Here is a 125,639-nt window from a genome sequence, read left to right as displayed (position 1 = left end):
CAGAGCTAGGCATGGTTTTAGGAATCACGGGAAGGAAGGACCAGTGTGTGCTATGGTGGCTAACAGAAATATCATGGAAAATGTGTTCCTAGATGTGTTGGGTTTGGGGAAGGTGAGCAGCATGGCCCCTCACTGAGAGAGTAATTTATTATATTTGTCAAACTGGAGGCAAAGAATAGCATGAAATGAAGAATACGATGAAACCACAAAAGACTGACAAGTATACTCTGAGTTCTATTTAACCAACCTTGAAAAAGATGTTTCTGTAGGCAGATGAAAGGGTGGCACTGTACAGGAGAACTCACACGGGCGTACTGATGAAAGGAGCAGGGGCACCAAGAACTGAACAGGCCAACCAACCGAACAATCACTCAAAGTAAAGTTCCACCACTCTTTTAGTTGATGATCTTAAAATACTGTGCAGACAGTGGGTAGCTAGAATAACATATGTCTCCTTACATTTGACCATTCATGCTACTAAGAAGGGCTTCCCAGGTAGCACTAGTGGTAAAGTAACTCACTGTCAATCCAGGAGACATAAGAGAGTGACTTAAAGAGAGAATGAAGAACTAAGAACAGGAATTATTGAAAACTCCTTGAGAGGATTTTGTTATAAAAGGATCATAAAAATATCAAGGTTGCTGGAAGGGCATGAGTGATCAAGAAAGTTACTATAATTTATTAAAATATGAATATTACAGTTTGTTGAGAAGTGAGGTGAATGTGTGACATAGTTCTGTAGGAACTGGACTTATGGATAGGATCATGAATGTTGCCACTTATTCAACCGGAGAAAACTTAATTACATTTCATTTCATACCTTGTCACCCATTGACTTTAAGTCTATGTTGTTTAAACATTTTGACCTCACTGAAGTTAATGTATTTCCTAAAGCTGTTATGAAGTAGAGTTAAATTGAAGGTGAGGAATAACGTCAACCCTTCAACAAGATTAAGAGTAGTGTGCTATGTATTAGTACTTGTCGTTAATGATCTTACTTAATCTACACAGTGATCTGGTGTAGGAAGCACTATTATCTTTAATTTGCCATAAAGAAACCAAAATTCTAGGAATATTAAGTAATTTGTTCAATGTCATTAGCTAAGTAATTTGATTATCAGAATTAAAGGGTGAAATGCCTATGCACTCTTTTTACTCAGAATCTGCTACTCCCCACAAATAACTTTTTTCTGCATAGCAAAGTAAGTCAATTTTTTTATTGCTCTTGTGGCATCTATATCATGACATTTACTGTGTATATCAATTTATAGACAGTAGGATTCACTAGAAAATACCCTGATCCTGAGAAAGAGGAGAAGGGGGTGACATAGGATGAGATGGTTGGATGGCATAGCTGACTCAGTGGACATGAGTTTGAGCAAACTCTGGGAGATGAAGAACAGGGAAGCCCGGCATGCTGCAGTTCATGGAGTCGCAGAGATATGACTTGGCAACTGAACAACAACAAAAAAGGATAGTGAGAAAAAAAATCCAAACTTGTCGTTATTCTAACAAGTCAAAATTTCTGTTTACAATGAAGAGGTCTTAGAAAAGGATATTCAGTAAAAGCATGGAAACATAGCACTCTGATGTTTAAAAAAAAAAAAGATCTTAGAGATCAAACAATCTAATATCCGTAACTTATACATGAAGCACTGGGGCCAAGAAAATAAATGATTTGCCAAAGAAAGAATAATTACTCACAGGTGAACATAGAGTTCCTTATTTTGAATCTAGTGTTCTTTTCAATGCACTGAAAACACAATTAATGGGCTGAAATTAGCTTCTACAAAAAGAATTGCAAGTTCCCTTTAATGAATGTGACTTTGGAGTACTTTATAATGATATTTCTTTTAAAGTCAGATAGAAAATGCTAATCTTTCATCCAGTATTTCTGTGTTTAGTTTTTGCCATTTCTATTGTAATTTGGATAAGATTTTCTTTATTCACTTAATTTTTTGCCCCTTTTCCCATGTTTCTCTTTGCAAAGGACAGAAGAGAATAAGCTGTTTGAGTCTGCATAGTGGACCGCCTCTTGTTTCTGACTTGGAGTGTATTCTTTATCATCTGTCACACTTCCTGGGCCTCCACGATTGTGAATTCACTCTAAGTCTTTAAGAAGGGTTGAGGACTTGCTCTCTAAGTTCCTAGCTCAGAGAGAGGGAGCAGGACTGAGGAAAAGAAAGGGAGAAGGAATCTCAAGAGGAAACCTGAAGGGGTACGTGGATTGTGAGGGAGGTCAAAGGGAGAAAGCAGACATGCTCTTATCAAAGCTAGGAGGCCCCTGAGACACATACGCCTGCCTGACTTAAAGGGTTGATCCTAGCAACCATAAGGATTGGACACAAGAATCTAAAATCTCAGGATTTCCCTGGTGGTCCAGTGGTTAAGACTCCATGCTTCCAAGCAGGGGACATGGGTTCAATCCCTCATCAGGGAACTAAGATTCCACAAGCCATGTGATACAGCCAAAAAACTAAATAAAAATCATTGAAATATTAAAAAAAAAAAAAAATTTACAACCTCCAAATCCCTCACTGAAACCAAGATAGGAGTAGATTTGAAAACCTCCTATGAGAGGTTGCTCCACAAATTTGCAGCAGAGAAATAAGGAGGAAACAGAATATTCTCATATTTGTTTAATCCTTAAAATCTGCTTTTGTATGATAATTGGACTTCCCAGAGCCACTTTCACTGAAATCTGCTTCAGGGTTAATTGTTTGTTTGTTTTTAAAACTTTATATACTTTAGTGATGCTGTTATTTTGAAAACAGAAAGCTGTGACTTGAGAGTGAAAAAAATATATAAACTAGCTATAATATTTCACTGTGCTACTCTAGTCATTTGGTAGGGTTCAGAATTGAAGTATAATATTCTCCAGGTTTGAATGCTTGATTATAGAGTGATTATGGGAAAATAAAGCTTGTCTCTATGTCCAAAAAAACCACTAGCATATAAAAAGAACATGGGGTCAGGCAGAAATTTTAATGCCTGCTTTCCCCTTATTGATTATGGGGCCTGATTAAGTTACAAAAATTTTTCTTCGTTGAAAGTTCTAGGTTGTTTCACCTGGATTAACTGTGGATAATGCCGTATCTCTAATATTTTAGACATGCTGGAAAGTTAGTTTAGCCATAGCTAAAGGCATTAGACAAATGCCTTTAAGCCTTATCATTTAACATGACACCATAAATAATTAGGATTCTACAACTGGTATTTAATTTTTTTTTCTATTTTTACTGTAATAAAGGCAACTTCAATATGATTCCTACCTATTATCCAATTTAAAATGCTGTCTGTAACCATCACTGTGAATGAAGCTGGTAAGTTCCATCTGATATGTGGATGAATATTTGTTTGATAACAGGTTGGATATATTAAGTATGCCCTTTGGTCTTCAACTATCTCTTGCATTGACCTGAAAGAAACTCTGCTGGTAGAAGTGATCACTTAAAGTTATTCCAATTACGTTCAAAATTTTGAGAAACACATGAAGATGGAAGCAGATCCTACTCATATTGCAAATTAGTTTTATTGCATTGAACAAATTTATATTGAATACACTGTCTATATGCAAGACACTTCTACATATATGGTTCCAGACTAAGAAAAAGCAAGCAGAGTTTGCTTTCTGGAAGTTATGTTTTGTTTCAGGAAACAGATAAAAGCAATTGGATGAATCAGTTTGTTATAAACTAACAACTTTTCAGAAAAGAAAAAGGTATCTTGTTTCAACAAGAAGCTTGTTCTAGACCCTGAAGTAAGAGAAGTCTTTCTTGAGAGAGTGACCCTTGAACTAAGAATTGAAGCATGATGAATTAATCTGGCCACAGAGAAGCAGAGAAACAAGTGTATCCAGAGGTTCTTGGGTAAGAGAAAACGCATGTTGGGGTAAAGAAAGGAAGCCAGAGCTCCTGAGTCTCAGGGAAGGAGAGGAAGATGAGAAGTGGATAAAATCGGTACAGAAAAAAATAATAAAAGCAAAATTCAACATTTATATAGTTCTTTAAAAAATCATCACTTATCTAGCCTTTAATATGTAGCAGATACCGCTTTTAAGTGATTCAGTTAAATTAACCCCATTTAATCCTAGTTATTAACTCTACCCTCCTCTAGGGGATCTTCCCAACACAGGGATTGACTCCCGCATTACAGGCAGACTCTTTACCATTTGAACCAGCAGAGAACCCCCAAGATACTGTTGTTATACTTATTTTGGGAGAAAAGAAAACTGAGGTATGGAGAGGTCAGACCTTGTCCAAGGTTTGTAGGTAGGAAAAACAAGTGCTGAGAACAGAACCCAGGTGGTTTGGATCTAAATGTCCACTTTTATTTACTGCATTATAAAACCTCCTCCTAGTTAAGTTAAATAATTATAGTCTACTTTTATTGGGTGCTTACTATTACCGAGTATTTTTCCAAACTCTTCAATATGTTAATATGTGTGCTCAGTTGCTCAGTCATGTCTCTTTTGCAACCCCAGGAATGTAGCCTCCTCTGTCCATGGGATTCTCCAGGCAAGAATACTGGAGTGGGTAAACATTCCCTTCTCCAGGGGATCTTCCTGACCCAGGGATTGAACCTGGGTCTCCTGCATTGCAGGCATTTTCTTTACCATCTGAACCACCAGGGAAGTCTGTTAATTGGCTATACCCCAATACAAAATAAAGAGTTAAAGAAAACTTCCAGTTATGGTAGACTGGTTCCATTTATGGGAATATTATGGGGATAATCAATAATGGAGATAGTGGAGGGATAGAATCCCAAGCAGATATGGGGTTATATTGCAAAGGTATATCTCTTCTAATATAAGGAGAGAACACCTGCATATAGAAGGATTTGTACAGGTCCTTTGCACATTTGCCCATTAATGTTTTCTTTTTGTATTGATTTGAAAGAGTTCTATATTATCAGGATCTATGCCCTCACATTTTATTATATATGTTGTATGTATTTTTGGAGTTTTTATTTGCCTTTTTTTTTGAAATTAATTTGTGATTTATAGCATAAATAAGCTTTCATAAATAAGTTTAGATGAAAGTGATCTATCCTAGCTATCAGACCAATAAGTACTAGGGATGTAATGTACAACATGATGACTGTAGTGAACAGGGTTAGGTGGTATATTTAAAGTTGTTAAGACAATAGATCTGTAGAGTTCTCATCAAAAAGAGAAAAAAAAGGTGGGGTGGTGGTTGGTGTCTATATGACATGAACCATTTCATAATATATACTGTCAAATCTGTATGACATATACCTTAATCTGTTGTCAATTATATCTTAATAAAACCAGGGAGAAAGGGAAAGTTATTTCCCTTCATCTCTCCCTCTTACCCTAGTGACTCTCTGGATTCTTTTATCAGGGTGGGGATAAAATATGGATTCATATCTTGTGTTTCATTTAGTACCATAATATCATTATCCTCATGTCCTACATGGTCCCGGCCTTTATTTGGCTAAGAAGAAAAGTTCTCAATATTTCTATCTACTTTATTTTATCAAATTTTCCTTGACAGTTCTTACATGTGGCTTTCAGCGTAGATGACTTTCTTCCACCACAGTTTATATGAACATGCTTCAGTAATTTTTTCCAAGACAAATGTGATGTTTTCATTTTAAAAATAATTTAGTACATCTGGAGTCATATTTGTAACAGGTATAATATAGGGATCTCTGTCCAGCCCACTTCCTCCACCACCACCATCTCAGTGGTTGCCTTTAATTAGTACATGACGTCCACCCTCCAGGTTTTAGCCTAAAGCACCTCACAAATTGTGTAACACGATAAGGAACACTTCCTTGTGCTGGATCGAAACTGCCTGTCTGTCTGCTAGGGTCTTCGTCCTCTCTGTGGCAGCAAGGACTAAGAACTGTGCGCGTCTTTTCTCAAACACATGTGCCCCAGTTTGCCAGAATCATTCAGAATGTTTCCCGGGAGTTTATGTTTCATGATTTTACTCATTTTTCAGATTAAAGGTATGTGTTAATCTTTTTATGATAGTTTTCTTAGTATGCTATGAGGCAACATCTCTTTCGTCACCAAGTTTAAATTGTAAATGATAAAATATTAATATTCACTGATTTTGCTGAAAACATAGCATAGAATTTGGACTAGATTATGTTTAATCTTGAGATTCAATAGTTCTATAAAACATTGTATTAATCTTAAGTACTCTGATAGATGGTGAGAAGGATTTTACTGAATATCTGCAAGGCAGCAGACACCATGTTTGAGCAAGCTCCGGAACTTGGTGACGGCAGGGAAGCCTGGCATGCTGCAGCCCATGGAGTCACAAAGAATCGGACAGGACTGAATGACTGAACTGGAACTGAGACAACATGTTAGCCATTAGCCACTTTGTGTATTAGCATGCTTAAAATTCTATATTATCTCCATTTAGCGGTAAGAAAATTGAGATTAATATCTGTGGATCAGAGAGATTAGATGTATTACTCATTGTCATGTATGTGTGTTCAGTTGCTCAGTCACGTCCAACTCTTTGCAACCCCATGGACTGTAGTCCACCAGGCTCCTCTGTCCATGGAATTTCCCAGGCAAGAAAAATGGAGTGGGTTTCCATTTCCTCCTCTAGGACATTTTCCTAATGCAGAGATCAAACCTACATCTCTTGTGTTTCCTGCATTGGTAGGCAGATTCTTTACCACTGCACCACTTGGGAAACCCCACTCATAGTCATACTGCTAATAAACCAGTAAAACTCTGGTTCCAATAAGAACAGATTCTAAAAGCCTATGCTCTTTCCTTTACATCACTCTGTAGTGGGGTTGGCAGGGCTCACCTGACAGATGATTACCAATCTGATAGGTAATATAGAGATTATTTTAGCACTGATTCAAAATGTCTAAAATCCCTTTCACATGGGAAAGTCTTACATTTAGCTATGAGAGTTGTCTTCAAATACAAATGCCCCATAGAGATAAAATCAGTAATTTACATTGAAACAAACTATTGCAGTGACTGGCTTCAACAGGAGGCAGGATCCAGAGACAGGCAGGAGAAGACAAAGGTCACACCTGCAGAATAAAGTGAAAAGATGTAAGAAACTGAAGGACCCCAATCTGTTTGCCTACTTTCCAATGGAATTCTCCAGGCAAGAATACTGGAGTGGGTAGCCATTCCCTTCTCCAGGGAGTCTTCTCAACCCAAGGATCGAACCTGGGTCTCTCACATTGCAAGCAGATTCTTTAGTGTCTGAGCCACCAGGGAAGTCCATATTTTCCTAACTTAGATATATCAGTCTCAATTTCCATACTTGTAAAGTGGGGATGCTCTTCTACCTGGCTGCTAATTGGGAACAAATGAACTCCATGAGAATAATTCTGTTATCCAATTACCATGGATCAATGTTAATGTCAAATATATCTCCTCCACCCCTGGCCCCCCGCTTGTATTCCCTTTTAGAAAAGGTCATCCTTGGAGTAGAGGGTCAAGAACTGGTTCATCCTAAAAGGCTTCCTCTGATTCAGAAGCGAGATGTTTGGCACATCCATGAGGATGACATACAGGTATGGGCTTTGATTTAATAAATGAAATGCATTGTTTCGCAGGTATGCAGAGAGCAAACAAGTGCCATATCGTGTCTTTTCTGAGGATTCTTACTCCTCTTAACACATATGCTTGGGTGGAGAATGGTGTGGGGCGGGGAGACCAATCCCTTAATGGATTAGAAAACAAACAAACAAAAAAAGTTCAGGTTTGTTGGTGGGTGGATCCTCCAGTTTACGTGAAGAGTTCCACTAACAGTTTTCCAGGCTGATCCAAGACAGCCTCATTTGTTCTGAGCTGATGGCCGTGGAGTGTCCCTCTTGAGCATTTTGCTCTCCCAGTGATCTGATCTGCAGGTTTATTGACCTCACAGATTCTACAGCATGGCTGAACAACTTTCACAGGAATACAAAGGCCTGCTGCTGAGAAGAGTGTTTAATTCAAGTGTTAAAATTTAAAAACATTTAAAATGTTAATCCCCAAAATAATAAATATTTATGTAGAAAATGCACAATACTCCTAATGGGGAGGAAGCTTCAAAATTAGGTTCTTTGCAATGCCCACTATTGTCAAAGAGGACTTCTCTGGTGGCTCAGACTATAAAGAAGGCTGAGTGCCAAAGAACTGATGCTTTCAAACTGTGGTGCTGGAGAAGACTCGTGAGAGTCCCTTGGACAGCAAGGACATCAAACCAGTCAATCTTAAAGGAAATCATCCCTGAATATTCAGTGGAAGGACTGATGCTGAAGTTGAAGCCCCAATACTTTTGCCTGATGTGAAGAGCTGACTCCTTGGAAAAGAAACTGATGCTGGGAAAGATTGAGAGGCAGGAGGAGAAGGGGGTGACAGAGGATGAGATGGTTGGATGTCATCACTGACTCAATGGACATGAGTTTGAGCAAACTCTGAGATGGTGAGAGACAGGGAAGCCTGGCTTGCTGCAGTGCATGAGGTTGTAAAGAGCTGGAGATACTTAGCAAACTGAGCAACACTGCATTGTCAAAGACATACAATGATTGTTTTTATTTTTATTTTTAAATTACTTTGTTTAGTTTTTAAAAATTTTTTATTTTGTATTAGGGTATAGCTGATTAACAAACAATGTTGTGATAATTTCAGGTGAACTGCAAAGTGACTCAGCCATACATATACATGTCAATGACTGTTTTTAGATACTTATTATCAGGCATTTCCATTTTGAGACAGGTTTTTCATTTGACCCATGGAGCATCCTGACTGTCACTTTGCCTCTGCACTTCTTGAGAAAGCCGGCCTTTCAAATGCAATGACTTGTTCTCCCTCCACCATAACAGGAGCTCACTTTTTAGGTTTCTCGGTCACAAGTAAGACACAGTTCAACTTTCCAAATGGTCCCATAAGTCCTCTTTCCCATGGCTTGAGATGATTAAAAAAGTAACTCTCCATCTACTGCCATAAAGTCTATTTTTTTTTTTATAATCTCCTTGCAAATAGTTTTTCTCTTGATCTTCAGTTCTTTCCTCATCTTCCCAGACCTTTTAATGGTTGGACATTGGTGCTCAGCCAAGAGGTCAAAACCTGCTTTCTACTATCCATTGTGCAAAAGCCGGTGGGCTCTTTTGGTATCTATTGTCTGAAGACTTAATCCAGACTAAGATGAAAAGTTCCAGGATGAACCTACAAAATAAGCCTGGACAGGGCAGGAAATATGAGTTTGGAGCATCTTGCAGCTATAGAAAGTAAGGAAGTTCTCAAACAAACCCAAGCTCACATTTATGGGAATGTGTCAAGAAAACAGAGGGATCAACAGAAGGATCTCCTAGTTTCCAAAAGAAAAATTTGAGCAACAAAGTCAATAATGTGGTTTTAGACCATAATGCAAAGTATCAGTCAATATCCATGAGCCCATATTTGCATAAAAAGTGATTGAACAAGGAAATTAATGAGGGAGAATAGACAAATCTCTCTTAAAGAAGAATCAGAAACTTGATGCAGAAATTCACCCCCCTCCCCAGGAGGTGGAGCATAGCACCCCACCTTTGAGCATGGGCTGTACTTCATGACTTCCTTCCCAAGAGTAGATAGAATAATATGGAAGAAAGAAAAAAGTATAACTTACAGTGAAGAAGGCTGAAAAATGTTGCCTCAGTGAGATGGTCCAGGTTAACATCAGTAATAAGTCATATTGACAGTATGTTCTTCTGATATGATGCTATGAAAAATGACATTTGATTTTGTTGTTTTCTATCAATTCTCCATAACTCCAGTCTAAACATGAGAAAAACATCAGATAAACCTAAACTGAGAGACATCCCACAAAAAACCTGACCAGTATCTTTGACCAGTACTGTTCAAAACCATCAAGGTCATTAGAAATAAGGGAAGTCTGAAAAATTAACACGATTTAGAGGAGCCTCAGAAGAAATGACAATCCCATGGACAGAGGAGCCTGACAGACTATATAGTCCATGGGGTCACAAAGAGTCAGACACAACTTAGTGACTGAAAAACAACAACAACAAAAGGATATAAATTGAAAAGTCATATACAAATAAAAGGAAAATATCATTTTCAAAAGTAATCAAAAAGAACAATTTATCATAATGTTATCATGTCATTATTCAAAAGACTTTTATTAGCAACAATATCTAAGGCAAGGAAACAAGAATGACTATAAATTTCTGTTGAAATTCTAATTTTGAACTTCCTTTATTCAAAGCTATCTGGTAATATTTACCAAAAGCTTTACATTCCTCCCCCCCCCCCACATTGTTAATAGTGAAATTCTAACTGCAGTGAATATCCCAAGTGAAATTTCTAATATAGATGTAGATTAAATAAGTTCATTTTGTGTCTTCAAGTAAAAAAAATACGCATACTGTAAAAGAAGATATATTAGAACAGGAAATGCTCATGGTCATGATTTATTTTTATGTGAAGATGTAGAGTATAGGATAGTGTATACCAACTGTTAAGAATACATAAACAGAAGATCCAGGGGAGTAAAACTATAAGGATATATAGTAACTTGTACACCTCTGAATAAGGGGAAAGTATGCATTTTTTTTCATTTAATTTCATTTTATAACTGGAGAAAAAGTCCACCAAAATTAAAAAAAAATAACTTGACAATTATCCTGCAATTAAAATAAATAAAATTTAAAAACTGTACTCCAATATAAAATAAAAATTTTAAAAATAACTTGGGGGGACTTCCCTGGCAGTCCAGCGGTTAAGACTTCACTTTCTGATGTGGGGAGGCTGGTTGGATCCCTGGTTGGTGATCCAAGCTCCCACAGGCTGAGATCTTTGGATCTTGGCCAAAAAAGTAAAATACAAAGCAGAAGCAATATTGTAATAAATTCAATAAAGATTTTTAAAATGGTCTATGTAAAAAAAAACTTAAAAAATAACTTGAAAACAAAATTTTTCATAGAAATTCAGCTTTATCAGTATTTATTATTTTGCCTGAAAGGACTTTTGGGTTCCTGGGTAGAATGTGAAAGATCTGTAATTTTCCCCTCTACCTACCCCTCTACCCACCACCAACACAGACTCAATGGGCACACATTTAAGTCACATGATGGATACTGTTTTTCAGGAAGCTTATGAAGAAGAATTGTTGTATCAACTAAACCTAAATAGAAAAATCTTAATAATTCACCTTCTAAAATCAAGGTAAGTTCTATGATAATTCAATACCTTATAGACATATTAGTCTATAGTATCCTAGTTTTCATAAAAAACTTCTGGTAAAGTGAATTCCTTAAGCCCTTCTTATGTATATGTAATCTGAATTCTTACTCTTCTAAAATAAGCTTGTATCATTTCAACAATTTAATAACATTTAACAACAATTATAGACACTGCTCTCCTGTTCCTAAATTACTTCCTATCTGGGGCACCTGGAGTATGCTCATTTTAAGGGTTCATACATGAATGCTTTGGAAATCAGTGGGACAAAATAAACTTGAAAACTAAATTTTTTTTAAGTGACTTCTAAATTATTGAAAATAGACATCAAATAGAGTTCTGCTGGAGAGGACTCTAAGGGATGGGAAGAATTTAGTTTATCAAGTTATTTTGTGTACCTTAAATAATTCTAATGCATTAAACTTTCTTCAATAGCTCTCTTCACAACTGTTGCTGCTGTTTTTGTTGAATTTCCACTTCTTTCTTTTCTGTTGGTCCTACACACAATAGCTCTTCCTCCCAGCCTCAAACATTGAAATCATGAAGAATTGTCAAATGAGTAAAATATAAGGATAACTCATGAAGAATTGTCAAATGAGTAAAATATAAGGATAACTCCACTGAAGAATTGAGACTCTGGCCTATTAGCTAAAAAAATAAAGTAAATAAATAAACAACAACAAAATCTCCTTCCCCTTTGAGTCTCCCACTGGACAAATGTACAGAAATATGAACCTAATAACATACTTATATTGATAATTTGTTCAAATCTGCATATTCTAACATCCTCAGGATGGAAGGAAGCTAATATTTATTGAGAAATTTCTATGTGCCTTTCCTCAAAGTTCTGTTTTAGTCCCCAAAAGTTCTGAAAGTGTTAACCTCTGCATCCATTGAAATGTCCACATGGTAGTTTACACTGATTGATATTTGAATGTTAAACCACACTTGAATCCTTGTGATAAAACCCTCTTTGCTGTATTCAGTTCACTTAGATTTTGTGAAAGGTTTTTGAAACCATGTTAATGATGAATATTATTAAGCATTTCTACCTTTTTGTGATGTTTGTCACATTTTTATATTAACATTATGTTGGCCTCAAAAATGAGTTAGGAAGTATTCTCTCTTCCTATATGTTCCAAAAGATGTCAGTTTTAGAATGCTTGATGGAATTCATGAATGAAACTACCTGTGCCTTGAGGATTTGTGTGTGTGTGTGTGAGTGGTTTTATTATTACAAATTCAATTTTATTCAGAGAGGGTTATTCAAATTTTTTACTTCACTTTGTATCAGTTTTAAATTATAATTCACAAGGAAAATGTACATTCATGTAAGATGTCAAATTTTTGGTATAAAGTGTTTTTTATAATATTCTCTTAATATTCTTTTAATGTCTATAGTATCTGATAAAACTTTTATAATTTCTAATGCTAGTAATCTGAGTTCTCCATCCTTTTCCCTTGACAAATCTGAAGAGGTTTATCAATTAGTTCATCTTTTCAAATAGCCAAAATTTGGATTTGCTCATTATTGCTCTAATCTATTTATTTCACAGAATCCATCTATTATCTTTATTATTTTTCTACTTATCTAGGGTTTACTTTTCTCTTTTTATAGAAACATTTCATCTTTTCTGTCATAAGTATTTAAACTATTTAAAACCATAATATTTCCTTCAAGTATTAATTTAAATGCATCTAAAAAACCTTGACATGTTTTATTTTTATTATCATTCCTTTCAAAATATTTTGTAATTTCTTTTGAGACTTCTTCTTTGACTCATGGATTACTTAAGAGTGTGTTATTTATTTGATACCAATATCTGATAGTTTATGGTATAACCTTTGTCAAGATTTGTATGATATCATTTTTTTAATAAAAATTTATTGTAATTTGTTTTATAGCCAAACCTATGTTCTAACTTGTTAAACATATCATATGCCCTTGGGAAAGAAAATATTTTTCAGTTATTGGATGAAGAGTTCTAGGTTGATAGAATTATTTAGATCTTTTATTTTTACTTACATTACTCTTTTATTTGTTCTGTCAATTGCCAAGGGATGAGTATCAAAACATCCAATTATGAATTGGAATTTTTATCCTTTGAATTTTTAAAACAATTGCTTCATGTATTCTGAAGCTTAGCAGTTAGACTCATACATATTTATCGTTTTTTCTTTATGGTGTACTGACTCTTTTCTCATTATGTCATTATAAAATGTCACTTTTGCTGGGAAGTGTATTTTACCTGATATTAGTACAGTTTAGCTCTGTCTTCACATGTTTACTGTTTCCATAATGTACAGTTTTTCATCCATTTTCTTCAACCTACCTGTGCTTTAACATTTAAAATGTGTCTCCTGTAAGATGGCAAGTGGTTGGTCACTGCCTTTTAGTGACTTCTGACACTATTTCTAACTGGAAAGTCTGATTTCTAATTGGCAAGGTTAAGCTATTAATATTTAATGTAATGAATGATACATTATAATGTTATGAAAGAATGATATGGTTGTATTTAATTTCTGTTTGTCTCTATTTTTGTTTCTCTGGCCTTCTTTTCCTACTCTTCTTTGGATCTTTGAATTATTTGACTTCTTTTTTACTTTATCTACTGGCTTTTTGTTTATCTATTGTCTTTTTAGCAATATCTCTCTGCTTTAATTTAAAGTTTTTGTTTTGGAGATTAAAATATATATTTACAGTTAATATTGTATGAAAGTGAAATGAAAGTCTCTCAGTTGTGTCTGACTCTTTGCAACCCCATGGACTGTAGTACATGGAATTCTCCAGGCCAAAATACTGGAGCGGGTAGCCTTTCCCTTCTCCAGGGGATCTTCCTAACCCTGGGATCGAACCCACATTGCAGGCTGATTCTTTAACTTCTTTACCAGCTGAGCCACAAGGGAATATTGTATAATTTTTTATAAAATGTAAAACCTGCAATCATTTTAAGTCCATGTGTCATGTGTACATGATACATATATCTTAATGCACATTAACCCAACAGATATATATTTTGATAAAATATATACTATATATATATATCATATATACATATATGATATATAATATCACAAATATTTTGCATTAATTTTGGCACTTAAGGCAAGAGATTTTTCCTTAGATAATATTTTTCCTAGGTTCTTCTCAAAATGATGCAGTTTTAGAACTGCCAGGATCTTTTTCTGTTTATTTTGTTGCCTGTACCACACCCTGAAATCTAGATAGAGAGTCTTCTCATGTGACCGGGATTGATTTTGCTTATCTTTAGCATAAGAGGATCTTGCTGAGAATTGAAAGCAGCCTAGAGGCATCTCTCTAACATAATAAGCTTTATCTGTTCACTTATTAGAATAAATGAATCTCACCATCTCCCTGTCCTCTTTTCCAGGGAGCTTTTAGCCTTAAATTACAGTGAGACGTACTACTCCACAAAAGGAGAGGAAATCACCAAACATCCTCAGATCACGGTATCTTACAGGACCTTCCACTGTCTCTTCTTTGAAAATATTTATTTCCTTGCATAATTTTGAAACCATTCTAGCTTTTGAAACCATTCTAGTAGTTGCAGAAAGCGTTACATCAGAATCAGAAAGTTGCGGGAAGTGTTAGTTAAAAAATAATAATCATAAATAATCTAAAAAAATTTTAAAAACTGAAGAGTTAACTTGGTTCTAACAACTCATGAGAGCTTCTAAGCACTACTGTCCACTTGCTCCTCCCACTAACACTGGTCAAAGAGAGTGGAAAATACATAGAGTAAGTATAAAATTTAAAAAAAAAGAAATTAATCTTGCATTGACTACCATCACTGAATGATCCTAGAATAGAAGCTATGATCCTCTGAATGCTAAAGGAGGCTGATCACTGCCTAACAAGCAAATCAATGACTGCTAATGTATCTTATTGATTTCTTTGTACCCCAAATGGTGTTAAGTCTGGAGGAAGGGTAAAACAGGACTCCAAAGAAGTATGAGGTACCTGATGGAGTACTAGTTAAGCTAAAGGACAAAACTTAAAGATATGGAACAATTTTAAAACCTCCATCTATTTGACTCTTATGTGAATAAAATCCCCTTGCCCAGTCCTTCTGATGCACCAACACTGAGTCCTCTCTTTCATTCTCCAAATGAGTTTTGGTTCATTTACTATAGTATTATTTCAGTGGATACATGTTCTGTTTTTATATTTATTTTCCATTCCAGAAGATGCCCACTGAAGCCTTCTAGCCAAGGATGACTTTATTCTCTTCTACCAAATGTATACTTTTTAAACCATATCACCTCTATTTAAGGCAGTTATCAGCTATGAAATTTAAGTCATCATGCACTCTTTGTAAAATAGAACAGTAAGAAAGCTGGATTACATTCTTCTACAAAGGGAGTGGATATTAGTCTGTGAGGGCCTGAGGTTTAGGGCCATAGAAATTGTCACACATAGACAGGAACTGAACAGAAGGAATTGATGGAAAGAGAAATTATTGGTGGAATCACCATGAATGGAGCACCAAGGAGGAAGTAATAAAGATATCAACTGATTGAAGCAGAGAGGCAGGGAAGTCATGAAGGAACCTGGTTAAAGAGTGAGACCTGATTTTTGCGATCATCAAAAACTGATTTGATTTCATATGCAACAGGGGGAAATGTATAATGATAGCACAGGGAGGGTAATTTGATAGAGATATTAAGATGGATTAAGGAATAATATTTCTAAGTAAAAGGGTCACACTTCTAAGGTTAGCATCAACTCATAGACTGTTAAAATTGTGAGGGAAGAATTTATATACTGTTTTAAACAAAATAAGCAATTAAAATAAAAGAATTCTAAAGTAGCTTTAAAATCTTCCAACACAAGAATGCAGTGAATGAATGCATTAATGAATATAAGTGTAATTTGTGAAAATAAAATAATTATTATTATTATGAATATAAAATGTATATATATTAATATTTATATAATACCAAAACATGTACTTTTGTCAATAGCCTCTTCATCTCTTTTAGGATCACTGTTTTTACCAAGGATCTATCTTACATGAGTTTGATTCTGCTGTCAGCATCAGCACTTGTCATGGTCTGAGGTATGCACTGTATCTTTCTACTTAAATGAGTTATTCTATGAATTTTCAAAGACATTCTCTTTTATTTTTTAATTTTTTAAATTTTTTTATGTTTTATTTTTTTGCTTCATTCATCTGTTGAGTTTATTTTAAATTTTTTATCTTATTTTTTAACTTTACAATATTGTATTGGTTTTGCCATATAACAAAATGAATCCGCCACAGGTATACATGTGCTCCCCATCCTGAACCCTTCTCCCTCCTCCCTCCCCATATTATCCCTCTGGGTTGTCCCAGTGCACCAGCCCCAAGCATCTAGTATTGTGCATCGAACCTGGAACGGCAACTCGTTTCATATATGATATTATACATGTTTCAATGCCATTCTCCAAAATCATCCCCCCCTCTCCCTCTCCCACAGAGTCCAAAAGACTGTTCTATACATCAGTGTCTCTTTTGCTGTCTCATATACAGGGTTATTGTTACCATCTTTCTAAATTCCATATATATGCATTAGTATACTGTATTGGTGTTTTTCTTTCTGGCTTACTTCACTCTATAATAGGCTCCAGTTTCACCCACCTCATTAGAACTGATTCAAATGCATGGATTGGAAGAATCAATATAGTGAAAATGAGTATACTACCCAAAGCAATTTATAGATTCAATGCAATCTCTATCAAGCTACCAATGGTATTCTTCACAGAGCTAGAACAAATAATTTCACAATTTGTATGGAAGTACAAAAAACCTCGAATAGCCAAAGCAATCTTGAGAAAGAAAAATGGAACTGGAGGAATCAATCTGCCTGACTTCAGGCTCTACTACAAAGCCACAGTCATCAAGACAGTATGGTACTGGCACAAAGATGGAAATATAGATCAATGGAACAAAATAGAAAGCCCAGAGATAAATCCATGCACATATGGACACCTTATCTTTGACAAAGGAGGCAAGAATATACGATGGATTAAAGACAATCTCTTTAACAAGTGGTGCTGGGAAAACTGGTCAACCACTTGTAAAAGAATGAAACTAGAACACTTTCTAACACCATACACAAAAATAAACTCAAAATGGATTAAAGATCTCAATGTAAGACCAGAAACTATAAAACTCCTAGAGGAGAACATAGGCAAAACACTCTCCGATATACATCACAGCAGGATCCTCTATGACCCACCTCCCAGTATATTGGAAATAAAAGCAAAAATAAACAAATGGGACCTAATTAAACTTAAAAGCTTCTGCACAACAAAGGAAACTATAAGCAAGGTGAAAAGACAGCCTTCAAAATGGGAGAAAATAATAGCAAATGAAGCAACTGACACACAACTAATCTCAAAAATATACAAGCAACTCCTACAGCTCAATTCCAGAAAAATAAACAACCCAATCAAAAAATGGGCCAAAGAACTAAATAGACATTTCTCCAAAGAAGACATACAGATGGCTAACAAACACATGAAAAGATGCTCAACATCACTCATTATCTTTTATTTTTTTAAAGACACTTCATACAGAAAAATTAATGGCAAAAAACATACTGTATATTTTTGGCATGAATATCCAGCCTAGCCCATTTTTAATGTTCATTTTAGACAAAAAGGTACAACATGCTCTAAGCAAGATTGATTTTTCAATATATGATCAAGGGATTCAGAATTGGAAGATAACTGAGATTTATCCAGCTTGGCCTCTCATGTTATCAGTCAGGATACTGACATCAGAGATTTGTTCCTAAACATTAATTTTGCTGGTGGTTGAACTCTGTCCAAAAACAGGCCTTCTACTTCCTAATCCTATACATTCCTACCACATCACAGCACAATGCTTCACAGCTTTTTACTAAATTAGGCAGTGTTTCCAGTCTCTGGAAAGTAAAAAATCAGAAGTAAAGCCTATATAAGATGTCTCTAGCTCTTGGGCTCAAGGACAAAGGAAGAAGATGTTGGGAGGCAAAGTAGAAAAACAAGAAACTTGTATCTTCATTTATGAGGATTTTACGTGTTCAGTTTTCAGTATTTGCAAGAATAAAAAACCCTTTAACAACACAATTACCACATAGCAGTGTCTGTACCTTCATATATTTACTCTTTAATTAATACATACAAATTCACAAAATTTTTGCATGAACTCAGACTTTCCAGGGGTCCTCCCCATGAGCGGGAATTGCTACTCTACTCATGCTTCAGAGGAAAGATGGAGCTGTCAAACTTCTGAAATCCAGATGAGTTGTCTCTTAGCAAAGAGTCACATGCCATATCACCTCTCGTCGTTGTTGTTCAGTCTCTAAGTCACGTCTGACTCTTTGTGATCCCATGGACTACAGCATACCAGGCTTTCCTGTCCTTCACTATCCTCAAGGCTTTGCTCAAACTCATGTCCATTGAGTCAATGATGCCATCCAATCATCTCATCAGTATATCACCTCTTATTCACTCAGAATACCTGGCTACCTGCCGACATGAGGCCTTGACTCCACTTTCTTATTTTTTAAAATTTATTTATTTTAATTGGAGGATAATTGCTTTATAATATGTTTCCCTTTCTTAAAAAGGCAAACTCCATAAAGTGAAACAGAGAAATACTGTACTAGAAATATCAATAACCTCAGATATGCAGATGATACCACCCTTATGGCATAAAGTGAAGAGGAACTAAAAAGCCTCTTGATGAAAGTGAAAGAGGAGAGTGAAAAAGTTGGCTTAAAGCTCAACATTCAGAAAACTAAGATCATGGCATCCGGAACCATCTCTTCATGGCAAATAGATGGGAAAACAGTGGAAACAGTGTCAGACTTTATTTTTTTGGGCTTCAAAACCACTGCAGATGGTGATTGCAGCCATGAAATTAAAAGACGCTTACTCCTTGGAAGGAAAGTTATGACCAACCTAGATAGCATATTAAAGAGCAGAGACATTACTTTGCCAATATAGGTCCATCTAGTCAAGGCTATGGTTTTTCCAGTGGTCATGTATGGATGTGAGAGTTGGACTGTGAAGACAGCTGAGTACCAAAGAATTGATGCTTTTGAACTGTGGTGTTGGAGAAGACTCTTGAGAGTCCCTTGGACTACAAGGAGATCCGGCCAGTCCATTCTAAAGGAGATCAGTCCTGTGTGTTCATTGGAAGGAATGATGCTAAAGCTGAAACTCCAGTACTTGGCCACCTCATGAGAAGAGTTGACTCATTGGAAAAGACTCTGATGCTGGGAGGGATTGGGGGCAGGAGGAGGAGGGGACGACAGAGGATGAGATGGCTGGATGGCATCACCGACTTGATGGACGTGAGTTTGGGTAAACTCCAGGAGTTGATGATGGACAGGGAGGCCTGGCATGCTGCGATTCATGGGGTCGCAGAGTCGGACACAACTGAGTGACTGAACTGAACTGAACTGAATGTAGCAGTAAAATGAGAGAGATTTTAAATAGACATTGTATTCCCAATTTCCACAGGGGGTTCTTCAGGGTGAGAGATCAAAGATACCTTATTGAACCAGTGAAATATTCAGATGAGGGAGAACATTTGGTGTTCAAATATGACCCCCTGATGCAGCAGCCTGCCAATTATTCTTGTACAGAGCTCAACTTTACCAGGACAACTATTCCAAAGGGTAATACTAAATCCCTGGAAGATTCCAAAATGGAAGTGAGTGCTTTATTTTTAAATCATTTTTATCCCATGTCAAATGCCTCTTATTTTTCTTCTCATCTCAAGACAGAGATTATAAGCCCAATGAAAGCAGTGTATATGCTACCTGAATCTGACTCTTCACTGTTTGAAATCTGAAATGTCAATTTTTTGTTGTTCTTATCTTTATAGGAAGTGTGCATTTCCTATAGCAAATCTCAGTTTGTCTCACCAAGTTCAAAGAAGGTGGCTATCTACAACCCTAAATATATAGATTTATAGTATTAGAGCTAAATATGGTTGGAAGGAATGAAATTTACATCTTGAAATCTCTCCTAAATATTGTCTTTTCTTTCCTTGTCTTTCTTGCCACATTTTTTTGGGGAGGAGTTGCTGGTGATAAACCAGATTATCTCCCTCACATCAAGCCAAATAGTCTAATTGTTAAGGTGGAATTTCTAGTGGAATGACACTACAGTGATAGTCTTCTGTGTTTTAGGCTTTTCTATACTAGCTCATTGGAGAAGGCAATGGTACCCCACTCCAGTACTCTTGCCTGGAATATCCCATGGACGGAGAGGCTTGGTAGGCTGCAGTCCATGGGGTCGCAAAGAGTCAGACACGACTGAGCGACTTCACATTCACTTTTCACTTTCATGCATTGGAGAAGGAAATGGCAACCCACTCCAGTGTTCTTGCCTGGAGAATCCCAGGGACAGGGGAGCCTGGTGGCTGCCGTCTATGGGGTCGCTCAGAGTCAGACACAACTGAAGCGACTTAGCAGCAGCAGCAGCATGCTAGCTCATATCATCTTAAATCCCCACAAGGCGTTAGCCTTAAGATCTGTGAGTGTTTGTCTTCTTCACATATCCATGGTTTAGACTGTGTCTGAAACTTTCTAGATGCCTAAGAGGAGTTTTCTGATTAAATCAATCAATTAATAAATGATTAGTTAGCTCAGAAAAGAATAACTTAGCCAAATAGTTGAACGATATGCCTCTGGTTTATACTCAAGAGAATATGCATGTACCTAGCACCTGATACTGAAGGCTGAAAACTTAGAATTTCCTGAAACTGTGTTTTATAAAATAAAGACCTATAATTAGCAATGTTTTACAAGTTTCCTTGGAATTGAATTTCAACAAAGGGAGATTGGGAGACAGAAGAGTAGAAGGAATACGGTCAGTCCTATTGACTGATTTTATGTCCTACTCTCAACTATAGATGGCCTTTTTTTATATGAACTTACTTAGTAAGTGTTTACTTTATAAAAGAAAAAAAAAAACTAAATGTTAAAAACTGTATTCATGATTCCTTACTTATAATAACTCTTATTTTACCTGAAAGACTAAACAAAGAAATGAAGGAATATAAAATATGGAATGTTGCTTCAGTTTCACTAAAACCTGATGAATAGAGCCACATGTTTTAATAACATAATGGGTTTTATTTACCTAAATTTCTAGAATTATTAGATATATTCTTGGACCTCACCTTACATACCAACATTTTTCACCTTGAAAATTTTAACTTAAAATGTTAAGATAAGAAATATTAACCATACTTCATTTAATTTTCCATACATTTCCAGAGCAAGGAAAAAGAAAAGCATATTGAACTATTCATTGTTGCTGATGATAACGTGGTAAGTTTTCACTTAAACATTTGCTGTCTATTGTAGTTGTGATCTTTTAGCAAAGAGAAAGTAGTATTTTCATCAGAATTTCATTCCAGGTTCAAAGTTCTGTTTTTAGCTTCCCCGGACATATGTAAGAGACTATAAGGTCCTTTGGGTATACAGCAGACTAAGCCAAAATAGAACCCTCTCTCTCCATTATGAACATATGGAAATGATAACAACTTACAAAAAAATTGAAAATGTGTTTACAGTCTATATGTGGGTTTGTGCTCAATTGCTCAGTCACGTTTGACTCTTTGCCACCCCACGGACTGTAGCCTGCCAGGCTCCTCTGTCTTTCCCAAGTAAGAATGTTGGAATGCACTGCCATTTTCTTCTCCAGGGAATCTTCTTGACCCAGAGTTGAAACCTGTATGTCCTGCATTACTGGCAGTCTCCTGCATCACAAGCAGATTCTTACTGCTAAGCCACCAGGGAAGCCCAAGTGGAGAGAAGTGGGGTGGACCACAGTTTCTTGTCCTTCTCCATCATATCTCTGGCTCCAGGATGATCCTTGATTATATGCTCCTGAGCCTGTGGCCACCATGGATACAGGAGGGCTGATGAAGTTGTTGTTTTTTGCAATATAGTGGTTGCTATGCAGCTTTAATAAGTTTTGTTATAAATATGGACTCTAAAGCAGCAGTCCCCAACCCATTTTGGCACCAGGAATTGGTATCTTGGAAGACAATTTTTCCATGGACCAGGAAGCAGGGAGATGGTTTCAGGATGATTCAAGTGCATTACACTTATTGGGCACTTTATTTCTATTATTATTACTTCAGCTCCACCTCAGATCATCAGGCATTTGATCTCAGGGGTTGGGGACCCCTGCTTTAAAGAACTGTTATCAGTTGGCTTAATAAATAGGTATAATGCTATATAATGTAATGTGAGGAGGGAACAGAGTTATAAAGAAACACCTTTAAATAGTGCCAAGTTAAAGCTGCCTTTAGAAACTGCTATATCTGGTTATTTTATATTAAAAGTATATTTCTGCATAAGTTGTCTAGATTTTTCAGCTCACTGGAAGGAAAGCCAATGAATTTTTTTCTTTGAAATATACCATGATGGAAATAATTTTGTTGAAATTGCATTCAGTTTCTATGATTAATGAATGTTAATTGAATGTCTATTTTTCCAGTATCGCAGAAATAGTCAACCTCATAGTAGACTGAGGAACCGAGTTTGGGGAATGGTCAATTTTGTCAACATGGTAAGATTTGACACAGTTTGAATCAAGCCAAAAATACAAATGAAAGAAACTTTTAGGCTAGATCTCTGCTGGATTTTTGTAGTAATCCTGATACTGATACAGCCCAAAATACAATTCACCAAGGCGGCTAATTAACAAAATTCCATTGGGGGGAAAAAAAAAATCAAAGCAACAAATGAATCACAACTGTAAGTTTTAAGTTTTCTAAGTAAATGACATTTAATATTTACATAAGTTTTAAACATTCGTTACTAAGCACAAAATTTACAAGGCAGTGTACAAAGACTTGACTACCCACCATGAATAATTAAACCCATTCTTTGAAATTACTGTTCCATGACCTTGCATTGTATAGCAGAAAAGCTATCAAGCACTAATATATAATCCGTCTTCAGACAGAGAGATCAGGGGAAATATTTCTATGAAAAGCAGCAAAATGATTACTTTGTCTAATTTAGAATGAACTAGAACCCTTTTAAATAAATAATACTGTGAATTTTACACATCTTTTAAAAACTGACTCCTTCTGAGTTAGCCAGCTCCTTTACTAGGATAAAGAGGGCCCCCCAAAAAGACACTGTAGAAATCACCCCTTTAGGTCAGTGATTTTTTTCATTCACCAGCTGATCTGTTTCTAGTTTTTCACTAGAATCTTTGGGGACCTGAACCAGCCCTGACTGTGCACTGAATTCCCAGGTTAAGTAAGGCCACCAGTTTTGCTCTGCACATAGGGGAAGTCATGAGCTGACCTCTATTCAAATTCTACTGGGCCTAGGGCTGTTGAATAGGCTATGAAGATTCCATGGTGAGGGTCCCTGGTCAGACAGATTGAAGTCTATATTTAGCAATGAACAGGGCTGCAAATCAGATTCCCTGCTTGGGAACAGCAGGAGAAGCAGCTCTGAAACTGGTAAAGCTCTGTTAGCTGTCTTAAGTCAAGTTGACCCCCTTTCCTAGCTGAACAGGAACACTGACTTTGCTTGAAGACTATTAGCTCTGTCTGCCCATCTCTTAGGCCCATCTTTTAGGGGTTTTCACCAGTCCAGAAGCGGGTTTGCTCTGGGGGAATCTCAAGGGCTGCTTCTCCTGTTTCTTGCAGTTATCTTTATTACTCCCCTAATATGGATCCAAATATAACACAGATCTATCTCTCTCCTTGAGTTCCCATCCACAAACTGTTGCACATTGCTGAATTAGTACTAAATATTTTCAGTTCAGTTCAGTGATATTTTCTCACTAGAAGAGAATATATCCAGAGAATGGCAAATATCATTTCCAGTTGCACTTGATTACAATTTTATGAACCTGAAGTCCACCCAAGAAGGTAGAGAGTCCAAAGAACCCAAGTTAAGAAAAAATCTTACTGGACCTAACTCATCAAAAAAGACAAAGGAGTGGACATCTAGTTAGGTTTGAGACCATGGTTTAGCTAAAGATCTAACTTTATAAGAGTTTATGAAAACCATAGTTCTTCATGGTTATGAAATGACCGTGAGTCATGATTATTGTGTCGATACATGAAATTCTATATAGTCATATTAAAAAAGTGAAAAATTAGTACATGATTATTGTTATAGCAATGATGTGAATATTAAACTTCTTAATAATAAGTTACATCTTCTATGAATATTATCAAGTTGACCTCTCTATTTCAGTTCTTAACTCAGTGTTTATAGTTTATCATCCACTCCTCCTTTCAACTGACTTGTACTGGCTATTTTGAGATATAAAATTGACTTAACACATAGTTCTTTGTCTCAAAATCTTCATAATATTTGCTTAAATTCTTTTTGTCCTGGCATCAAAGTATCTACCAACTATGTGTTTACAAAAGCAGATGGGAATAAGGGTGACAAGGCTTGAGCTACAACTATTTTTGTCTGCTTTGAGGCTTTGAGCAATTTCCAATAAGTTTTCTTACACAACAAAGTAATTCCAAAAATCAAACATGGAGCACAAGCATGACACCTAGGTTACTGTTTTTTGTTTTTCTTTTTTAATGTCTACAACTTTTTATTCATAGAAAATTTTAATCACATACAAAGTAAGCAGAACAGTATAATGAACCTCTGTATTTTCATCATCCAATTTCAACAGTTATCATCATTCTACTCTTTATCAATTTCACTAGCCAATGCCCACCACTTGCATTATTATTATTGTATTTTTACAAGTTTGGGGAGGTAAATTCAATGCTTTGAAATACACAACTATGCATTCTTCTTCTTATTATTATTTTACAGGTTTGAGAGTGGTAAGTTCAATAGTTTGAAATGCACACATCTTAGCTATAAAAATTTGAATAATGAACCCATCTATGTGAGCCACACTCCTATGACCATAATAGAATCCATTTCCCACAAAATTCCTGTATCCCTAGGAGTAATCTGCTGGCTCTCCACTTTTCTGAAAAATTTCTCTGTAGATTAGTTCTACTCTAAGAGTTTCACGCAAATGGAATTACGCCATGTGTCCTCGTCTGTGTCTGACTTCTCTTGCTTAGCACAATGCCTGAGACGCATTCATGTTGCTGTGTGTATATTGGTGGTTTGTTCTGACATTTCTAGGTAGTTTTCTAGGGTATGGAAATCACAATTTGTTCACGCATTCTCCCATTGATATTCATTTGAGTAGTTTCCAATCTGGGCTACTGTGAATGAAGCTGTTATGAACATTTTTGCACAAATCCCTTTGCAGACAATGCAATATCAATGTTCTAGTCTACTACCAAACCAACTCATGACCTCAGTAGAGAGACAGATAAGGAATATTCATTCCATTGTGTGCCAGTGTTCATAAATTCATGTTTTCAGGCCAGGTATTATCTCGGAGCTTTACTTATGTATTTGTTTTAGACATATCCTGACCCCAGTGTCCATCAGAATTATAATTCTAAGAGAATCAGATGTTTTTAGTCAAGTTTCTTGGTTGGCCACGGTGGTTCACCCAATATTGATGATTCAACCTCACATTCTGTTTCAATACAACTATTTATAAAATGAGGCCTGAACTTTTGACTATGTACTACACACATCAAAATTACTTTTTTAATATAAAGAAATATAGTCACAATAAAGGATCCTTCTGCAATTTGACATTGTGAAAAATTGTTTCTCCTTTGAACAGATTTATAAAACCTTGAACATTCATGTGACATTAGTTGGCCTTGAAATATGGACAAATGGAGACAAAATAGAAGTAGATTCAAACATAGAAACTACCTTATTGCGTTTTTCAGCTTGGCAAGAAATAATCCTTAAAAAAAGGAAAAATTTTGATCACAGTATGTTACTCAGGTATGTAACTGCTCTATTTTTCTGCATATTAGATGGATTATTTTTAAAAAGAAAATAATACAAATAAACTAAAATATTTTTAAAGCAGTTGACTTTTGGATAAAAGTCACAGGAATAAAACATTATGTGTGGTTATATAGAATATTTCCAAGTGACCTTGTAAATGATCTTTTTCCTAAAAATGGTCTTTCAGCATCTCTTTTGATGTCCTTAAAGCTACTATATAAGGGTGATACCAGCTTTACCTATTTAGTCTATCTATAATCCCAGTATTTCTCCTAAGGCCTACAAAATAGCCCACCAATACACTTTCTAGAGATTTCTTCAAGAAAATTGGAAATATCAAGGGAACATTTCGTGAAAGGATAAGTATGATAAAGGACAGAAAACAATAAGAACCTAACAGAAGCAGCAGAGATTAAGAAGAGGTGGCAAGAATACACAGAAGAACTATGCAAAAAAAGGTCTTCATGACCCAGATAACCATGATGGTGTGATCACTCAACTAGAGTCAGGCATCCTGGAGTGTGACGTCAAACGAGCCTTAGGAAGCATTACTACAAACAAAGCTAGTGGAGGTGATGGAATTCCAGCTGAGCTATTTCAAATCCTAAAAGATGATGCTGTTGAAGTGTTGCATTCAATATGGCAGTAAATTTGGAAAACTCAGCAGTGGTCACAGGACTGGAAAACGTCAGTTTTCATTTCAATCCCAAAGAGGCAATTTCAAAGAATGTTCAAATTACCATACTGCTGCTACTGCTAAGTCACTTCAGTCGTGTCCAACTCTGTGTGACCCCATAGACGGCAACCCACCAGGCTCCCCTGTCCCTGGGATTCTCCAGGCAAGAGCACTGGAGTGGGTTGCCATTTCCTTCTCCAATGCATGAAAGTTAAAAGTGAAAGTGAAGTCACTCAGTCATGTCTGACTCTTAGCGAGCCCATGGACTGCAGCCTGCCAGGCTCTTCCGTCTATGGGATTTTCCAGGCAAGAGTACTGGAGTGGGGCGCCATTGCCTTTTCCAAAATTACTGAACAGTTGTGCTCATTTCACATGTTGTTAAGTTTATGCTCAAAATCCTTCAAGCTAGGTTTTAGCAGTATATGAACAGAGAGATTCCAGATATATAGGCTGGATTTAGAAAAGGCAGAGGAACCAGAGATCAAATTGTCAACACCCATTGGATCATAGAGAAAGCAAGGGAATTCCAGAAAAACATCTACTTCTTCTTCATTGAATACACTGTATGGATCACAACAGATTGTGAAAAATTCTAAAAGAGGTGGAAATACCAGCCCACCTTGCCTGTCTCCAGTGAAACCTGTATGCAAGTCAAGAAGCAACAGTCAGAACCTTACATGGAACAACTGACTAGTTCAAAATTGGGAAAGGAGTACAACAAAGCTATATATTGTCTCCCTGTCTGTCACATGCAGAGTATATCATGCCAAATACCAGGCTGGATGAATCACAAGCTGGAATCAAGATTTCCAGGAGAAATATCAACAACTTCAGATATGCAGATGTGTACGTGTGCTAAGTTGCTTCAGTTGTGTCCAGTTCTTTGCTACCTTGTGGACTGTAGCCTATCAGGCTCCTCCTCTATCCACAGGATTCTCCAGGCAAGAATAATGGAGTGTGTCGCCTTGCCCTCCTCGAGGTGATCTTCTTGACCCAGGGATAGAATCTACATCTCTTAGGTCTCCTGAATTGGCAAGTGGCTTCTTTACCACTCATATCACCTGGAAGCCCAGATATGAGAATGATACCACTCTAATGGCAGAAAGTGAAGAGAAACTAAAGAGCCTATTGATAAGGGTGAAAGAGGAGAGTTAAAAAGCTGGCTTAAAACTCAACATTCAAAGAGAAAGATTATGGCATCTGATCCTATCACTTCATGGCAAGTAGAGGGGACAAAGTGAAAGCAGCAGCATATTTTCTTTTCTTGGATTTCCAAATAACTGTGGACAGTGACTGCAGCCATGAAATTAAAAGACATTTCCTCCTTGGAAGGAAAGCTATGACAAACCTAGACAGTGTATTAAAAACTAGAGACATCACTTTGCCTAGTTTTAGTGTATAGTCAAAACTACGTATAGTCAAAGCTATGGTTTTTCCAGTAGTCATGTAAGGATGTGAGAGTTGGATCATAAAGAAGGCTGAGTGCCAAAGAATTGATGCTTTTGAATTGCAGTCTTGGAAAAGACTCTTGAGAGTCCCCTGGACTGAAAGAAGATCAAACCAGTCAATTCTAAAGGAAATTAACCATGAATGTTGGAAGGACTGATGCTGAAGCTGAAGCTCCAATACTTTGGCCACTTGATGCAAAGAGTTGACTCATTGGAAAAGACCCTGATTCTGGGAGGACAGGAGGAGATGGGGGCAATAAAGGATGAGATGACTGGATGGCATCATTGACTCAAAGGACATATGTTTGAGCAAACTCCAGGAAATAGTGAAGGACAGGGAAGTCTAGCGTGCTATAGTCCATGGGGTCACAAAGACTCAGACACGACTTGGTGACTGAACAACAATAACAACAGCATTATCTTAATGTTAACTTTCAGTCTGAGCTCAGAACTATGAGGCTTGCAAGGCCCATAATCGGAGCTCAGGTCTAGTCATTTGGCAGACTGATGAGCAAACCAGAACTCCAGATATCATTTCTGGTATCACAATGGCTGTAACACATAGCTCCAGGGGAATAATTGTATCTGGTTTAGTTTCACACATTCATGTACTGCTATGTCCCAAAATCATAGGGGGTAAACTAAAATATCATCCTGACCTTCATAGCAGGCAAGACTAGCCCCTTTGCCTAATCCATGTATGTATGTCTTAAAATACATAATAAGTTAGTCTAGGAATATTAATTTGTTTTACGTAGACAAACTTTTACTTCCACGAATGTCTCTTATTCTGAGCAGTAGCTTCACACACTAATAGTATGTATACAAATAGGAATATGGGGAGGGGAATGCTAAATATTTAACTGAGCATCATATTTGGAACTTCTTATGTGTTGGGTTTCTTATATGTCTTCTTTCTATATTCACATAGATCTAGAAGTGATTGGATACCATATATGACATTATCATGCTGTGACTTGGTTTTCAGTGTCAATGAGCTAAGTTAGAATCCAGATGGTGCTTTCTCTGGTGTTTCATCTCCATAGCTGATATTATCTCAAGATCCCCAGAGTCTAGAAAGATCAGAATCCTAAATTCTTCCAAGATGCAAAGTCAAATACTAAGACTTTTAAATATAAGGAGATAAATATTTCAGTAGTGAAGACAGAAAAATAACATCTCTTCTTGATGAAAAAATTTGAAGATTGAGAGTGGTCACCTGACCTGACAACCTTTCTTGTATTTGAACTCTCTGTATTATACTCTGAGTTTCCTTGGTGGCTCAGATGGTAAAGAATCCGCCTGCAATTCAGGAAACCTGGGTTCAATCCCTGGGTGGGGAGGGTCCCCAGGAGAAGTAACAGCTACCCACTCCAGTATTGTGGCCTGGAGAATTCCATGGACTGTATAGTCCATGGCATAGCAAACAGTTGGACATGACTGAGTGACTTTTACTTTCACTTTATTATACTCTAAGAATGGCCCTCCAACTTATGATAGTTCTTTTTAGAGTGGTAAAACTCTAAATGTTCTTCTTGAAAGCATATCAGATTTGGGTCCCTTTAGTATATGCATCTACATCTGTATTTTTAGACAATCCAGGAATAGGCCTTTTTTACATGACATGTGTTTTTAAATATCTGATAATAGTTATCAAATTCTCTATGAGTTTGTATGGTTAATTATTTTTGTTTTAATTTTCAAGCACAGCAAACTAATCATGGTGTTGAGTCTGTTCACTATGTTGCATTTTCCCCTCTGAACCCTTTTAAATATTCCGGTCTTTTAAGTGACCTTAACCAAAGTTGAGTGTAGGGCAAACTAAAGTTAAGTCAAATGGACTCTGACCTTATTATTATTTTTTTTGGAAAGGGCATTTTTATGATTTAATTTCAAGATTACATTGACTTTCTCAATGCCTCTAAAATGCCACAGGTTTAAAATGAGCTTGATATCAACTAAGGTCATCCTCCATTCCAGAACTCCAGGAAAAAGAAAAGGCACTTTTCATGTGCCAGGGTACTAGCACTGCGGGGTTCACTTCACTTCAGTCTTTGTGTTAATTGAACTATGGGTTTATTTGTGTCTTGTTCATAGTGGAAAGTGGCTCTACACACAGGCACATGGAACTTCCTATCCAGGGGGGATGTGCCTGCCCTATTATTCCTCCAGTGTTGTTAAGGTGAGCTGTGTTTTATTTATGTTACATTACTTAATTAGAAAGTTTACCTTAAATTACTGTAATTTTCTGTGTTCTATTGAAAAGAACCACGTATGCATCTTATCATACATTCCCATCAAAATATGTCATGATGAAGCTGTCTTGTTTCTTTTTTAAGTGGGAAATGTATTATAAAAACTATAGATACATAATGAAGATAAACCAGTGTTTTTCAGAATCTAAAAGAACATTGGATTTTGGATGATTCCTCCTGCCTTTGAAACCTTCTCTAGCATGATAAAAATAATCACACTGATAGAATTTTGGTATATATTTCTATTTTTTTACAAAGTCAAATATGAAATCTGAAGATTTCAGCAGCAACTTTCTGTCAAACTCCTATTAATGGTATAAACCTACTTAATGGTTCTTATGTATGAAAAGAGCATTCAGTACTTATGTTAATATATGAATTAACATGCAAAGACTAGGAAAGCTCTTTTGCCTATTACATATAGTTATTTATAAGTACATGTGATGTACATAAAACTTGATGGCTGGTTTAGCAAGTGAACATAACTGCTTTTATTCAGAAAATGTATAAACTACTTCAAATATCTTATCTATATGGCCTTACCATTCAATTTTAGCAAGCCTACCACCTACAAACTGCCAACACCCCTTGTTTACCTGATCCCTTCCCAAGTCACTAGGCTTCCAGTAAATTCTGTCCAAGTAACCCTAAGATAAGCTTTAAAATGTCAAAGTTGATTTCCTGTCTTTACCTAGCTGTTGCTATGCTCAAGACAGTCTTGTAAGACCTTGAACTTAAAAGCTAGTACTTATTAAGATGACTACCTGATTTTTCATTCCCATGGTTCTTTTTATGATTATGATTTTGCCTATAGTATTTCAGAAATAAAATTTTGTATAATAGAGTCAAATTAACCTAATATAGGCTGTGCACTCCAATTATGACATTATAGCCCATCCAGGATACATTTTAAATGTCATATGAGTAAGACGAAATTACCAAATTAGGGGGGTTTTTCCTTTATAGTAACCTGATATCCCACCCCTCTTCAGAAATTAAAATTTTCCACTAACACAGAAATTAAAATATAAAATAGAACTAAGAACAGTGATAGCAATCAATGCTGCCTTTGATTTTCCATTACTGATCTTCTGACTTTTTTCACAGTAGTAACTCCCTCCTCATGATTGTATCACATTATTGCCTAATGTGAGATTATAAATTGAAAACCCTAAACTCACATATTTTTATTTTTATGCCCTTTGAATATCTAGTAACAGGAGATAATCAATAATGTTTATTTTATTGTTAGGAGGTTAATTAATAAGTTTGAGCTATTTGTAAGAATGAGTCTATATAAAATCAATAATGAGTATTGCTTCACACACAAAAAAATTACAAATGTTAGAGACCATAAAAAGGTTTTGTCCAACTTCATTATATAAGTGAGGAAATTAAGGTGCAAGAATGGAAGATAATTAAGTTCATAATCTCTCAGATAAGATACTAATTAGCCAGAAGCTAGAAACGAGATCTTAGCGACTACTTCAAAGCTTATGTACTGTAGTGTGCTATTTTATAGAAGTTTCTAATGCAAGACTTTTTTGGCCTCAGGATCTTTTACCTGACCTCAATGCAATTGCGAGCAGAATGGCACACCAGTTGGGGCATAACCTTGGGATGAGTCATGATGATTACCCGTGTACCTGTGATTTGGAAAAATGTGTGATGAACAGTGGTGGAAGGTGAGATTCCAACAATATAGAGAAAATATTTCAATATTGGAGGAATGACTTTGATTAAAACTCAGTGTTACAGGGTTATATGGTTATTATATGGCTATGGTTTCCTTGGTGGCTTGGAGGGTAAAGAATCTGTCTACAATGCAGGTGGCCCAGGTTTGATCCCTGGGTCAGTAAGATCCCCTGGAAAAGGGAATGGCAACCCCCTCTAGTATTCTTGCCTGGAGAATCCCATGGACAGGAGGAGCATGGTGGGCTGTAGTCTATGGGGTCACAACTGAATAAGTAGCACTATGGTTATTATCTGGAATTTTCCTAATATATCCTAGATAAGAACTTAGTAACTGATATCTAATTTTACATCATTATCTACATAATTAGTAATATTTGGGAGGGAAACACACCATCCCTCTCAAATGTCTTTAAAAATCCATCTGTAGTTAATCATTGTATCAATAATAATAAGCAGGGACTCAAAACCAGAGGAAGATAGAAGGGAGGTGAGTTTCATTTTGAAAAGAAGTATATCACATTCCTAGGAAGTTTACGAAAATAAATTGCTTCAAGAAATGTTATAGAGAACAATTTTTGCCAGGTATCCTGTTAGCTAGTGCTTATTTTTTTAAAAACTTGAATATGATTCAGACCCTGTACTGAGAAGCTAGTAATCTTGCATACATGACAGACAAAAATATAGATTATTTCAAGTGGAACAATAAGAAGTGACATGGAAACAGCAGATACAGTTGGCCTAGATGTAGGCTTCAGGGTGCTTCCCAGGTAGGACTAGTGGTAAAGAGCCTGCCTACCAGTGCAGCAAACACAAGAGACGTGGGTTCAATACCTGGGTTGGGAAAATTCCCTAGAGGAAGGCATGGCAACCCACTCCAGTATTCTTGCCTGGAAAATTCCATGGACAGAGAAGCCTGGTGGGCTACAATCCATAGGGTCACAGAGGTGAACAGAGCTGAAGTGACTTAGCACGTATGCACACAGGCTTCAGGAAGCATATTCTGGAAGATATATAGTCTGAATATTTTCACTAAACTAGCCTGCGTTGGCTGTATTTCAAAAAGACATTTCATATAATAAAGAGCCCCGTTACTGCTCTGCTGTAACAGTAAGGCAAGAATAAGAAAGGTAAATGGACTTTGAGTCCATCATTTCTATTTGTTTTGTTTTGGCTGCTCTGGGTCTTGGTTGCTGCGTGTGGGCTTTTCTCTAGCTGAGAGAGCGGGGACTATTCTCTAGGTGTGGTGCATGGGCTTCTCACTGCAGTGGCTTCTCTTCTTGTGGTGTACAGGCTCTAGAGCATGGGTTCAGTAGTTGTGGCGCATGGACTTTGTTGCCCTGAGGTATGTGGAATATTCCTGGATCAGGGATCGAACCCACGTCCCCTGCACTGGCAGGCAGACTCCCAACTACTGGACCACCAGAGCAGTCCTCTCTTTGTTTTTTGTTCTCATTTCTTCATAGAATTTTCACAGCTGTTCTACCACTATGCATTGATATGATTAATCTTTATTTTTAACTTGTCCTATCTCTAGCATTCCTGCACTGAAATTCAGTAAATGCAGCAAAACCCAGTACCAGCAATTTCTCAAGGATTACAGTCTAACATGCATGTTCAATGTTCCATTTTCTGACAAGTTTTCTGATTACCCATACTGTGGAAACAACAGGTTGGATGATGGAGAGGAGTGTGATTGTGGCCTTCTTCAGGTATTTGCAAATGATGCTGTTTTTCAATTTACAAAGTGTCAACTCAGCTAGAACCTAGGCAGGGATGTAGCCATTAGTCAACCATGGTAATCCTTATAAAGCTTCAACAAGTATGTTTTAAAAAAAAAAAGAAGAATTGGAAACATGCTGTTGGGTAGCCTCTTTGCAAAGCTTCTTCCCAAGTCATGAATTGTGTATAGTGATGTTGCCTCAGGTCCAAAGCATCTCATTAGCCTGGTTTATATGCTAATTGGCTCTTCTAGTGCGAAGGGCCCATAGGTCTCCTTAAGTCCAATCTCTCTTGCACAGTAGGATTTGTTCTACAAAATCCCTCACAGTCAGTTGAGTTTGATTCAAGGCCTTATGACACTAGTCTATATCCCTGTTGACCAGTTCACATTATTAGAAAGTTTAATTGAGCAGAAACCTTCCAAATGTACACAGATTTATAGCAGTCTCTGGAACATTTAGAGTAAGCCTTGCAGACATATTTTAAATTAATTCTTAATCTGCTTTTCTCCTACATAGAAGCTCTTTCTTTCAAGAGCTCATCATGTAGATATGTGCCCTAGATAATGACTTCTCACATTATCAAGTGCTCATCAGTCACCCCGGCATGTTGTTAGAATGTGGACTCTGATTCAGTATGTCTGGAGTAGAAATGAGATCCTATTCCTACCAACCTGTAACATTGTGATGATGCTGGAAGTCCAAGGACCACATGTTTAGTAGCTATTCTGTAGACATTGCACAATTCAAAAGAAGTGTAGTAAGATGGCCACAAAGAGACTCCATGATCAGAGTGGAGACTGTGACAGGTCCAGAGGTGACAGCTTCTAGTTTTCAAATGTCTAGGATTAAATGTGAAGAAAATCTTAACTTCGGAAACTGATGCTTTTGCCCATGTGCATTGTTTGGAATATTGCTACAGCTTCATTCTACCACTTGAAATACCTTACTTCGGGGTTCCTAATTCAGGCCATGGACCAGTCTGTAGCCTGTTAGGAACTGGTCTGCACATCAGCAGGTGAGCAGTGCAAGAGTGAGCAAAGCTTCATTTGTATTTACAGCCGCTCCCATTGTTCACGTTACCACCTGAGCTCTGCCTCCCATCGTATCATCGGAGGTATAATAAATATAATGCACTTAAATCATCCTGAAACCATCCCTCAAACTCTCAGTCCATAGAAAACGTGTCTTCTATAAAACTGGCCCCTGGTGCCAAAATGGTCACAAACTTTGGGCTTGTGGAGTACTGAACAGCTCCAAGGGAAGGAAACAAAGTAAAAGTCCCAAACACTAGTTGTAAGCAGTAGCCTTTATACACATATCATAGTCAAGGACCATGCATTTAAATTGAACTCTGAAAAACAACTAAGGCTAAGTTCCACAGAAACACAGTCAATGAACTCTTTAAACAGGAGCCAAAGTACAAAGCACTTCTGATCTTTCATTTCTGATAATTGCCAGGACTGCACTAATCCTTGTTGTGATGCACGCAAATGTATGTTGAAGCCAGGGTTCACTTGTGCTGAAGGAGAATGCTGTGAATCTTGCCAGGTAAGAGACTTTGCTAGGACTGGGTTTCTCTATTTTCAGTTTATTAAGCATACATAGAACCAAAGAGTTGTCTGATCACTGGGTGACCTTACATTACCAATCCCAGATTGCAGCCAGATATGCTGGTACTCAATAGAGCGTCTTCTGAAATGCTCTGACTTTTAAACCCTGATAGGTGCTGTGGTTTGGGAAGTGGAGAAGTGGGTAAGCAGTGCTTAGAATTTTAGAAGTGGAGTCATACAACCAACATTATTTTTGGTCTTTTTTCAATGACTACTAGCCGATTTCACCTTAGCTGAGGGGGAAAATGGCACCCCAACTGCAGTGAACTAACAGCAAAAACAGTTATACTGGAATTGGAAAGCGATAGTAACTAGTACCTAGAGATAGATCCCTAGGAAAGATTACCAGAAACCCAAATGCTTCTGTCCAAGCATTCACTGACTCTTCCTTAATGCCACTGGATCATGAACTAAAAAAGGAAAGGAAGTGTGTTTAATTCATCTTCAAATCTCTCTAAAACCCCAGCACAATCAAATACGTATTGAATGACTAAATGGAGAATATTCCCATGTCATGCCCTCCCTAAATGAAAGCCAGCATATATATATATATGCTGGCTTTATATATATATATAAAACTATTATATATTAGTTTCTTCTGAAAAGATCTGATTTCTTGGGAGTGGTGGAGATTTCTCATTAGAGTCAGGGGTTCCCAGTTTTCTGTGTATGGTGGGCTGGGGGAAAGGGACGAAGGAATGAAAACGGCAAGATGAGAAGAACACAAGCTCATTTCCCCATTTTATAACCATTCTAACTCTGCCCCAAGGCTGTTCTAATACCAAATTTCAATACCACCAGCTTGTCATTCCTAAAATTATATACAAGCCAATAAAGATAGTAATTCTCAGTGGAAAGGAGAAGGAAATCATGATCTCATGACCCATCCTTAAAACTTCTTTTAAATTAAATGGGTCAACCTACTTACTTCCTCCTACCAACTAACCCTTCCTTGCCTGCCTAAGGATGCCCAAAAATCAATCTCTTCATTTTTCTTCCACAGATGAAAAAAGCAGGGTCTATATGCAGGCCAGCAAGAACTGAATGTGATTTTCCTGAGAGGTGCACTGGCCACTCTTCGGGGTGTCCTAAGGACCAATTCCAAGTAAATGGATTTCCTTGCAAGAACGCAAAAGGCTACTGCTTCATGGGGAACTGTCCCACCCAGGATGATCAGTGCTCTGAATTGTTTGATCATGGTAAGAGACAGTGATAGTGAATGATGGATAAAGATAATAGCTGCTATTTCTCTGTTACTGTCCTTTAGGAATTTGGGGGCAAGATTGGAGATAATGTCATTTATGGAAGATATGACCTGGCACCTTTCTAAATAAAACCTTTAATATTCATTGATTTTACCTCTAATATTAATTGATTGGCTTCCCAGGTGGCTCGGTGGTAAAGAAGCCACCTGTCAATGCAGGAGATGTAAGAGACACAGGTTCAATCCCTGGGTTGGGAAGATTCCATGGAGGAGGAAATGGCAACCCACTCCAGTATTCTTGCCTGGAGAATCCCATGGACAGAGGAGCCTGGCGGGCTATGGTCCATGGAGTGGCAAAGTGTCAGACACAATTGAGCAACTGAGAAGGCACACGCACACACACACACACACACACACACACACACATTAATTATCTAAGTATGTGGGTTAAGGTATGTTTGTTTCTTTTTTATATCTGCATTCTTTCCTAAAATATCCTCCTGAGGCAATAAGATAGTTTTAAAATTATTTATTTATCCCATTCTGTTTCACTACTATGTAAGTGATAATGAAATTTCAATGATATTAGAAAAGTAAGGCATTTATGATTTGTCACATTCATGTTGTCATTGTTTTACTTTTATCATACTGCTTTGGATCCCAGAAGCGAAAGCCAGTTCTGATATTTGCTACAAGATGAATACAATTGGAAATAAATTTGGATACTGCAAAAACAAGGGACGCATTTTAATTCCTTGTGAAGAAAAGTAAGTACATTGTGAGGAAAAGCATGTGCCCTCTCAAAGCATTTTGCAAAATCAGAACAGCTTTTATTCCAATAGCCGACAGTCTCTCTTTTTCACTCAGGGGATTAGGAAGAGAGGGCTTCCCTGGTGGCTCAAGTGGTAAAGAATCTGCAAGCAATGCAGGTGATCTGGGTTTGATCCCTGGGTCAGAAAGATCCTGTGGAGTAGGGATTGTGACCTACTCCAGAATTATTTCTTGGAGAATTCCACAGACAGAGGAGACTGGTGGGCTACAGTCCATGGGGTGGCAAAGAGTTGGACATGACTGAGCAACTAAAATTTTTGCTTTTGTAAAAGAAAGGGGAGCAAGAAGGGAGAGAGCACACATTCCTGATGGAATTAACTGGTTTTTATGTTCTGTATTTTGTAACTGAAAATCATGGAATACAAGGAAGAAGGATGGGAAAGATTTAAGATTCTTAGAAAGAAAAGGAGGGGAAGAAACAGCAAAAAAGAGAGAAAGAGATAGAAAGAAAGAGAAGGAGGGGGAAATAGGTAGAAAAGGGGAAAAGAAAAAGAAAGAAGGAAAGTCATTAGAAGAAAGAATGATAGACACTGACACTGAAGACAGAATGGGAGAATTGAATATTAGATCTAACTTCTAAAACACATGTGTTAAACCCATCTTCTGGGTTTGTTTCTGATGTATGACATGGTTTCTGTATTCTCCCGAACAGGATCTGTACCGAATGCAATGATAAAAACTTAGAGTCAAGTTCAACTTTGCTTCTAAATACACTTCTAAAAATGGGCAGTCTCTTAATTTGCTTTATTTCCAACTGTTACATCATCTGTGAAAAGGGGGTTATGATAATAGCAATCTTATAGATTTTTTAAAATGAGAATCAACTGATGTGCTCTATGCAAGAAAGAAAAAAATTTACTGTCCTGACTCAAGTTCAGTCAGTTCACTTCAGTCGCTCAGTCGTCTCCCAATTTTTGTGACCCCATGGGCTGCAGCATGTCAGGCTTCCCTGTGCATCACCATCTCCCAGAGTTTACTCAAACTCATGTCCATTGAGTCGGTGATGCCAGCAAACCATCTCATCCTCTGTCGTTCCCTTCTCCTCCTACCATTAATCTTTCACAGCATCAGGGTCTTTTCAAATGAGTCAGTTCTTTGCATCAGGTGGCCAAAGTATTGGAGTTTCAGCTTCAGCATCAGTCCTTCCAATGAATATTCAGGATTGATTTCCTTTAGGATGGACTAGATGGATCTCCTACCTGTCCAAGGGACTCTCAAGAGTCTTCTTCAACACCACAGTTCAAAAGCATCAATTCTTCGGCACTCAGCTTTCTTTATAGTCCAAATCTCACATTCACACATGACTACTGGAAAAACCATAGCCTTGACTAGACAGACCTTTGTTGGCAAAGTAATGTCTCTGCTTTTGAATATGCTATCTAGGTTGGTCATAACTTTCCTTCCAAGGAATAAGCGTCTTTTAATTTCACGGCTGCAGTCACCATCTGCATTGATTTTGGAGCCCCTAAAAATAAAGTCTGCCACTGTTTCCACTGTTTCCCCATCTATTTGCCTTGAAATGATGGGACCAGATACCATAATCTTCGTTTTCTGAATGTTGAGCTTTAAGCCAACTTTTTCACTCTCCTCTTTCACTTTCATCAAGAGGCTCTTTAGTTTTTCTTGGCTTTCTGCCATAAGGGTGGTATCATCTGCATATCTGAGGTTATTGATATTTCTCCCAGCAATCCTGATTCCAGCTTGTGTTTCATCCAGCCCAGCATTTCTCATGATGTACTCTGCATATAAGTTAAATAAGCAGGGTGACAATATACAGCCTTGACATGCTCCTTTCCTGATTTGGAACCAGTCAGTGTTCCATGTGGAGTTCTAACTATTGCTTCCTGACCTGCACACATATTTCTCAGGAGGCAGGTCAGGTAATCTGGTATTCCCATCTCTTTAAGAATTGTCCACAGTTTGTTGTGATCCACACAGCCAAAGGCTTTGGCATAGTCAATAAAGAAGTAGATTTTTTTTTTCTGGAACTCTCTTGCTTTTTTGATGATCCAGTGGATGTTGGCAATTTGATCTCTGGTTCCTCTGCCTTTTCTAAAACCGGCTTGAACATCTGGAAGTTCACAGTTCACATACTGTTGAAGCCTGGCTTAGAGAATTTTGAGCATTACTTTACTAGTGTGGGAGATGAGTGCAATTTTGCAGTAGTTTGGACATTCTTTGGCATTGCCTTTCTTTGGGATTGGAATGAAAACTGACCTTTTCCAGTCCTGTGGCCACTGCTGAGTTTTCCAAATGTGCTGGCGTATTGAGTGCAGCACTTTCACAGCATCATCTTTTAGATTTGAGATAGCTCAACTGGAATTCCATCACCTTCACTAGCTTTGTTCCTAGTGATGCTTCCTAAGGCCCACTTACTTCTCATTCCAGAATGTCTGACTCTAGGTCAGTGATCATACCATTGTGATTATCTGGATCATGAAGATCTTTTCTGTATAGTTCTTCTGTGTATTCTTGCCACCTCTTCTTTATATTCTTGCCACCTCTTCTTCTTCTGTTAGATCCATGCCATTTCTGTCCTTTATTGTGCCCATCTTTGCATGAAATGTTCCCTTGGTATCTCTAATTTTCTTGAAGAGATCTCTAGCCTTTCCCATTCTATTGTTTTCCTCTATTTCTTTGCACTGATCACTGAGGAAGGTTTTCTTATCTGTCCTTGCTATTCTTTGCAACTCTGCATTCAAATTGGTATATCTTTCCTTTTATCCTTTGCTTTTCACTTCTCTTCTTTTCACAGCTATTTGTAAGGCCTCCTCAGACAGCCATTTTGCTTTTTTGCATTTCTTTTTCTTGGAGATGGTCTTGAACCCTGTCTCCTGTACAATGTCATGAACCTCTGTCTATCAGATCTAATTCCATGAATCTATTTGTCACTTCTACTGTATAATCATAAGGGATTTGATTTAGGTTATACTTGAATTGTCTAGTGGTTTTCCCTACTTTCTTCAATTCAAGTCTGAATTTGGCAATAAGGAGTTCATGATCTGAGCCACAGTCAGTTCCCGGTCTTGTTTTTGCTGACTGTATAGAGCTTCTCCATCTTTGGCTGCAAAGAATATAATCAATCTGATTTCGGTGTTGACCATCTGGTGATGTCCATGTGTAGAGTCTTCTCTTGTGTTGTTGGAAGAGGGTGTTTGCTATGACCAGTGCGTTCTCTTGGCAAAACTCTATTAGCCTTCGCCCTGCTTCATTCCGTATTCCAAGGCCAAATTTGCCTGTTACTCCAGGTGTTTCTTGACTTCCTACTTTTGCATTCCAGTCCCATATAATGAAAAGGACATCTTTTTTGGGTGTTAGTTCTAGAAGGTCTTGTAGGTCTTTATAGAGCCATTCAACTTCAGCATTCTTGGTCAGGGAATAGACTTGGATTACTGTGATATTGAATGGTTTGTCTTGGAAATGAACAGAGATCATTCTGTCATTTTTGAGATTGCATCCAAGTACTGCATTTCAGACTCTTTTGTTGACTATGATAGCTACTCCATTTCTTCTAAGGGATTCTTGCTCACAGTAATAGATATAATGGTCATCTGAGTTAAATTCACCCATTCCAGTCCATTTTAGCTCGCAGATTCCTAAAACGTCACCATTCATTCTTGCCATCTCCTGTTAGAGAAAGGAACAGTGACCCCACAAGACACTGACCCAGAGTTGCCCGAGAGTGTCCAGGAGTCTCCAGTGAAGGTGTGGGTTGGTGGTGGCCTGCTGCAGGGTTGTGGGCACTGAGTGTAGCTGTATATGCATGGGATCTTTTGAAGGAGGTCGCCATTATCTTCATTACCTCCACCATAGTTTGGCCCCAGGTAAATAACAGGGAGGCAACACAGCCCCACTGGTCAACATAAAATTGGATTAAAGATGTACTGATCATGGCTCCACCCATCAGAACAAGACCCAGTTTCCCCCTTTCCCATCAGGAAGCTTCCATAAGCCTCTTATCCTTCTCCATCAGAAGGCAGACAGACTGAAAACCACAATCACAGAACACTAACCGATCTGATCACATGGACCTTGTCTAACTGATCACAGCCTTGTCTAACTCAATGAAACTATGAGCCATGCCGTGTAGGGCCACCCAAGACAGATGAGTCATGGTGGACATTCTGACAGAATGTAGTCCAGTGGAAAAGGGACTGGCAAACCACTTCAGTACTCTTGCCTTGAGAAACCATGAACAGTATGAAAAGACAAAAAGATAGGGCACTGAAAGATGAACTCCCCAGGTCGATAGGTGCCTAATATGCTACTAGTTCAAGTTATGCTCATCCAAATTACTAATAATATTCTCCTGTAAGCTTAAGCTAATATTGCTTTATGAGAATTACCTAGGTATCATAAAGAAATATAGCCATTTAGTATCTTTGTCTGCTCATCTCAGTTTTCAGGGTCAAGACTTTGTCCAGAGGCTTACCTGGCTTCTCCTAGGCTCTGACAAGCCTAGGTTTAGAAAAAAATAAGCAGGCCACTCCACTGCCAGCCTAGTTTCTAAAGTTCTATTTCTTGTCCCAAGTGTGAGAATATTCTTGCTTCCCTTCAGAGATATCAAATGTGGAAAGATATTTTGCACAGGTGGGCATCACTCTTCTGTCCTTGGAGAAGAGAAGATCTACCACCTTAAGAAGCATCTGAAACAGAATACCAGTGAATGCAAAACCTTCTATTTATACCATGATTCTAAGGATTTTGGCCTGGTTGCACCTGGCACAAAATGTGGCGATGGAATGGTAAGATGAATGCCCTTTGTTTTATTAAAACTTCTTGTTCAGTCACTTAAAACTTCATTGGATCCTGTAATTGGCCCCAGAGGGCCTATCTATGGGAACACCGAAAAAAATCTGCAACAGTTTTTAAATGAGCAAAATAGCAATAACACTATTAGTAAATATTCATTTTAATATTTTATACCAATTATGTAAATGTTACAAATGTGCTTAGTGTCTTAATGAAATTATACTGCTTTGAATTTAATTGACTATGAAGTAGCCATACAGTCTTCATCTATTTTATTCACTCAGATGTATTTACTGGGCATGCACGACGATGTCAGTATCTGTGCAGGACACAGATGGTGTAAAGATGTGTGTACTTGAGAATTTCTTAGATTAAATCAAGTGTATCATTACAATTCAACTCAGTTGCTTTCACTGTGATGTGATCAATATGTATGAGTCCAAAGGAAGTGACTGACGTTTCTTAGAGAATGTGGAATGGCATCTCCGGATGCCATTAAATGAGAGACATTTCAGTTTCGACTTCATGAGCATTTTTCAACATACAGAAGAAGAGAAAGACATGTTTCTATGTTTTAACTAACTTTTATTGGCGTATAGTTGCTTTATAATGTTGTATTAGCTTCTACTGTACAGTAAAATGAATCAGCTATACGTTTACATGTATCCCCTCTATTTTGGATTTCCTTCCATTTATATCACCACAGAGCACTGAGTAGAGTTCCCTGTGCTATACAGTGGGCTCTCATCAGTTATCTATTTTATATATTGTATCAATATTGTGTACATGTCAATCCCAATCTCCCAATTCCTTCCACTCCTTCCTTTCCCCCTTGGTGGCCATGTGTTTGATCTCTACATCTGTGTCTGCTTCTGCTTTGCAAATAAGATCATTTTTCTCAATTCTACATATACGCATTAATATATATTTGTTTTCCTTTTTCTGACTTACTTCACCCTGTATGGCAGACCCCAGGTCTATCCACATCTCTACAAATGACCCAATTTTGTTCCTTTTAAATGTTATTCTGAATAATATTCCATTGTATATATGTATCACATCTTCTTTATCCATTCTTTTGTCGATGAACATTCAGGTTGCTTCCATGTCCTGGCTATTGTAAACAGTGCTGCAATAAATGTTGGAGTGCATGTGTCTTTTTGAATTATGGTTTTCTCTGTGTATATACCCAGTAGTAGGATTGCTGGACCATATGGTAGCTCTATTTTTAGTTTTTTATGGAATCTACATGCAGTTCTCTATAGTGATGTATCAATTTACATTCCCACCAATAGTGCAAGAAGGTTCCCTTTTCTCCACACCCTCTCCAGCATTTATTGTTTGTATGTATTTTGATAATGGTCATTCTGACTGGTGTGAGGTGATATATGATTGTAATTTTGATTTGCATTTCTCTAATAATTAGTGGGAGAAGGCCATGGCACCCCACTCCAGTACTCTTGCTTGGAGAATCCCATGGATGGAGGAGCCTGGTGGGCCAGGTTGTGAAGAGTTGGACAGGACTGAGCAACTTCACTTTCACTTTTCACTTTCATGCATTGGAGAAGGAAATGGCAACCCACTCCAGTGTTCTTGCCTGGAGAATCCCAGGGATGGGGGAGCCTGGTGGGTGCCGTCTATGGGGTCTCACAGAGTCGGACATGACTGAGCAAATTTTCATGTGTATGTTGGTCATCTGTATGTCCTCTTTGGAAAATGTCTGTTTAGGTCCTCTGCTCTTTTTTTTTAATTGGGTGCTTGTTTTTTGATATTTGAGTAGCATGAGCTGTTGCTATATTTTGAAGATTAATCGCTTATCCACTGCTTCATTTGCAAATATTTTCTCCTATTCTGAAGGTTGTCTTTTCGTCTTATTCATGGTTTGAGAAAATGCTTTTTTTTTTAAAGGCATACCTACATAATATACAAGGTACAAAGTATAATATATGGCATATCCGGGTAACTGACAGTTTTAGTGTGATTGGAGTTCTAGGTAAAATGGTAGAAAACTAAGTTGAACAGGTAGAATGAAGCTAGATTTGGAAAGGTTTTATCACTCTGAGATGAAAACTTGAGAATGTATACTAAAAACATAACCAGCACATCAAGGTTTATAAGCACAGAGTTTTTGAAAAATATAATACTGTATTAAAATCAGCAACTTTGAAACTGAAAAGTATCTATGACATGGCTCTCCTCTCTAAACCACCACCCACAAACACAGTAGCATTCATATAATGAGATAAAAAAATTAATTGGAAAGTAAAAATTCAGCATATAAAAAAGAAATCAGAAGTTAATTTCATAGAGACCTATATTTCAAGTGCATAATTTTAAGTATAGAGGGACAGAGGAGCCTGGCAGGCTACAGTCCATGGGTCACAGAGTCGGACACAACTGAGCTACACACCTCATGAAAATGACTAAATAAATATAAAAATGGTGAGGAGTCAATAGTCATGAAAATTTGTTTGTGTAGCAACCACAGTCTAGAAAGGTCAAGAGCTTTCAATAACAGAGTGTATGAGGCATCAGTTTAAAGAAAATACCAAATAGTTTTCTGTTCACTTCAGGTAAGGAAAATCAGCCAGAGGTATCAAGCAAAAGTATGAGGTCCCCTTCATAGAGTGACTGGGATTCAACAAACAAGTTGAAAGGGGAGCAGTTGTTAAAGAGCATTTAGTGATGGTGCAAACTCACCTTGACTAGGTACCACCACCGCACAGAGTACCTGATTCCTTCAAGAGAAAGCTTGTGCAGAAGTGCACCACCACTCATAATGCTGTTGGTTCCTCATAAGGGAAGCTGTGCATAGCAAACGCTAGTCTATAGAGGTATCACAAAGACACTACTTATAGAATTTGTCATTTTCATATTTACACTATGTTTTAGACATGAGTTACTAGTTTTTTAGACATGAGGAACTTCAAATGCCTTAAAAGCATTCTAGTTTCTCTTAGCAGTTATTCTTTCTTGGTCAATTTAATTTGGCATAGCAAAAGAGGGCAAGCATATGCCATTACACCTAGGTGCCCTTTTCCTTAGTTATACTACAGAATGTACAACATAGATAAGAAAAAAAAGACAAAAAGAGAAGAGAAGGTAAGATAGAAAGATGTAGACTGCAGAGAGATTAAGAGTAGAGAAAAGAGGAAATTCGCTGGTTCGTTCTCTCATACAGAATTGCTCAAAATTGGTCTCTGTAGCTATCTCTTTAGTAAACATTTAAAATTGCAAAATAAAAATAAGAAACATCTCAGTATTTTCCTTTGGTTGAGCCTGAAATCCTTGAAAAGAGGTCAGCATGGGTTTTAAAACAAAGTTTCTCAGTGTTTAATCATGTATATAGAAAACCCATTCAGTAAACATAAGGAAAGAAGACTGAAAAACAGACATGAAAGAAACCAGGTGGTGAACAAAGGAGACAGTCTGAGAAATCAAAGATGATAGTTCCTGTGAAACTGATACATTTTTAGAAAGAGGAAAATCCTTTAGAAATAAATTAAATTTATATTTTAATGGATATATAACATTATATAGCAACATATATATTATATATATAATAAACATAATATTATAAAGCAACTATGCTCCACTAAAAATTAATTAAAAAAAATAAAAGATGCTATTATTTAAAAATTTTTAAAAAGGGTACTAAATTTATAAAAATGATACAATTTGAAATCCAGAAGCACTGCCTTCAGAGTACAAAATGAATCATGATTGCTTTTATGCAATTTATGCAGTAAGCCATGGAATCAAAACTATAAAAAATCAGTAAATTGAAAGCTACTCTTCTTAAAAAATAAAACTAAGATGAAATTTCTAAAAAGAAAAGAAAGTGAATTAAAGTAAGATATGTAGTTCTAAGAAATCTGATACAGATTTAATAGGAATTCTAGATAAAGAAACTGTTTGTTTAGTCCCTTAGTCGTGTCTGACTCTTTGCAAATAAATGAGCTAAGATAAGCCAGGTAATAACCAAGAGCAACAGAACAGTAATTTGGTCATAAAACTTACCCCCCCAAAAGCATAATTTAAAACAAAATTAATAAGTATAAATCATAATAATAAGATTAATGGATATTGACAAAATGCCCAGCTAGCAACTGTGATATAACAAACATGGATCCTTAACAAATTAGAAGAAAGTGTGGTAGAAATAATAGAAGAAATTGCTGCAATTACAATGGTAGAATCATTGATAGGTTAACATTTGAAGAAGTCATGAGGACATAGACATTATAATGATTAATGTATTTGTATATAACAATATTTGATTGTACAGTGCATTTTTTTCAAATACCCACTTAACATTTATAGAAGATTTCCTTTTCCACAGAAGACTCTACATGTGGTTTTTCATTAGGACAAATAATGCAAATTCTGAGTGAGTAATTCTAATTGATCTTGGTGACTTCATTTCTAGGTGTGCAGCAATGGTGAATGTGTGACTATTGAAAAGGCCTACAATTCAACTGATTGCTCTGCTCAGTGCAATGAAAATTCTGTAAGGTTTGACCCCTTTTTAAATTAATGTCTTACCAGTCACTTGTTTACACAAGACTTCATTTCCGAGCCTGTGTATAAGTACAGGTGCACCCATGAGTGTGTGTGTGTGTATGTATATATGTATGCATGGTGATTTTTAAATCAAATATGCATTTGGGATCCATATTTTTTCGTGCAGTAATAATACTGAACCAAAGAGCCAAACCAAGTGTTATACATAGATAATACCAATATTGCAAATATATGTCTTATCATTGGACTGGTAATCTAGAAACCCAGTAATCTATGTATGTATGAAGTTTAAACCAAAAGTTTAAAGTTGGGTCTATTGGGACTTCCTTGGCAGACCATGGTTAAGACTTTAAGACTTCACCTTCCAATACAAGAGATTCAGGTTCAATCCCTTATCGGGGAACTGAGCTCCCACATGCCTCTTGGCCCAAAACCCGGAGCATAAAACAGAAGCAATATTGTAACAAATTCAATAAAGACTTTAAAAATGATCTACTTCCAAAAAAACTTTTTAAAAAGTTGCATCTATCATAATTTCTCTTACAGTTAAATTATACCAGTACTAACATTAGCCCAAAGCTTTTGAGAAAAACAAACAAACAACAAACAAAAAAAGCAACAACAATTTTTTCACTCATTTTGACGCTGTTCAATACTAGCAGTATCTAGCAGTTTGCTTTTGTGGATAATATCTTTCCTAAATCAAATTAATCAGTAACAATATATAGAGTTGTACTCTTTCAAGAGTTTTATGTATATATTAAATTTTAAAAGTTTCATAATTGAAAGATAAGTACTATTCCTATGCCTTCTTTTAGAGATTGTGAAGCAATCACACTGATATTCTATGAAAGGAAAAGCTGAGCTTTCAGTATAGAAACAGTGTATGTCCTTAACCATTACACAATGCTTTTGGATGAAGTAAGCATTTATGTCACTGCTTTTTTCCCCTCACATTAATGTCATCTCACAAAATCTAGTTGAAGTCTTCTCTTTGGCTATGATATGCCCAAATTTGGCAAGAGCTATTCATTCAATAAGATTGATGGCTTCTGGAAAGATAAGCCAAACCATCTGGTTCATTGAGTTTCAAATTTGTCAGAATCCTTCTCTTGCTCCAAGGCCATCTTCAAAGATAGCTGCTCCTTGTATTTTATTGCCTTATTTTTCCCAACCTTGATTTTGGATTAGTTAATTAGTCAATAAAATGTTCATGAGTGTGTGGGTGTGTGTATTTTGGGTGTGTGTGAACACTAAGCTGAATGAGGTGGAAAACACAAGTTTTATGTCAGTCATGTGATGAATTATTTGATTTATGGCTCTTGCAGGTGGATGACGGTGAACTTGAGTGTCAGTGCGAGGGAATTCAGGCCTCTACGGAATGGGAGGAAACCTTAAATGTTACCAGTGAGCATCCCAGAATAATATACTATCTTAGAACATCCTGGTGGTCCTGTGGCTAAGACTCTGTGCTTCCACTAAAAGGGGCATAGGTTCAATCTTTGGTCAGGGGAGTTCTGCATTCTGTGAACTGCGACCAAAAAATAAATAAATAATAATCATTAAAAAATATATAGGGGCTTGCCTGGTAGCTCAGTGGTAAAGATTTTGCCTGCCAATGTAGGAGACATGGTTTTGATCCCTGGGTTGGGAAGATCCCCTGGGGTAGGAAATGGCAACTCACTTCAGTATTTTTGCCTGGGAAATCCCATGCACAGAGGAGCCTGGCAGGCTACAGTTCATGGGGTCACAAAGGGTCGGACACGACTTAGCAACTAAACAATAAAACAACAAAGTATATATACATAATATCTTGCATATATATCAGAAACCTCACCAGTGAGAATACTTTCTGCTTATATGCCAGGTCTGCTACACATGTGTTGTATTTCTGTATGGATTTGTATGATATTTTTCTTATTGTTAATGTTTAAATACCCAAGTTTGAATTTACTACAATTAATCTGGAATGAATGTATCTTCTTCCAGTTAAATGTAGATTAGTTCCTTCAAGAACCCTTAACCCAGTAAGACCTTTTCTAGTCAGTTAAACACTGATAATCCAAATTTTCCCACCGACTGGGATTCTCTTAAACATAATGTAATCTTGGGTGGAAAGTCCATTCCTAATACAGATAATAATTTGTACAATGTCCTGGTCTTTGACTTTATTTAAAAAAAAAAAAAAAAAAACCAGAGGAGGGTAGAATTAAAGTCCTTCAAGGAAGACAGAAACATAACTTTAACATCTCAGTTAAATGTTAAGATTCCATTGTTCCAAGGTTGATGTCTTGGCTGAAGCTCATGTGTTTTCATGTTACAGATCTCTCCATCCTGGTGGTCGTGCTTTTCCTGGTTATTTTTGGTGTTGTGGTTGTCATATTACTAATTCGTTACAAAAAGTGTATTAGGTTGAAGCAAGTTCAAAGGTAGGTCTGTATTCTTTATGTGTTGAAGGGGACCATTACCAAGACAGTATAAACTTTGTGGCCACAAAGAATATTTGATGGGAAGAAGGTATAAACCTCTTACTGAAGACCAAGTAAAAGTGTAACAAGTTGAGCTTTTACACACTTCATTCTCATTCAGATGTTAGCCCCATGGTTCCCAACTTCTCTGCACATCAGAATTACAAGTTTGTTTGTTTGTTTTTTTACGCTAAATTTGATTCCTCCTTCAGATGTAATTGTTATAGAGTGGCACATGAGTATCAATCAGTCTTTTAAAAATCTCCTAGATGATTTACTATTAACCACAGGCTTATCCCATACTATAGCTGGTATCAATATTTAATTCCTTCTTGACAGCCCACCTCGAGAAACCCTAGGAGTGGAGAATAAAGGATACTTTGGTGATGAGCAGCAGACAAGGAATGAGCCCATCTTACCTGATATTCATCCTCTACATGTAAGAAAATATTGATTGCACTAGTTTTAATCAATTGCAAAAGTAGCTGTATGTATGTTTGAAGTGAACTATCCCTAAGCTAAGTGAAGTGGGAAATGTAGAAGAATAGTCTAACATGATTCCATATCAATGATCTTCTATTGACAGATAAGGAAGGAAAGAATGTCAGGACTGAAATAAATCAAGACATTATTTCTGAAGAATATATTGGTTAAATAAAATACTAATTTGTGCACAGCTAGAAAATTTTACAAATATAAACCACCACTGGGATATAAGACAAGTCTTAATAAATCTAAAAGAGTTGGTGTCATACAAAATATGTCCTCAAAATAAAATTCTATTAGAAATCAGTGGCAGAAAAATATTGGGAAAAGTCTTTTTCTCATAAAAACTAAAAATGTACAGTGTATAGTGTTAAGAGATTAATATTCAGGGGTGAAAGTATAATTGTGTGCAAGGAGGAGGTCATTACTTTAAGACTGGAAAGTGGTTAATTTAGAGGGGTAGGAAGTGGGTGGCAGTAATGATGGGAAACTTGAAATTTCTTAATCAGTTTAGTAATTACAAGGGTATTTACCTTAAATGTTTCATTAAGCCACGAATCTGTTTTGTGTATTTTTTTTAGTCTGTATTGTATTTTCTCATGAAATGACTAGAAATGAATAAGGATGATAATGCCAATTATTAGTGGGGATATACAGAGTGAAAACTCTCATAAAAGCTAATGAAAATTTAAATGGTACAATCAGTAGGTAAAACTGATACTATGGCCTAAAACTGATCATACACATTCCCTGTAATCTAGCAGTTTCGGTCATATGAATACACCCAACAGAAAGAGGTACATGTGCATATCAGAAAACATCAACAATAATGTTCCAACAGCATTATTTGCAAAAAGCAAAAATAATACAAATATTTAGTAACAAAAAAGGGGAATGATTCACTATATATTCATACAGTGGAATACTACAGAGAAGGAAAAATGGACAAACTATAGATGTTTACAACATATTATAGGTGATGTAATACTACCACAAACATACTGCTAGACAACATGTCAGACTCAAAGGCAAACTGTACAATTCAACTTACATAAGTTCGAACTAACAAAACCAATCTATGATATTAGATGTCCGGGTAGTTGTTATCACAGGGAAGAGTGGATTTTTGGGGGGTAGGGGGTGGCAGTACAGTTCTTTTTTTGATCTTGGTGGAGCTTGGTTACCCAGATGTGCTCATTTGTGGAAAATTCACCCATCTCAACACTTTTTATTCATATATTTCTTTGTGTATCTTTTTACTTTAAAGGGAAAGCTTATTAAAATAATACCTATAGAAATAATAATAATAAAAAAGATGACAATCCTGGAGAAATCCCAGCAAGTTATGGCTTGTTTAGTACCTTTAACAATAGTTATGATTTCCAATGTATTTGGCTCAGTGGGGGGAAAACAAGTGTGAGTGCTGATTAAGAAGCTACGAAAGCATTCTTTAAAAAAATTAACCAATGAAGAAAACTTGGTGATAAGATTATACCAATGCAACTGCCCACAAGGACCTATTTCTTGAAGGAAGTATGAACTGATTATTGATAGATGCAAATGCCAATGAAAATATAGTGGTGTTAGTGTTTAAAATTAAGAATTTTTTTGGTTAGTGATCTTGCCCCAACTCTCCATTTCTGATAAGTCCTGTGCTTTTTACTGTACAGTATTATAGAACATGCTCCCACCATACCCCCAGGGACATATCTATGACATGATAGTAGAAAGGTTTTTACTGAACTTCTCTTACTCAGGATTGTATACTCCTTCTGTGGTAATATGATGGTTTCTCATTTTTATCCATGCTTACTTTTTATTATGACAATAGTGACCCCAAGAAACAAGTCTTCATTGTCCACTCAGATGAACAGGAAATATTGTGTGGTACTTTTTTAAGCTTACACTGAGATTTTCTGATATGGAAACACAGGATGTCAATATCAGGGTTAAATAAGAAACTGTATATAACTGCACTTAGCCCCGTGTTTATATATATTTAGCACTTAATGTCTGTTAATTATCTACTATGCCTCATGCACTGTTGCAGTAGATTTCCCAATTGTATTTTCTTTAAAGTAATATGCAAAACAGTTTCACTCTCAGAGAAGGTAGTCGGGAGAAGGTAGTCTGACTATATGCTGTTGTTCAGTCACTATGTCATGTCTGATTCTTTGCAATCCCATGGACTGCAGCACGTCAGTTTCCTCTGTCTTTCACTAACTCCTGTTGTTAGTGTTAGGAGAAGGCGATGGCACCCCACTCCAGTACTCTTGCCTGGAGAATCCCAGGGACGGAGGAGCCTGGTGGGCTGCCGTCTATGGGGTCTCACAGAGTTGGACACGACTGAAGTGACTTAGCAGCAGTTAGTGTTAGACACTCAGTTGTGTCTGACTCTTTGCGATCCCATGGACTATAGCCCATCAGGGTCCTCTGTCCATGGAATTCTCCAGGCAAGAATACTGGAGTGAGTAGGCATTCCCTTCTCTAGGGGATCTTCCCGGCCCAGAAATTGAACCAGAGTCTCTGCATTACAGGCAGATTCTTTGCTATCTGAGCCACCAGGGAAGCCCCTATCTCCCAGAGTTTGCTCAGATTCATGTCCATTGAGTCAGTGATGCTATCTAACCATCTCATCCTCTGACCACATGATCAATGATAAATAGTTACCAGAAGTTCAAATAGAGCCTGGGGCATATTTGTTGCACTTTTAGAATACAAAATCCCTAAGAGCTATCCAAAATTTTAGTTAAATGGGGGAACTTAGAAAGTGAAAGTGAAGTCGCTCAGTCGTGTCCAACTCTTTGCGACCCCATAGACTGCAGCCTGCCAGGCTCCTCTGTCCATGGGATTTTCCAGGCAACAGTACTGGAGTGGCCTGCCATTTCCTTCTCCAGGGGATCTTCCCAACCCAGGGATTGAACCCGGGTCTCCTGGATTGTAGGCAGATGCTTTTACCGTCTGAGCCACCAGGGAAGTCCGAAATTTTAGTTAAATGGGGGAACTTAGAAGAAGAGTTTAATAAATATTTGGGTGAATTTAGCTATATAGAATAATATGGGGCTTTCCAGGTAGCATGGTGATAATCTTCCTGCCAGTGAAAGAAACATAAGAGACACAGGTTCGACCCATGATTCAGGAAGATCCCCAGGAGGAAGAAATGACCACCCCTCCAATATTCTTGCCTGGGGAATCCCATGGACAGAGAAGTCTGGCAGGCTACAGTCCATGGAGTCACAAAGAGTCAGATATGACTAAGCGACTGAGCACACACATGCACATAGCATGATATATTGTAAGTGTAGATTGTACAGGACTGGAGAAGGCATTGGCAGCCCACTCCGGTCCTCTTGCCTGGAAAATCCCATGGACGGAGGAGCCTGGTAGGCTGCAGTCCATGGGGTTGCTAAGAATTGGACACAGCTGAGCGACTTCACTTTCACTTTTCACTTTAATGGATTGGGGAAGGAAATGGCAACCCACTCCAGTGTTCTTGCCTGGAGAATCCCAGGGGCGGGGAACCTGGTGGGCTGCCGTCTATGGGGTCGCACAGAGTCGGACACGACTGAAGCCACTTAGCAGCAGCAGCAGATTGTAGAGGACAATTTGAGTCCTTGCATCTCTTGTTTAGGCTTTTTGTATTATTTGTCATAAAATTATATAAATAATGATTCAACTGATGCCTGTTTGATACATTAGTTACCCATCAAAAGGCTAGTTCTTAGGAAAACTGTGGTTTGGGGAAGGATGGTGTTTGGGATCCTTTTTTAAGTTACATTAATGATGCTTGGTTAGATTTTTGGTACCCAGGGCCTCTCCCGGTTCTGTTTCCACTGAACCATTCTTTCTGATTGTATTATAAAAACCACTGAGGGTTAAGAGACAGCACCTAACAAAGGGTAACCTAGGCCAGAATGTAAAGAAACTCCTGGGCTTCCCAGGTGGCACTAGTGGTAAAGAACCTGTCTGCAATGCAGGAGACATAAGAGACATGGGTTCAATCCCTGGGTCAGGAAGATCCCCTGGAGGACGGCATGGAAACACACTCTAGTTATTCTTGTCTGGAGAATCTCATGGACAGAGGAGCCTGGCGGGCTGCAGTCCATGGCGTCTCAAAGAGTTTAAAAGAACTTAGCACTAACACATGCAAAGAAACTCCCACTCTCTCAAAAGTATGATTGCTTTATAGGTAGGTTCTTAGACTCATCCTTCACAAGAGAACAAGAATGTTCTTCCTAGGCAAGAATGTTATCTCTGTGTGTTGCAACATTTGTACATTTACTAAGACTATATTCTAGGGAGGACTCGAAAAATGATTTTGTAGGCATGGGAAACAGTCCTATTTGAGCATTAACTGAAGGCTTAAGAGTATCTCTTTTCACCAGCGAAGAACCACAGAGTCCTTGGAGAGACTTCCAACCAGCTTCTCCAGTCCACACTACATCACTTTGGTATGTCCCTCCTCTGTATTAGTTGTGCTAATCTTGTCCGTATCACTAATAATCTTGGTGCCACTTAACCACTCATCAGTTCCTTGAAAAGGTCCAGTGATGTAACACAGCTCTCTGACTCTGGGCAGAAATAGGAACTTCTCGGCAGGGCTGGGATTACGGTGATAGGAGTACAATGACTCCTGTAAGAACACAGATTCTGTCTTTATTTAAAACACTGACTGTCTCATCATGAAGTCTTGGGAATTAGTTCTGATTTTTTAAAAAAACACAGTAACATGTTATTTACTATGATCACAGAGCTTGTCTGTAGCCCTTAAATGTTATTCCTGGGACAATGCCTTGCTTACCCTGCTCTAGACCCAGCCCTGGTTCTCAGGGGTCAAGCTGAATGATGGCTTCCAGAGAGGCCTTGAGCAGCAGAGGGCTTTCCACTAACTGAGGAGGTGTGTTTCCCAAATCAATATTGATGACAGAGAAACCAAGTAGTTAAATCAGCACACACATGCATGAGAGACATGGAGCCAAAACAGAGACATTACATAAGTAGGAAAGCAGAGAAGTAAAATATATCTTTCTTTACGATAAACGAGCCCAGATATTTTTCCTTAGCTCAGATTTATAGGTTTCTTTTATAATTTTTACCACCATATTGTTACTCAGTCGCTCAGCCATGTCTGACTCTTTGCTTCTCCATGGATTGCAGCATGCCAGTCTTCCCTGTTCTTCACTATCTCCCAGAGCTTGCTCAAACTCATGTCCATTGAGTCAGTGATGCTATCTAACCATCTCATCCTCTTCTGCCCCCTTCTCATCCTGTCCTCAGGCTTTCCCAGAATCAGGGTCTTTTCCAATGAGTCAGCTCTGTGCATCAGGTGTCCAAAGTATTGGAGCTTCAGCATCAGTCTTTCCAATGTTCAGGGTTGATTTCCTTTAGGATTGACTGGTTGGATCTCCTTGCAGTTCGAGGGACTGTCAAGAATCTTCTCCAGCACCACAGTTCAAAAGCATCAATTCTTCAGTGCTCAGCCTTCTTTAGGAGATGATTATTTGTGACGGGAAATTTGAGTGAATCATACAATCTCTGAATATGCACCAATATCTCATAATCTCCAGTGTCTTTGATGGGCTTACTTCCCGAAGTTGTCATTTACTTGGATGCAAAAAGAAGAGAGAGATTACAGAGTCTCTAAGATCACCTGAACCACTGGAGTCTTTATCTGCACCAGTATCCTCAAGTACACATAGAACATGTATTATTTAGAGCTGGGTGCTAATCACCAAGATGCTCAACTATGTCTCTATAAAATCAGCAATTCTCATTATGCATTCTTTAATGAATAGAAGGGGTGACCAAGACAGTGTTCAGTCTGTGGCTTCACAGAATCCTCCTATCACACAAAAGGGTCTCAGAGCATGCTGGACAGGCAGGGTGGTTACAGCAAGGCTAACAAGAAAACATGGTTTCTGATAAAACATCACTTAACCAGTACCACCCCCACCCTCACCCACCTTTGCCCACTTCATTCCTACACAGTCTTAGTTTTTCATGGATCAAAAAGAGGTGGTCTGAGTGTGTATGTGTGTCTGTGCACGATATCTTCTGGTTCAGTTCCTGACATAACAAAACGTTTATTATAGAAATCTGCAAATAAAGAACACAGAGGAATGGCAGATCCCAATTCAAGTGCCAAAATGGTAAGTTCCCACATCAAATGGTTCCCTCCTTTTCAAATGCTAGCTTATTTTTGTGTTTTTTGCCTACTCGTTGATTGGAGAGATTCTCTGTTCTTATCAAAAGATTGAGATGATTAAAATTGTTTTCCGTGATGTGCTTAAATGTCTCACAGATAATTCAGCAGTGCTCATTTTAGTCCAAGAGTTTTCAACCTTACCAAAGGAGTAAGCTAGAATTTAACAGTGTCAGAGTCTGAATGCATTTAGGAAACAATAACAAAAACAAAATAAAGATATAGAAAATGGGCTCCCCTGGTGGTTCAGTGGTAAAGAATCTGCCGCCAACACAGGAGATGAGAGTTTGATCCCTGGTTTAAGAAGATCCCCTGGAGGAGGAAATGGCAACCCACTCTAGTATTCTTGCCTGGGAAATCCCATGGACAGAGGATCCTGGAGGACTACAGTCCACAGGGTCGCAAAGAGTCCAAAATGACTGAGCAACTAAACAATTATAGAAAAGTTATCCTTTCTAATGGAACAGTTTGCTGCATGATTGCTTTGCGAAAGCTTTCACTTACAAATCAATAATTCACTAAACCTGATGTATAATTTTATTTTGAATGAGTATGTCTAATGATAGAAAATTTATCAAAAATTTGTAATTTTTGCAAAGGGAGACAAAAGAGCATTGTGTGACTGACTTCATTTTAGAGTTTTTGTTTTCATTCCCTCATTCATCCGTTCATTGACTTTTCTTGAGTCTTTACAAAGTACTGGGTTAATAGGAGGGTTTTCCCTAGAAAGCATTCTCCTGGAAATCCTGCCCAGTACACTTTCCCTTTTGGGATGGAGAAGGAAATGTTTTTTAGAAATGTGTTCTTTTTTTAAATATAATTTTATTTATTCTATTTTTGGCTGTGCTAGGTCTTTGTTGCTGTGCAGGCTTTTCTCTAGTTGTCGGCTGGGGTGGGGGGCGGCTACTCTCTAGTTGTAGTGTGAGGGTTTCTCATTGCAGTGGCTTCTCTTGTGGAGCATGGGCTCTAGAGCACAGGCTCAGTAGCTGCGGTGCACAGTCTTGGTTGCCCTGCTGCATCTGGGATCTTCCCTGGGCCAGGAATCAAAACCATGTCTCCTGCATTGGCAGGCAGATTCTTTAACACTGAGCCACCAGAAATGTTTTCAAGCTGTCCTTCCACTCCACAAAGATGAAGCTGTCTCACATTGGAGAGCAGAGAGAGATGGTCCTTAGGGCAAGCAAACTGTTTGCCTTTCTGTATTAAAAAACAAAACGGCTTTCTTTCTTCTGTGACAGACTGGTCGATTTTACAATAACTGCTTAATCAGCCATGGCTAAGGAGATCTGGGAAAGCATGCATAAATATAGTACAACAGAATGTAAAAAGGTTACCGTAATTAGCAGATATAGATGAGTCACTGAAATATAACATGCTTATAGATTTTGCAGAAAATAATTCACTTTTAACCATCTCTTTTTATTTAGAGCTTGAAATTGGATATCCAAAATGGCTGTGCGAGGCTAGGCTGAGGATCCTGGAAGCAAGATCTTCTTAACCTTCCCTAGATATTTGCTACACAAATTCTGGTAGTTTCTCAGCTGTTCTTTATCCAGACAGAACATGCTGAAGAGAAGCAGTATCTTTCTATAACATTTACTTGTAGAATTCACAACCTGTGGCTTAGACATATGCTAATATATCAAAAAAAAAAAAACTATCCTTTTTTACATGCTCCTTTAGCTTCATACAACAATAAGTAGTCTTCTTACACTAGTATGTTCTTGCAAAATATTAATCTAATTACTTAAAACTTGGAAGTAAATTACAATGTTGACTCTAAGAAGGAAAACATCTTTTATTACAGGTTATTGCTTTGGGAACATAAAAGTACTTCTCTTAATTTGAACCTGACATAATTACCACTAATTATAGTTTAAATAAAGTTCTCTCCTGCGGAGATGCCGAGGAAATCCATGCAGGAAGAATCAGATTCCACTTCCTAATTAAAAGGTCAATGGCTGTTCTGATCATTCCCTATCGCTGAAGGAGGAAAAAGAATAATCATTTTGGCTACCAAATCTTTCTTAAACTTGTGAGGGTGGCCAAAGAGGACATGAAGCTCTCCTGGTCATTCAAAAAGCCTAGAAGTCAATTCTAACTTCCTTAATTTTTTAGACTTCTTGAAAACTAGCCAGAAAACTCATAGACGTACAAAATTTTCAAAAAACTGACTCCAGCAGAGAGGAAATACAATTTCCATGAAAGGCTTTTGAGATCCTTGCAATATATGGGTTTGAGCACTCCAGTGTGCAATTTCTGTGCTGTTTCCAGTTGATTACTTTGGTATGTGGGGTTGTCCTGGGAATGATTTCAGCTCTTTCTTATAAGAGAGCATCTCATCATGTTCTCCTATGTTCTCTATTTTCTTTTTTCTTAACTGCTCAAGCTATCCGCAATCATTTTTTAATGTACTGAAATAAAGGTTTTAAGTGCTAAATGCAAATTTTCTGATTCAATTAAATAAAAGCTGCAAATGAAAGAAGAAAGCTGGTTGTTCCTGGTGCATTTCTGTTGCAATGCCGACTGGTTGATGGGAGGAGCTAGTTAAATCAGCAAAGGATAGCAGTGACTCAGCACTTTATACCTAGTGTGCTTTCAGTAAGCATCTGTTCTTATTAAAGCCATTCCTTGAGAAAGAATATTGATAAATGCATGCTTAAAGAAAACATGCTAATTGAAACATTTTATGTAAATTTCTGAAAAAAGAAAAATTCTGTATCATATACACTAGCCTCATTAAAGCAAGCAATAATCTTCATGTCCAAGACAAATGTCATGTGATACTGCTTATATGGGAAGTCTAAAAAAGTGGTATAAATCAGCTTATTTGCAGAAATAGACTCACAGATGTAGAAAACAAACATGATTACTGGGCTGGGGACAAGGATAAATAGGGAGATTGGAATTGACATATATCCACATATCTATATAAAAATAGATAACTGTTCAATACTCTGTAATGACCTATATGGGAAAAAATATAAAAAAGTGAATATATGTATATGTACAAGTGATTCACTTTGCTGTACATCTGAAACTAACGCAACATTGTATATCAACTATGAATAGTGTTTGTTTTTTTTTAATTTGACAAAATGGAGAGATGTTCACATATTCCAGTCCCCTGGACAATACATGTGTTGATGAACAATATACATTTTGGTGATATCTTATTCTCCCTTTAAAAGAATGATTTTTTGTTTTTGATTTGTTACTTTCCTTATTGTTCCCACATCTCCTTCAGGGAACTCTCCATCATCACTCATTTCCTCTGTCCTGGGCTCCACATTCAACTACCTACCAATTTCTAGTGATTTTTTTTTTTTTTTCCAAATTTCTCTCTCTCTCCAATTATAAATGTCTGGAATTCCCTAAGTCCTCCCACTTCATTGCTTCCTGCCTAGATAATCATTCTAGACTTCTCATCTGCTACCCTGTTTTTCAAACAACCCCAGGAGTCTTCTGACAGTTAAACCTCTTTTTAATTTTAAGTAATATTCATCATGCTCGTCCATATCACTCACCCTAGGCCTTCAAGACTTTACATTCGTTTCAAATGCCTCTCTCTGCTCTATTTCCTAGGGATCTTCTTCTAATACTGTCTACAGACTCAGAAGCATTTTCATAGCCACCTCTAACCAGTGGTCCCCTTGTAGACACAGTTCTGTCTCTGGTTGTGGAGCAGTTACGATTTCATAGCCCTAATATTTCTGGCTCTTGTCATTTCCCTGGGGTTTGACTCCTACCCCTTGAATCCACAAGCACTGTCAAGGCTCCTTCTGGGAATGGACACACCTGCTAGACCTACTATCTAAGCAACTCTGCCCTGCACCTCCGCCCCCTGAACGTCTTGCTGTCCAGTCATGAATAAACAACCCTTATTAATGCCTCAGCTTAATCTGAACTTGCTACCAGCCTGGAATGTAGTGTCTTGAGATGCTGGACTGGCTCTCTGCACTTAGTCAAGTGCCCTCTGCCCTGGACAGAAGTGGATTTATCTGGAAGCTAACCAATCTGGGGCTCTTCAGGGCCCATCACATATGCTGCTGCTTCCAAGACCTTTTATCTAATTTTGCATTTATATTTTTTTTCAGTGACATTCAGTGGGCCATTGTGGATTGGGAAGAAGAAATTCAAACCATATATCAGCCATGAGAACCTATTGTATAGCACAGGGAACACACTACTCAGTGTGTGTATACAGCACAGTACTCTACTCAGTGCTCTGTGGTGACCTAAATGGGAAGGAAATCCCAAAAGAAGGGATATGTGTATGCATGTGGCTGATTCACTTTGTTGTACAGCAGAAACTGACACAGCAGTGTAAAGCAACTATATTCCACTTATAAGAATTAATTATTAAGTATTTAAGACTTAATTAATTCAGACAATTAATTATTAATTAATTAATTTTTTAAAGTGCCAATCGGAAACAAATAGGACAAAGATGCACCTTAGACTGAAGTTGTAATCACGGGGAGAGTGAGAGTGGACCAGCCTGAAATGGTACAAGAAGGATGTAGGCATAGGAGAAGCGTGGTAGGTTTGATGAGCCTCCCACATCCTCCCAGTTAACTGGGGAACGACCTGCCTGGGTGTTGAGTACTCAGGAGAACGCCACAAAGAGGAAAATCCAAGACTGGAGTGGAACCCAGCTGAACCCTGACTATGCTCCCCAGCCCACATGCAGATCAATGGCTGAGGGCCAAAGGTTTATAGGCTCCCAGAGTTTGGACAAAACCGGTACCCAAATCTCCAACCACTGAGTGATGCAGGATCAGGGAACCCCATAGAAAAAACAGTATAAAATATAAAAGGAAGTCAAATTGATCAGAGCTACTAGTGGCTGTACATCTCAAAGGGTGAAGGATGGGCAGGGGATGAATTCTGCAATGTAAGTTTCTGCAAGTCACTTTTAAAAATCCTCTGAAAAAATAAATTAAAATCTGTATTTGTTACACTATATTATCTAAATGTTATGGTACCAAGGAATATCAAGTATATTTTTACATCAGTCCTGCCAGGACTGCAGTGAGCCATTCCCTTCTCTAGGGGACCTTCCCAACTCAGGTATAGAGCCCAGGTCTCCTGAATTGCACACAGATTTTTTACCATCTGAGCCACTAGGGAAGCCTAGGACTGCAGTGATGACAACACAAACTAAAACAAACCCAACATTCCCAGTAGCATCCATTACAGTCCTCCTTGGGTATCAACGGAGGATTAGTTCCAGGCCCCCAGGGAAGACTAACCTCCTCCCAAGTTCAAGTAGCTTACATAAAATGGTGAACTTGTTCTTTTTTTTTTTTGTATTATTTGCATGTAATCTATGGGCTTCCCTGGTGGTTCAGATGGTAAAGAATCCACCTGCTATGCAGGACACTTGGGTTCAAGCTCTGGATCTGGAAGATCCCATAGAAAAGGGAATAGCTACCCACTCCAGTATTCCTGCCTGGGAAATTCCATGGACAGAGGCTCCTGGCAGGCTACATACAGTCCATGGGGTCGCCAAGAATCGGACAAGACTGAGCGACTGACAAGACTGAGCGTCTAACACTTATGCAATGCAAATGTATACTTTAACTCATTTCTATATTACTTATAATACCTAATGCAAAGAAAATAGTTCTTTTATTAATAGTTATAAATACAATGTAAATGCTACATAAATAATGGCTGAGATGTGGCAAATTCAATTTTTGCCTTTTGGAACGTTCAATTTTTTTTTTTTTTAATGTTTTTTCATCTAGGTTGAATTCCTAGATGCGAAACAGAAAACTGTCTTCTCAAATATCAACCAGATATAGAGCCACTCTGCCTTTTTATCAAGGCATCTGGGCTGATAGGTTATTGTGGAATTAAAAAAATGGACTTTGGATGTGCTACAATTGTGAAATCATTCTGAAGAAAGCTAAACATTTCCTTATAAACATTTCCCTTCTGCGGCAGGTCTCTCGGTATCTGATAATCCATCAATGAAGTTCCTAGAAGGGTCACTAGGAGGCGACATAGAAAACTAAATCTGCGAGCAGGTAGCCTGATTCCATTCCTTTGTTAGACACCAGTCGTAGGAACGGAGAAGGCGATGGCACCCCACTCCAGTACTCTTGCCTGGAAAATCCCATGGACGCAGGAGCCTGGTAGGCTGCAGTCCATGGGGTCGCTAAGAGTCAGACACGACTGAGCGACTTGACTTTCACTTTTCGCTTTCATGCATTGGAGAAGGAAATGGCAACGCACTCCAGTGTTCTTGCCTGGAGAGCCCCAGGGACTGGGGAGCCTGGTGGGCTGCCGCCTATGGGGTCGCACAGAGTCGGACACGACTGAAGCTACTTAGCAGCAGCAGCAGCAGTCGTAGGAAACAGTGACTGTAAACAAACTCACTAAGAATTTTGTTAAAGTCCTCTTCCTGATTATTAAGGAAGTAGCTCTGGGTGAATTTTGACAGACATAACTTCCCTGTCTGCCAGGATCGTGGGTTCAGGGAGAAAACAAAGAGCATATCGCTGAAAAGAAAGGAGAGCCGGGTTGGCAGCCTGAAAGCTTTGACTGGAGATTCTAACTAGAAAGACAAGTCCTGTTTATTCTGTTTTGAAATCCAGTCTTGTTGAAGCTGGCTTGTCAGTAGCCCCAAATAACCCAGTCTCCTGAAGACTCTTGTGAGTTTTGCTTTTATTTTTAAATTTTGTAGTATCTTGTTTACTTAGTTTTTGGAGTCCATCAGATTGGCCACTGCTGCCATGGATGCTTGAAGGTACCGCCCCCCTCCCCCGCCAACCAGGTACACCTAATGGATTTTAAATGTCAGGAGAAGCCACAGCCTGTGTGACTGCTGGGACTCAATGGTGGACCCTTGATGACAATGGATAATCACCAAAGACTGAGAAATAATTGGAAGACTGAGCTTATTGGCAGCTTCCTGATCGCTTTCTGACTGAAGGTCAGGCTTTTAGGAAACTCAGAAGTCATTATGTAAGGAAGTGGCTGCCTGGAGGCTTTGACAGAATGCATTAACATCTTTCTCCAGGAAAAGCTATCCTAAGCTATACATAATGGATATCGATTGCTCAGAAAAGAAGATATAACTTTAAACCTTCTGGGGTCAGAGACGAAAGACATAAAGGTGGGCTAGTTTGGAAGAAACCATGCCAGAGCTATCTTAGAGAATCCTAGATAAGTGACTGCAAAAGCCGTGGACACCAGCGATTTGCTACCAGGAGAGCAAAGACGGCATTTATTGGGTGCATACTATTTGTTAAGCATTAATCTAAGCACTTAATAGCATAATTTCATTTTTAAATTGAAACAACTCTGTGAGCATTGTTCAGCCGAGTCCAGTTCTTTGTGATCTCCTGAACTGTATGCCAGACTCCTCTGTCTTCCACTATCTCTTGCGGGTTGCTCAAATTCATGTCCATTGAGGTGGTGATGCTATCTAACCACCCCATCCTGTCATCCCCTTCTCCTCCCACCCTCAGTCTTTCCCAGGACCAGGGTCTTTTCCAATGAGTCAGCTCTTCACATCAGGTGGCCAAAATACTGGAGCTTCGGCTTCAGCATTGGTCCTTACAATGACTATTCAGGGTTGCTTTCGTTTAGGATTGACTGGTTTGATCTCACTGCTGTCCAAGGGATTTTCAAGAGTCTTCTTCAGCACCACAATTCGAAAACATCAGTTGTTCAGCGCTCATCTTTATTTATGGTCTAACTCTTACATTCGTACATGTGAGCTAATATTATTATCCTCATTTTACAGTTTGAGAAAAAGTAAGCTCAAAAGTCAAATAATCCACTGAGAGAGAGCTAGCTTATTAAATATCATAGTCAGGACATCAACCCAGGAAGTCTTAACTCCAAAGAGTATGCTTTCAATCACTCCCATGTTTCTTGGGTAAATATAATTTTGATAGGGAAAATGCAGACTCACTCAATTTCAGACTCCTAGAAAGGAAATGAATATATCTCACTCCCACTTTCATTTTCCATCCAGCAAACTTCCTAACCTTTGGAGCCACAGGGACAATTATTCATAGGTTTACACAGCCAGGAAAGACAAGAGAATCACCCAGTAGTGACCCCCCAATTTAGGAACTCGCTAGTTGAGATGCTGTTGTTCACAGAGGGCTGTGTTTGGGGATACAGCTGAGGCTTCAGTTCCTTTTACCATTCTGTTGGCCACTCCCTAGGAGGTGCTTGTGATCCTGGAATCTTTTCTGTGTTTTACAACTACTTTAGGTTCTGGCTTCCCTTGGGGCTCAGATGGTAAAGAATCTGCCTGCAATGCGGGAAACCTGGGTTCAATCACTGTATCAGGAAGATCCCCTGGAAAAGGGAATGAAAATCCACTCTAGTATTCTTGCCTAGAGAAACCCATGGGCGGTAGCGCCTAGCGGGCTACATTTCATGGGATCACAAAGAGTCCACCACACTGAGCGACTAACACTTTCACTTTCTAGGCTCTGGAGGATGCTTTCTCAACAGGACAGGGCTCTCTCTGGGTGATGTTCTACTTCAGTTTAGCATGCCTAGGAAAGCTGTCTGATGCTGCCCCACCATCTGTGCAGAGAAGGAAGACCAGCAGAATTATTGACACTCGAAAGGAGCCAATGCGTTGGGGGATGGTAGGCATCAATACAGAGGCAGAGTCTCTAATGAAACCTTCTTGCTTGCTTGAATATAGAATGCACCAGATGAATGGTCATCTTTAATAGGTAAGGAAAGAGAGGAAATTTGTACTGCACCCTTTTAGACTCCAGGTCTAAACTTCCAGACTTTTATACACTCACCGTGGGATGTCCTCTGCAAAGCTTTGTGACCAGTATTATTTTACAGATGAGAAAACTAAGCATAACCAGTCCCCAGATATGCAGCTGTAAATGGCAAAACAAAAAAATCTGATCTATGCTTCAGACCAAAGCCACAATCTGAACTCTTCCCCACTCCAGTTTTGAGGCTGATTGGTCATGCCAGGTGGCTCAGTGTTAAAGAATCTGCCTGCCAATGCAGGACATGCGGTTCCATCCCTGGGTCAGGAAGAGCCCCTGCAGGAGGAAATAGCAACCCACTCTAGTATTCTTGACTGGGAAATCCCATGGACTGGGGAGCCTGTTGGGCTACAGTCCATGGAGTTTCAAAGAATTAGACACAACTTAGCTACTGAGCACTGAGTCATGCCCCAAGATGACAACAACATCACAGGTGGTCACAGAATGACTTCAGAGTTCACTCTTGGAGAAGGCAACATTGATCTAGAAAGTGGTTTGCCACCCAGGTGCAGTGGGTGGGCCTGTGTTTTTGCCATAAAGCAGCAGATATCAATTTCATTTTCACATCTTCTGCAGGTTCTTCAAAGTAATGATTAGAGGGAAGGAAATATTCAAAGGTCTGTCATCATTCCAGCTGGACTCAAAAAAGGCTCATTGGATAGAAAAACAAATGATTTTAGGCAAATCATCCAGCATTTAAAAATCATTCTTGGGACTTCCCTGGAAGTCTGGTTGTTAAGACTCTGAGCTTCCCCTGCAGGGGGCAAGAGTTTGATTCCTGATCAGGAACTGAGATTCTGCATGCTGCGTGGCACAGCCAAAATATATTTTTTTAATATTTTTAAAAAAGGATAACAGTGTCCCATTGACTTCAAAAAATAAAGAAATAATAAAAATCATTCTCATCTCATATTTAAACTCTTCCATTCTCTTACCTTATCAGCATCAGGCTCTTGATATAATAGCTTATACTGATGACCCAGGAATGGTGAAATTTAAAAAACAAAAACCCTCAGGTCCTGACTCAGGGACATGCTTATTAAGGTCCAGGGAAAGTAAATGGAGATGAATTTGATCTCAGAAATGTGTGTGGTGCTCTCTTTGAAGAGAGACTTGGATTTAGATACTGTTACCTATTGGAGTGTTTATGCTGCTGAAGGAATGAAAAAATACCTTCCAAGTAGCACACAGAGCATATTAGGTGCCACAGTATTGAGGCCGTGCTGGTCAATCCCGAGTAGAAATCAATTCATTCCATCTTATTAATGCTGCCTTGGTGGTTTAACAGATTCTATGCTGAAAACAACACCAGCTGGACACTTGACATGTAATATCCCACCTTCAGAAATGAATTATCAGTCATAAGTCCAGTGTAATGCCAACTGCACCCTGGGGTCACTTGGATATTCAACTCTCAGAAAGAAGAGTGAGAAATCTAAAAGGGAAGGAATATATGCATACATACAGGGCTGCCCCTGTGGCTCAGCAGGTAAAAAAATCCACCTGCAAAGCAGGAGACACAGGAGATGAGAGTTCAATCCGTGGGTCAGGAAGATCCCCTGGAGGAGGAAATAGCAACCCACTCCAGTATTCTTGCCTGGGAAATCCCATGGACAGAAGAGCCTGTCAGACTACAGTCCAAAGCACCCCAAAGAGTCAGACATGACTGAGCGACTGGCTGAGAATGCATGTATACAATACATATAGCTGATCCACTCTGCTGTACAGTAGAAACCAATTCAACATTGTAAAGCAACTATACTCCAATAAAAGTTAATTTAAAAAAGAGGGTGTTACAATGAAAATCATTTCCAGGATCACAAAACAGCCAAAATATGATCTTTTTCATTAGGAACTCCCTCACTTAAAGTAACTCTTTAAGCAAACAAGAAAAACCTAGAAATAGAGACCAATAATCCTTATACATTTCAGAGGGGAAAAATGGCTTAAAATAACTAAATATATAGCAAATATGGATCGATACCATTTAGGTTCTGCTTCTTTAATTATCCATTTTCTCCATTATTCAGCATGGATTCATTGCATACTTGCTGTATTGAAGGTTATTATTCTAGGTACATTAGATGTCATCCCCACAATGGCAGAAAGCAAAGAACTAAAGAACCCTTGATTAAGGTGAAAGAGGAGAGTGAAAAAGCTGGCTTAAAACTCAATGTTCAAAAAACAAAGATCATGGCATATCCAGTCCCATCACATCTGGCAAACAGATGGGGAAACAGTGGAAACAGTGACAGACTTTATTTTCTTGGGCTCCAAAATCACTGCAGATGATGATGACAGCCATGAAATTAAAAGAGGTTTGCTCCTTGAAACAAAACCTATGACCAACCAAGACAGAATATTAAAAACAGAGACAATACTTTGCCAACAAAGGTCCATATAGTCAAAGCTATGGTTTTTCCATTAGTCATGTATGGATGTGAGAGTTGGACCATAAAGAAGGCTGAGCACCAAAGAATTGATGCTTTTGAACTGTGGTGTTGGAAAAGACTCTTGAGAGTCCCTTGAACTGCAAGGAGATCCAACCTGTCAATCCCAAAGGAAATCAGTCCTGAATATTCATTGGAATAACTGATGCTAAAGCTGAAACTCCAATACTTTGGCCACCTGATCCGAAGAGCCGACTCATTAGAAAAGACCCTGATGCTGGGAAAGATTGAAGGCAGAAGGAGAAGAAAATGACAGAGGATGAGATGGTTGGATGGCATCACCCACTCGATGGACATGAGTTTGAACAAGCTGTGGGAGATGGTGGAGGACAGGGAAGCCTGGCGTGATGCAGTCCACGGGGTCACAAAGAGTTAGACCCAACTGAGTGACTGAACGACAATGAAAAATTCAAAGTAAAAGTCAGTTGCTCAGTCATGCCCAACTCTTTGTGAAACCATGTGCTGTAGCCCACCAGGGTGCTCTGTCCATTGGTTTTCCCAGGCAAACATACTGGAGTGGATTGCCATTCCCTTCTCCAGGGGAGCTTCCTGACCCAGGGACTGAACCTGAGCCTCCTGCATTGCAGATTCTCTACCATCTGAGCCACTAGGAAAGCCCAAGGAACCCAAGCCCCATAGAAAGGCAAAACAGGTGATGAAAGGCACAAAGGAGGAAGGTAATAGATGGGGTTGCCCAGGTTAAAGAAGAGGAGGTGTACACTCTTTGTTAGAGTGGAGGAGCCTTCAAGAAGGCACATTTTCATTAAGATCTTAACAAATATACAAAGATTTACCAAGCAGAAAATGAGGACTACAAGGAGAACTGGAAAGTATGTGGTTTAATGGGTTCATTCATAGTGAGTAGTTACTGTAGATGAATTATAAGGTGTATAGGAAAACATGTATAATCAGCACACGTTGAAGGTGACTGTAGAGGGTATTCTATGTGAGTTTACCTTAAAGGCTGTGGGACTTATTAAAGGGATTTCAGGGACAGCAGCATGATCAAACTTGTCTTTAAAGGAAAAAAAGACACTAATAAATATGGATGAGAGAGAAACTCATGAATTGTCCAGATTAGAAGATGCCATGCTTTATAGAGACCAAGTATGGTAAAGACAGACAGAAGACAGTGGCTTTACAAAGCTTTTTTTCTGAGTGAGGGGAGAGGAATGGGGCAGAGGGGAAGTTGATATTGGTTTCTAGGGTTCTGTTCTATATAGACAAGGCTTCATCAGGTCCTTCACCAAGAGAGAGGATGAGCCAGCTTAGACTAGAGGCAATATGGTAAGTTGGAGACATTTTTAACTGACTCTTATGTAGATAGTGTAGTGAATTAATATGATAGCAAAGTAAAACTAGAGAAAATTACTCAGAAAAGTTTTATTACTTTTTTTAAAAAGGTGACTTAAAAATATTTATTCTGTTCCCTCTTTTAGCTCAGATTGTAAAGAATCCACCTGCAATACAGGAAATCTGGGTTAGATTCCTAGGTCGGGAAGATACCCTGGAGAAAGAAATGATAACCCTCTCCAGTATTCTTGCCTGGAGAATTCCATGGACAGAGGAGCCTGGGGGCTACAGTTCATAAGATCACAAAGAGTCAGACATGACTGAGCGACTAACACTTTTCACTTTTTCTTCACTGTCTCAATTATTGTGCTAAAAGCTGACTACTTCCAGCAGATCCTTGGATCAGTAGCACAGGGTTGAATACAAGATAGGTTCATTACCTACTGTTTAGATTTAAAATAAATGTGTTGCTTTTTAAAGTGATGAAAATAAAGCCCAATGATGTCAAATACTTAGTGGAAAATAACTGAGATATTGATAATTCTTGGCACAGGACTCAATTCCCCTAGATGTTGATACAGGACACAGTTCCTCCCCATCCTCAGGTTGATGGCTGGATCGGGTGAGACAGACTGGGACCTGGGACCTGAGACCTTTGCTGCAGTTTTTGCACCTGGACAAATACTTCCTCAAGCAACAAAACACCAAGTAACTGTTAATACAAGGGACTAAAAATAAATGTGTGCATGTGAAGTTGTGGCAAATTATGGACAGCAAGATACATAAACACCAAAACCAGCTGCCATTTCCAAGGAGGCAGAAACAAAAGCAGGTTCACAGCTAGACAGAAATTTCATCTTAGGTTGAGTCATACCTTGAGTCTCACCCATACCTGATTTAGATCATATTTAGATGAAAGTTTGGACTTTCAGAGCACATGCTAGAATGAGTTAAGACATTTAGGGCTGTTGTGATGGGGTGAATGTGTTCTGCATGCATGAAGGACATGAATATGGAGAAGCCAGAGGGAGGTGTGTTATGGGCTGAATTGATTCCCCATCTGCGAATTCATATGCTGAAATCCTAATAGCTAGTACCTCAGAATTTTACTGTATTTGGAGATAATGCTTCTAAAGATATAATTAAGTTAAACGAGGTCATTAGGGTGGGCTCTTCTACAGTAAGTCCCCTAAATACAAGTTTCATTCCAAGAGCCATTTCATAAATCCAGTTTGTTTGTAAGTCCAACAAAGTTAGCCTTGGTACCCAACTAACACAATTGGCTATATAGTAGTGTACTGTCATAGGTTTATAAAACTTTTCACACAAATAATGCATAAAAAATAAAAGCAAAAAAAAAAAAATAAAACCTTTTTAATCTTGCTGTGCAGTACCTTGAAAAGTAAAGTAGTACAGTATAACAGCGGGCATACAGGGGCTGGCGTCTAGTGAACAGGCAAGAAGAGTTACTGGCTGGAGGAGAGAGAGGAGGAGCTGAAGGAAAGGGGAAGTTTTAGTTGCTTAGTCATGTCTGACTCTTTGCAATCCTGTGCACTGTAGCCGCTGTCCCTGGAATTCTCCAGGCCAGAATACTGAAGTGGGTAAGCCATTCCTTTCTTCAAGGGAACTTCCCAACCCAGGGATCAAACCTGACTCTTCTTCATTGCAAGCAGATTCTTTACCGTCTGAGCCACCAGAGAAGCAAAGGAAATTCTATGAATTCAGAAACCGTGGGAAACATGAATTCAGAAATGCAAGCTAAATGAATGCCACTTTAATCACAATTTCAATTTTTGTCTCATAGTAAGGATTCAATGAACAGCATACCACATTTTGGAAAATTTCAAAGCAGAATTGAAATTAAATCATTAGAAGTGAGAATTAGTAGAAAAAAAACAACAGACTAAAATTCACAAATATAATTAATGTTGGAATTAGCAGTTTCAAAAATAAGAAATAAGTACATAATTACTTTTAAAGAGTTAAAAATTGACTAGAAGAAGAAATAAGGAACAAAAATAACCTGTAGATTTAAAAATAGATAAAATATAATTAAAAATTAAAATGCAATGGATGTGCTGAGCAGCATGTTAGACATAGCCAAAGAGAGAACTAATAAGTTTTATGACAGGTCTAAAGAAGGTATCCAGTTAAGTAGCATTGTGAGATATAGCTGAGGGGAAGTGTAAGTGACTTATTTAGAAATATTGAGATAGTGGAAATAACTTATAGTATTGATTGTTTGGTGTATAGTGGATGGAAACCAGGAATGGGGAAGTATGCAGCAGAAGCCCTTATCTTTCATTATAAATCTTGAATATTATTGGATATTTTAAACTATATGTATTTCATGAAAAATTACTGTATTTATTTTTTAAATTTTATTATATATTGGTTTATAGTTGATTAATAATGTGTTAGTTTCAGGTGTACAGCAAAGTGCTTCAGTGTTACATATGCATGCACCTATTCTTTTGGGGAAAAAAAAAAACTTTTGAAAAAGATAAGACAGCTGTCCTTTATGAGACTCAGTAACCTAATTTAGAAATCAAAGTTTTGGTTCATATAAATAAGAAAATAATGTAGGCAACTGTGATGAAAATTTAATATATTTATTTTCTGGATGAAAATCAAAAGATGCCATTTTCTGATCTTCACAATAATTTTTCCCCTATATTACAAGTTCGTTTCCCCTATTACTCTTGCCTGGAAAATCCCATGGATGGAGGAGCCTGGTAGGCTGCAGTCCATGGGGTCGCTAAAAGTCAGACATGACTGAGCGACTTCACTTTCACTTTTCACTTTCATGCATTGGAGAAGGAAATGACAACCCACTCCAGTGTTCTTGCCTGGAGAATCCCAAGGATGGGGGAGCCTGGTGAGCTGCCGTGTCTAGGGTCGCATAGAGTCGGACATGACTGAAGTGACTTAGCAGCAGCAGCAGCAGTGGAGAGTTTAGGCAGGGCAGACTAAATCCCGGCATTGATTCAACAAGCACCACGACTGTGCCATCATCATTCTGCCAGAGGGACAATGTAAAATTGACTAAGAGACAAAACTGAGGCTGATCCAAAGAGACATGTACAAAGTGGGTCCTTAAAATGCAGTAGAAGAAGTGTCAAGAAATTACATATTGAAAATTAACTGGAGTTGGAGAGCTAGGCAATTTAGGGACAATTTGTTGGAATGAGTAGAATAGGAGGTGGTCTGGAATAATTAGAGAGATGGGAGTCTGTGCCTGCCACTAGCCTTGTGTGAATTCCTCATATACATTGGCATCTGTGAGTTCAACCAATAAAGAAGATGGAGGGGACAAGAAACCAGACTGTCCTATGAAGTGAATGAGTGAGTGAGAGTTGCTCAGTCATGTCCAATTCTTTGCAATTCCATGGTCTGTAGCCTGTTAGGCTCCTCTGTCCATGGAATTCTCCAGGACAGAATTCCTGGAGAGGGTTGCTGTTTCCTTCTCCAGGGAATCTTCCCAACCCAGGGATCAAACCCAGGTCTCCTGCATTGCAGATAGATTCTTTACCATCTGAGCCACAGGGAAGCTCAGTCCTATGAAAAGACTCAGAAATTGAACAAACAAACACACATATGAATACAAAGGGTAAATTTCTCTCTTGTGAAATTCAATGCATGGCTTCTGTAAATCATGAGATTACCAGTCTTTGAGTGATCAAGACAGAACCCAGCTTTGCTGTAATGCTGAAACAGCATCATAAGATGTCAGTGCCACTAGAAATCTGACTGACTTGACAAAGCATCCTGCTTTTGACTAAGAAGTCTGGCACTGAGGGCTGATATCTTCTGGGTAACGGGTTTACTTAACCTCTTTAAGAGGCACTGCTAATATAGGACTGTTATAATCAAATCTTCATAATACAGAAGGATTTTTAAAAGTGATTTACTATTTTAATTAGATGTAGTGGTGATCAGACTATCTTACATTACACTACAGTACTTAGCAGATGGTAGTGCAATTTTCTTCTTATCACTGAGAAAAAATTTTATTAGCAGAGTCAGAGAATGCCCACTTGTATGAGATAACTAAAAATGGTTTTTAGAAGAGGAATAGCTATGTCACAAGAAAAATGGTAAAATCTTCTAAGCCAATGATGCTAATACTTGCAGTCCTATGGTTAAAATCCTTCCCTTTTTCATACCAAAATTTTGATCTATGTATATGTTGTATGTGCTTAGCCATGATTGACTCTTTGTGACCCCATGGACTGTAGCCCACCAGGCTCCTCTGTTCATAGGATTTTCCAGGCAAGAATTCTGGAGTAGATAGCCATTCCCTTGGAATCAGAGGATCTTCTCAACCCAGGGATTGAATCTGGGTTTCCTGAATTGCAAGCAAATTCTTTACTGTGTGAGCCATCAGGGAAGCCCATGCATATTATATATATATTTTCCCTTAATTACAAAACGTACTAAGTTCCTCCTTAAGGCACTTGCATTTTGACAACATATTAGAAATAGGACTACAAGATTTGCTTTAGTTAGCTAGCTTTTTTAATAAAGCCAGTGATAACCAAGGAAACTTTGGTGTTTCTAACGGCAACCAGAGTATGCTAGGAAGCCCAAGACATGGTCTGCAGCACCTTGGTGCTGTGTGGGTTTGATTGGTTTGGGAGGTAAGGATTTATCTGATAGGACACAAAAGATACTTTATGTTTTCAAAGATTTTTTGATGTAGACCATTTTTAAAGACCTTCTGTATTGAATTTGTTACAATATTGCTTCTGTTTTTATGTTTTGACTTTCTGGTCCAAGGCATATAGGATCTTAGCTCCCTGACCAGGGATCGAACTTGCACCCCTGCACCAGGAAGCAGTCTTGACCACTGGACTGCCAGGGAAGTCTCCAAAAGATACTTTAAATCATCCTGTTCTCAAGGCACTTACTTATATCAGCTTGGGGGAAAAAGGTTAATTTTTTTAAGAAAAAAGTCTCATGTTAAGTGGCATAAGTGAGTGTGGATTGATTTGAACCCCAGAGACTTTCTGATAGGCCATCTTTCAGGCTCAAAACTTTGGTTATTGTAGAGAAAAGGAAATAAAGGAGGCAAGAAGATTATTAAACTTTTCTTTGTGTGTTTGCATAATTTACTAGTTAAAAGCCAATGGAGATTACTTTTTGTAATTTAAAAAGAAATGCTGTGTTTTTAACTTAGAAAAATGAGTCATGCCTGATTTCCCATCTCCATTCTCAGCATAGAAAATGGTTTGTCGATGTCCTCAAACAGTGAGAACGAGAACAAATAATCTTCTGTAACAAGGGCATCCCATGCTCAGCCTCTGCTACCACTGAAGGCAGATCGTTAACATGCATTTTCAGCCTCACTGCCCACCTCTCTCCTAAGTAAGAAGCTATTTAGAGTTCCCCACCTACCCAATGTGCTACTGGGGGATAAGCACTTAGGATGAAGACATTTGGCCACTGTTTACTTAAACACGGCTTTTGTGCTGAATATTTAGTATGAATATTTAGTATAATATTTAGAATATTATATTTAGAGAGAGAGAAATCCTATTTAAAAAAAAAAAAAAACTTGGGAAGACACTGAGTAGACGTGAGATGCTTTACCATCTTTTTTGACTCTCCTAAAACCCTAATCACACCTTTTGATCACACACAAGATGAGACCAACTTGATCTTGGAGAAAAAGGATTTGGGACTAGGGAGCTTGGAGTGCATTTCAGGAAGCAGGTGACGTTTATGTTAAGTAGGTGCAAGATACAGAGCGTTTCAGAATGGAGTGAGTTTATTAAGAACAAAGAGCAAAGATAAAGTGGGCACTGCGAGTGCAGTGTGCAGACCTCTGAACCGGCCAGGGAGAGTCATCAGAAGGGAGAATTTTATTTTATTATTATTATATTTATTATATTATTACTTATTTTATTGTTTATTAGACTGGGGGATGTTGTTATAACAGTGGGCTGGCTCAAGGTGAACTGATTCTTTTCATGGGTTGGTAGCAATTTTTGTAGTCTCAAGACCAAGAAAATTCCTGCTGGAAAGCTGGCATTAGGTGATTGCTTAGGGCGCTATAGGGTGAACACTGGGGTGGGTATTTTTTGCCTAATTTGGGGTCAGAAAGCTGGCTAGTGATGATCAGGAGAGCTTTTGACAACAGTTACAAAGGGACTCAGTCAGCTTCCGAGGTGATCTTGGTTCTGGGCTCTGCTTCTGTGGTTTAGGTGCAAGGCCTTTCAGCTGTGACCTCGGGCAAGACTCCATAATAACCCAGTAGAACATTAACAGCTTGTGGGCAGCAGGTGCTGGGGAGCAACGGGAAGATGGTATTTAATGAGTCGATGAAGCCATTCAGTAGAAGAGCTTGAGAGCTAGGTAGAAATATTTAAATTAGATGTTAGATTTAAATTAGCAATAGAAAAACATTGAAGTTATAAGCTAAACATGATGAGACCACTGGGAGAAACTGTTTCAGTGATTTTGGTTAATTTAATAGGGTTTTGGATTTGTGATGGTGCTCTGTTGGAAAGATCTCCTGAAGAAAGGAATGGCTACCCACTCCAGCAGTCTTGCCTGGATAATTCCAAGGACAGAGGAACCTGGCAGGCTACAGTTCATGGGGGCTCAAAGACTGGGACACAACTGAGCAACTAACATTTTCCCTTTTTTCATTTTTCTCCTCAGAAGCATCACATTAGACTTTCAGGAAGATGCAGGACCCAATAGGAGCCAAGCCAATTCTTCTATCATGGCCCATTTGGAAATCCTGAAATCTTTAGTTAAAAGAGTCATGGCGCTTTGCTAAATCTCTGCTTGGTAGAGGAGAGATGACAGATAAATAGACCTAGGACACAATTCTGAGCTCAGAAACTGCAAAGCTGTCAAAATGTCCAGAAACTCATCCAAAAATGATGGCTCCACAGGGAAGTTTCCCTAATTTCCATTTCTGAAAAAATGAGTCAATAATTCTTTAGCCCCATGCTACATGTATCATGACACATGTTTGATTTGCAGTCTAAAAGAAGCACTAATATAGAAAAGGGCAAAGAGATGAAAGTGACCCAGAAACGGTTACAAGCAAAACCCATTCACAATGGACCCCAGAAAATTACAGGTCATAAATTGGTGTATGCTTTTTGATCATCTAAATGACTGCCCATGACTTTTTCTTTATTATCTCATAGACAAGGATAAGAAATACAGAATCAGCAGAGAGGAAAAATACTAACATGTTTCTGAACATTTAAGAAGGGCTGGGACATCCCTGGTGGTCCACTGGTTAAACTTTGCCTTCTGATGCAGGGAGGATGGGTATGATCCTTGGTCAGGAAGGTACCACATACCTTCTGGCCAAAAATCTGCAACATATATCAGTAGGAATATTGTAACAAACTAAATAAAGACTTAAAAAAAAGAAGGATGGAGCTCTGGGCTGTTCTGTGCATTTCCTCATGTAATATCAGTTTTATTAAGCTCAGGGTTGTTAAGGAATTTGTCCATGATCACATGGCTCCTGATGCTAAGTCGCTTCAGTTGTGTCCAACTCTGTGGGACCCCATAGATGGCAGCCCGCCAGGCTTTCCCATTCCTGGGATTCTCCAGGCAAGAACACTGGAGTGGATTGCCATTTCCTTCTCCAATGCATGAAAGTGAAAAGTGAAAGTGAAGTCGCTCAGTTGTGTCTGACTCTTAGCAACCCCATGGATTGCAGCCCACCAGGCTCCTCCCTCCATGGGATTTTCCAGGCAAGAGTACTGGAGAGGGTTGCCATTGCCTTCTCCAGATCACACAGCATCAGGTTATAAATTAGGACGCACCATCTTGAACAGTCAATTATTTTCATGTGCTTCTCATCTGGTATAACTGACTGAACAGAAATAGTTTGTTCAAATCTATATATGTTCAACCCAATAGATCTGATTGTTTCTTCCAAGTATTTTCAACAGGTTCACTGCCAAGCTAAGACTTCTGCTTGCAATCAGTCCTTTATCTCTCTGATCTAAATTAAGAAAGAAAAGGAAGTGAAGTCGCTCAGTCCTGACTGACTGTTTGAGACACCATGGACTGTAGCTTACCAGCCTCCTCTGTCCATAGGATTTTCCAGGCAAGAATAGTGGAGTGGGCTGCCATTTCCTTCTCCAGGGGATCTTCACGACCCAGGGATCAAACCCACGTCTCCCGCATTGCAGGCAGACGCTTTACTGTCTGAGCCACCAGGCTTAACTATTAAGCCTCTAATTAAAGAAGATCCACTCTCTATTCCTTCCCTGACACTTTCATTGTTTTTGTTGTTTAGTTGCTCAGTCGTGTCCGACTCTGCAACTCTACGAACTGTAGCCGGCCAGGCTCCTCTGCCCATGGGATTCTCCAGGCAAGAATACTGGAGTGGGTTGCCACCTCCTCCTCCAGGGGATCTTCCCAACGCAGGGATCAGACTCGCACCTCCTGCATTTACATGTGGATTCTTTACCACTGGGCCGTCAGGGAAGACACTTTCATTGGGTTTCCTTAATTATTTTGCTCCTTAATTTTGTGTTTGAGAAAAAAGACTTGATGTTGTTTATTCTTTTATTTTTTCATATATTTTATCACCACCTATATGTAAGGCATTTACAAGGACTACTGGAAAAATTAAACTGCAATCCCTTACATAGGGAGTTTTTACAAAGAAAGGCAATTTTAAATGTATGTTGAGTAATGTCTGTTGAATGAAACCCTGGCAAACATATTATGTTGAAGTGATAGATTGTATGTGGTGAAGGATCTGAATGCCTGCTTTGGGGATCTTGAAATTTATTTAGGCACTGAAGAGTCATTTTATATTTCTGAGCAGAAAAGTCATTTTAGCATTCCTTTAATCTGTGTCAGTTCCAAATACAACTGTGAGATTATTAAGAACTCCATTATGTATGTAGAATAAAAATAGAAAATATAGAAATGGAAGATGCTTTTAAAATCACTTTGTCTCACTCTCAATGTTCAAGTCAAGAGAGGTTTTTCTTACCTTTCTTTTATTTATTTATTATTTTTTTTTTACTTTCTCACTTTCTTGTAAAATCCTCAAGGTCTGGGACAACTCTATTAATGATACTGGTTAGAAAAATGTTGCTGCATCTACAGTGACATTCCCAACTTGGAATAAAGTCATGTGCTTTACTCCTCAGTGATGGAACTCATGGCTTTGCCAACAGCCAGTGCTCTAGAGATGGCTGAAGCTAAATTCGCATCCTGGAAATAATAGAGATTGGTTTCTTTCCTGCTCTAAAAACCTTATAGCTCTTCTTAGCAGCCGGCCTATTTGCTGAGCTGTAGAAAAATCTCTTTTTCATGAAGGAATTTCATTTCACAGATTCAAAATGCAGTTCAAGGCTATCACAGGTTATTGGGCCATTTTCCACATTTTTTTTTCAGGTGAGGAACCTGCCACCCACAAAGACTGGAGGGCTGGCTAGCTGGCAACTGGGTAGAACCAGATCCCTCCACACCTGGCACATGTCCAGGATTGCTTCCTCTGCATCATGTTTCTTTGGTACACTCTCCAACATCAACATCATTCTCCATCATTGATGAACTTGCAATGACCTGTTATTGGGTAGTTTCAGGAAGAGTTCTATCTATTCATTCAATGTCATTCCAGGTCTGCATGGATTTTTATTCCAAGCAGAGCCACTAGGATGAGAAAGAATGAGACACCATTAGGGTTTCCTCTTCCTTTGTGATAACTTTACTGGATGCACCATGTGCCTCTTTGTCTTCTATTGAGCACCATTTGCTCTAGTGATTTAGCGTTAAAAACGTTAGGAAAACTGTCAGATAGACATTCTGCTGGGCACTTTACCTGTTATCTCACGTAGCTCTCACAAGTCTCTGAGGGGGGTGTGTGTGTGTGTGTGTGTGGGTGTGTGTGCATGTGTGTGTGTTCATGGGTGCCCATGATTATTATAGTATTATATATTTTTATATAGAAAACTGAAGCTCTGAGAGACTAATCTGTCCAGATCCCCTACCTAGTAAGTGCCAAAGCTGAAAGTAAAACTCTTGTCTCTTAGAACCCAAATCTACGCTTTTCACGCTGCACCAGTTTCCTCACTGCACACATCAATTCTCCTCCTAAATTAAGCAAGTCATATTTGTTTTCATGCAAGGTTTACAATAAACAGAACTGCTCTTAAATTTATGTAGCATTTTGTATTTCCCAAATGCTTTGTATCCTTTTTTATTGCTTGCTTGATGGGGAAAATCTTTATGAGTGATTTTTGCAAGTCATTGTGGCTAAGAAAAAAGAAAAAGCAAGGACTAGGGGCCTAAGCAGTGATGGCTCTGGCATTCTAGGGCCTTAGAAGTAGGGAAGGATGACAACTTGTGAAGTTCCCTGAGTTCTGTTAATGGCTTAGGTTGATAAGCCCATAAGTTTTTAAGTCTAGATTTAGCATAGGACTGATTGCCTGGACCATGAAAAACTGAAGTATCAGATCTCTCTCTTAAAAAGCAAAATGAAAATATTACAGAGATAGACCTGGGAGTCACAGAAGCTCATGGTTGTGATTTGTGGAAGTCTTGTTACTGCCACTGATATATCAATGGCATGTAATCCAATGAGCCATCAGCCTTAAACCACCTCACATGATCAATCCACTGGGGTCGGGGAGCAGGAAACTATGTTACTGTGAAATACAGTTTCTTTCCTGTCCATTTCCTTTGGCTCTATCGATTAGGCTGCATGAATTTACATAAATACAACAAAGATGCTACTTTGGTTTATACTGCAGTGACCTCTACTAAGAAACACCAATCCTCCAAAAACTCTAGCCTCATGTTTCCCAGAACTGAATCCTTGAGAACAGTACATTTAAGTACAATCGAGGTACTGTGAGGTTGAGCTAAGATGTGGGAGTTAGTCTTCCCTCCTACCTCCAGATACAGAAATAGACCGTGCAAAATGATTTAGATCCTAAGCAGAAAGAAAACCAAGAAATGCCGTAGTGATAAAGGACTTTTACCAGCAGGTTTGGAAACATTGCAGGAACAAGTTCCTCTGTGAAATATTGTGGCTGAAATCTATGGGGATGCAACTCCAGTCTAAGACAGGTGCTATAAAAATCTGAACTTGCTTCTCGTTCTGCACCGATTTTTTTTTTTTTAGTAATATTAGACAGAATCTGAATATGGGTACCTTTTCCCACATCTGTAGTTTGTGTCATGTATCTTTTTGACCTACTGACAAAATGTGTTACTTATCTACAGCATGTGTTGAAAAGTGAAAGTGTTAGTCACTCAGTCATATCTGACTCTGTGAACTATACCCCACCGGGCTTCTCTGTCCATGGAATTCTCTGGGTAAGAATACCTGAATGGGTAGCCATTCTCTTATCCAGTGGATTTACCCAACCCAGGGAATGAACCCAGGCTTCCCTTGTGGCTCAGCTGGTAAAGAATCCACCTGCAATGCAGAAGACCTGGGTTCAATCCCTGGGTTGGGAAGATCCCCTGGATAAGGGAAAGTTTACCCACTCAAGTATTCTGGCCTGGAGAATTTCATGGACTGTATAGACCATGGGGTTACAAAGAGTCGGACACAACTGAGCGGCTTTCACTTTCACTTCACTTCACTCCTGCATTGCAGGCAGATTTTTTTACCATCTGATCCTAGTATCTAATTCATAGATGATACTAAAGTTAGGCTTATTAAATAGATCTTCTGATTGCTGATAGTATTCAACATCTTTAAGAGGCAGAAGAGTTTGATGGTTAAGTATATAGAAGGGACTCATATTAATAAATCCTATGTTTGATTCTTAACTACACCACTTACACATGTAAACCTGGTCAAATTTGGTAAGCTTTCCATGTCTGATTTTCCTCAAGTGTAAAATATAACAGTATCCATCTCATAAGGTTGTTATAAGGATCAAAGGAGCTAATATATGTAAAGAAATTAGGACAGAAACTGCACACAGGAAATGTTCGTGTCAGCAATATCACTATGTTAAAAATAGCTTCATTAACTCTGAGTCCTTTATTCTATTTATAATTTCTATGACAGGTATTTATGAACACTGAAATATCCAGTGAAGAGCAAGGGAAAGTGAAGGCAATGATTAATAATCAAAGAGCAAGAATAAACATCTTACACATCCCAGATCCCCCAGTTGGTTTTATATCCTGGAGTAAAAACAAATCAAAACATTTTAATAATGCACTTTCATAAAACACAGTGCATGACTAACTCAGGAATGTGAAAATGAAAGGAATCTTCTTCCAACTGGTAAAGAGGACCAGAGGGCAGGTTTGCTATCTAATTCCCCTGTCTTGAATTCAGTATTATTGCTTGCATTCTTTTTGACTAGAATATCACAGGCATACGATGTTTATTGTAAACTTTTGTCTTTGAGGTTGTTAATTTGCTGGCCCTACCTCTTCATGTATTCTCATTAAGTACCAATGGGGAAGCACAATTTCAGATTCTATATCTCACGCATGACTTAAAGGTTTACACATTTACATTCCACTGAGAAAAAGGGATTGTTACCCGAGGAATAAGGCAATACAATTTCTAATTTTGTCTTTAAAACAGATAAACTATTTACAGTGAGACCTCATTGAATGCATAGAGTTGAAACCTTTTACAGGATCACCACCCTGAGCCCCTTCCAGCCCTAGTCACGCAGGCCTGACTGTAGTTTGTGAGCCCATCATGTGAAGACTCACCTCTGAGTCAAGTTAGATAAAACCAAAGAGATCCAGAAGGAAACTGGCTGCCATTTTGAGGCTCAAGTGTTGGTTTTACTTCTCCAAGCCCAGGGTCTATTCTGCTGTAGTTATTCACAGGCAGCTCTTTGTAAATTGTGTTGCAGTCTTGCATTAATTTGTACTATCAGTTTCCAGACTACAGACCTGGGCTTATGTCTCCATTTCCTGATTTGCTCTCTAGGTCCTGATGGCATTGGAAATTTGAAGCCAGAGTCCAACTAAAGTGTACAGGACTCTGACACACAACTGAAGCCTCACTGGCATTTATTAATACTTTGGGGATTTGCAAACCTATATGTAGAGATATGGGCTTCCCTGGTGGTTCAGCTGGTAAATAATCTGCCTGCAATGCTGGAGACCTGGGTTCAATCCCTAGGTTGGGAAGATCCCCTGGAGAAGGGAACAGCAACCCACTCTAGTATTACAGCCTGGTGAATTCCATTGGATTGTATAGTCCATAGGGTCGTAGATAGTCAGACATGACTGACTGACTTTCTCTCACTCACATATAGATATATGAGCTTCCCAGGTGGCGATAGTGGTTATGAACCCACCTGCCAATGCAGGAGAAATAAGAGACAGGGATTCAATCACTGGATCAAGAAGATCCCCTGGAGGAGGACATGACAAGCCTCTCCAGTATTCTTGCCTGGAGAATTCCATGGGTAGAGGAGCTGGCGGGCTGCAGTCCATGGGGCCACAAAGAGTTGGACATGACTGAAGCAATTTAGCACACATGCATGCATATAGATATATACATATAAAAAAGGTATATTAAGTACTACTGATAATGTTTTTGTCCTATTGCTGGATTAAGTTATTTTCCAAGTTATTCTTGCCAACTACTGTCAGGAGACTATTGTAATGACTTAGGACAGTAGTCATACCATCAGTGTACTTTGTCAGCTATGTGTTTTCATTATGTCTGCTTATCCAGTTTTTAGTTTTAAAAAAGTATGGATTTCTTTTAATAAAAAAAATTTGTTTTTTCTACTTCCTTTATTGATTTCCATTTTGTTTGAGGCCAAATGAACCTCCTGCAATCACATGTTGATTTCACTTGACTAGATATATCTCCATTATCTAGACCTTCTCTTTAGTTTGCACCATCCATCAGATCACACCCTTTTGTGTTTAAATGATAACCCAAATCAAGAAATAATTAACATTGTTTGTGGATAAACTCATTCAGGTTTATGTACGCCCTTAGAGATGAGTACTACATTTGGGTCTGTTAGTTTTGACCCAGCCTGTGTCTGTTTATTCTGCTTCTTGCTGAGCATCTGGAGATGATTTATGAAGCCTCATGGCAAAGCCTCTTACAGTCATGCTCAACTAAACACTAGAATAAGATATACATACATGTGTATGTATGTGAGTGTGGAAGTGTTAGTTGCTCTGTCACGTCCTACTCTGTGCAACCCTATGGACTGTGACCCCCAGTGTCCTCTGTCCAAATCCACTTTTAAGTCATTTACTCATTCAATAAATATTATTTGAGCAACTGCATTTTGCCAGGTACTGGAAAACAGAGGAAGGAACAAAGATTAAAGAGAAATGGTCCAACACAAGAAGAAATAGAATATCTAGATAATTTTTAGATGTATTTTTGTCTCTGCACGGCTGCAAGTTCCTAGAAGATGCAGTTTGTGATTTACTTATTTTTATTCCCTTAGCCCAAGTATAGTGCCTTGTATTCTATACTTTCTTAGGAAACATTTGTTAAGTAAATCATGCAAAAGAATTGTATATTGACAAGACAGTATCTTACTTAGAGGGTTAGACAAGCAAGGAATTTGACTGGGAATGGTCAAAAATGCATTAATCAACAAAAACACTAGAATCTGGTCTTCCCAGATGGCTTAGTGGGTAAAGAATCCTCTGCAATGCAGGAAATGCAGGAGATGCAGGTTCAATCCCTGGGAAGATGCCCTGGAGGAGAGCATGGCAACCCACTCCAATATTCTTGCCTGGAGACTCCCATGGACAGAGGAGCTTGGCAGACTACAGGTTGTAAAGAGTCAGACATGACAGAAGTGGTTTAGCAAGCAAGTGAAATTAGAATCTAAACCCAAGGGTCATATCTCAGAGTCTGAGATGATACTAAATTGATATTTCATCCAATCATAGATAAAATAATGAAAGGAACCCTAGTGATAATCTAACTCAAGCACGTCAGTTTATACATGAGTTCCCTCAAGTGCAGAAATGCTTCCCCTACTTAAAGAAGCAAGAAAGCTACAGCTAGAAGCAAGGTTTCCTCTCCTCTCTAGAGATTTCTTCAGCGCGTCACATTGCTTACCTCTGAAAGCTCTGTTGCTAGGCAACCGTGGGCTCTTTCAACCACTTAAGTTTTAAGTGCATTTTATAAAATTTCTCTGCTTGACAGATTTGAATGATGCTTGGGGTTTAGTAGTGAGAAAGAACAAACCTGGAAATGGCCAGTTCGTGAGCTTAGTGCAGTTAAACCCAATCCATTTCCCCAGTGAGAAAACGGGACTGTTCTGACTGTTGGGAATGATAAACGGGATAATGGCATTACAGCATCAAGCACCGGGTGTTCACACGTGCCCTGGGAAAGCCGACGGAAGCACTCACATCTCTTTCAAAGGTAGTGAATATTAATCTCAGTATGTCCTTCTGGAATACAGCTTTTACATCAAATTACATTTTTTAATTATTTTCTTTCACAGGATTCTCACCTGGGATGTTCTGCATTTAATCTGATTTTTATAGCAACTCAGTGCAGCATAGAGTCTTTTCCCTTTTCCCTGTTTTTTTTTTAAACTCTCCCTGGAAAATTGCCTCAGGATCCCTTCTGGCCCACTGCTGAACTCTGGTTCTTTCCATTTCCTTAGCTGATTGACCAAGGCAGCAAGTGGAAACTGAAGCTGATTCCAGAACTGGACTCCGCAGTGCAGCTGCTGTTTATCTGCAATGCACCACAAAATCTCTTCCAAGCAGGGCTAGCCTTAATGCTGGTAATGTTTTCATTCCTGTATTTTTTAATGTATAATATACTTCCAGTTTGGAACATGGACCACATATATAAGAAAATACAGTCTGTTGTTCTCCAAAGCCTTGGCAGTGAGGCACAGATTGTACCCAACTGCTGGTCTGCTGACAACTCTTTTGCCCATGAGGCAAACTCTGGACATAGGGCTCTTTCCCCACAAACTGATAATTGTGAGTTTTCTTAACACCTTAATACAATCCGCCAATGTTAAGTCATCAATTAAGTTACAAGTGATAAAAGAGCTTAGGCTAGTTTTTTAAAACTTTTTATTTTGTATTGAGGTTTGGCTGATTAACAATTTTATGATAGTTTCAGGTGAACAGTGAAGGGACTCAGCCATACATATACAAGTGTCCATTCTCCCCTAAACTCCCTTCCCATCCAGGCTGCCAGAGCTAAGGCTATTTTTATACTTAAAAATATTTGAAAGTGTCCAAGTGCCATACGCATTTTATTGAATAAATTCTTGAGTTATTTGTAACAAAACATGTTAGAAGACAACATATAATCATTTAGTTTTATGTAGTACCTTTCAGATGGTTAAATATTTTATTTTTAAAGTTCATAACGACCCTGTGAGGCAGTCTGCTCTATAAAGAGAAGCTTTAGCTGTTTATACAGATGGGAGAACTGAGCCTTAGCGAGGTAACACAACTTGCCCAAAAGCATTCCATGGAAAAGCTGGAACCTGAAACCAAGGCTTGGAACTTCAAATCCACTATACTACTAATGCTTCTCTTTGTCAAGAGTCAGTAAACTATACTTACTGAGCTATTTATCCCATCCTCTGCTTGGTAGAAAGAAATGATAATTCTAATTATCTAATACTAATATGAAAAATAGCAAATGCGTTCGGAAGCCTATCACACGGGCCCTGTGATTGAAACAGAGCAGGACTCTATCGTCCTTGGTACCACCATTCCTCCCCGCCTCTGCCCACCATGTCCTCTGCCTTCCTTTTGTCTGTGGAAAACTTTAGTCAAAAAGTAAGTTTAATCAGAGAAGTGAGGAATGCTGAAACAAAGGAAAACAGTCAAAGGAGACTAAATAATAATAATGCAATCATTAAAGATAATCAAGGACCTTTAGTTCTTTCTCAAGGACTATAGATAATATTCTGAGTCCTATCCTGTGAGCTGTCTTATAGATACTGAAACACCAGGTAGAGAAGTTAACTACATGATGACCAGACTGTACCCAGGACATGAGCTGCCGCAGTTCCAAGAACTGGCCACAAAGAAATGGGAACAAATGGACCCTGGAACTGAAGATTAACTTTCAGTTAATCTTCAAGCACGTCAGTGCTTAAAACAACCAAGATGATGCTGGTCAGACCACCACGGACCAATCTGAAGATGACTCTTAGAGCTGACTGTGCTGCTTCTGTATGTAGTTCCCTCCCCACTCTGTCTATAAAAGCTCTTGCCCCGCTGGTTTCCAGTGGGGGTGGGGGGAGTTGGCCTTTGGACAGATGCCCGACACCCTCCTCCTCTCAGCTGCCAGCATCTGAAGTAAAGCAAACTTCCCTTTCCACCAGCCTGGCCTGTTTATTGGCTTTTGAGTGGTGAGCAGCCAGAGCCCACATGTACCTTTTGGTAACACTTTGACTGTGAATATGTTGATGGATTTGCTTATTAATTGATCTTACTGAAATATTTAAGCACTGATAAGATACAATAGTATAATGGAATAAATATTAATCCTGGAAATTCGTTCATTTAATAGAAGAGAAAACTGACACCCAAAGAAGAACAAATTTTACTCTCTTGGGCATAAGCAAGCCAATTTTGATGGTGGTAATGCTTTTTTCATCTTACTAGTGTATCCTTTAGCAAGCAACTATAAAACTATTTCACATGGGTGTGATGCATTGAAGTGTTTTCCTGTGTATTATCTCTTTTTGATCCTCAACTCAACACTAATTATTTCTGTTTGGCACATGAGAAATTAGTGCATACCTCATTAAGGAAGTTTAAAGTATAACATTGCCTTGGAATGAATCAGGTTCTCCGTTAGAGATTACAAGCTCCTTAAAGAAACAATGCATTGTATCTTAAGGCACTGACATGGTTTAACTACAGAAACAGTCAGTTTCAAATCCAAATTTCAATAAATATTTATTTGCAGAGATCTTTGTAGCCAAATGGGCTTCCTTGGTGGCTCAGATTGTAAAGAACCTACCTACAATGCAGGAGACCCAGGTTCAGTCCCTGAGTTGGGAAGATCCCTTGGGGAGGGGAATGGCAAACTACTCTAGGATTCTTGCCTGGAGAATCCCATGGACAGAGGAGCCTGGCGGGTGACAGCTCATGGCGGTGGAGAGGACACAACTGAGCAAGTAACACACTTTTTTTGCACCTGCAGCCTACTGGGCTGATATGCATTGAATTCTGGGACTTCTGCTTGTAGAGCTGGGAGGAAGAGTAAGGCACAGTGGCTAGCTTGAGGCTAAATGCCAAAGCCCTACTAGAAGGAGCTGACCTTGCAAATGAGGTCAGCTGAAGAGATAACCAGGTAGCTCTGAGCATAGTGAAATAGTGGAACAAGACTCAGTTATGAGTTTCTAAGTAATCAGTGTTGAGGAGTAGAATCAAGTAGGCAGGACACAGTATGCAGAAATTGAAAGGGAGAGCAGCAGGACTCTTGGCAATCAGGTAAACTGTTGTTATAATTCTAGGAAATTTCCTCATTGAGCAGATTCAAAATTGAGCCCCTTGAGGAGATAGGTATTATACTTCTCCTATTAACACTCATTGTATTTTAAAGTAATGTCTTGTTACATACCTATCACCTCAATAGACTCTAAATTCTGTGGAGATAGGGGAAATCTCACCTTGTTACTGCAGTAATACAGTACCTGGCTGACACATTGTAATTGTTCAATAAATATTTGTTTCAAAAATAAATGTATTGAAAACCTACAGAGAACAAGAGACTCTTAATCATTGAGACTACATTGTTGTTGTTGTTATTTAGTCGCTAAGTTATGTCCAACTCTTTGAGACCCCATGGACTGTCACTTGCCAGGCTCCTTTGTCCATGGAATTCTCCAGGCAATAATACTGGAGCAGGTTGCCATTTCCTCCTCCAGGGGATCTTCCCGACCCAGGGATGGATCCCACATCTCCTGGATCTCCTACATGGCAGGTGGATTCTTTATCTTGGAGCCACCAGGGAGATTTGATAGGAGAAAAAAAAAAAAACCTTCAGATGGGAACTAACAATTCAGGGAGAGGAACCCTAACATGGAAATCAACTTGGAATTCTAGGGCCAGCTAGAAATTCTGGTTGTGCTATGCCCTTATTTCCACATACAAAATCCAAGGTCAACGTGACATGAAAAGAGATTCCATGTGACCACTGAAATTCAGACTGAAGTATATGACTTAATCCCAAGATCAACCAGAGAAAAGCAACTGCCAGGTACAACCACTGTTCCTGTAAGGAGTGGCTCAGAGAACGCAAGTCCGGCTGCCAGTGGATCAAGCATTGGAGGGCCACAGAAGCATTAGGGCATTTGTCCTTGCATTAGGTCATTTTAAATAGACATTTCTGACAGACTCTGTAAAGTCTACATATTGGCTTCATTCTTTATTACAATTTGATGGAAAGCTAGGTATTGATTTTTTAAATAAAAGCAAGAAATACTTGGAAATATTTCGATCATTTCCATTAACTTTATTAGAACTGTAACAAATCAGCCACTAGGAAGATTAGAGAATTTGTGTAGAGAAGACAGAGTTTTGTATGAAATTTGTTTTGTCCCATGCTCTGCCTCTCCCTAGGAAAGTGCAGTATGTTATCTAAAAACACTTTTAAAGATGTTGCTGTTTCTAACTTATCTTGTTTTTAATGTAAATAATTCTACTTGGAAAAGACTATTTGCTTATTTATCTTCAGGTGAATTAAAGACTTCAGGAAATATCCGAACTATTCAATATGCATTTGGATCTGTTAATGGCATTTTCATTTCCCATTTGAATATCTTTTCCTATAAATAGTAAAAGGTAGCATTTAAGGATATGTTGGGCTCAGCTATAAGTCATGTTGGGATAAGTGCTGTATGAGGTGAAGCTGAGACATCATCAGATTGAGACCAATGGAACTAACTCGAGTATATTTTACTTTGCATCCTAAAACTTAGGGAAGGGTCTGAAGCAGAGTTTACATGCTCAGAAAGTGAATGAAGGAATGAATGAAAAAATGAAACAGGGAATGAATGAACTAATCTTGAAGGATGTTTGCCAATTGTATGCCCAGCAATGTAAAGCCCAGGACTTCTCTGGTAATCCAACTGTTAAGAATCCACCTGCCAAGGCAGGGGACATGGGTTCGATCCCTGGTCCAGGAAGATCCCCACATGCTATGGAGCAACTAAGTCCACGCACCACAACTACTGAGGCAGAGCACTAGAGCCCATAATCTGCAACGAGAGAAGCCCCAGGGAGAAGCCCTTGCATCACAACTAGACAATAGACCCTGCTGGCTGCAACTAGAGAAAGCCTGCACACAGCAATGAAGAGCCAGTACAGTCAAAAATCAATTAATTTACAAAACTAAAGCCCCAAAAGATCAAGACAAATAGGTTACTACTAGTAGTTATAACATAGAATCAGGTCAAGCCTGTGGCTCATGAACAGAGTCCCCATACTTTGAGAGGCCAGCATGGCTCATTCTTGAGGAAAGGTAAGTGCTGCCAACAGTGGCTAGGTCAAAGGTTAAGACTTATTTTATCATGGAACTAAATAGTTGAACAGGAAAATAAGACACAGCCGTTCAGAACAAAGAAGTACACTTCAGAGGTAAAGCTTAAGGCTGTATCCTTGTGACATTCAGATGTTCAAGGTAAAGCAATATCCATTAATTTGGGAGCTGGATGCTGTTTATGTACTTCTTTCTGTTTTGATGGAGATTAGCTAGAGACTCAGAAAGTAGTTAAGCCATGAGTAAAATGTTTCAGCATCTCATGATGGGACAGGAATGAGTAAAGTGGGAGGTGACACCAGAAAATTCCTGCTAAGAACAAAATAGGCTTCCTGGGTGGCACTAGTGGTAAAGAATCTGCCTGCCAATGCAGGAGACACAAGTGATGCAGGTTCGATCCCTGGGCTGGGAAGATCCCCTGGAGGAGGAAATGGCAACCTGTACTCACTCCACTATTCCTGCCTGGAGAATTCCACGGACAGAGGACTCTGGCAGGCTACAGTCCATGGGGTCATAAAGAGTCAGACACAACTGAGCAACTAATACAAATAAAATATCATCCAGGATGAAAAAATTTCACCTAGAATAAAGGGAAGACAGTAAAGAAGATGGCAAGAGGGAAGAATCTATGCAACTGTTTGTAATCCCTACAACTATTTGTTGTAGGGTTCCATTTCTCCTAGTTTTGTAGACAAGGAAAGTAAAGCTCATGTAATTCAAATAGCTTGTCAGAAATTACAGTTCAGAAAGTGATAGAGCGAGGTGTCAAATCTAGATCTTTTCCAAGATCATGACACTTTAAACCACCTTAAAACTCAGAGGAACTAGGTCTGTGAACTGTAAAAGAGACAGAAGACTCAGATCTTGTCTTCTGGAATAAACTTTCATCATCCTATTAAGTGAAAATGAAGTCGCTCAGTCGTGTCTGACTCTTTGCGACTATGGACTTGTAGGCTATGGACTATAGCCTACAAGGCTCCTCCGTCCGTGGGATTTTCCAGGCAAGAGTACTGGAGTGGGTTGCTTTTTCCTTCCTATTAGTTATTAAGAATTACGGTCATTTTGGGGGCTTCCCTGGAGACCTGGGTTCAATTCCTGGGTTGGGAAGATCCCCTGGAGAAGGAAATGGCAATCTACTCCAGTATTCTTATCTGGAAAATCCCATGGACAGAGGATCCTGGTGGGCTACTGTCCATGGGGTCACAAAGAGTCGGACACGATTTAGTGACTAAACAACAACAACAAATTCCTTAACTGGAGCCATCATTTTTTCACACATAAATAAATTTCTACTTCTTTCTCCAGAACATAAACCAATAGCAACCCCCAACTTGCCAAAGACAAATGTATGAGAAAGTATAATCCATGGAAAATACTGGATATTTCAGAAGCTGTGGAATTTGGTACACATAGCAGACCATCCGTTTGTGATTCTTTTTGCTCTTTTAGTTCAAGTATGATACATTTCTAGCATGCAAATACAGATATTATGATTCAGCAAAAAATAAGAAAATTAAGGTTTCTTTTTAAAAATCAAATTGATCATTGGCATTAAAATATGTTTTTAATGGCGATAAGTGGCATTTGTTTCTTTAATCTAACCATACATTATGTGTATATCACATAGAATGTCTTTAGTATTAAGAGTTTGCTCTAACACTGCATCATGTAGGATTTACAAACACAAGGGTTAAAGTATTAGAAACTATTTTTAAGCAACTTGGAAAGTGAACAGCCAATGAAACATTCTTTGGGTGAGGTAATGCTATTTGCCTGTGCTTCATTGGTTGAATTTAAAATTCTTGTCTCCAGGAGTTGAAGGATAAGTTTCTCTGCAACCGGAAAGAACTGGATAGTCTCCAATTGCTTATATAAGATATTTTATGATCATTCAATAAAAGCAAGTCCCTCCTCAACTTGACAATAACTTCCTCTGAATTATATCTCAGCAGCACTCGTACATAAACTCGACTGCAGGGATCCTTGCTGGGTCCAAAAGAAAACCTGCATAAGAAATTAAGAAACACAGAGTTAAATGTTCGGTGATTATATTTGTGTACTGTGTTGTAAAGAATACTGCACCAGAAGTTAAGACACCTTTCCCTCATCTCAGCTCTGATAAAATCATCTTTGTAACTTTGTGCCGCTACTACTTCTAGAATATAATCTATCATTTTAAAATTTAATTTTATTAACATTTTAAAAATTTTATTATTAGAGTATGATTGCTTTACAATGTTGTGTTAGCTATTCTTGGGTTTTCCTCCCACCCTCCATCCCACCCCTCTAGGTCAACACAGAGCACTGAGCTGAGCTCCCTGTGCTGTAGAGGAAGTTCCCACTAGCTGTCTATTTTACACATAGCAGTGTATACAGGTCAGTACTACTCTCCGAATTCATCCCACCTTCCACCCCCCGCCATGTTTCTTCTATTCTCTTTTTCTTTTATTTTTTGGGGACTTTGGATTTCTTAGCTCACATTGATACTAACTGTGCTGCTGCTGCTGCTGCTAAGTCACTTCAGTCGTGTCTGACTCTGTGCGACCCCATAGATGGCAGCCCACCAGGCTCCCCCATCCCTGGGATTCTCCAGGCAAGAACACTGGAGTGGGTTGCCATTTCCTTCTCCAATGCATGAAAGTGAAAAGTGAAAGTGAAGTCGCTCAGTCGTGTCCGACTCTTAGTGACCCCATGGACTGCAGCCTACCAGGCTCCTCCGTCCATGGGATTTTCCAGGCAAGAGTACTGGAGTGGGGTGCCATTATCTTCTCCGAATAACTGTGCTAGTCCAACCTATTTCATAGAGTTTTGCACGCAAGGACATCTAACTACATACTGTATATGTAAGAGTTATAAAATACATAAGTGTCTACCTCAAATTCCAGACCTGCCTATAATTTTAAGAAAGATGACACTGATGATTTCTTATTTTTGAGGCAACATAGCACCCTTTATAAGCAAGCACAGAAAGCCTCTTGGCTAGAAGTGATACTTTCATATGCTGTAGAGTCCCTGAAGCTGAGAAAGCTGTCTGTGCTTTAATGCTAGAAAGAAAGATGCAGGCTTTCTCTGGACAGAGTTCTATCCAAGCTGCTTTGAAGCTTAATTATCTAATTAGAAGACCACATCTATCTTTGTGAAATATGGAAATACTGTTAGTGACTTTGGGACACTTAACTTCCATCTTCATATCTGTAGGTTTTGAGGCAAGTAATCCACCTTTATGTTACAATGTCTGACCATCTATGTGTACGATCCACAGCATAGGCAGAACTACAGCTTTAAGTCTCTTGCTATCTTGGCAAGAACAAATGCAACATATTTCTTTTCTAAGAGACAGCACTGGTTATAGATTTTTAACAAATTCAAAAGCAAACTCCTAATCTCCTTACCACTCAACGCCCTCCTTCCAAAATCACCACTCCTCTGATCTTAGTAGGTAGCAATCTTAGTCTTCATGTTGTTAAGAGAAAACACCATGGACGCATCCTTCTTCCATTTCTTCCTCCTTCATCCAACTGTGACTCTATCCGCAAATCCTGCAGGCCTGTCTCCAAAAATATATCCACAAACCAGCCCAGTGTTTGTCTACACTGCTGGTCAAAACTGCTGTCATTTTCCTCTGCATTAGTACATTCACCTCTTAACTACTCTCTTTGCTTTGTCCTCACAAAGTCTATGGTTCACACAGTGATTTGAGTGATAATTTTAAAAACAAAGACAGCTATATCACTCCTCTCTTCCCAACCCTCCAATGATCCCATCTTACTCAAAATTAAAATCCAGAGGCCATACAATGATCTGGCCCTACTGTCTCCAGTGCACCGCCTCTCTCTTATCACCAGCCCCTTCTGCTCCTTGAATAATTCAACACTTCAACCTCCTTTGCACTGAGTGTTCATATGGGATTTGTACAGGATGGTTTTCTCTCTCTCTCTCTGAATTTTTCCTCTATTATTACCTTCTCAGAGATCTTTCTCAGATCACTCCATATAAAACAACATCCTCTATATAAACCCCATCTCTTTTACATTGCTATGTTTTTTATATTGCTATTTTTTTTTGCACTGCTATATTTTCCCCCATGTTTCTTACTGTCATTTTCTTGCACTACAAAATAAACTCTATGAGGACGAGAACTTGCTCTGGATTTTTCTCCATATTCTCAGCTTCTAGCAGTAGGTGCTGACAAAATATTTAACAAAGTACTCAGGAAAGGTACTGTTTAATATATCTTTTGAGGTAGGCATGAGGCATTTTAATATTTAGGAAACACTGAAGTGCAATTATGAAGTATTGAGTTTCCTAAAATACTGCAATTCATATGCTCCTGGGAGAGTTTTCTAGCATTTAATCAGGGTCAATATCATTAGAGTAAGTGTACAGTTGCTTAAGGATATTATATTGATTAAGCAAATATGGAAAAGTAGCATATAACAAATGCTTAGACTTCATTAGACACTGGGTGATTTTCTTTTGTTAGCATTTTTATCTCATTTAGAGAATCTCAGTGGTCAATAATTATTTAGATGTACATATACTTTTGCATTATTTTATAAAACCAGTTTTTTATGTGTAAGTATAAACATATATGTATTAATGAGATATTAAAATGAGATGGTTGGATGGCATCACTGACTCAATGGACGTGGGTTTGGATGAACTCTGGGAGTTGGTAATGGACAGGGAGGCCTGGTGTGCTGCGGTTTATAGGGTCACAAAGAGTCGGACATGACTGAGCAACTGAACTGAACTGAACTGAACTGAACTAAAAATGGTATTAGCCTGAATATAGATAGTCAAATTCTGACATGCAAGTAAGTTAGTCTTTAGACACAAATTAACCATCACGTAGGTTGGAAAGAACATCAATTCTGTAGAATTTTTAAAAGTGGTCTAGAAGAATCAGTGTACCTCTCAGAGATTCTCATTTATGTTCCTCAAAGGGAACAACACAGCATATGTTAAAGAAAAATTATTTACTCTGACTTTAGCTAAATGTTAAGGAATATTTGACTCAGGACCATTGCAAAAGGTTTCAAGACTATCACAACAGAAGAGATGTGCGTACTAAGTTGCTTCATGTCCAACTCTTTGTGACCTCATGGACTATAGCCCACCAGGCTCCTCTGTCCTTGGAATTCTCCAGGCAAGAATACTGGAGTGGGTCACCATGCCTGCCCATAGAGAAGATAGATAGGGCTTAATACTGAATACTGAAAGACAGCTGGGGATTCATAGCCAAAGAGCATACCTAAAGGTCAGTGAGTGGAAAATTACTAAGAGAAAACATAAAAGGCAGGGAGAGTTTTGCTAAACTTATTTAACAGAATTTTTGCTAAAACTGAACTCAACAGACCGAAGGACCCAAGGACAATGTAAAGTCACAAAGAGAGCTCAGAAGAGTATGACTAAAGTTTGGGGAGAGGGTCTTTGTCACATAAAAGGTCTTCTCAAGAGCTCATCTGAAGTCCCTTGGCTTCCAGCTATCAATAATTAAATAAGAACCACGTATTGGTTAATTCAACAGTATTCATTCACCCAGCTTGCTCTAGGCACTGCACTAAATAAGGAGGGAATACATTTGCATATGATGCATTCCTGACGTGGGAGCTCCTATCTAGTGAGGAAATCAAGGGGTAAGTTAATAATTACAGTGTAATAAAGCATACGATTTATTAAAGGTATAAAGCATTCCTACTATAGAAACACAGGGATGGAGAGGGAGTTAGTGCTAAGTAGGAGAGAAAAGAACAGGGGTGGAGAAGATTCTTTGGGATTGGATCCAGAAAGAAGAGGAGGCATTAAACAGAAAAATGAGATTGCCTTTTTCAAGGCAAAAGTATCAACAGTTACACAGGTACACAAAGAAACGAAGAACATCAAATGTGACAACTTACTGAGAAATGTAGAAAGAAGCTAGACAAGCATTGGGAATCTGGAGGAAAACAGAAATAGTTAAGTCTGATAGCCACCTGGAGCCAGACAGTGAAAGACATTGTACTTGAATACTTCATGGACTTGGGCTTGACCTTTGATGGGGAGAAAGTAAGATTTGTCATTTAGAAAGATTTCTCTGGCACGAATGGAAGAAGATAGATTGTAATGTGCATGTGTGCTCAGTCGTGTCCAACTCTTTTGCAATACCATGGACTGTAGCCCACCAGGCTCCTCTGGTCCATGGGATTTCCCAGGCAAGAATACTGAAGTGGATTGCCATTTCCTCCTCCAGGAGATCTTCCTGACCCAGAGGGTGAACTTCTATCTCCTGCAATGGCAGGTGGATTCTTTACCACTGAGCCACTGGGGAAGCCCTAGATTCTAACAGGAACAGGCCAAATGGACTTAGACTAACTTAGTATTTCCAGAGCCTAGGAGAAAAAAAAAGTACTGAAGGTCTCAAGGATAGCTCACACCCCAGGCAAGAAAATTATAGATTTTAGAGGAGAGAGATTTCTATTAGTAATCCAAAATGAAGTATAAGGAAAAGTTAGAACTTAATAATGGCTCCCAGATTTCTGGGTTGGGTGTTTGTGAAGACAGTGCTGGTACCAACAAACACAGGAGTACAGAAAAGAATAGGTTGTCTGTAGGAATATAAAGAGATCTGCTTTGAATATGCTCAGTTTAAGGTGCTTGAGGGACTTCCAAATCTTGGTGTCCAGTATGCAGATCTGTGTTTGCTGCACAGGAGGAGGTGGATGTTGAGAAGGGAATTTGCAAATCACTTCAATAGAAACTGAAGTTTGAAGCACTGGAGAAGCAAAGGGGATCCAGGAAGAATATCAGATAAGGAGGTAAGTCGAAAATGGAAACTTGAGGCACCAATGCTTAAGAAAAAGCCTTGTGTGTCTAATAAGAAAAGCATGTTTTATATTATATAATCCTAACTGTAATTTTTTAAATTAATTTATTTTAATTGGAGAATAATTACTTTACAATATTGTGATGGGTTTTGCCATACAGTAACATGAATCAGTCACAAGTACACATGTGTTCCCCCTATCCTGAACAACCATCCCTCTGGGTTGTTCCCAAGCACTGGCTTTGGGTGCCCTGCTTCATGCATTGAGCTTGCACTGGTCATCTATTTTACGTATGGTAATGTACATGTTTCAGTGCTATTCTCTCAAATCATCCCATCCTCGCTTTAAAGAGAAAAGCCTTGTTTTGAGAGCAGATTGATAGGTTGCTGCTGCTGCTGCTAAGTCACTGCAGTTGTGTTCAATTCTGTGTGACTCCATGGACAGCAGCCCACCAGGCTCCCCCGTCCCTGGGATTCTCCAGGCAAGAACACTGGAGTGGGTTGCCATTTCCTTCTCCAATGCATGAAAGTGAAAAATGAAAGCGAAGTCGCTCAGTCATGTCTGACTCTTAGCGACCCCATGGACTGCAGCCTACCAGGCTTCTCCATCCATGGTATTTTCCAGGCAAGAGTACTGGAGTGGGGTGCCATTGCCGTCTCTGGATTGATAGGTTAGGGTAAGCAAATTTGAGCTAGGCAAGTTTGCTGAGTTACTATGCACATTAAAAGGAACTGAAATTCCTTACTTAAAGAAAAAACAGGGGAAGAAAGAACACAAAAGAAAGGCAGGATTCTTAGCAAGATCAGAGGGATACACCTTGGCAGGAACTTTAGGAAAGAAATAGGCTGTAAAGAGATTGACGTTCTGTGTTCAGTTTTAAGTTCTCACTCCCAAATGAAAACTTCACTAAGTCTTCAGTCCACTAATGTCTTTATGCCTGTGGATTCACTGGCACTGGGTGTGGGAGTTGGTAGTCAGTTCTCAAAAATCCATTGCTCTCCACTTTTGCTATTTAGTACAGCAGAAAATAACATAACATTGTAAAGCAGCTGTACTCCAAAAAACATTTTAAAAAATGAAAGAGATTAGAAGACAATATTCAAAATTAGTTCAGTTCAGTCACTCAATCGTGTCCAACTCTGTGACCACATGGACTGCAGCACCCCAGACCTCCCTGTCCATCACCAACTCCCAGAGCTTACCCAAACTCATGTCCATCCAGTCAGTGATACCATCCAACCATCTCATCCTCTGTCATTCCTTTCTCCTTCCACCTTCAATCTTTCCCAGCATCAGGGGCTTTTCCAGTGAGTCAGTTCTTCGCATCAGGTGGCCAAGGTATTGGAGTTTCAGCTCTAACATCAGTCCTTCCAACGAATATTCAGGACTGATTTCCTTTAGGATTGACTGGTTGGATCTCCTTGCTGTCCAAGGGACTCTCAAGAGTCTTCTACAACACCACAGTTCAAAAGCATCAGTTCTTCATCACTCAGCTTTCTTTATAGTCCAACTCTCACATCCATACATGACTACTGGAAAAGCCATAGCTTTGACTAGAAGGATTTTTAATATGCTTTTTAAATATGCTGTCTGCTTTTTAATATGCTGTCTAGGTTGGTCATAGCTTTTCTTCCAAGAAGTAAGCGTCTTTTAATTTCATGGCTGCAGTCACCATCTACAGTGATTTTGGAGCCCATCCCCCCTTCAAAAAAAAAATAAATAAAGTCTCACTGTTTCCATTATTTCCCCATCTATTCCCCATGAAGTGATAGGACCGGATGCTATGATCTTAGTTTTCTGAATGTTGAGCTTTAAGCCAACTTTTTCACTCTCCTCTTTCACTTTCATCAACAGGCTCTTTAATTCTTCTTCACTTTCTGCCATAAGCGTGGTGTCATCTGCATATCTGAGGTTACTGATATTTCTCCTGGCAATCTTGATTCCAGCTTGTGCTTCATCCAGCGCAGCGTTTCTCATGATGTACTCTGCATAGAAGTTAAATAAACAGGGTGACAATATATAGCCTTGATGTACTCCTTTCCCATTTTTGAACCACTCCATTTGTCCATGTCTGGTTCTAACTGTTGCTTCCTGACCTGCATACAGGTTTCTCAAGAGGCAGGTCAGGTGGTCTGATATTCCCATCTCTTTAAGAATTTTCCAGTTTGTTGTGATCCATACAGTCAAAGACTTTGGCGTAGTCAGTAAAGCAGAAGTAGATGTTTTTCTGGAACTCTCTTGCTTTTTCTATGATCCAACAGATGTTGGCAATTTGATCTCTGGTTCCTCTGCCTTTATTATATTCAAAATAGAGGGGGCTATGAGAGATTAAGCCACAGGAGCTGATCAAAAAGTATTGTGTCAAGGGTTCCTTACTCCCATAGGGAGGGGAAGGTCCCAGTTGATGTTTGTTACCTAGTATTTGTTGTTGTTGTTGTTGTTTAGTCCCTAAATCATGTCTAACTCTTTTGCAACCTCATGGACTATAGCTAACCAGGCTCCTCTGTCCATAGGATTTTCCAGGCAAGAATACTGGAGTGGACTGCCACTTCCTTCTACAGGGGATCTTCCTGCCTCAGTGATCGAACCCACGTCTCCTGCATTGGCAGACAGATTCTTTAACACTGAGCCACCAGAGCAGCATGTTACGCAGTAGAGACATACATAAATAATGCCTATGAATAAGTCATATACACTGGCTTTAGCTAACTAGCTATGTGATTTTAGGCAAGTTGCCAGTCTTTTCCCATATATCAGCTCTTTCATATATGCCTCCATATTCATATATCAAACTCAAATTCAAAATGATAGTCTCATTGAGATGCATAGCATGAACCATCATATTTAGTTATATATTTAACCATATTGTCTCTATATTTAACCACCTTTCTACATTCATTACCATGTTTATATACAAACTGTCACTTCATTGTACATCCCAAAATAATACAGAAAGAATATATATATACTCTTTTTAAAGCTACATTATCAATCTCTGATTTTAGAAAATGACTTTTAATTTAATGAGGGTTTTGTGATTAGGCAGATCATGCACAACAGATAAAAGAAACTGAAAAACATTTCCAAGAGACCAAAAAGCTCATCAGAAAGGCTTTTCTATACAGGTCAATGCAGCAAAGCAAACCTCATCTCATTGTGCAGGCAGACTGCAGTCAGGTTTTCATGCTGCCCCGTGAGTCCCCAAGGACGCCCTTGATCTTGCTGCAGATACTGCAGAGATGTGGGTGTGGTTTCTAATACAGAAGCTGACTGTCTATGAATATTCATAGACACACTCTAGCTAAAACCTTCTGATGGTTTTCTGGGAACAGTTAAAATAGAAACAGTAAATTTTCTATAGCTCACCAGATACAGTTAGTTAAGGAGGAAGGATGCTAAACTCTTGGGAAATGAACATATACAGCACCCCACTCCCAAGAGCGAATCTCCTCTGAATCAGTGTCCCCTGAGTTACGGGAACATGTGACTCTAAACAAACTGCTAAGAAATGAGGAGCACAATTCAGCCAGCTACAAAGCAGCAGAATCATCCTCTTTCTTAAGATAGTGTCTATAACTGGATATTTTTTGGATCCCCATGATGGGTCCCAAAACTCAGATAGACTCAAACCTATTTATTTTGGGGAAACTGTCCACCTAAAGGGGTCATTTTCCCCTGAATCATCAGCTGATCTTTGTAAGAGTTGGGGAAAATACAAAGCTGTAAAAACAAGCCAAATGCTTTTAATCCCCTACACAAAATTAAAATTATAAAAGTGAACACAAGAGACTAGTATTTATTCATCATATATAAATTCCCTTATGCAAATTTGAAACCTGTCTACTTATCTATCTAACCTATTAATATATAATAATTATTTTTCTCTTTCTGACTTACTTCATTCTATATGACACGCTCTAGGATGGACTCAATATTTTTAAGACTTTTTAAAGAGGAGTTTTAGGTTCACAGCAAAATTGAGGGGAAGGTACAGAGGTTTCCCATATACTTGCTGCATAGCCTCCTCCATTATCAACATCCCCACCGGAGTGGTACATTTGTTTAAACTGACGAGCCTGGGTTGATATATCATAAGCATCCAAAGTCCATAGCTTACGTTGGAGTTCACTCTTAGTGTTGTATATTTTGTGCATTTGGTCAACTGTATAATAACATGTGTCCATCATTACAGGATCATACAGAATATTTTCACTGGCCTAAAGATCCCTTGTGCTTCATCTCTTCCTCTCTCCACACTCACAACCCCTGGCAACCACAAATCCTTTTATCTTCCACATAGTTTTTCCTTGTCCAGAACATCATATAGTTGGAATCATACAGTATGAAGCCTTTTCAGATTGACTTCTTCACTCAGTAAGTGTGCATTTAAATTTCTTCCCTGTCATTTTATTCTTGATAGCTCATTTCCTTTTAGTACTGAATAATATTCCATTGTCTGGATGTACCCCTATGCATTTAACCATTTATCTACTGAAGAACACCTTGGATGCTTCCCAATTTTAGTAATGATGAATAAAGCTTCTACAAACATTGGTGTGCAGGTTTTTGCATAAACATGTTTCAACTTCTTTGGGCAAGGGTAGCAAAGAGTGCAGTTGCTGAATCCTTGCAGGGGATGTTTAGTTTTGTTTTTTCTTAAAAAAAAAAAAAAAAAGCCATCAAACTATTTTCCAAAGTAGCTACACTATTTTACGTTCCCACCAGAGATGAATGAGAGCTCCTATCACTTCACATTCCTCACCAGCATTTGGGATTGTCAGTGTTCTAGATTTTGGCCATCCTAAGAGATATGCAATGGTATTTTGTTATTTTTTTTAATTTGAATTTCTCTCGTCAGATATGATGTGGAGTATCTTTTCATATGTTTGCTTTCCATCTGTACCTCTTCTTTTGAGAGGTGTCTGTTTAGTTCTTTGACCCATTTTTTAATTGGGTTATTTTCTTATTGTTAAGTTTTCATAATTTTTTGTATATTTGGGATAACAGTCTTTTATCAGATATGTTTTCTGTAAATATTTTGTCCTAATATGTGTCCTGTCTTATTATTCTCTTGACTTTGTCTTTCTCATAGCAGAAGTTTTTAATTTTAATCAAGTCCAGCTTATCAATTATTTATTTCATGGGATATACCTTTAGTGTTATATCTAAAAAGTTACCATCATACTCAAGGTCATCCATATCTTGTCTTATGTTATCTTCTAGAAGTTTTGTAGTTTTATATTTTACAGTTAGATCTGTTATCCATTTTAAATTAATTTTTGCAGTCTTATAACCTTTATTACATATGCTGCTTTTTAAGTACTCCTCTAGATGTATTATAGAATGACTATCACATCCATTCCCTGAAATAACATTATTCAGAGTTAATATTTTAAATTTTTACTTTAATTGGAGTACCATTGATTAACAATGTTGTGTTAGTTTCAAGTGTACAACAAAATGATTCAGTTATATATATACATGTATCTTTTTCAAGTTCTTTTTTTTTTTTTCTTTTTTTCTCTTCTTTTTCAAGTTCTTTTCTGAATTAAATTCAGCTCAATTTAGTTCAGTCATTCAGTCGTGTCTAAATCTTTGCAACCCAATGGACTACAGCATGGCAGGCTTCCCTCTATATCAACAATTCCTGGAGCTTGCTCAAACTCATGTCCACTGAGTTGGTGATGCCAGCCAATCATTTCATGCTCTGTGATCCCCTTCTCCTCTTGCCAATTAGGTTGGTTACAGAATATTGAGCAGAGTTCCCTGTGCTATACAGTAGGTCCTTGTTGGTTATTCATCTTAAATATATTAATAGAAGTGTGTACATGTCAATCCCAAACTTATTAACTGTCCCTCCAGAATACTTCCCCCCTGGTAACTATAAAATTTAAGTTAATTTTTATGAAGAGTGTAAGTTCCATGTCTAGATTTCATTCTTTTGCAGGTATATGTCCAGTTGTTTCAGCACCATTTGTTAAACAGATTATCTTTGTTCTGTTGTATTGCCTTTTCTCCTTTGTCAAATATCAGTTGACTACATATGTGGGTCTATTTTTTGGCTCTCTACTCTCTTCCATTGATTTATTTGTCCATTCTACTGCCAATAACACACTGTCTTGATAACTGCAGTTTTAGAGTAAGTCCTCAAGTGGGGTAGTGTCAGTCCACCAAACTAGTTCTTCTCTTTCAATATTGTGTTGGCTATTCTGGCACAATATAATTAAATGTATATTTTACATATCTAAAAATATTAGTATCTTACTATATACACCTGGTTTTAGAAAAGGCAGAGGAACCAGAGATCAAATTGCCAACATCCGCTGGATCATGGAAAAAGCAAGAGAGTTCCAGAAAAACATCTATTTCTGCTTTTTGACCATGCCAAAGCCTTTGACTGTGTGGATCACAATAAACTGTGGAAACTTCTGAAAGAGATGGGAATACCAGACCACCTGACCTGCCTCTTGAGAAACCTATATGCAGGTCAGGAAGCAACAGTTAGAACTGGACATGGAAAAACAGACTGGTTCCAAATAGGAAAAGGAGTACATCAAGGCTGTGTATTGTCATCCTGCTTATTTAACTTATACGCAGAATACATCATGAGAAACGCTGGGCTGGAAGAAGCACAGGGTGAAATCAAGATTGCCAGGAGAAATATCAATAACCTCAGATATGCAGATGACACCACCCTTATAGCAGAAAGTGAAGAAGAACTAAAGAGCCTCTTGATGAAAGTGAAAGAGGGGAGTAAAAAAGTTGGCTTAAAGCTCAACATTCAGAAAATGAAGATCATGGCATCCAGTCCTATACTTTATGAGAAATAAATATGGAAACAGGGGAAACAGTGGGTGATTTTATTTTTCTGGGCTCCAAAATCACTGCGGATAGTGATTGCAGCCATGAAATTAAACAATGCTTACTCCTTGGAAGGAGAGTTATGACATACCTAGACAACGCATTAAAAAGCAGAGACCTTACTTTGCCAACAAAGGTCCATCTAGTCAAGGCTATGGTTTTTCCAGTAGTCATGTATGGATGTGAGAATTGGACTATAAAAAAAGCTGAGTGCCAAAGAATTGATGCTTTTGAACTGTGGTGTTGGAGAAGACTCTTGAGAGTCCCTTGGACTGCAAGGAGATCCAACCAGTCCATCCTAAAGGAGATCAGTCCTGGGTGTTCATTGGAGGGACTGATGCTGAAGCTGAAACTCCAATACTTTGGCCACCTGATGCGAAGAGCTGACTCATTTGAAAAGACCTTGATGCTGGGAAAGATTGAGGGCAGGAGGAGAAGGGAATGACAGAGGATGAGATGGTTGGATGGCATCACCAACACAATGGCCATGGGTTTGGGTGGGCTCCGGAAGTTTGTGATGGACAGGGAGGCCTGGCGTGCTGCAGTTCATGGGGTCACAAAGAGTTGGACATGCCTGAGCGACTGAACTGAATACTATATACTGTTGAAAACTTTTTTCATGTTATCAAGATCCATGCTCCCAGCAGAATTCCCTGGCAGTCCAGTGGTTAAGACTTGACCTTCCAATGATTTCGATCCCTGGTTGGGGAGCCAAGATCCCACAAACCTTGAGGCCAAAAAGCAAAACATAGAACAGGAACAGTATTGTAACAAATTCAATAAATTGAATTTATTGTAATAAATTCAATTTAAACACCTGGTCCACATTAAAAAAAAAATCTTAAAAAAAGAGATTATTCTCCCAAATCTTTAGCAATGATCTCAAAATTCCACATTATGGATATACTGCTGCTAAGTCGCTTCAGTCGTGTCTGACTCTGTGCGACCCCATAGACGGCAGCCCACCAGGCTCCTCCATCCCTGGGATTCTCCAGGCAAGAATATTGGAGTGGGTTGCCATTTCCTTCTCCAATGGATATACTATCACATATTTAAACAATGTGTTTTAGATATTAAGTACTTTCCAATTTTTGCTATCATAAATAAGAATATAGCAAACATTCTTGTATATAAATCCTTGTAGACCTCTTTAGATAATGTCCTATGAATAAAGTTCTTTATTAGAATTTTGGCCAGGATAATCTTCACAAAATTTTGTAAAATTTATCAAAATTTCACTCAGAAATGAACACTTCTTCTTTTCCTACATTTTCACCATCATTAATAATCAAAACTATGGTCATGGTCATGAAAGCAAAAAGCTTTAATCTGCATTCTTCGATTGCTAGGGAAATAAAAATCCTTTGTGATTATTTCCTCTTTCCTCCCTCTTTCCTTCCTCCTCTCTTGCCTCCTCTCTTTTTTCCTTCTTTTCTTTTTCTGTATTTTGATAATGGTTGTATTATATCCTCTATCATTATCAGATACATTTTTTAGGCATGTGCATTTTTTGTTAAATGAATTGGAAAGCTTATCATCCTTGTTTTTCCTTCTAATCTGACATAATTCATCATGGACATTAAATCTTGAAAGTTCAAAGTAAAAATGGGTCTGGAATTAGTTGGAACTACAGTATTTTTCAGATGAAATTTTTCTAACAACAACAAAAAAAATTCCCTTTTGCCATATCCATGATCACCTCATTTCTTCTATTTTAAGCCCATTGAAGTAAAAAAAAGAAAAAAATTGTGAGATAATAGTACATTTCTTTTTTTCAAGACAAATAAAATGTGTCGAGTTCTACATATTAGATTATTTACTAAAAACACTCCTTTTGTTTCATCAGTCATGTACTCCATAAATACCTTTCATTTTACAATAATAAACCATCTAACCTTATTTTAGAATCAAGAGGTTGAAAGTAAACTCTTATAATATTTTATTTTCTTAAAACAAAGTACACATTGAGTACATGTTGAAAATATTAATGCTCGTGTCCACTCCTGAACAGTATAAGTCAGTACTCTGTGTTTGCATCTAAAGTCCAGTGTGATTTCTATCTTCATATAAATTCGGAAAATTCTACTTTGTGACTAAGAGAAAGTCATGCAAACAGTAGGTCTAAAATCCAAGAAAATAGCACCAGAAGCGTAGAAAATAGAAAATAATGTATTCCCCTTTTATATGAAAGACAGTTAATATTTTCCTATTCCTAATTATTATAGAGTTGGACATAAGAGAGCAACTGAACACCAATAAAGATAATTTTTAAAGTTTGAGCAAACCACACATGACATGCAAAAATAGATATGTTTCCCAAATTATTAGAGAAAGCCAAACCAAATAAGAAAACTTAACTTAAAAAGAAAAACAAAGAAAAGATAAAATGGGGGAAAAGAAGACCAAACATGAGTTATGGTAAAATATTTAATCAAGATACTGATTATTCCTACAGAGTGGTTAACAAAAGCAAAGAACAGCACTGTTATTAATTCTTAATCACTGGAAATCTGAGAGACAAAACCAAAGTTCATTCTAACATTTTTATTGACTAAATGACTATGTTTTCATATAGTTATTTTCTATATGAATTAAATTACATACTCAAAATGTATGTAATTTACATCCATTTAAAATGCACTATTTGCTCATTAAAAAAATGAAATGTAAAAAAGAATACATTTGAATCAGTTCTAATGAGGTGGATGAAACTGGAGCCTATTATACAGAGTGAAGTAAGCCAGAAGGAAAAACATAAATACAGTACACTAACGCACATATATGGAATTTAGAAAGATGGTAACAATAACCCGGTGTACGAGACAGCAAAAGAGACACTGATGTATAGAACAGTCTTATGGACTCTGTGGGAGAGGGAGAGGGTGGGAAGATTTGGGAGAATGGCAATGAAACATGTAAAATATCATGTAGGAAACGAGTTGCCAGTCCAGGTTCGATGCATGATGCTGGATGCTTGGGGCTGGTGCACTGGGACGGCCCAGAGGGATGGTATGGGGAGGGAGGAGGGAGGAGGGTTCGGGATGGGGAACACATGTATACCTGTGGCGGATTCATTTTGATATTTGGCAAAACTAATACAATTATGTAAAGTTTAAAAATAAAATAAAATTGGAAGAATAAAAAAATAAAATAAAATTGGAAGAATAAAAAAATAAATAAAAAAAAATTTAAAAAAAAAAAAAAAATGTCAAATGAGTCACCAAAAACATTATTGTTTATTGCCTTTCATTGAATCCTAAGTCATAAGTAGTTTTTTTGATGGAATGAGAGATTGAATTAATGCCATAGCAGTTTTAATTTTTTATAAATAAAGCTAACTATTTTCAAAAAAAAAAAAAAAAATGAAATGTATCACCTACAAGACACTGTTCTTGGAACTTACAACACAGTAATACGTTTACTCTACCATTGAAATACTCATTTTACTTATCTGTAATAGATTTCATTTGGTAGGAATATCGAATCCTTATCTTTAACATGAAGATGATTTCTCCAGTTTTTGTTTTTTTTAGTTTTATTTTTAACTTTATCATGATTGTTATTTGTAACATGATGATTCCTCCCCACCCCCTACCCCGTCTCCAACCTCCACCCTCTCACCATAGTCAAAATTGCCATCACTTTTCTATAGAGTTTTTCCCATAGTGCCACACTGAAACATTATAATATTCCCTTAATATTTATCAAAGCACTCTTTTATTCTAGTTACATTTCATTTTTCATCAACTTCAATTTATTTTTTATAAGAAGGAGGGAACCAACTTTATTTTGTTGAAATTCCTAGTCATTTACCCAAATGACATTAATTGATTAATCAATCTTTTGCTAAATGACTTGGAAACGCCATCCCAAAATGTACTAGTATAAGAGAGATATGCAATCAAAATATTTTGCAAAATAAATTTTATAATGTACTTATATACTTTTTAGAGATTAAAAAACATAGAGTACAGATAAGTAGTTACATCTTCCCACACAATTCAGCTTATTTAATGGCATCTATCTAGTAATCTCAGGTCTCTAGACTGCAACCAAGAACCTGCTGGAGGAAAAGAAGCCTGTAGTCATCTATATTCCACATGATAAAGAGTATGCATTAAATCTCAGCCTCTTACTTAGAATCCACATTTTTTCAGTCAAGTGACCATGATTATAGAACTCCTGATTCACTAAGATCAGAAAGTATGAAAGGCATTAAATCTCAAAAAAGGCTTATAGACAGCAGTAAGAAATTATGCTAAACCCTGACAGTACTGTGAAAGAAAAGGCAGGGCAAAACAAAATAAAAAAATTCTGAGGAATAAAGAACACAATGGTTGAAGGTCATTTAATATAGTGATAAATAATTCTACTTACTTCAAGATGTTATAAAAATTGATTCTCATGCCATTAATAATGAGTCATAAGTAAACAACAGATTTTTACATGATATTCAGCTAGAAGTGGCAAAAATCATCTTTCCAAAAGATAATTCATCTTTTGGAACTGTCTCAGTTCAGTACAGTTAAGTTCAGTTGCTCAGTCGTGTCCGACTTTTTGTGACCCCATGAATCGCAGCACACCAGGCCTCCCTGTCCATCACCAACTCCTGGAGTTCACTCAGACTCACATCCATTGAGTCAGTGATGCCATCCAGCCATCTCATCCTCTGTTGTCCCCTTCTCCTCCTGCCCCCAATCCCTCCCAGCATCAGAGTCTTTTCCAATGAGTCAACTCTTCACATGAGGTGGCCAAAGTACTGGAGTTTCAGCTTTAGAATAATTCCTTCTAAAAAAATCCCAGGGATGATTTCCCCTACTGTACCAAAAAGATCTTCATGACCCAGATAATCACGATGGTGTGATCACTGACCTAGAGCCAGACATCCTGGAATGTGAAGTCAAGTGGGCCTTACAAAGCATCACTATGAACAAAGCTAGTGGAGATGATGGAATTCCAGTTGAGCTATTCCAAATCCTGAAAGATGATGCTGTGAAAGTGCTGCACTAAATATGCCAGCAAATTTGGAAAACTCAGCAGTGGCCACAGGACTGGAAAAGGTCAGTTTTCATTCTAATCCCAAAGAAAGGCAATACCAAAGAATGCTCAAACTACCGCACAATTGCACTCATCTCTCACGCTACTAAAGTAATGCTCAAAATTCTCCAAGCCAGGCTTCAGCAATACATGAACCATGAACTTCCAGATGTTCAAGCTGGTTTTAGAAAAGGCAGAGGAACCAGAGATCAAATTGCCAACATCTGCTGGATCATCAAAAAAGCAAGAGAGTTCCAGAAAAACATCTATTTCTGCTTTATTGACTATGCCAAAGCCTTTGACTGTGTGGATCACAATAAACTGTGGAAACTTCTGAAAGAGATGGGAATACCAGACCACCTGACCTGCCTCTTGAGAAACCTATATGCAGGTCAGGAAGCAACAGTTAGAACTGGACATGGAACAACAGATTGGTTCCAAATAGGAAAAGGAGTATGTCAAGGCTGTATATTGTTTTCACCCTGCTTATTTAACTTATATGCAGAGTACATCATGAGAAATGCTGGGCTGGAAGAAGCACAGGCTAGAATCAAGATTGCTGGGAGAAATATCAATAACCTCAGATATGTAGATGACACCACCCTTATGGCAGAAAGTGAAGAGGAACTAAGAAGCCTCTTGATGAAAGTGAAAGAGGAGAGTGAAAAAGTTGGCTTAAAGCTCAACATTCAGAAAACTAAGATCATGGCATCTGGTCCCATCACTTCATGGGAAATAGATGGGGAAATAGGGGAAACAGTATCAGACTTTTTTGGGGGGGGGCTCCAAAATCACTGCAGATGGTGACTGCAGCCATGAAATTAAAATTCTTACTCCTTTGAAGAAAAATTATGACCAACCTAGATAGCCTATTCAGATGCAGAGACATTACTTTGCCAACAAAGGTCTGTCTAGTCAAGGCTATGGTTTTTGCAGTGGTCATATATGGATGTCAGAGTTGGACTGTGAAGAAAACTGAATGCTGAAGAATTGATGCTTTTGAACTGTGGTGTTGCAGAAGACTCTTGAGAGCCCCTTGGACTGCAGGAGATCCAACAAGTCCATTGTAAAGGAGATCAGTCCTGGGTGTTCTTTGGAAGGAATGATGCTGAAGCTGAAACTCCAATACTTTGGCCACCTCATACGAAGAGTTGACTCATTGGAAAAGACCGTGATGCTGGGAGGGATTGGCGGCAGGACGAGAAGGGGACGACAGAAGATGAGATGGCTGGATGGCATCACCGACTCGATGGACGTAAGTTTGAGTGAACTCCACGAGTTGGTGATGGACAGGGAGGCCTGGTGTGCTGCGATTCATGGGGTTGCAAAGAGTCAAACATGACTGAGCGACTGAACTGAACTGAACTGAACTAAGACCATAAGAATTTCCTATTGTTTGATGAGGATACAATTCTATTGCTATGCAGTCAAGGGTTAATTTGGGGGCTTCCCAGTGGCTTACTGGTAAGGAATCCACCTGCCAATGCAGGAGACATGGGTTCAATTCCTGGTTTGTGAAAATCCTCTGGAAGGAATGCAACTCATCCCAGTATTCTTGCCTGGAGAATCCCATGGACAGAAGAGCCTGGTGGGCTACAGTCCACGGGGTTACAAAGAGTTGGACACTACTAGCAACTAACAAAGGGTTAATTTAGTAGGCTTGGGTTCCTAAACCCTACACATTCCAAAGAAATGTGCAAGTTTGTGTGAGAGAACCTCTAAGTCTCTGTAATTTTCTGTTTGATAAGAGTATCTTTAAATTCCTGGGGACCTGAGACAAATTAGATTTATAACAATAATGCAATTTATGATGAGCACATATTTTTATTTGCTTGGGCTCTCGGTGTTGGTGTATCAGTGTGACCTCTGGGCAGTTGTAGGAGGGAGAGAGGCTGAGTAGCTAAGGTTGGTCTTGCAGGCACTCTGTGCCTATAGAACTGATGTATGAGAAAACTAAAACCCTAGACTCCAAAGCACAGATGAACTTTTCCATTAGCAATACTTCGGATGTATCATCCCATATCATTGCTGGGAGAGGTAGGTGCTGTCTATATGATTCTACTGGGAGAGCACAATAGGAAAGTTAAGACTGGTTTCCTCTGGACTACTGCACTATGCACCATTTTCCTTCACTTATTTTAATCTGTATGATTTCATTTTGTAATAACTGTTCACCGTGAGGATGACAGTTTTACTGAGTTCTGTGAGTCCTTCTAGAAAATCACTAAATCTGAAGGTGGTCTTGAAATCCTTGACACAGTTGCTGAGACAACTAAAAATCTTCAATAAGTACATAAGTGTCACAAGAGGTACTGAAATGTAAGTTTGGAAATGGCTACCATAAAAATCTGATCCAGCTGGAGCTGGATCTTGACTTCTGGATTTCATGTGTATCAGTAACTGAGAGAGGAAGCAGCATGCCAGAAGCATTATACCCAGGGAACAGACCTAGTCCAGGTGTGGAATAAACCAGGAAGATTCAGAGAGGTCCAGAGGGGTCCAGCCTAGTGCTCAAGGGTAGAGGTGAGGACACATGCATGGAATGCTAAGTCGCTTCACTCCTGTCTGTCCATGGGATTTTCCAGGCAAGAATACTGGAGTAGGTTGCCATTTCCTCCTCCAAGGGATCTTCCCAACCCAGGGATCAAATCTGTATCTCTTATGTCTCCTGCATTGGTAAGTGGGTTCTTTATCACTAGAGCCACCTGGGAGGATACAGTTTGAGCCAGATATTTGGGTTTATAACTACATCCCCCTTTTTCTGATGAAAGCGGTTAAGTTACCCTTCCTGTGCCTCCATCTCTCACCTATTAGATGGGAATAACTGTAGGTTGTTTGAACATTGGTTTAACACATGCAAATGTTAGAACCGTGTGTACCTAAAAGCTCAACAATTGTTAGCTAGTAATATTATTATGATTATATTGTTTTGTGGCTAGAAATCCAAGGACCCTATCGCAGAAATGAAGATGAAGTTAGTTAATTTAGGAAAAAAAATTTCCTTGGTCACTTAACAAGGATAGACTAGTCTTGAGGTATACTTAAAATATATTAAAACAATATTTCTAAATAAATATATTAAAACATAGAAAATTTTAAGAAGCAACCATCAACAATATAAATCTAGAGATGTAAGTCTTTATTCATAAGCTGTACCTATTTGTCTTTCTTCTGAATATTCACATTCAGGATTTATCATTTTAAAAAATTTAAATGAATAAAAGTTTTTATTGAGTATAGCTTTTTACAATGTTGTATCAGTTTCTACTCTACAGCAAAGTGAATCATCTATACATATACATACATCCCCTCTTTTTTGGATTTCCTTCCCACTTAGGTCACCAAAGAGCATTGAGTAGAGTTCCCTGTGCTATATAATAGGTTCTCATTAGTTATCTATTTTATATATAGTATCAATAGTATATATATGTCAATCCCAAATCCCCATATTCTGGCTTGTTTCTTATACAGAATTATTTTCATGAGCTATATTGCCAGGGTGAGATTACTGCTATAAAAATATTAATGTTTTTATGATTGTGCTGTTATTTGGTGGCTCAGACAGTAAAGCATCTGCCTGCAATGCAGGAGACCCAGGTTCAATCCCTGGGTCAGGGATATTCTCTGGAGAAGGAAATGACTATCCACTCCAATATTCTTGCCTGGAGAATTCCATGGATAAAACAGCCTGTCAGGCTACAGTCCACGGGGTTGCAAAGAGTCACACATGACTGAGTGACTAAAATTTAATTTATAATAATATTGTTTTATAACAAACTACACTCCACAATTCAGTGCCAGCTAAGCAGAATGTGCTAGGTGAAATTCTAGGATCCTTGAATCATTTGATTTGATGGAAGTAACCACCTCTGCCACCTACAAGCTCTGTGACATGGCACTCATCACTGAAGTTCCTTGGCATTGCATACCTCTATAGAATTGCAGTGATGACAACATCAAGATCATATGCATTTTGAAAAATTAAATGAGAAAATGCACAAAAGGTGGTCAGATTTAGCTCTAAGAGTAGATACTCCAAAAATATGTTGTATATGCTAATATTTGTTCTGAGTAGGTACTATATGCTTTATGTAGAGATTCAGGCAGAAGTGTAGAGATTCAAGGATTTAACAAATACTGAGATATGGGTAAGTGTAGGTACATAAGCATGAAATTACATGTGTTTCAAGATCCTTATGGGTCAGTAAGGAGATAGACATATATAAAGATGCAACACAGCAGAGACAAATGCATTTTTGTTCAGTCACTCAGTCATGTCTGACTCTGTAACCCCATGGACTGCAGCACACCAGGCTTCCCTGTCCTTCACCATCTCCCAGAATTTGCTCAAACTCATGTCCATTGAGTGAATGATGCCTACAACCATCTCCTCCTCTGCAACTGTGTTGTGGAAGGGCATTTCAGGTAGAGGATACAGTCAGTCCTAGTTTGTGCAAAGGTGTGATGAGCATATTTAAGGTACAGTGAAAATTAAAGTTTCCAGAAGCTGTAAACGAGGCTGTGTGGGTGGAGATGAAGTGGGTCAGAGAAGACACCCAGATACTGGAACTGAATCTATTTCCCTCAATTTCATCAACATTTCCTTAGTTGCTTTCCTAAAGGCAGAGAGTGTACAGGCATTTGGAGTCTCTGCCTTTAAGCTTTCCCCTTAGACTGTGCAGTCTGTTACTTCAGAAGCTAAAACAAATTACCCTTATTGGCAGATGGCTGAGACGACTGCAGCTAAGGCTGTCTGGTATGCCTGCATTTCCAATGAGATCCTTCTGATTTATTTCGTCTGCAGTAATTAAACTTGCCTTTCCTTGCAGCAGTGACTTCAAAATGCCAGGAGCTCTGGGCCTCATTGAAGAAGTTTGTTGTTGTCAGGTTACCCAGGGACAATTCCTGCTGTGGCCATTTCAGATTGTCACCTACAAACACTAGGAAAGAGGCCCTCAGTTGTCATACTGAGGTGCATCTCATAGTCATTCCATCCATCAGAATCAAAGACTTAAAATGCTCTCATCTCTCTCTTTGTATTACAACAAAAATTGACTTCATCCTAAGATGTGCTTGTCAGGGTTCCCTAGGATAATAACAAGCGGACAGAGCTCTGTCAAGCTATAGAGAAAAGAATCATTTGGTAACATTATATTCACCTAAAGGATGCAAGGGGCTTCCTGGGTGAGTCAGTGATAAAGAATCTGCCTGTTAATGCAAGAGACACAGATTCAGTCCCTGGGTTGAGAAGATCCCCTGGAGAAGGAAATGGCAACCCACTCTGGTATTCTTGCTTGGGAAATCCCATGGACAGAGGAGCCTAGCTATGGTCCATGGGGTCACAAAGATTCAGACACGACTAAACAACTGAGCAAAGGATGAAAAATATAGAGACTTAAAATCATAAATACAAAACAAAACAAAAACATAAATAAATAAATAAACTTCTTAAGCATAAAAGAAGAAGGCAATTAGTGCTAGATTTCCACTTAAGAAATCCACAGATGGGATTTCTGTGGTGGTCCAGTGGTTAAAACTTCACCTTTCAAAGCAGGGGGTGCAGGTTTGACCCTTGGTCAGGAAGCTAAGATCCTACATGCCTGTGGCCAGGAAAACAAACAAACAAATGTAAAACATAAGTAATATTGTAACAAATTCAATTAAAGTGAAAGTCTCTTAGTGGTGTCTGACTCTTTGTGACCCCATGGACCATACAGAACACTGGTGTAGATAGTCATTCCCTTCTCCAGACCTTCCCAACCCAGGGATTGAACCCAGGTCTCCCACATCACAGACAGATTCTTTACCAGCTGAGCCACCAGGGAAGCCCAAGAATACTGGAGCAGGTAGCCTATCCCTACTCCAGTGAATCTTGCCAACCCAGAAATCAAACCAGGGTCTCTTGCATTGCAGGCAGATTCTTTACCACCTGAGCTACCAGTGAAGCCCAAAACAAATTCAGTGAAGACTTTTAAAATGGTCCACATCAAAAAAAAAAAAAAGAAGAAGAAATCCACAGACATTTAAATTAAGTTTCTATCTCCCCACCTTCAATAACACGGTTTGATTGTCTCATTGAAGACTGCAGGCATAGCAAGAATGGTGCAGAAAAGACAAAGGAAGCCAAGTGAAAGGCACATGCAGTAGAAACACTCTGTACAATGTTACTGGAACAGATCATTCTGAGTAGGTCATTCTTCAGATAAAACTCAAAGGAGATAGCCAGGTATAATACTGTGATTTATAATAAATACCTATTTTGTCTTAGATCACTGTTGTTCCTGGCACAGAGCTTGTAAAACCTTTGGTATTTCCTGTAATGGACACAATAAAGATGTTTTTCTTTATGATTATGAGGTGACTTTTGGAAGACCCCTAAGGATGGAGACTGATTGCCAGTAGAACTAACCTTGGGATTAGAGGATTGGAACTTTCAGTACCATGCTCCTGACCTCACAAGGAGTGAGGGGGGCTGCAATCACTCATGGCCAATGACTTAATCAATTCGTGCCTAGGTTATGAAGCCTCCATAAAACCCCAAGGGCAGGGTTCAGAGAGCTTCCAGGTTGGTGAATACCTGGAAGTGATGCACCCCAACTCCATGGGGACAGAAGCTCCCATGCTCAGTACCCTCTCAGATCTCACCCTACGGATGTCTTCATCTGGCTGTTACCTTCAACATTCTTTTCAAGAATTCTGTAATCTGGTGAGTAAACTGATTTCCTGACTTCTGTGAGCCTTTCTTGCAGATTAATCAACCAAGGAGGGGAGTCATGAGAACCTTTCATTTATACGCAGCCAGAGGCACAGATATGAACCTGCACTTAAGATGGACATCTGAAGTGGAAGCGGACTTGTGGGACTGAACCCAGCTTAACCTGTGGAATCTGACGTTAAGTCCAGGCAGATAGTATCAGAATCGAGTTAAATTTATGGGACATTTGGTAAAAGTCCCAAGGAAATCAATGTGTAAAAAAATCAAACACATAGGTTGGAATTGGTGTCCGAATTGTACCAAGTTAATGGCTGGGTGCAGGAGAACGAAAGAAGCACTTGATGTGGCAACCAGTAAGGTTTGTTAAGACTGGAAGGAGAGTGTGTGGTGGAAGTGGTTGGAGATAACAATTATAATTGTTGCTCTTCTTGTTTAGTTGCTAAGTCGTGTCCAACTCCATGGACTGTAGCTTGCCAGGCTCCTTCTGTCTGTGGGATTTTTCAGGCAAGAATACAGGAGTGGGTTACCATTTCCTTCTCCAGGGCAACTTTCTGACTCAGGGATCAAAACTGCATCTCCTTTATTGGAAGGCAGGGTCTTTATACTGAGCCACCCAGGAAACCCAGCCATTAAAATTACTGTTATACAATTATAGTTATATGGCCAACATCTTGCTCACTTACTCCATTCAGGGCACTGAGCAAAGTCTGTTATATGTCTTATTTCATTTAATCCTCACCAGGGCCCTGTGAGGTAGAACCTTCATTATCCATTATCCCAGTTTTGAAGAGGAGTGAACTGAGATGCAGAGGCTATGATGCACTGGTCAAGGTCATTCAGCTCAATAGCTAGGCAAAGCCCAAGTGATGAAATGTCTTATATTCCAAGTTAGACTTCAAGTTTTCCTCTGGAAGCAATGGGGATACATGGAAGGATTTTAACTAAGAGTGGCATGCTCAGACCTGCATTTTATAAAGATAGACTTGGAGATGAAGGTGGAGGCAGAAAAGGGGAGTCAGAGGCAGAGAAAAGCAAATTAGGATCAATTAGAAAGCCTTAGCCCATATTGAGATAAAGGATGAGCAGAAACTGGGAAAGGAATCACTTTGAATGATGTAATGAACAAACTTTTTTTGTTTGTTTGGACCATCATCGGCAATTCAAAGGTTACAGCAATGTTCTAAAGCAGATATTAACAACATTTTATTACTTTATATTTCCCAAAGGATGATGGAAATCTGCACAATTAGACAGGATTCTCATACTGGTAAATATTTATTTGGCAATTTGGAAAATCTGCTTAGTGATTAGTAGACCAAGTTATTTTAAACTCATGGGCCAGGGTCATTAAGAACAAGAAAATTGCCTCTCTTGTTGCATTATATGTATGTTAATTCCAAGCAGGAAGATTTATTTAGCAGCCTTTGTCATAGAGCTTATAAACAACAGTTTTTAAAAGTGAGACAACATGAACAGCTTCATTCTGACGCTACATGAGTCAGCCTCTGCAAAAGAGGACAGATTTCTATAGCCCCAGACCAATAGCCTGTTTATGACGGGTCAAAACTCTTTCTCTATCACCACCTCTTAGCTCATGCCCTTGAAATACAAAGTTACAGATCTCTGCATGTGTGCATGATAAGTCACTTCAGTCGTGTCCAACTCTTTGCAACGCTATGGATGTAGCCCATCAGGTTTCTCTGTCCATGGGATTCTCCAGGAAAAAATACTGGAGTGGGTTGCCATTTCCTCCTCCAGAGGATCTTCCTGACCCAGGCATGCAGGTCTCTTGTGTGTCCTGCATTAGCAGGCAGGTTTTTTTTTTTTTTTTTACCACTAGTATCACCTGGAAAGCCCTTCAGATCTCTAGGTGTATTGCAATTAAAACCATTTGGTTAGCATCCCCAGAAACAGATTCCCTTCATTTCTCTCTCATATATTCATGAATACAGGTCAAGGACAAATTTGCACTAATCTTGGCTTTCCCCACTAAAAAAAAAAAAAAACAGTAAAAGCAGTAGCTACTTATGATTTTCCAGGGAAACCAGGATGAGAAAAGTACCAGAACTTGAGCCTCCTTTACCTGTCTTCCAAGTACCTTTCCCCACAATACTAATAGCACCCTGGGGACTCAAGGCATGAAATAGAATGATTCAGAATTTTGTAGGAAGGCCGACAAGAAATTAAGTTCTTGCTAAATTTTTTTCTATATTTTTAATTACCTTTATTTCACCAACATAGTATACATGTGCTTTATATACACATATCTTAAACTTCATTTTCAATTTTCAACAATCCAAATACACAATATATTATCATCTTAAGAATACAAAGCACACAATGTACAGGAAAATTGAGAAAATAGGTTTCCAGCAGTTAGTCACTAGTGATTGCATAGACTTGCCTTCTAATGTTTTCTATTGAAATTTTTAAATGTCCTGCCACGGCTCTGTAAGAATAGAGCTGCAGGGAATGGGAAGCAATAAAAACAAAATGGATCCAAAGTTAAAAAGAGTCAAGAAGCAAATCCAATCCAATTCTGTATTTTAAATCTTAAAAATTGTAATTTGTAAATAGATTTGTTATTTGTGTTGAATTTTCATAAATCATGTTCAAAAAAGGCTTCATATTTAGAAAACTGGACAATTTTTTTAGAAGTGCTAAGTAAAACCTAGGATGGGAAAAGTAATTGAAATCCATATAGATTATCTTGACCAGCTCCCTAAATCTCAAAAGGGGCAAGAGCCATAAAGTTATAAGAAGGACATCATGTAAAGTTTCTGAGAACCTTTTAAAAAACATAAAATGTACACCAAAATGTGCACAGACTTCAAATGTATAAATTGTTGTATATTTACAGTGATCCCATCCATGAAAGCAGTGACCAATTAATAATCGGAACTTGGCCATCATTTCAGTCACTACTTTCTCTTGAATGATGATGCTATAGATAATGTTTGTACCTTCTCAAAATTCATTTGTTGAAGCTCTTACCTTTAATGTGATGGCATTTGGAGATGGGATTTAGGGAGATAATTAGGGTTAGATGGGACCATGAGGTGGGGCCCCCATGATGGGATTAGTGCCTTTAAAGAAGAGATACATGAGACCCTGATTCCTCCCTATATATGCACAAAAAGGAAATCCTGTGCACAGACAGCAAGATGTCAGTCACCTACAAGCCAAGAGGAGAGGCCTCAAAATGAAAACTGACACGTGGATCTTGGACTCCCCAGCCTCCAGAAAAGAACAAATTTATGTTGAATAAGCCACCCAATTCACAATATTTTGTTATGTCAGCCCAAGCAGACTGAGAAAAATAGTAACAACTGTTCTGACCTCTAACAGCATAAATTAGTCTTCCTTGGTTTTTAATTTTGTATAACTAGAATTACACAATATACACTCTGCATATTTGGTTTTTTGCCTTGACACAATGAGAAATTCATCCATGTTTACCAGAATAAGGAAATGTTTTTTGTGTTTTTAGTCTACAGAAAAGTTTCTTTCTTTCTTTTTTTTTTTTTTTTTAAACTCTGAATAGTGTTGAGATTTGTCCAATGTTTTCAGCACCTAGAGAAAAGATAATTTGATTTCTCTCACACACTCATTTTTCTGCTAATATGGAGAACTGCTGCACTGGTTGATTTTCAGATATTAGCTTACTCATATTCATGGAGAATACACAGAAGAACTGTACAAAAAAGATATTCACGACCAAGATAATCACAATGGTGTGATCACTCACCTAGAGCCAGACATCCTGGAATGTGAAGTTAAGTGGGCCTTAGAAAGCATCGCTATGAACAAAGCAAGTGGAGGTGATGGAATTCCAGTTGCACTATTTCAAATCCTGAAATATGATGCTGTGAAAGTGCTGCACTCAATATGCCAGCAAATTTGGAAAACTCAGCAGTGGCCACAGGACTGGAAAAGGTCAGTTTGCATTCCAATCCTAAAGAAAGGCAATGCCAAAGAATGCTCAAACTACTGCACAATTGTACTCATCTCACATGCTAGTAAAGTAATGCTCAAAATTCTCCAAGCCAGACTTCAGCAATATGTGAACTGTGAACTTCCTGATGTTCAAGTTGGTTTTAGAAAAGGCAGAGGAACCAGAGATCAAATTGCCAACATCCGCTGGATCATGGAAAAAGCAAGAGAGTTCCAGAAAGGCATCTATTTCTGCTTTATTGACTATGCCAAAGCCTTTGACTGTGTGGATCACAATAAACTGTGGAAACTTCTGAAAGAGATAGGAATACCAGACCACCTGACTGGCCTCTTGAGAAACCCATATGCAGGTCAGGAAGCAACAGTTAGAACTGGACATGGAACAACAGACTGGTTCCAAATAGGAAAAGAAGTATGTCAAGGCTGTATATTGTCACCCCGCTTATTTAACTTATATGCAGAGCACATCATGAGAAACGCGGGGCTGGAAGAAGTACAAGCTGGAATTAAGATTGCCAGGAGAAATATCAATAACCTCAGATATGCAGATGACACCACCCTTATAGGAGAAAGTGAAGAGGAACTAAAAAGCCTTTTGATGAAAGTGAAAGAGGAGAGTGAAAAAGTTGGCTTAAAACTCAACATTCAGAAAACTAAGATCATGGCATCTGGTCCCATCACTTCATGGGAAATAGACGGGGAAACGGTGAAAACAGTATCCAACTTTATTTTTTGGGGCTCCAAAACCACTGCAGATGGTGATTGCAGCCATGAAATTAAACGACACTTACTCCTTGGAAGGAAAGTTATGACCAACCTAGATAGCATATTCAAAAGCAGAGACATTGCTTTGCCAACAAAGGTCCATCTAGTCAAGGCTATAGTTTTTCCAGTAGTCATGTATGGATGTGAGAGTTGGACTGTGAAGAAGGCTGAGCCCCGAAGAATTGATGCTTTTGAACTGTGGTGTTGGAGAAGACTCTTGAGAATCCCTTGGACTGCAAGGAGATACAACCAGTCCATTCTGAAGGAGATCAGCCCTGGGATTTCTTTGGAGGGAATGATGCTGAAGCTGAAACTCCAGTACTTTGGCCACATCATGGGAAGAGTTGACTCATTGGAAAAGACTCTGATGCTGGGAGGGATTGGGGGCAGGAGGAGAAGGGGACGACAGAGGATGAGATGGCTGGATGGCATCACCAACTCAATGGACATGAGTCTGAGTGAACTCCGGGAGTTGGTGATGGACAAGGAGGCCTGGCGTACTGTGATTCATGGGGTCGCAAAGAGTTGGACACGACTGAGCGACTGAACTGAACTGAACTGATTCATGGAGAGAGATTAGTCAAGATGTATTATCATATATAATTATAATATATATATATATATGTGTGTGTGTGTGTGTGCATGTGTAGCTGAATTCACTATGCTAAAATTTTGTTAAGAATTTTTGCATCTATGTCCATGAAAAAGATTGCTGTGCAATGTCATTATCAGGTTCTGAATTTTAGGTTATATTAGCCTCAAAAAGAATAGGGAATTATTTCTTTTGTTTCCATTCCTTGATAATATTTTTAAATTGGTGGGATTTGTTTCCTTAAATATTTGGAAACATTCATTGGTATAATTACATGAGGATGTTTTGGGGTTTTGTTGTTATTTATATATATATATATATATTTTTTTTTTTTTAATAATGAGTTCAATTTCTTTGCTAACTATTTAAGCAAGAGTTTTTTGTTCCCATTACCTTCACTTGAATAGTTTTTTGTTAAGGAATTTATTTCATCCAAATAGTCAAACTTACTGGCAGAAAATTGTTTCTAACATCTTCATCACTTTTATGTGTGTAGCATATGTGGTGATGTTCATTCTTTCTATTGGTAATTTGTGTTTCCTCTCCCTTGCTGCCTTTCTTCTTTTTTTCCTTCCATCCCTCTTTTTCATTTCTTTTTTTTTTTTTTGATCACTCTTTCTAGGTTTTTATCAATGTTAATTTTAAAAGAATCAACTTTTGTCTTTGTATTCTTTTTTTTTTGCTTTGTTAAATATCTCATTTTTTTTTTTTTTTTTTTAAATTTTATTTTATTTTTAAACTTTACAATATTGTATTAGTTTTGCCAACTATCAAAATGAATCCGCCACAGGTATACCTGTTTTCCCCATCCTGAACCCTCCTCCCTCCTCCCTCCCCATACCTTCCCTCTGCCAAATCTGTATTCTTTTATACTTTATTAATATCTACAGTTAACTTTATTATTTTCCTTCTCTCATATTTAATTTCATTTTCCTGCTTTTTAAAGAATGTACCAGTTTCTTTGTTTTCTAATACATACATATAAAATTAAAAATTTGCCTGAGTCTTACTTTAGCTTAATCTCGTGAGTTGCTGTCTAAGTTGTATCTTTGCTGTAATTCTATTCAAAATATTCTCTAATTTCAGTTGTAGTTTCTTCTTTGACCTACTAATTACTTAGGAGTGTGTTGTTTAATTTCTAAAAGATTGGTAATATTCAAGTTATCTTTTTATTATTTATTTCTGGCTTAATTCCACTGGGGAGGAGATATCGTAACTAAATTTTATTAATTATTTGAGTTTGTAAAGCATACGATAATTTTAGTAAATTTTTTAACTCTCTTTTTATCTCTCTGCTTCTCTTTGGATATTTGTCACTGTTTTTCCTAGTCTCTGTTCTGTCTTCTATTATGTTCAGACTTCCCTGATGACTCCGTTGGTAAGGAATCTGTCTACAATGCAAGAGACCCAGGTTCAAACTCTGGGTCAGGAAGATGCCCTGGAGAAGGAAATGGCAACCTACTACAGTATTCTTGCCTGGAGAATCCCATGGACAGAGGAGCCTGGCTGTCTACAGTCCATGGGGTCGTAAAGAATCAGATACGACTTATTGTTTTGTTCAATTTGCTATTAAAATCACCAATTCAGAGACTGTTATTTTTCAGGTCCATAATGTCCATTTGACTTTTTATATGTATTCCAACTCCATGTTAAAGTTGTACAATATTCCTGTTTTCCCTCTTTTCCTCTGTTTTCTAGAACATTCTAATCAAATTTATTTTTAAAGAACTTGTCTGCTAACTCCAGTATCTGGACTACTGACTGGTTTACTTCTAGTGTCTGTTTTGTGTCTTAGCATTTGGTCCTATATTCTGTCTCTTCACATGCTTAGTAATTTTTTGTATTGAATGCCATATATTTGGGCAAAAAAATGTGCAGATGCTTCCAATTATTTTATCTACCATAAAAAAGTTTCCCATTTCCTTTGCTAAATATGTTAGCAGGAGACCAGCTCATTAATCTTATCAAGGTTTCTCTGGGCCAATGCTGAGGTGCAGTGTGGTAAGACTCAGTCAACTTCCTTTTTGAACCTGTTCCTAGGGCATGGCCTCTCATGGTTTTCCACTGAGATCTTTGTAAATCTCTGTCTCCTCAGCAATGAAAAACTCCAGGAATTTCTGCTCTAATTCCAGGGGGGGTTCAGCTTAGCTCTTTAGCCTCCCATCCCACACAACATCACAGCTTGACAACTGTCTTGAGAAGGAGGACAGCTGTGATTAAAGTCCCATCAAGTTTCCAATTTTATCACTCCAATTCTGAGTAATCACAAAAGCTCTGCTGGTTTCTCTGTCTATAGCGATGGTCCTCTTTCAGAGGTCAAACCTGTATTCTCAGATTATAGCTGTATTAGATCTGCAAGTGCCTCCAGGGAAAAAGTTGAAACTTCGCATCTGTGTCAGCTCACCAGTCCTAAAAGAGTTTTCAGTTCTCACCTCTTACTTTCAAGTTTCCTGCCTCTTATAAGTATTTGTTTTCTAAATAGCAGGAAACTGTGGGAAATTCCACTCAGCTTTTCTGAGATTTGGGCTTAGTTCTTTAGTCTCCCATTCTATGTAGATTTGTAGTTCAGCTCATGTATTAAAGGGAAATTGGCCATCTGTTTAAAAATGTCCACATCTCTAAATCTGTTACTCCTCAGGTGGCTCTAGTGGTAAAGAACCCACCTGCCAATGCAGGAGATTTAAGAGAACTGGGTTCCACCCCTGGGTGGGGTAGATCCCCTGGAGTAGGAAATGGCAACCTGCTCCAGTATTCTTGCCTGGAAAATTCCATGAACACAGAAGCCTGACAGGCTACAGAACATGGGGAGTTGGACACAACTGAGCACACACCAACCCTCCATGACTGCTCCAATCTCTGGTGCTTGTTTTATACTCTAGAAGTAGCTTGCAACCTAGGCTGAGCCCAGACTCAGCCCATGCCCTGAATCAGATAATGTCTGCAGTGAGAGATGAATGTCTGGATTTCACCATCTAAAAGCTTTCCTCTCCTAGAATTTTACTCTCTGCTGCTGCTGCTGCTGCTGTTGCTAAGTTGCTTCAGTCGTGTCCGACTCTGTGCGACCCCATAGACGGCAGCCCACCAGGCTCCCCCATCCCTGGGATTCTCCAGGCAAGATCACTGGAGTGGGTTGCCATTTCCTTCTCCAGTGCATGAAAGTGAAAAGTGAAAGTGAAGTTGCTCAGTTGTGTCTGACTCTTAGTGACCCCATGGACTGCAGCCTTCCAGGCTCCTCCATCCATGGGATTTTCCAGGCAAGAGTACTGGAGTGGGGTGCCATTGCCTTCTCCTAGAATTTTACTCTCTAGTCCCCACAATTCTGTTGTTCTCAGGCACATTAAATCTTTAAAAAAATTTTTTATCTGACTTTTCTAGTTGGTTTGGGTAAGAGCATTGGTCTCCTTGCTCCTATCCCAGTGCAGAAATCCTGACTTGGCCTTTTACATAAACTAAATAAATGTCATTCGTCTTTTTTTTTTTTTTTTTTCACTTCTACATGGGAGTTACTTTCAGATTTTCTGGACGTACATCAAATCACTTTTACTCAGGGCTTCTCAGCATACAAATGGAGACTGACAAAATTTTATTTCAAAGGAAGGAAAATCTATACATCATAATTTAGTTCATCTTTTCCCAAAGTCGCTGGATATTTTTTAATCTACAACCACTGATAAGAGAAACCATCAAAACCAGGTTTCCTGTAATTGTTAGCTTTTAGATAATATCTATATTTGTGATTTCTGAATAGGAATATCTTTACTCATAAATTTTATAGAAGAGTGTTTTCTAATTATTCATTTAAAATTGATAAAATCAAGCTCTAATGGGCTTCCCTGGTGGCTCAGCATTAAAGAATCTGCCTGCGAATGCAGGAGACACAGGAGATGTGGGTTTGATCCCTAGGTAGGGAAGATACCCTGGAGAATGAAATGAAACTAGCTTCAGTATTCTTGCCTAGGAAATCCCATGGACTGGAGGGCTATAGTACATAGGGTTGCAAAGAGTAGGACATGACTCTTAGTGACTAACAGCAACAAAATTCAAATTCTACTTCATTACTTTTTTGTCCCCTATCTCCCCTTCTGTGACTTATTGGCAGATTAACCCCACTCCTGCCCCACACTTGACTTCAAGCATTCAAACATGATCATCTCCCTCAGTGTTGTTTATCAGGAGTTTTGATACTTCTGAGTTTCATAATAGAATTTTAGTTGGGAAACATGTTTGTAGAGGGATTTGATACTTTTTAAATGGAAAGGCATTTGATATCAGCTTTTGTCTGGTATAATGAGATGGCAGAGTTATGACACCTCTTTCCTTTTGTAGAATAATAATGGTAATATTAGGGTAGAGTGTTTTTGCTTACAAAGTAGCTTTACAAAATCTCACATTTACCTCTCAAAAAGCATATAACGAAGTTATTATTATCCCCATTGGAGAGTTTTATTGATTTCCCCAAAGTGAAATGGCTGGAAGTAAACTGAACTGGGACTCAAATTCAGGTCTTCCAATTATAAATTCCATGCTGTTTTCTTTTACTTCATTGCTTTATTGAGGATAACTGGTCTAGTAGGTATTGTGTGAGAAGCTAGGAAAACATGATTTTATAAGGTCCTGCCCTAATGTTTATGCAGTCCATGTGAAACACAGACTAATGACCCTCAATCTTCAGATAGTGTAAAAAGCATCATACTATGCAGATGGGAACATGGAGACTTAATATTTAAATAAAAAATAACATTAGTAAAGGTTTATCTGTGGAATGACACATGCTGAGTTTTCAAGCTGCAAAGGTTGGGCTAAGAATAAAGGAAAAACATTTCCCAGAGGCAACTGTAAATGAAAAGATGCATATTCTAATATTCTAAGAACAATATTTCGTGTAGGGAATGGTTCAGAAATCAATGACTAATTTATGGTCTATTCTTAGAGCTAGAATTGTTCTCCAGAGTCTACCTAGCCAGTCTACTTGTTAGTAGCCTCATAGCATCTTTTTTAATACTTTTATTTTTAATTTTTAAATTAACTTTTATTGTAGTATAGTTGCTTTACAATGCTGTTACTTTCTGCTGTACAGCAAAGTGAATCAGCTCTACATATACATATATCCCTTCTTTCTGTATTTTCTTCCTATTTAGATCACCACAGAGCACTGAGTAGACTTCCCTGTGCTATACATATACAGTAGGTTCTTATTAGTTATCTATTTTATAGATACAATAGTGTATATATGTTATACTAACATATAGTAGTGTGTATACTAACATATTAATATGTTATAACTAATATATATATATATATATATATATATATATAAAATATAGAGGTGTCTATATATTAATTCCAGTTTCCCAATTCATTCCATCCATCTGTTCTCTCCTTGGAATCTGTAACTTTGTTCTCTACATCTGTATTTTTATTTCTGTTTTGCCAGGAAGTTCATCTGTACCATTTTTCTAGATTCCACACATAAACAATTTATACAATATTTGCTTTTCTCTAACTTATTTCACTCTGTATGACAGTTTCTAGGTTCATCCATGTCTCTGCAAATGGCCCAATTTTGTTTCTTTTTATGACTAATTAATATTCCATTTTATATATCTACAACATCTTCTTTATCCATTCCTCTGCTGATGGGCATTTACGTTGTTTCCATGTCCTGGCTATTGTAAATAGTGCCACGTAGCATCTTACTGATGCCAGCCAAGTGGGTGTTAGTACATAAAAGAAACCTTTATACACTTTCTAATAATATTTTCCATTTGCTAATAAGATTTCTTTTATTTCTGAATTCTTTCAATAAATAATCTTAGAGTCATATACTATCTGTTTCTGCTGTGGGTAAGAATAATGACCATAGATAAATGAGAACACAAAGAATGTAAAATTAATGTTTCAATGTGTTAAACTCACCATATATTTTACCAACCACACTAGAAATAGTCATCACAGCCTTTGAAGACATCAATTTCCTTGCATGTGGAGCAGGTCATCATAAATTCT

General features: G+C 38.3%; 1 protein-coding gene across 1 annotated transcript; it reads left to right on the top strand.

Moving 5' to 3' along the window:
* Positions 1 to 5,924: 5,924 nt before the first annotated feature.
* Positions 5,925 to 85,474, top strand: ADAM7 (ADAM metallopeptidase domain 7). The gene is made up of 24 exons (XM_070374927.1): positions 5,925 to 5,976; positions 7,424 to 7,527; positions 11,088 to 11,164; positions 14,572 to 14,650; positions 16,184 to 16,260; positions 19,698 to 19,890; positions 21,464 to 21,517; positions 22,695 to 22,766; positions 25,893 to 26,062; positions 30,290 to 30,374; positions 32,002 to 32,132; positions 33,677 to 33,851; positions 35,322 to 35,411; positions 36,477 to 36,672; positions 37,342 to 37,444; positions 42,067 to 42,253; positions 46,690 to 46,770; positions 48,113 to 48,191; positions 49,108 to 49,213; positions 49,592 to 49,691; positions 55,831 to 55,887; positions 84,042 to 84,164; positions 85,043 to 85,109; positions 85,347 to 85,474. The coding sequence occupies exons 1-24, from the start codon at positions 5,925 to 5,927 to the stop codon at positions 85,472 to 85,474; spliced, it is 2,586 nt and encodes an 861-aa protein (XP_070231028.1).
* The last annotated feature ends 40,165 nt before the right edge of the window (positions 85,475 to 125,639 follow it).

This window comes from Bos mutus, chromosome 8 (assembly GCF_027580195.1).
Source record: "Bos mutus isolate GX-2022 chromosome 8, NWIPB_WYAK_1.1, whole genome shotgun sequence".
Lineage (NCBI taxonomy): Eukaryota > Metazoa > Chordata > Mammalia > Artiodactyla > Bovidae > Bos > Bos mutus.
Note: the sequence above shows the minus strand (reverse complement) of the source record. Positions and strands in the feature narration are given on the sequence as shown.

Excerpts from the sequence above, each read along its gene's own strand:
- ADAM7 (XM_070374927.1), top strand. The coding sequence starts at position 5,925 with ATGTTTCCCGGGAGTTTATGTTTCATGATTTTACTCATTTTTCAGATT. Across the intron at positions 7,528-11,087 it reads TCCATGAGGATGACATACAG|GAAGCTTATGAAGAAGAATT; the intron begins GTATGGGCTTTG and ends ACTGTTTTTCAG. Across the intron at positions 49,214-49,591 it reads AGGTTGAAGCAAGTTCAAAG|CCCACCTCGAGAAACCCTAG; the intron begins GTAGGTCTGTAT and ends CCTTCTTGACAG.